The sequence below is a fragment of the Trematomus bernacchii genome, unplaced genomic scaffold (assembly GCF_902827165.1).
Source record: "Trematomus bernacchii unplaced genomic scaffold, fTreBer1.1, whole genome shotgun sequence".
Classification (NCBI taxonomy): Eukaryota; Metazoa; Chordata; class Actinopteri; order Perciformes; family Nototheniidae; genus Trematomus; species Trematomus bernacchii.
Genome location: NW_022987714.1, coordinates 17,566,898 through 17,711,076, shown reverse-complemented (window position 1 = coordinate 17,711,076; position 144,179 = coordinate 17,566,898). Strand labels below are relative to the sequence as shown.

General features: G+C 43.1%; 1 protein-coding gene across 1 annotated transcript; it reads left to right on the top strand.

The window, feature by feature from the left end:
* Positions 1-79,642: 79,642 nt before the first annotated feature.
* On the top strand, positions 79,643-136,529 carry LOC117491707 (synaptotagmin-9-like). The gene is made up of 8 exons (XM_034141795.1): positions 79,643-80,009; positions 98,320-98,495; positions 99,726-99,943; positions 100,163-100,703; positions 125,755-125,875; positions 126,040-126,211; positions 128,296-128,425; positions 136,421-136,529. The coding sequence occupies exons 1-8, from the start codon at positions 79,862-79,864 to the stop codon at positions 136,496-136,498; spliced, it is 1,584 nt and encodes a 527-aa protein (XP_033997686.1). The 5' UTR covers positions 79,643-79,861; the 3' UTR covers positions 136,499-136,529.
* Positions 136,530-144,179: the final 7,650 nt, after the last annotated feature.

Here is a 144,179-nt window from a genome sequence, read left to right as displayed (position 1 = left end):
ATAAGGAGTAATCGCAGCGTGGCTGCTTCTTGCCCATCCCCAGAGGAAGAAACACTGTCATACACTCCCCGCCTCTGCTGTAAACCCCAGTATAGGGAGCCAGCAGGTGGGTATGTGCACGTGAGTGGGATAAACCGAGTGCTGTCAAAGCACTGTGCGGGTTCAAGAGACGCTATTGCCGGCGTGCTGTTGTCAGAAAACACACCTTGCCTGGTATAATAGCTCCGATTAATGCATTTCACCGTTGAATGGGAAATACAGCGTTAATACGTGGGCGGTGGTTTACGTTTGTAAACTCTAGTTCTGGAGTGGTGTGTGTGTGTGTGGGAAAATGCATTCAGTAAACACGGTTGCATTTATCCCAGAGTAAGAGTCATCTCTTTCCACAATTCCACTTTTCCCCATAATGTCCGTTTCAAAGAGAGGGCATTGTGACGGCGCGCGCGGCCCCCCTCCCCTGAGGGCGGGCCGCGGTGCGTTCAAAGACCTCAGTAGAGAGAAGAGTCACCGCTGCAGACGAGAGAGCGCAGCGCGACGGTGAGACGAAGGGAGAGGTGCCGGCACGGAGATCCCGTGCCCGCGGTGCCCTCCACCTCTTCGGCCCACCCCGTGGAACCGGCGTGTCTGCACTCACGGGGACGGGCTGCCCAGCCCCGGCAGGCTCCGCAGCAGCAGAGAGCGGCCGGGTGGGGTGCTCCGTCTTTACGGAGCTGTCTGGCGGGGGGAGAAAATCTCTCCGCCCGGGACGAGAGGGCGAATCCCGCCTCCTTCCTGTACAATGCACAGATCACTACGTTTTCTAAATAAAAATGAGGTTGATCTGTATCCAAATCTAGGTGTCTTTTGTTTTCACAAATGCTACACTTACACACAATGTTAACCGTACAAATTCCCCATTCGCTGCCCCAGCTGTAGCTCCTGTAAAGGAGGTGACTAGTGGGCATGCGCAGATGAGAGGGATGAACCGCAGGGAGTGCTATCTAAAGGAAAGCGCTATGCGGTTACAGGGACATTATGGCCGGCGTATTGCTGTCAGAGAACACACTACGCCTAGAGCAAGGACTCCAGTTAATGCAGTTTACCGTAGTGGTAAAGGCTGCATTATGGCGGAGCCCGCACTCACACAAGAGCGCGTGGCGGTGCGTTCAGGGACCTTAGTAAAGACACACTACGCCTATAAAAACTCCGATTAATGCTGTTTACCGTAGTGGTGAGAACAGCATTATGGTGGAGCGCACGCACACACAAGAGCGTGAGGCGGTGCGTTCAGGTACCTCAGTAAATAATCTGCCCTTTCTGTGTCGACCCTCCATGGGGAAATCTTACATTCATGGGGAGTTTTGCGGCGGAACGGGTCACCAGAGAGTATCACAGCTTCATAGCTGCGGCCCCACAGCTGAGGGCTTGTCCATAAACACAATGTTATGGGGAATGGAAACTCAGCTGTGTACTAATAGGGTGGATGGACAGGTCGCTGAAACGGAGCTATTCACTCCAGTTTTGCAGCATCCCACCTCCTTTTATGGGCGAGAGGTAAATCTGTCCTCCCAGGAGGAGATGAGTTTCCTCTCATAAGAGATTCGGGCTCTGGTGCAGAAGCAGGCTGTGTCTGTTGTGCACCCTCAGCACAGAGAAAAGGGTCTTTATTCCATGTACTTCCTGGTTTTTCAGGAAGACAGGGGAATTCAGACCTATTCTAGATCTCCGCGGCCTGAATCGCCACATTTCCTGCAGGAAATTCCGCATGGTAACTATGAAACAGTTACTGGGCTTGTGCAGCCAGGCGATTGGTTCACCACCATCGACCTGAAAGACGCGTACTTTCATGTAGAAATTGCTCCAGAGCACAGAAAGTATCTGCGTTTTGCCTTCCAGGGAATAGCCTACGAGTACAACAGGCTGCCGTTCGGCTATTCCCTATCCCCACGCACATTCAGCAAATGTGTGGCCACAGCGCTTTAACCGCTGCGCGCCCACGGCATGAGAGTTTTCTTTTACCTAGACGACCTCATAGTCATGGCTGGGTCCCGGGAACAGGCAATGTTTTGCACAGCACGATTGATCACACACCTAACCAAATTAGGCTTTGCGATCAATTGGAAAAAGAGCACCCCCATACCTCACCAACAGGCGTTGTATTTGGGAGTGGTGCTCGATGCAGACGCGCTACGCGCCACCCTGTCAAAGAGCAGACGTGCGTCCCTTCTCCGGGCGGTGCACAGGCTGCGACAGGGGGCGACAGTGACAGCTTTAACTGTCATAAAGACTCTGGGTCTCATGGCGGCTGCTCACATTGTGGTCCCGCTGGGGTTACTACATATGCGCCGCCTGCAGAGGTGGTTCTCCAGCCTGCGTTTGGATCCCAAGAGGCACAAACGGCGGCTGGTGACCATCCCCCCCTCAGTGGAGGGCAACCTCCGGTTTTGGGGGTCTCCGGACCACCTCCGGAGGGGGTCTCCACTGGGACGGGTGACCTCCTACATCACAGTGTTCACGGACATCCAGAACAGGATGGGGAGGGACCTGCCTGAAGAGGGCTATAGGTGGGCGCTGGGCTCTACAGAGTCTCGACACAGCAACCTCCTAGAGCTACGGCGGGAGTGTTAGTTCTCCGGCATTTCATGCCCCTAATTCAAGGGAGACATGTAATGGTCAGGAGCAACAACAGCACCACAGTGGCTTATATCAACAGGCAGGGCGGAGTCCGCTCCGCCCCCTTGTTGGCCACAGCGGAGAGGCTGTGGTTATGGGCTTCAGAGGTGGTGTTATCTCTGAGAGCCCTCCATATCCCGGGACTGGAGAACAGGGGGGCCGACCTCATGGCGAGGGGCGGCCCCCTGCCAGGCGAATGGACGCTTCACCCGGAGGTGGTGAAGCAGATCTGGGCCCAGTTCGGGAGAGCGGAAGTGGACCTGTTCGCCAGCCGGCACAACAGCCACTGTGCCCTGTGGTTCTCCATGGCCCTGAGCGACGACCCGCCTTTGGGGGTGGACGCGTTTGGCCATGGCCAAGGAAGCTGCTATACGCCTTTCCCCCGCTGCGTCTCATTCTCCCTCTCCTGGGGAGAGTAAGGCGAGAACGTCTGGCAGTCATTCTGGTGGCACCGGATCGCGTCGGGGCTCCGTGGTACTCAGAAATGACACAGATGAAGGTGGGCCAGCCCTGGGCGATCCCCCAGTTCTGGGGGGCGATGTCTCAAGAGGCAGGTGCAATCGGGGCGTTACCCACTCTGGGCCGTCCTCTTCAGGCTTGGCTCCTGAGAGGGACAGGCTGAGACAGGGTGGATTGTCTGACAGCGTTATTCAGTCTATCCAGGCAGCTAGAGCAGAATCCACCACAGCCTGTTACAGGCCAAGGTGGCTGAGATTCCAGCATTGGTGTGAGTAGCGGGGAATAGAGCCCCTATCTTGTGAGTTGGGCTCTATTTTATCCTTCTTACAGTTACTGGTGGACAGAGGGCTTGCTCATTCCACAGTGAAAGTGTATGCAGCAGCCATCTCGTCCTGTCATGAGGGATTCAATGGCAGGTCAGCCTTCTCTCATCCACTGATGTTGCGGTTTTTACAGGGGGTCAGGAGGCTGCGCCCAGTAGTGCACGCCTCCGCCCCACAGTGGGACCTGCCGCTGGTGCTCGAGGCTCTGGTCACGGAGCCTTTTGAGCCTCTTGAGCTCTCCTCCCTGAAAGCACTGTTGTGGAAGACAGCGTTGCTACTTGCCTTAACGTCAGCCAAAAGAGTGTCCGAGTTAACCGCTCTGTCGGTGCACCCGAGCTGTTTACTGATTCGGGGTGACCAGAGTGGGGCGACACTCAGACCGAACCCCTCCTTTGTGCCCAAGAGCCTAAGGAGTGCGTTCAGGTCGAGGGCTATTCAGTTGGGGGGTTTTAGTCTTCCACCCCATGGTGGGGCTAGGGAAGCTAAATTACACCTCCTCTGCCCGGTGCGCGCGTTAGCATATTATGTAGAGCGCACAGCTACCCTGAGACGCACTGAACAGCTGTTTGTGTGCTTCGGGGGCGGGGTGACTGGAAAAGCTCTGTCCAAGAAACGCCTGGCAGGCTGGCTTTGCGAAGCCATTGCACACGCCTACAAGCAGGCAGGGAGAGCCTGTCCCATGGGGGTCCGTGCGCACTCCACACGAGCTGTGGCTGCATCAACAGCCTTATTCAGCGGTGTGAGTGTGGAGGATATATGCACGGCGGCGTCTTGGTCAACGCCAGGCCCCTTCATAAAGTTTTATCTCTTGGATATGTCTGGCTCTTTCTCAACATCTGTGCTTGCTGTGGCAACACAGGACTGGTGAGGAGGGGGGGTGGCTGTGGGGCAGTGGGCATCTGACCCCCTCCCCGGGCGTAAATGCTCTTACATTTCTCCGGACCCCTGGAGGGTCGCGGGGTGATGTAATGCGCTCTGGGCCCTTACAGGGCTGAAGGGCTCCCCTCGCCTGCCTGGGGGCAGGAGGGGGAGAGCCCTCCATACTATTGTCCCTACACACTCTGCACAGGGTCAGTGGCTGAGTGGGGGGACATAGGGGGCACTTGCGTTCTCCCCGTGCTCTTTCGGGACTCAGGAGGGAGAGTGCATAGTGAACCCATACAGGGCTGCAGACTTTCCCTGTCTGCCTATGGGCAGACGCACGGGAGTCCTCAGCACTATTTTTGAGCACACTTTTTTGCGAGGCAAGCGCGTCAGGGTGTGCTCTATCGGCCGCAGCCCGGACTTCTCCACGGTTACAACCGAGGGAGAGGTGAGTGAGGCGCAGTGGCTGCTAAAGCCGGTCAGGGACAGTGAGGTGGAACGGTGTGCTGGACGACAGTGCGTGCATACATCGGGGCTCCGCCCACTGTACCCATAGAGTCCAGTAGAGGGCGGAGCCTGTGAGAGATATAACGCCGGGTTACGTATTGTAACCCTTGTTATATTAACACAGGCGGAGCCCTCTACCTTGGGGGCACTGTCTGTCCTATACCGCTCGCTGAAGAGTGGGGTAGGATGGTGGTCAGGAGGCGAGGTCTCCTTTTATAGGGAAGTGAGATGCGCACGCATTCAGGTAGGCCCGCCCCGGGGCCGGCTACGTCTATAGAAATCTCAGTAGGTGAATGCTTGCATGATAAGGTAGTACCCATAGAGTCCAGTAGAGGGCTCCGCCTGTGTTAATATAACGAGGGTTACAATACGTAACCCGGCGTTACTGCAAGCATTTTGCTTGGCTTAGCCTGCCCTATTTACTTCAACTCAAATGGAATTTAAAAATAAAACAATGTATTTAAAGCTGCACTAATTAATATTTGTATAAAATGGATTTATGTAGTTTGAAGTGGGCATTACAAATGACAAACACCCTTGGGAGTTGTCACCAAACAGCAGCTTCAGCATTTAGGATTGTTTTGATTTGACTGCCGACAAACATAGATTTTAAGGTTCAATCTCAAAATTGTACATTGAGATTCTACTTTACACTTCCTGCCCGCAGCAAACAACAGACAGAAAAAGTTGAAAACTATTTGGGGATCATAGTGAAGCATTTTACAGCTCCAAAAACGAATATTTCCCTCAGGAGATGATGGAGACCAAAACAGAGCTGAATGGAGGGTGAATTTTTATTTTACTATGTGTAAACATATACGACTCCACGAGAGAAACTATTGGTGCTATGTCTGCTACGTAAATGCTTGCTCACTGTTTTTCTAGTTTGATAATATGTCAGTGTTTTTAAAGCTTGTTGAAATACGTATCAAAGATTTTAACTAGACTACGTCATTAAACACCAGACCTCTGTAAAGGGCCTCCATAAACATTCATCTGTTTGCATCTTGCAATTCATTTATCTATATAACATATTACATTTACGTGTACTGAAGTAAAAAGATATGATTCTACACTGTATTGAAGTAAACATGTATTATTTTGAATTGTATTTTAGTGAACATGTATTGTTTGAACTGTTTTATGTAATCACAACTCACTGATCCAGAGATTCTGTTTTCACAACACACACCAACTTGGCCTGTATCACCCCTAAAAGCCAGATGTTGGTTTTAAGTCGTTAAAGACATCGTTAAATAGGTGAAGGAAAGTTTAAATGTCTGAAAAGGGATACTTTATGGGGGAGGCCCCATGGGAAGGGAATGTGAGGTAGATAGGGTGGAGATAAACGTTGACTTTTGACCTGGTGTAACTTAGGATCTCACGTGCTGGTCAGACCTCTGATTGAACCCGGCCAGAAGCGAATCTAGCCAGTCAGGACACTTGGGGGAGGTGATCAGCTTACACAGCTCCTCCTCACGGACTCTCTGATTCGCTTGGGAGGAAAATGGGAAGGAAGAGTTGACTGATCTCCGCCCCAAAAATAGATATGAATACTGATGTTTTTGAGTGTAAAAATGCTTTTTTGGTTTGGTGAGTGGCAGGTCCCGATAACTGTGTCCGCATCGCATCACAAACCTGAAGTCCAATTTCTTTTTGGTTTGACGAGTTGGCGGGTCCCGACGCATTTATCTGCATCGCATCACAAACCTGAAAGCCCGGAGTGCTCGAGTACTCTGTATAACTTGTATATGTGTTTGGTTTCCTACTAGAAGTAAACTCAGATAATTTGTTATAACTTTGATTCCGGTGTTTTCAATTCCTTTCTTAATTTAATAGAGATCCAGCCTCATCCAACGAACGGCGCGTAGCAGAGGTGTTCTGCTCCAACAGTACATAGACTATTCTTGCACTATTTCCATTTCATTTGTATTTACTTGCACAACTTACAACAGTCTCTTGCACTATTTTATTTCTATTCTGTTATTTCTTTCACAATTTGTATTGGTTTTATTTGTTTTATGTCCTATACAGTATATCTCAGAAAACACTTTTACCTCTGACAAAAAGGTACCACACGCTGAAAAAGTGCTACTTAGTAGTTCATTTTCTACAGGATGGTTAATACCAAAGGCACTAGCTGAATCAGAAATACACTCAAAAACACACAAAAACACTCAGACAAGAAAAGGAGTGAGCAATGGGATTCTTTATTTTTTTTACAAACAATCGTCAAATATGCCAAAACTGTAATGGAGTAATTAATGAAACAGACCAAAAGATTTGTAATTATATGCCAACTTGCCAGCTTATACATTACTCATGCTAAAACCAGTTTGAGAAGGAGTCGTCATGTGTACAGAGATGGAGGAAAAGGCGTGCCAGCAAGGCTGAATTCAGGGCGAATAAAACGAAGGAAAATGTCACGTTAACAGCTTTGGGATTTGCTGCATCCGGAGCTGTCTGCGGTGAAATGAAATGACCTATACTACACATTCTAAAGTCATTAATCAACACACTATTGTTCGGATTTGTTATTTGCATAATTGTGGACTGCCTCATGTTCACCTTGCCATTTTCCACATCAACAAGGCATTTTCTTCTTTACTGGTGGGATGTGTTTTGTTTACAGCACTTTCCTTTTCAAACTCTTTGCACTGTGTCGCTAAGATCTCATCTGGCACCACATTCCGCTTTTACCAGATCATATTCCAGTGCTTTCATGCCTTTAAAAACTGTCCTTTTAAGTGTCCATAATGCTTGAGCAGTTTGTATAGTGTAAATTACAATCTGTTGAGAGAATGTTACTCTTATTCAGTCTTTCGCCATCCCTTGTTTTCTCCTTCCGCATGCTCCATTTCTCCAAATGTGAGAGGGTTTGAAGCAACACCTCTACGGTGAGCAGGCTCTAAAAGCACAGGAGACATCAGACATGCATTAGGAGTGGACAGGATTATGTCACATGGTGATTAATATTGGAAAACCTTCAGCACAGTGCATTGTGCTGAAAACAAATAGTGCCAAGTGTAACCTTAGGAATGATGTTAGAAACAGTTTTTTTTATCAGATAGTGTCACATTGGTGAGGAAATATGGACCCAAATGCAGTACAAAAGGAGGGGAGTCAGGTTTTAAAGAATTAACAAAAAAAGAGTTTTATCAAATGAAAGCTGGTTCCAAACAACCAAAAACTTAAAGAGCAAGCCTAAAACAAGAGAAAGTAGCAAGGGAAAAAACAGGATGACACGACAAAACACAGGGAGAACAATACACAGTTTGCAAACACAGTCAGGAAACAGGGACAGGGACAGGAACCTTGACAAGAAGAACCAGATCAGGGGGACCATTAATGGATACAACGAGGACAGACTGACAGAGAACACTTAGGCCCAATTCCAAACCACACCCTACCCAGTCCCCCTCTGTGATGGAGTGAACTTCGTCTGTAGTCACACTCGCAGCTGAACGAGGCTCACTTCTTCCAGATGGAGGGTGTAAATACAGCGGCAAGCTTTGGGACGAACTCCCCTCTCTCTGGCAGAAACAGGAAATGCCATATTTTCCTAACAACAGTTTCAAATCAGTATCTCTTGGATTAAAAATAACAAAAATAAACCCTAAAAATCTTTTATGGCATATCTTTTTTGTAAACATATTTTTGTTTTAAAATCAGATGTTTATAAACTGCATTGTTTTTGCAAAAGTCTGTGTAAATATACACAGCTTTACCGTTTTCTAGACTAGACATGAGTAAATTATCCTAAATTTAAACAAATACGAGATAACCATGAAGTTGTTAACATCTGTATGAAGATATTAAATGGCTCTTGTTGTGACGTTTATCAGTGAACGTTTCCACGGAACTGTTTGTACACAGCGTGTTTCATGACGGACACAAACAGCGTTGAGTCCGGTCATGTAGGGCAGCAGGTGAAGTCAGGACCGATGCAGACTCGCTGTTGGAGGGATTGATAACCCACGACTAATACATATCAAAATGACAGAACCAATTGCAGGAAACATTTACACAAAAAACAAGAGATGACAGATAATGAAAAAAGCAAGGGGCTCTGAAGAAAAAAGAGGTCCCCTGTCCCTGCCAGGATAAAGGACAATAGTAATTTATAAACACACGCAAAAAAGAAAAAAAATTAAGAAATCTAGACCGCAAAAAAATTAAACAAGCGAGTGCCTGTTTTTCCTGGCCACGGTCAGGGTCCTTGAACACAACACGAGCCTAACGTGTCATCACGTGGTATATATCTGGTCTGACAGAGGTGTAGTTCTGACGGAGAGCACCAGAACGTCGCTCCGGCACTTCCAGAAATTGCAGTACCCATAAGGAGCCGTACACATGCCGCAGTTTTTGCGTGGCTGTGTCTTAGTTGAAAGCCCAGTGGCGATCTGTTCATCTGTCATACTGATCATACTGTCAATACCTTTGTTGTTATTAGCATCTGGTTAGCTAGCTATGCTAACGAATATATGAAGCTTCTCCAACCAGTGAGGTAAAGGCACATCTTTATATGATCATTATAGTTATAAAAAAATGAGAGAATAAAGTAAACAGGTATAAAATACTATATGACAGTAAAAAAAAGTTGTTATTAATAAACAAGAATACAGTTTGAAAGGGGAGTGATTTGTAAAATATCCATAAAGAAAAATAAATCTGCATACAGTTCTGTTTCATATGGGTGTTGAGAGATGTATCCATGGATCTCTTAATGTTGCTCTCAAAGTGCACCAGATTGATGCTTTTAACTTCAACATTTAAAAAAAAATCTTCCCCCCTAGAGGAGGTTAGGTCCCCCTACTTAAATCATGTCCACATGGATAGGAAACTAAATACATTTGCACACATCTTGTGTTCATATCTTTCTGTTTTGGTGGTCATGCCACAACCGTGCACGTGCATGCATGTGCGAGTCATGGTAAGATATCTGGATTAAGAGGTTACTTTTTCTTTGCACAGCATGAAAGAAAGGCGAAATGAATGGGCTGTGTCTCTTTTAAAAGTTGATTTTAAAATCCTTGTTCCAGTTTACAAAGCTCTTAATGCCCTGACACCCTCTTAATTAACTATTCTCTATTTTATGTCCCTGTGTTAGCCTTAAAGTTCCCAACAGCAGGTTTTTTTCATAATTCTAAAATCCCCAAAAATAAAATTGGGTAAGCAACTTTAATTAACCATGCTTCCTATAGAACTATGGATCAATACCAAAAACAAAAGATGGCAAAATCAGTGGATCTTTTTAAAAACAAAACTATGAAAGCTGAACCCAGATCAGACCCCTGGTGAACTCCAATCCTCCCTCTTCAACACTATGGGAACAATCCATCAATTGCCATACTATGATTACACAATGAAGTCTTTCATCCCTACCATACCACTACTTTAGAAACATAGGAATTGTATGGGACAGGATGCATTTGCGACCTAAAAGTAGAAGTATGTAAAAACAATCTACGTTTCTCTCTGAAACATAAAGTAAAGCTGCTGATGAGTTGCTGAACAGTTAACAAGATCAGTAATTACCCCTTAATTTTTTACCCCTTAAAATTGCAAGTGCGCCGGTGAAGATGGCTGCATTGTCTTTTGGCTCCTCTCCAACTTTGCCTTTTTTGTTTATTTTTTCAGTGTTTATTTACTTTTTGCCGTGTGCTTTTAACCTGGTCCGCAACATGCGAGACGACTGCACCAACTCTGCTATACAACATAGCAGAGAGGAACTTCTACACATCAGAAACTTATGGACAACAGCCCACCGACAGACAATGGAGATTCGCCATGGCTGCCTGTTGCTGTCCTACCTGAGAGACGCAGGAGGAAGACAAAGTGGGGTTCCCGGGCCGGCATGACCAATAAAAGCCTTGAACCTTGAACCTTAACATGGTACAGAATTAACTTTATTCCAAGCAAGTTACATGCCTCATTATGGTAAATTGCAATTACAATTATAATTAAATATTGTAATTAAGGTGTTAACATTGGGAAATTGGTAATTTGGTGTTTTTTTATTATAAAATCCTCACTTACAGTAACTGTCTCACACATTACATTGTTTCATAACCTACTGTCCATTTCTATTACCTAAAGTTGCATACTCAGGTACATGCTAACATGCTACATGCTAACATGCTACTTTGATAACTCCTCACAACAAATCGTATCTTCTACACCAGGGGTCGGCAACCTTTTTGATATGAAGTGCCATTACAAAAAAAATCAGCGTGCCGACGATCGTGATTTATCAACGGAGGGGGGTTGAGGAGCTCGCCGCTCTTGAATTGTCAACAGGAGGGCGGGGGGAGCCTCGCTGCGGGGAAGCAGTGTGTGATGCCGAATTTAACAAACAAATTTAAATAATTGGTTTAAACGGCATAATAATAAGGACGATCGTCCGTTCTGTGATTCTCCAGAACACACATGTTATGATATTAGGGTCATGCAGAGTGAGATGAGATCGCTGTCCCTTTAAGAGAGAGAGAGAGAGGGGTGTGGCGTGTGCATGTGTGTGTGTGTGTGTGTGGATGGTAGAGCGAGAGTGAGCGAGCGTGTGTATGTTTCTGGAAGTGAAACGAGGCAGCAGAAAAACAGAGGTCTGTGATGTATTTTGTGAAACAGAAGAACAGCTAAATAAATGCAACGGCCTCCCAAGAAGAGCTCGCCTCTCTCCAGTCATTTAAGCTAAAGTGGGTTATTGAACCTGAAGCTTGTTGCTTCTGCCCTCCTCGACTACGGTCTGGGAGCCGACAGGAAAGTTCAACACACAGATGGCCAGTCCGCCCCTTTGTAGCATATTATTTTGATGAGAGATGAGCAGATCGCCACTGGGCTTTCAACTAAAGACACAGCCACGCAAAAACTGCGGCATGTGTACGGCTCCTTATGGGTACTGCAATTTCTGGAAGTGCCGGAGCGACGTTCTGGTGCTCTCCGTCAGAACTACACCTCTGTCAGACCAGATATATACCACGTGATGACACGTTAGGCTCGTGTTGTGTTCAAGGACCCAAGCGTTTCCGCTCCCTCTCCCGGGAGTTGCCCTTGCTGTGCTATTTTGTACTTCTGCTGACCGTGGCATTATGCCAAGCTATCATTAGCATTTTGAGTTTCCAGCTTTAGCTGTGTTTCCTTGTTTAATTAGTTAGCAGTAGCGTGGCTCAGCCTAACCGTGTCCTGGCGCGCAACCACTTGGTTGATGCCGGAATAAACCGGGATTACCCGTGCTGTCTTGTTTGCTATTTTGCTTAAACCTTTTTCTTGGTGACGGCAGCGTTTCCGCTCCCTCTCCCAGGAGTTGCCCTTGCTGTGCTATTTTGTACTGTTTCTGGTCCGTTCAGCTGCTCCGGCTTTCACAGAGCCTCTTGTCTTGGGCGTCTCCCCGCCTGACCAGTCTGCGGACAGCCTTTTTACCAGGAGACCGAAATCAGGTTGCGGATTTCCTCTCTCGGCACAAACCTCCACCGGGGGAGTGGAGGCTTCATCCAGAGGTGGTGGAGTCAATTTGGAGACTTTTTGGCAGGGCCGAGGTGGACCTCTTCGCCTCGGAAGAATCGAGGCACTGCCCCCTCTGGTTCTCCTGGACGGAGGTGACCAGCCCGATGGGGCAGGACGCTCTGGCGCACGACTGGCCAGACAGTCTCCTGTATGCCTTCCCGCCACTGCCTCTGATATTGCAGACGCTTCACAGGGTTCTTACTCAGGGGCACAGGCTCCTTCTGGTCGCCCCCCGCTGGCCGGGGAGAGTTTGGTTCCCACTGCTGCGCAGTCTCTGCTGCAGCCCACCATGGCGTCTCCCCGACAGGAAGGACCTTCTGTCACAGCTCAGGGGTCAGATCTGGCATCCCGACCCTCACCTCCTTCAGCTCTGGGCCTGGCCTCTGAGAGGCCAAACCCACTGTTGAGCGTTTTCACAGCATCTGTCAGGGAAACTATCCTGAATGCCAGAGCACCATCCACTCGAGCACAGTACGAGTGCAAATGGAAGCTCTTCTCCCACTGGTGCTTGGGTAAGGCCGAGAATCCGGAGCATTGCTCTGTGGCCACCATTTTAGAGTTTCTGCAGTCCCTTCTGGATAGTGGTCGTTCTTACTCCACTTTGAAGGTCTATATGGCTGCTATATCTGCCCGACATGTGGGAGTGGACGGCGCCACAGTGGGGCGCCACAGGTTGGTGTCCCTCTTCCTGAGAGGGGCTTTACGGCAGCGTCCCCCTAGCACCCCGAGGGCTCCGGCTTGGGACCTGCCCCTAGTGCTGGATGCCCTGTCATCTCCCCTCTTCGAGCCCCTGGCCCAGGTGGGGCTTAAGTGGTTGTCCTTGAAGGCAGCATTTCTGCTTGCCATAACCTCAGGGAAACTAGTTGGAGAGCTACATGCCCTCTCCGTGAGCGATACATGCCTGAGGTGGAACGCCGATAGCTCGGGTGTTGCCCTCTGGCCGAACGTGGCGTTCCTGCCCAAGGTGCTTCCACTAGCCCACTCCAATCGGCCTATCCAGCTGGCGCGCTTTAACGTTCCACAGGAGAACGGCCAGCCTGAGTTGCTGTGCCCTGTGCGTGCCCTAGGGCGTATATTGGTGCTACGGCCCGTATACAACAGTCAGAGCAGCTCTTCATTTGCCATGGCGGCACGAGAAAGGGTTGTGCTCTCTCCAAGCAGCGGCTGTCCCACTGGGTTGTGGATACCATCTCACATGCCTATGGGGCCAGTGACCGCCCCCCGCCATCAGGGGTGAGATGCCACTCTACAAGGAGCATCTCAACGTCTTGGGCTGCCCTGAGAGGGGTGCCCCTGGAGACCATCTGCGCCGCGGCGTCGTGGGCATCTTCTGGCACATTCTCCAGGTTCTACTGGGTCAATGTCGCCACTCCCCATCCTTTGGGCGTGGTCCTGTTGCCGAGCTCCGCTGCTTCCAGCTAGGTAAGCAAGTGTTTGGATTCTTCATGACATGGTTGGCATAAGTCATCCAGTGCTAAAGCACCGCCTCTGGCGGTCAGTAGGGACGAAATAGAACGATAGTTACGGCTGTAACTACGGTTCTATGAGTCCCGGATGACCGCCAGAGTATCCTGTCACTCAGAATTCTTGTGTGCTCGCGAGACGATTCTGGGAACCGATCCGCTAATGACGCCGGCCTATGTAGCCGTTGTCACGTGGGTCACAGGTGACTTTGTTGTTATTAGATACTCGAACTGCGCATGCGTGCGATGGATATATCCAGTGCTAAAGCACCGGTCATCCGGGACTCATAGAACCGTAGTTACAGCCGTAACTATCGTTTTCCAGTATGAAAATAAAGAACGAGTTTCATGAACTTAGCCCCCCACCCCGACTCAAAAAATAATAATATGTGACCATTAAGCTACTTCTTGCAACAATCTATCAGGGCATCTATTGTTAAAAGATGATGTCATAATATATTACATTACATTACATGTTACTTGTTAGGCGCTTTTATCCAAAGCGACTTACATACTCAATACTGTGGGCAATCCCCACAGGAGCAATTTGGGGTGAAGTGTCTTACCCAGGGACACAACGACATGCGGACTGCAGTGGGGTTTGAACCTGTGCCCCCCCTGATCCGAACACCAACGCACTAGAACACTACGTCACACGCCTCCCACATATATGTATTCATAATTGCATTTTGTGCCAGAGCAGACATGCATTACACTTGATCTAAGTGCTTGAACATTACAAATAAAATGTAGATAATTAACTTATACTTTGGCCGGTAAAACATGCAGTCACTTAAGAAGAAATATGCAGATAGTGTCTCTGCTGTCTGTTAGTTTCATTAGCTGGTTATGGTACACATAGCACACAGAGCATAGACTGAAATGTCTCTAATGTATAACTCCGAAAGGATCTGCTATCTCTTCGATCACAGCACTCCCAGTAAAGTGCTACTTGTAGGAGCTCACTTGCATGGAGGATATGCAGGAAACCACACCCTGCTAACGAGCAAATGATTAATTCAAGGTAAAAACAAACAATCAGCAGGGAATACAGATCACTGAAGTGTGCTGATCATCCAGGTGTATCCATTGATCCCTGTTGAGACTTTCAGCTGGAGAACATCACAGAACAGATGTTTCTTTAGTTTTCAGAAATTAGACGGAAAAGCATTGTTACAGCGATGTTTTTGTGGAGCTATTGTAACACACGAAAACCCTTTTTGAAAAACTGATATTGCATCTGAAACTGGGATGTATGACAAAAGTGACTGCTTGATCTGAAATGCACATTCATGGGAATCTTAGCAGCCATGGGATTTCTTGAGCTACACCATAATGTTAAAATATCCTTACATGGAAAACTGAGAGTGGCTAATTACTTTCCCTTGAATTCTATTGAACTCCCTTTCAATTCATGTTTGTGCAAAAAAAATGTTTCTATGTTAAATCTCAAAGATCCTTCACATTTAAAAATAAATAAAAAGCATTTAAACTAGCAAAGTTATAAGATCCAGGTAAGTGTTAGGGTCAGACTTGAAGAGTTGGGTTTTAATGGTTTGTTAAAGAATGATAAAGTGGTTAGCTGCGTGATCTGATTGTGGAAGATGCAGTGACTGAGAAAGCCCTGTCACCACAGGTCCATAGCTTGGTCCTGGTTAATAAATTAACCTGAGGCAACGAGTAGGGATGATATTTGTGTATGAGGTATTGGTAGGGGCCCAGCTTTTTAAGACTTTGTAGGGGTTAAGTAATATTTCTAAGTAAATCCTGTATTTAACTGGGAGCCAGTTGAGGCTGCTGGGGATGAATGTCAGTTCTGATAAATCCGTAATTTGTGGAAGTGAGGTAAAGTTGAGTGTCATCGGCATTGCAGTGGATGTAGATGTCATGTTGGCAAAGGATTTCTGGGCTGAACAATGTACAGGATGAAGAACAGGGGGCCGAGGACTGAACCCTGGGGGACACCATGAAACACTGGAGCGAGGGAGGTTGGATTTTTGTTCTTTATTGGGGCAATATCAAGACAGGAGGAAAGTGCATAATTTAAAGTATTTTCCAGATAAATATTGAAGGCATTCAGATAAGTCAGAAGAGAAAGTAGGGTTTGGTCTTGGGAGGGCCATAAAAAACAGAACTGAGGGCTGGGACCAGTTTTAAAGCAGTGAAACAGCAGTCTTCTATCTTCCCTTATTATAAGCCATGCATACTTAAACAAAATATGCTATATATACTAATTAGCACTGAGACCTGAAAGTCCAAGCCTTAACTCAGATAAAAAAAAAAATTCTTGACTTCTCTCTCCTTTACAGTTATAGACTATAAGTAGATTTGTAATGCTTAAATATTAGCTGTTCTAATTCTGAATTACTCTGTATAGGAAACAGCACTGAAATGGACCAGGATTGGTGGGATGGATTTGTACGTATCTTCTCAATGATGTTAGTATTTACCCTTCGGCAGCAATGAAGTTATTATGAGAAATGTACTTGCCCTGCCACCCTATTTTTGGAGCTGTAGTTTTATCCCACTTCCTCACCTCACACCTTACATTATTAGGCAATATATTAATCAGCCCTTCTTGTCAATATTCCAGAGGGTCTGTAAATGGAGACAATTTCTTAGTACGGGTGCCTTAATCATGCATTTCAGTATGAATAGTTCATAATTGCCCTTGTTACGATAAACAATACATGCTTAGTCAAGGGATGTTGGCCTACGCTGTTTGTAATATTTTGGCAGACAAAGCTACATTTAAACGGGGCCCCTATTATGCTCATTTTCAGGTTCATATTTGCATTTTGTTCACTACAATGACATGTTTGCATGCTTTAATGTTCAAAATGTATTAAATAATATTTCTCATACTGCCTATGCTTCAGCACCTTTATTCACCCTTTGCATGAAACCAGAGCTCAGTCTGCTCTGATTGGTTAGCTGGCCAGCTCTGTTGTGATGTAGAAGCACAAGTGTTTACGGAAGTAAACAAAGGGTTACTAGTTTGCCTTTGCAGACCATTTACATGCACAAAAACCTTTATAACACACTACAGGAAAGGGTAACCCCAGAAAAGCATAAAAGGGCCTCTTTAAAAAAATGAGCGAAGCATAGAACATTATAATGAACTAGAGAATGCAATTCCTGAAGAAATTGCTAGTGGGAATGCTTTATGCTGAAAAGCTGACACTAAACTGCTATGCTGAAATGTAATGTGTAAGAAGAAAGTGAAGAATTTAGATTGAAATTATACATGAACACTGGGGGCTTGAATGTGTGATGAGAGAAGAAAAGAAAGTAAAAAGGCTTGGAAAAGCAGCAGAATATTTGAACTGCAAACTTTTGAACTAACTTGATGGTGAATGATCTGTCGCCATGCCAATGGCATTTGATGACATCCCATAATACGCTTAGATGCGTTGATGGCTGCATCGTTACCAAACCTGTGAAGTTTTGGGCCATTTGGAGCATTTTCACTGAAGTTATGAGAAAACCGTGTTTCATGGCGAGCATTGTGTTGCCATGGCAACGGCATTTGAAGAAATCTCAAACCTGTCCCGTAGATGTCTTCACGGCTGGACTGTTAGCACACATGTGAAGTTTGAGCACCTTTTGAACATTTTCATAGGAGTTATAGCGACATCGTCTTTTATGGCGAGGGATGCGTTTCCATGGAAACGGCATAGGATGAAACCCCATAATTGACGTAGAGCTGTTGAGGGCTGGACCGTTAACCATTATCTGAAGTGTGGTGCTGTTTTGACCCTTTTCATAGGCGTTACGACAACATCGTGTTTTATGGCGAGGGATGCGTTTCCATGGCAACAGCCTATGGGTGAGATCTCAGATTTGGCGTAAAGCTGTTGAGGCATGGACCGGTGATATACAAGCAACATTTGGGGGGCGATCGGACCGTGTCCATTGGAGTTACAGCGACATCGTGTTTTATGGCGAGGGATGCGTTTCCATGGAAACGGCATATGATGACACCCCATAATTGACGTAGAGCTGTTGAGGGCAGGATCATTAACCATTATCTGAAGTCTGCTGCTCTGAGCATGTCAGTTGGAGTTATGACATCCTCGTGTTCCATGACACAGGTGTTTATATTTGAGCTAACGACGTGTCCAGAGATCAAAGGTTTCCATGGTGATCAAATAAATGTGGCAAAGGCTCAAATTTGTTGAACAACACATTTGTAACAGGTTTGTTAATTGACCAACAAATATGAACAGTTGGAAGATTGAAAATGTGATTATTATTAGGATTATTTGTAAGTCATTGAAAAGTAGAATCATTTAGAAAGATGTGAACATTGAAGTCTCTATTTTAGAAAAGCTGACACTGTAGTGCATTGCTGGTTTTAAAAGTGATTTATAAGAGTCATGTTCCGCTCCGCCGCAGCGAAGGGGTACCGGGTGGGGAGCTCCGTCCTCCAGGAGTGGACTGACAGTGGGAGGAAGCGTCCCAGCGGAGAGAGGTGATTTCTCGGGCCAGAACGCAAGGGCGAATCCCGCCTCCTCCCTGTTTGACCCACTGGTTTCAAAGTCTTCTTTTAAAAATAAAAAAAGATAAAATGTATTCCAGTTTTAAGTGTCTCTTCTTTCCACACACCCACACAGCCACGTAATGTTGATCGTACAGTTTCCCCACTCGCTGCCCAAGTTGTAACTCCAGTTAAGGAGGCAGTGATAATGTGCGGGTACAGGGACATTATGGCCGGTGTAGCAGGGTTAGGAAACATTTTACGCAGAGTGTAAAAACTCCGCTTGATGCATTTCACGGTTTGGGTGAGAGCATCATGGCGGAGCGCGCGCTCCCATGAGAGCGCGCCGCGGTGCGTTCAAGGACCTCAGTAGAGAGTCGGTCCTTTCTGTGTTGACCCCCCATGGGCAGAGCTTCCCTTCGTGGGGGGGGTTTTGCGGCGGGATGGGTCACCAGAGAGTACCACAGCTTTATCACTGGGGCCTCACAGCTGGTCGCACATCCCCTAACACAGTGTTATGGGAATGGGAAACGCAGCTGCGTGTTAACGGGGTGTTTAAACATCCGGGGTGACCAAAGCGGTGCGACACTCAGACCGAACCCCTCCTTTGTGCCTAAGAGCCTAAGTCGAACGTTCAGGTCGAGGGCTATTCAGTTGGGGGGTTTTAATCTCCCCCCCATAGTGGGGCCAGGGAGGCTAAATTGCACCTCCTCTGCCCGGTGCGTGCGCTGGCATGTTATGTAGAGCGCACGGCTGCCCTTAGACACACAGAACAGCTGTTTGTGTGTTTCGGCGGTGGGGTAACTGGAAAAGCTCTGTCCAAGAAACGCCTGGCAGGCTGGCTTTGTGAATGCATTTCACATGCCTACGGACCTGAAACGGAGAGGGCAGAGATGCAGATCCGTCTGGCCAAAGAACAAATACAGCTGTGCCGGCTTCAGCAAACTGAAACCTCACTTAGAATTCAGCTCCTCAAAGCACGCCTGGATGATCCAGCTGCCTTTGAATTCATGTTTTTTTGTTGTTACCCTAGTGGGAGTATTTTTTTTAATTTTAATTCCATTATGATTTTATGTCCTTTATGTATTTAAAAATATAATTAGACATTATAGATGTCTCTGCAATGTGGTCTCTTGTCTTCCTTGTATTAAACTTGTGCCGGTTTTAAAATCGGTATATGAAGAATCACTGGTTAATGGTAAATTGCCATCAACATTCTCTCAAGCGACAATTTCAGTGATATTGAAAAAAGGCAAGGATCCCTCACAGTGTAGTTCCTATAGACCAATCAGCCTTCTTTGTTGTGATTATAAAATATGAACTAAAGTCCTTGCGCAGCGATTAGAAGCCTTCATTCCTACCATTATTGATAAAGACCAAACAGGTTTCATCCCTGGGCGACATTCATTTTTTAATGTACGGCGGTTGTTTAATGTATTATTGTCCCCTGAATCGACAGTGCGGCCTGAAATTATCCTGAGCCTTGATGCTGAAAAGGCGTTTGATAGGATTGAGTGGAACTATCTTTTTGCTGCCTTGGAAACATTTGGACTGGGACCTGTTTTTTGTAAATGGATTAAGACAATATATTCAGCACCTACAGCCGCTGTTAAAACAAACAGTCTTGTTTCTGATTATTTTATGCTCTACAGAGGAACAAGGCAGGGATGCTGTCTGTCAACCTATTTATTTGACATTGCAATTGAACCCTTAGCGATTGCTATCAGATCGGACAATAGGATTAAGGGCGTTTCCAGGGGCAACACAGTACATCAAATATCTCTATATGCGGATGACCTGCTTTTGCAAATATCACACCCAATAGAAAGCATGCCATATCTTCTCTCCTTACTGAAGACATTTGGGAGCATTTCAGGTTACAAAATGTATTTGTCAAAATCTTTACTTTCCTCTCAATGACTTGGCAAGGCTGGAGGATTATGGTCATCTGCCCTTTAGGATTGAAAATGAAAAATGTACTTACTTGGGTATTGAGATAGCAGGCTCGGTTAAGACTATTTTTTAACTACAATTACAAATCTATCTTGGAACATACCAAGAATGATCTAGATAGGTGGTCGAAGCTGCCTGTCACACTAGCAGGGCGGATAAACGCTGTGAAAATGACAATATTGCCCAGATATTGTCAAATGATTCCGATTTTTCTCCCAAAATAATTTTTTGCCCAACTAGACTGCCTTATCTCTGCTTTTATATGGAATAAGAAGCCTGCACGCACAAAGAAGGCAAATCTGGAGAGGGTCAAATCTGAAGGTGGTTTGGGTCTACAGTACCTAATTTCCTATTTTATTACTGGGCAGCTAACATTGCTAAACTCACATACTGGATTACCACATTTGCAGACAAGGAGGGCCCAATATGGGCTACAATGGAGTTGGAGTCCACACTCCCAATTTCCCCAATCTAATTTTTAACTGCCCCCCTTCCATTGAATGTTAAAGTAAGTGAGTTTAACTCAAACTTAGTGGTCCAAAACTCAATTAAGATCTGGGGTCAATTTAGGAAACATATGAATCTGAAAAGCATATGCAGTTTTTTGCCAATAATGTCTAATCACCTTTTTACACCATCCCGTTTGGACATGGCATTTGCTGTTTGGCATAGAAGTGGCTTGGTCTATTTTCAAGATCTTTTTAGTGACAACAGTTTTGCATCCTTTACGCACTTGTGTGGGGATCACATCATACCAAAATCTCACTTTTTTAGATACCTCCAGGCTCTGTCTTTTGCGTCTAAACATTTTCCAGGATATCCATGTCCACCCTCTAAAGATCTAGCTCACTCAGTTCTTAATGTGAATCCAAATCATAAAGGGGCTGTGTCCAAAATATATACATTGATTCTGAATAACTGCCCTCCCACATGGGACAAAACTAAAGAAGCATGGGAAGGAGATATTGGTGATTCTATCTCAGAGGAAGCCTGGGAAAGCATTGTATTAGAGCCCTTCCATCTGTGTGTTGGAGGAGGGGGCGCTGTAAGGAAGTGGCAGATTTCTTTTCAGAGCCCCTCTTCCAACACACACGAACGCGCAAATGACCAATGAGGGCACGAGATAAGTTTGTGCAAAGATGGAAGGCTGACAGGCAGGTAGGCCATCCAGTTATTTTAGCCGAGCCGGCTAAAATGATTGGTCGTACTTTTTACAGTACTACGGCTTCCACAGATGAAATTTTTTTATGGATTTTTTGTCAAAGCACTTAAGATATTCATTGCTATCGGGATGTTAAGAGCATTCCATGGAATATGACAAAAAGTGTATCTCGAGCCGGTTTCTCCAACTTACCTACCCCACCTTTAACAGAATTGCTACAGTAAATATCAACATGATTATTATCTATCAATCTAGTACATATTGAAATGAGATTTAAGAAACGTTATGAAAATATGTTCAGACAGCAGGAGGAGTGGAGGATGCTTTAGAGGAAGAGAGGACAGGAAGATATTGCCTGAACAGTCTCAGAGATAATTCTATTGTATCAGGCGAGATTCAAAGCAGATGTCTTGGTTCAGCCCAGGACTCGCTAATAGGAAAATCGAATTCAAATCCTCCCCAGATTACATTATAAATTCACTCCAGGCCATAAAGAAGAACCTTTCAATTCACAGGGTGTGTTAGACGGTGGAGATAATGTCCAGATGAACAAGAGCTTTTCCCGGAAATGCGTAAATTATTAAAAAAAACATGCCAGTTTATTATACTGAATGCTGTAACATTGCTGAAATATGAGTGACAATAAAAATGTTTAATTGCTTATTTACACTACAATTGCACAGGAATATATTTTTGAAATGCTGTTTAAGAGTGATCAGTGGAGCAGCACAGTATCTCACTCTCACACACACATCGCAACATGGAAGCGTGGTTCAAAAGCTATTGAATGGATATGCCCTGGCTTTTGTCCAAACCAGTCTGCATGCTAAGGGGATAAAAGGAGGCATCGAAAGCTTTTGATCGCACTGAAGGTCATCTCATATGGTCTGGATGGCTATCCGCCTCTTGGGGGCAACTCAGAAAAATCTCCATGATCTGGGCAAGCTACAAGTCCTGTTCCTGACAACATAAGAGACCTGCGGTTAAAACAGAAGCTAACGACTTTATTTGAAGCATTTTATGTTTATTTAAAGGAGTAAAACTATTTATGTTACTAATTTACAGGTGTATGTCTCTTCTTGAAAATACATTTATGCAACTTCTTTTACAGTTATCTTCTTTTACAACATAAACTACAACTCACATAAACCTACAATATGTATAGTAGCTAATACTTAAAGCTAAACAGAACAATATTTTCATATTAACGATATATTTAACTACTTTATTTGCTCTAAATGTTTACAATTTGTTTTTACCTTTTAATAGCTTTCAACTGGTTTCCGGCCCACAATTTGACTGTGGTAAACAACATAATTTGAACTAGACACCTACGGCAAGTCAGACATCTTTAGGTAGCGACTTGGTGTACAAATATTGAGAATAATTGTTCAGGGGTTGGTGGAGACCAAAACACAGCAGAAATGGAGAGTAAATCTTGCGTTTACATTCGGCGTGGTGGCCAAAGAATACTCCGAATGCACGTCAATAGACCTCTTTTTGTGAACACTTTCATCCCATACATCACAACATTTGCCAAAAGTAAAAAAAAGTGAAATTACCAAATCTTTATCATTTTTAATTTGGTTTTTATAAATATGTAAACCAATACAAACATGTTGTATTGCTGCAAAAATGGAGAATGAAAAAAATATGCATCTGTTATCTGTACTGGATTACACAATGTCTACACAGGCTGCATAGCACAAGCAAAATAAATTAATGTAAATTAATAGCTGGGGGAAAAAAATCTAAAATCAAAAACAGTAACGCAATCTGAAAACATGCTAAGGATACAATATACAATATAAACATACTGTATGTTTGATCCTTTAATTGCTTATTTTCTTTTGATCTACTTCTAAGGAAGAAAGAGCCGGGCGATGATCCCAGATGGGCAAGACTCTCTTATCAGGGATATATGGTGATTTGTGTACTTGTGTACTTGAAGTGATTGATCTAAACATAATCCCTATCGGAGGTCAGAAGAGGTACAAAAATATGGTTTGACCTTGAACTTATTATTTCAGACTCTAGTGAAGACCTTCAAGTCCTCAAAGGTTTGAACTGATACAATTCATCTTTCTAGATTGTTATTACTTCATTTTTTGTTGGGTTTGAGTTGCCTGCTTTCAATGTATTTACATTTTATACTCTGGCCTTACACTATGATCAGTGCATTACTTACATTGCATTACTCATGGCATCTTGCCAGCAGAACTGGATAACTTTGTGATGGAGGTCTAGTCAAAGATTCTTAGGATTCCCAAACTTTATTGTGCACTATGTCAATTTATTTTAAACAAGACTGTCCTGATTCATATGACACCTAACTGATGTGGACATTTAAAGGTACTCTATGGATTTTTGGCCGATGTTGCTAGGAGCAATGGTAAAATAATAATTTCCTGTTTTGGTGGTACGGTGTATGTGTACGAGAATGAAAAAGCAAACTTGTCATCCAATGGCAGTTTCACATTATTCCATATTCAGGAACATGCAAGGAAATGCAAAGGATGGGAATAAAAAAAGGAGAGAGGCGTACAGCTGGATCCCTGACGTCACTCACTCTGACAAGACACTCAGTACAGAGTGTGTCAGAGAGGAATGGGAGACATCCCTCAAAATAAAAATGAATAAACGAACAGGGGGAAGACAAAGAAGCAGCAATGCAAATGTCTTCCACTGACATTCCTCCTTGCAAGGCCGTAGAGAATTAAATTCCTCTAGTGGAGTGCTCTCTGATGTTCTCCGGGGGATCCCTCCCTGAGGAGACATACGCCTGTGACACAGCCTCACACAGCCAGTGTGACAGGCGTTGTGCAGACAGAGCCCGCCCTAGTGAGCGCTCTCTGTAATGCACAAACAGGCGCTGAGAACGGCGCAAACAGCCGTGCGCGTAACATAGCAAGCTAGCGCGCGCATGGGGCAGAGGAAATGAGATGAGGCTTCTTCCTCTGATGTGTGAGGAGGAGGAAAGAAGCCATCCAAAGTTATCACTCTTGACCTAAAGGAGCTCGTGATAACCTTTGGCATAAAAGCCGGGTTAGGGCGCAAAACAGCTGAGCTGCCATCTCCTTGGATCCGGAGACATGACGGAGCCACACAGAGGGCAGACAAATCACTCACCCTTTTTGCTGATGTCAGCGCTAAAAGTAATGCTACTTTGGCTGACAAAACCTTAAGGGGAACCTGATCTAAAGGTTCAAATGGGGCTTTACTCAGTGCACGTAACACCAAAGCCAAGTCCCTCTGAGGCGCCAGTGTGCGTGACACAGGTCTGATTCTCCGTACTCCTCGCAAAAAACGGTTTGTCAGAGGGTGATTAAACACCGTTCTGACACCGAAACCTACGTGGCAAGACGAGATAGCAGCAGCATATGTTTTGATCGTGCTGAAAAGCCAATTCCTGTCCGACAACAGCTGGAGGAACGAAAGCACATGAGGCAGGGGACACGTAATGGGGTGCAGGCTGTTCTCTACACACCAACGCTGGAACACTGTCCACTTGGCTGTGTAAGACGCTCTGGTAGACGCGGCCCCTGGCTCCGCTGGCTACGTAACATCTTGAGAGAGGTCAAGCCTCTCTAAGTGTTCCCGTTCAGGAGTCATGCCCACAGTGCCGGCCTATCATTGGGTGGCTGCTGATCGCTCCCTCCGCTGGGAGAGAGCGTCCCTGTGCCACGGAATTTCCCACGGTCTGCCTGACAGCGTACGCTGTAGGCATGGAAACCAGGACGCTCCTGTGCGCTCCGGGGCTATCAGGACCGCTGATAGCCGCTTCTCCCGCACTCGGTCCGGGAACTGAGGGGTCAGCGGAACTGGTGGGAAAACGTATAACAGCACCCTTGGCCACGGCCGATGTGCGAACGCGTCTACCCCCAGAGGGGGATGATCCTGCGCTCTGCGAGCCCCTCTGTTCAAATCGCCGGGAATATACATTGCTCTGATGGAGAGCAACGTGTGTGCGCGCCCAGAACAGCAGCTGCCTGGCTGCGTTCAGAAGCTGCTCAGATCGTACTCCTCCCTGGCGATTGAGGTAGGCTGCCGTGGCCTGTTGTCTGTGCGAATCACCACATGTTGAATGTACAGCAACGGGGCGAAGTGCTGGAATTCTTTCCAAAACGGAGAGCAGCTCCAGCACATTTACTTCTGACGCACAGGGTCGATGCACAGGCAAATGAACCACCTCTGGAGTCTCCTCCTGTGGAGGAGACCCAGGGGGATCACCACGTGACCAGCTGACGTCATGCTGAGCAGCTGCATCACGGAGTGGGCTGTCACCACGCTGCGGGGTGTGACATGGCGGAGAGCTGTCAGTTTCTCCACTCTCTGCCGCGAGAGCCGCGCTCTCATGCTGGCTGAGTTGAATTGGTACGATATTCCCTGAAAAGAGAAACGCAGGAATTTCCTGCATTTCGTGATGATGGGTACGTGGAAGTATGCATCCTTCAGGTCTATGGAAATGAACCAGTCGTCCTGGTGAACACATTCCAGCACCTGTTTGATCGTCAGCATGTGGAATACTGACAGATCGAGGATGGGTCTCATTCCCCCGGTCTTTTTCGGGATTTAGAAAATAACGGGAGTAAAACACCCCTGATTTTCTTCCCTTTGAGGGTTAGGGTTTTTTCAACAGGAGTTCCTGCAGCTCTGAATGGAGCGCAAGACACTGTTCCTGGGATGACAGGATTGTTTCCTGTATCCCATGGAACTGCGGGGGGGGAGAGACGAACTGCAGAGTGTACACTCTGCTGATCAGCCTGCTCATCCATCTGTCCATCGAACACACGCGCCGCCACTCTGAATAATGCCCTGAGAGCGGGCGTACATGCTCTCGATGATCTGTGGTAGTCATGGTGACGAGCCACGCCATCGCCCTCGCCGCCGTTGGGGCCTCCACACGCTGCTTTTCACACAGGCTCTCATTATGTTGCAGTTTAGGAGAAGGCTCGTAAAACAGACATTGAGGCGCGTTCACGCTCAAACCCACTGAGGGATGAGTGGAGGTGTGTACAGTGCTGTCCACACAAGGCGAAATACCGGCACTCGTGGGCTCATTGACGTGTGTAGGAGGCACATCTGGGACAGAGGACATGTGAGAAACAGCCGACAGGCGAGAGGGCGCTCAGCTGAGTCCCCGATATCACTCATTCTGACAAGACACTCCGTACAGAGTGTGTCAGAGAGGAAAAGGAAACATCCCTCCCATAAGAGGGAAACAAAGGGCCGCTCTCTGCGTGCCAACAGGCAGGAGAGAGGGCGCACAGCTGAGGTCCCCGATATCACTCACTCTGACAAAACACTCAGTACAGAGTGTGTCAGAGAGGGAAAAAAAAGGGGGACATCCCTCAAATAAAAACGGCTTGCACCGTGCGGGGGACATGTGAGAAACAGCTGCAGCTGATGACATTCACATATCCCCACCCCCCCCCCCCCCCCAGCATGTCATTTCCTGCTCTGCTTCCTCGGAGGTTCTCGCGGATGAGCAGACCGAGTGCTTTGATCCCCTCAGACTCGTCGCCAGGAGACCTTGTCTCTGAACCGGCGGAGGAGCGGAGACCTGGGACGGGGCCCCCGCAGCCGTCGAAGGGCCACCCTGACGTCGCCGCCGTTGCGGGAACTGGGGACGCTCGGCAGGCTGAAGCCAGCTGACATGCCGTCTGATGTCGTCCGTCTGATGTCGTCCGTCTGATGTCGTCCGTCTGATGTCGTCCGTCTGATGTCGTCCGCCTTCTGCGAGGCGGACTTCATCGACTCCACCATGGCCTGGAAAAAGAGGTCCAAACAGCCCGTCCGGACTGATTGGAGCCTCAAGCAGGACCTTCCTTGCAGATTCTGGTATAGCCCCCTGCTGCAGCCAGAGGTACCGCTGAATCCTCGCCGTGGAGACGGCGACGGATGCGCACAGAGTGAGTGCCGTGCTGGCAGCCTTGCCTATCTCCTCCGAAGCCTCGGAGGGCATGGAGGGCTGCTCTGATAGTCTCACTGTTGGGGAAATATTTTCCAAGGCCCATAACTTTGACAGTTTATCAGTTCATACTGTCCTGACTGAGCACACGCACCTGTAACCTTGGCTGCTGTGCTCTCAGTGTTTTGTCTCCCTGTTCCTGCCTGTTGGCGTCAGCTGATAGAGGTGTTATCATTCTATTTTGTTATGCACAATGTTGATTATTCTCTCTGAACTAGCTAAATACATGGGTCTGGGGGAGAGTTCTTCAGAATTGACATGGCAACTCTACTGTGAAGTCAGAACCTCTGGCTCTTGGACTTGTTTTGTGAATTCTCCGGCCGAAGCTCCTAAATAAACCATCAGTGTTTGACATCAAAGCTCCAGCTCTCCTCGTGTCTCTCTGAGTCCTGACTCTCCATTGCTACAGAAGTTTCCCCCACACTCACTATGAAGTGAGACAGCAGAGCGATGTTGTTCGCCGCTGCAGACGCCTGGAAGGCACACTGGTGCATCCGGTCAGTCTGGCGGACAACAAACTGGTCCCCAGGGGAGGACAGCAAGGGACGCCGTCCGGCGACCGTGCTGGCCTGCTTCACAATGAAAAAAGCCGTCAGGTTCGGCTCCAGGGGAGGCGTGGTCGGAAAACCAACATCCGTCAAGCCCTCCACTTTAGTGAGGGGGACGAATGAGGACACCGGAGCCTTCAGGCTCCTAGGGGCCGCCGCCGCTCCCTCCTGGTACTTCCGGATGGCCGGGAAGCGCGGCCAGACCGGGTCACTCCTGACGGTCTGTACCCGGGAGAAACAATCCTGCCACCTGCAAGAGAGCTCTCCTGAGCCGGGGGAACGAGGAGACCTCTCCAGGCGGCTGCCTTTTCGATGATCCTGCAGTTCCTATCAGCACCGGGCTCCATCTCTGTCTCCTCCTTCCAGGGGAGAAACGGCATGAGGGAACCACACGGTGATCCGTGGATGGAGTCGTCCGACTCCTGCCCAGCACTCGGATCCAGGAACTCAAGGGCTTGGTCCACGGAGTAGGACTCCTGGACTGGCCAATCATCCTCCTCGGCCGCAGTAGCGAGAGCGTCCGTTCTTCGCTGTCTGTCGGCCAGAGGGAGACGGGCACAATGAGCACATGACCATCGTGAGTGCTGGTCATAACTCATTATGAACCCCGTCTGGCATGAGGAGCAAACTCTAACATAACCCTGTGTACTCATGTTTAAGGATCTTTTTTGAGGTGGCTCTTAAAAGAGCCTTTACTCTTTAGTGTCTCTACAGTGCTTCATTACCGGGGTGCTGAAGAAAAGAGGGAGCAGATTGTCGGGCCTCCTTCCTATTTATACCGGAAGTGAGTCCGAAGGTGGGGCCCACCTCACAGGTGGGCGTGGACTACAAGTGTTTTCAGTGCTGCGCGGGTGTGCAGGGGATTACCCAATAGCGATAGCCTTAGAGGGCGAAGCCTATACGAAATAGAACTAAAAGGCAATACTATCTTCCTTATCCTCAGATTGACTCTTATGGTGCGTTCACATCGTATGTGACGCCAATAATTTGTTAAGATGCAGATAGAGCAGGGGTGGGGAACCTCCGGCCCCTGGGCCGTATATGGCCCGCAAGACCATTTGATACGGCCCTCGAGGTAATTTATAAACACACGCAAAAAATTAAAGAAATCTAGACCGCAAAATAATTAAACAAGAGAGTGCCTGGGTGAGTGTTCGGGTCCTTGAACACCACACGAGCCTAACGTGTCATCACGTGGTATATGTCTCGTCTGACAGGGGTGCAGTTCTGACGGAGAGCACCAGAACACCTATCCGGGACTTAAAACATTGCAGTACCCATAAGGAGCCGCACACATGCCACAGTTTTTGCGTGGCTGTGTCTTTAGTTGTAAACCCAGTGGCGATTTGTTCATCTGTCATACTGATCATACAGTCAATAACTTTGTTGTTATTAGCATCTGGTTAGCTAGCTATGCTAACGAATATAAGAAGCTTTTTCTACAACCAGTGAGGTAAAAGCACATCTTTATATGATCATTATAGTTATAAACAAATAAGAGAATAAAGTAAACAGGTATAAAATACTATATGACAGTAAAAAAAAGTTGTTATTAATAAACAAGAATACAGTTTGAAAGGGGAGTGATTTGTAAAATATCCATAAAGAAAAATAAAATCTGCTTACAGTTCTGTTTCATATGGGTGTTGAGAGATGTATCCATAGATCTCTTAATGTTGCTCTCAAAGTGCACCAGATTGATGCTTTTAACTTCAACATTTAAAAACAAATCTTCCCGGGGGGGCATGCCCCCCGGACCCCCCTAGAGGAGGTTAGGCCCCCCCCCCCACTTAAATCATGTTCACATGGATAGGAAACTAAATACATTTGCTCACATCTTGTGTCAATATCTTTCTGTTTTGGTGGTCATGCCACAACCGTGCATGTGCATGCGCGAGTCATGGTAAGATATCTGGATTAAGAGGTTGCTTTTTCTTTGCACAGCATGAAAGAAAGGCGAAATGAATGGGCTGTGATTTTAGTTTTTATAAGCAGAGGTCAATAATTTGTACGGCCCTCGGAGGATGTTGTAAAAATTGAAATGGCCCTTGAGAGGAAAAAGGTTCCCCACCCCTGAGATAGAGCTTTGAGATTAGCCTCCATGTTGTCACTGACTTGCTGACATTGTTAGAACAAAAGACAAAACATTAGCTGTTGGCTGAGGGCAATAGTACCCAGAGCAGAGCTAATTGTGGACGAAGCAGCTATGCTAACTTAGCCTAGCCCTGATTCATCCGATCTTCATTCAGAAAAAAAGCATTTTAAAAGTGTGTTGCTTGCCATCATGCAGACAGACCAGAACAAGCATGAATTTGGAGTTCTTACTAATCGGCAGGGGCGTTTCCTGGACCTGGAAACATTCGGGGCTTAGCCCACAGTGGTGGCGCCAGAGATTTTCTTTTGGGGGTGCTGTGGGGTAGCTTGACGTTTCATAGAGGGTGCATCAATCTGGTGCACTTTTGAGAGCAACATTAAGAGATCTATGGATACATCTCTCAACACCCATATGAAACAGAACTGTAAACAGATTTACTTTTTCTTTATGGATATTTTACAAATCACTGTATTCTTGTTTTACTGTTTTTCATTTATTCTCTTATTTTCTTTATAACTAAAAGGATCATATGAAGGTGTGCCTTGGAAATAATCTTTTACATAATAATTGCATTCACTGAACACGGGAAATTACAATCCTGCCGTCCTCATAGTGTCATGATGAGGTTCAGGTAAAGCACGGTTAATGTATTATATTCAGGGGTGCACATAACTTTTTTAGTAAGTTACTCAGATGAGTACCAGGAGACAGCGTTTGGTACTCACCCCACACAAAGCGTGGTCCTCCTCAGTGTCTCCTTCACTGTCCTCTATTTACACTTCTTGCATGCTAGATGATGAAGATGCACCTCCCTGTCTCCTTTTAAGCCTCCGATTTGCTTTCTCCAAAACTTGTTGCCAAAACTGTGAAGTCCTTGCATTTCCTGAGGCCAGGTTGAACGATCAAATACTAAGAAATGATCACATGACTTGAAGTCATATCTGATTTCAGATGTGGGAAGTTACTAAGTACACTTATTCAAGTACTGTACTTAAGTACAATTTTTAGATATTTGTACTTTACTTGACTTTGATGCTACACTACAATTCAGAGGTAAATGGTGTACTTCTACTCCACTACATGTATTTAATACCTTTAAATAGTTACTTTACAGATTTGGATGAATGATGTGAAATATAATTGTGAGCCTCTCTGCTCACACAGGGTTCAAAGAGTGACGGAAAGAGCAGGGTTTGGGTTTAACACAGGCGTTTATTAGCACCAACACAAAGTGTACAACACGGGTTGCAAAACGTTGCCCGTGTGGGCTCCTCCACAGGTCCTTCGGCGACCTCCCAGGATCCTGCCTACTGCAAGACAGACCAGAACCAGGTTACCACATGCTTTTATTCAGTGATTGATTACCTGATTCCGATCAGCTGTCTGGCCTCCGGCCGAGCCACTCCCTTCACACCAGCAGCCGGCGCCCTAACCACACCCCGCTGCCACATACCCCCACCGCCCGACTCAGGCCGGGATCCCGCCGGCCGCAAGCTGACTCCCCCCCCCCTCCGCCGAGCGAGAGAGGAAATCAGCCACGACCATCTGGTTACCCGGCCTGTGGATCACCTTGAAGTTGAAAGGCTGTAGCGCCAGATACCACCGAGTGATCCGGGCGTTGGCATCCTTCATGCGGTGGAGCCACTGGAGCGGGGCAAGGTCCGACCAGAGGGTGAAAGGGCGCCCCAGGAGGTAGTACCGCAGGGCGCCGACCGCCCACCGTATGGCGAGGCACTCCTTTTCCACCGTACTGTAGTTCACCTCCCTTTGGGCGAGCTTACGGCTAATGTACAGTACGGGGCGGTCGACCCCCTCCACCTGCTGGGACAAAACGGCCCCCACCCCACTGTTCGAGGCGTCGGTCTGCAACACAAAAGGGAGAGAGAAGTCAGGAGAATACAGAAGCGGCTTACCACAGAGGGCTTTTTTAACCCTCTCAAACGCCAGCTGACACCGCTCCGTCCACTGGACCGGATCTGAAGCACCCTTTCGGGTCAGGTCGGTCAGGGGACTGGTCAGCTCCGAAAAGGATGGGATGAACCGCCTGTAGTAGCCGGCCAGCCCCATGAACCTCCTGACCTCTTTTTTCGTCTTGGGCGCCAGACAGGCTGAAATGGCGGTTGTTTTCTCTATCTGTGGCCGCACCTGCCCGCCGCCCCAAGTGGTACCCCAGATACCGTACCTCCCTCCGTCCAACCGCACACTTCTTCGGGTTGGCCGTGAGCCCCGCCTGCCTCAGGGACTCGAGCACTGCCCCCACCTGCTGCATATGCTGCTCCCATGTCTCACTGTGAATGATGACATCATCCAAGTAAGCAGCAGCATATGCAGAGTGGGGACGCAGCACCCGGTCCATGAGCCGCTGGAAAGTGGCTGGAGCTCCGAACAACCCGAAAGGAAGTGTGACAAATTGGTATAAGCCATACGGAGTGGAGAAGGCCGTTTTTTCCTTAGACTCTGGAGAAAGGGGAATCTGCCAATAGCCCTTGGTTAAATCCAGCGTCGTGTAAAAGCGAGCAGTGCCTAGCCGATCCAGGAGTTTGTCGACCCGGGGCATTGGATAAGCATCGAATTTGGACACCTCGTTCACCCTGCGGTAGTCCACACAGAACCGGATTGACCCGTCGGACTTACGTACCAGCACGACGGGGCAACACCAGTCACTGGTGGACTCTTCTATCACTCCCATCTCTAGCATAGCCTGAAGCTCCGCCTGAACAATTTTCCTCTTGTGTTCAGGCAGCCGATAGGGCCGTGAACGAATGGCCACGCCCGGGGGCGTTTCTATGCGGTGGTGTATGAGAGAGGTGCGCCCTGGCAGCGGGGAGAACACATCGGCAAACTGCCTTTGCAACGAAGCAACGTCTGCTCTCTGGCCCGGTGCGAGATTGTCGCCACAACAGACCGGGGCTAATTTGTTGCTTTTAATGACCTCCGGTCCCAACTCATCTCTCTCAATCACCGTGGTGACCAGAGAAACAGACGCCACCTCCCTCCATGCTTTCAGGAGGTTAAGGTGGTAAATCTGTGTTGCTCCCCCCCTGTCAGAACGCACCACCTCATAATCTACGTCCCCCACTCGTCGTGTGACCACGAAGGGTCCTTGCCACTTGGCGAGTAGTTTAGAGCTAGAGGATGGGAGTAATACAAGCACTTTATCTCCCGGTGAAAATTGTCTTAGTTTCGACCCTCTGTTGTACAGGCGCTGCTGACGTTCCTGAGCCTGGAGCAAATTCTCCCGTGATATCTGCCCCAGTGAGTGGAGTTTTGCTCGCAGGTCCATAACGTACTGTATTTCGTTTTTACTGGTGCTTGGACCCTCCTCCCAGTTTTCCTTAACTAGGTCCAAAACACCCCGGGGCTTCCTGCCAAATAAGAGCTCAAAGGGAGAAAATCCCGTGGAGGACTGGGGCACCTCCCGCACTGCAAACAACAGAGGATCTAGCCATTTATCCCAATTACGACTATCTTCGTGAACGAACTTACGAACCATGTTCTTTAATGTTTTATTAAACCGTTCCACCAGGCCGTCGGTCTGAGGATGGTAAACACTAGTCCGTATTGAATGGACGCCCAATAGTTCATACAGCTCGCGTAGTGTGCGTGACATAAACTGTGTGCCCTGGTCAGTCAGGATCTCTTTCGGGATCCCGACTCGGGAGATAATGTGAAACAGTGCCTGTGCGACGCTCTTTGCAGAGATATTACGCAGCGGCACTGCCTCGGGATATCGCGTGGCATAATCCACTAGGACCAGTACAAAGCGATATCCCCGTGCACTCCGGTCTAATGGCCCGATGAGGTCCATACCAACTCTCTCAAAAGGCACCTCAATCAATGGTAACGGGCGCAAAGGCGCCCTGGGGGTGGCCGGCGGGTTAACCAGCTGACATTCACGGCAAGATGCACACCACCGCTTCACATCTGCGCGAATGCCCGGCCAATAAAATCGGGCCATTATCCGGTGTAGTGATTTGTCGTACCCTAGGTGACCTGACATGGGGTTATAATGAGCCGCCTGGAAAACCATTTCCCGACGGCTTTTTGGCACCAACAACTGGGTATTTATATCTCCTGTCTGTGTGTCACGGCTCACACGATACAGCCTGTCCCTAACCACCGTAAAGTGTGGGTGAGTGAGTGCTGCGTTTGGGTGTAGCTGGGATCCATCAATACTCACCACCTGGTCGAAGGCGTGCTGAAGGGTCTCGTCCCTCGACTGTTCGAGGGGGAAATCCTCCAAAGGAAACACCAGCGGGGCCAGAGGGACCTCCGCGGCCCCCTCCGTGTCCGTTTCCCCCTCGACGTCGTCAGCCGCCTCCGACTCTCCACTAAACACAGCACACAACTCACATTTCCCTGCCGTTCGTGAACGCACCCCCATAGCCCCCGCTAGCTTAGCAAACCCGCGGCCAATTCGTTCCCAAAATCAGAGGGTGCGTAAGGCGAGTGCTAACTCCAGCCCTGACGCTTTTTTCCCTTATAAGAAATTTCCAGCGTCACCTCCGGGTACTGGTGAATATCCCCATGCACACACCTCACCTTCACGCACGATGCTTCAATCAATGCCCCAGGCCGAACCAAGCGCTGATGGATCATCGTCTGATTACAGCCCGTGTCCATCAGAGCCTGGTGTGTACCCCCCTGTATACATACCGGTATACGGTACGTCCCTTCCAAATCGGGGGAGGCAACTGGCGGTCCCGCAACCCGGACCAGCTGTCCGACCTCCATGAGAGGACACTCCCGTCGGAAGTGGCCGGGCTGCCCGCACCGCCAGCAATCCAGCCCTGGCGTCTGAGGAGCCCCCCGTGGTGCCGGACGACCAGAAGCGTAGGCCGGACCCTGGGGAGAGATAAAAACAGGAGGGTAAGGTAGGGCTTGGGGGTGAAGTGTCGGGGCTGCGGGGTTGGGCCCGTGTGGTGGTGGTGGAGGAAGGGCAGCTGCTCCAGGAAATCTCCTCCTCGGGGCTGGGATGGGTCTGCCCGCTGAGACAGCCGGTGGTCGGGGCTCCTCTTTCACGCTCCGCCGGGGAAGCGAGAGGTGGTCCTCCGCGAGGACGACGGCTGCTTCCAGGTTGGCGGGGCGATGGCACTGGACCCAATTCGCCGTTGAAGATGGCAGGCCGGTGATTAACTGCTCCAGCGCCACCTGCCCGACGACTTCCTCCGCCGAGCGCACCCCCGGCTGGAGCCAGCGGCTCGCTGCATCCAGAAGCTGTTGCGCATATGAGAAGGGCCGGTCAGCGTCCTCGAAGGGGAGTGCCCGGAACCGGCGGCGATGTCCCTCTGGCGTGCTGCCAAGCCGGTCCAGGATGGCCTTCCTCAGATATCGGTACACATGCCGAGAGGCTGCGGGCAGGCTGTGGGCGGCTAACTGCGCACCCCCAGATAGCAGGGGCAATAGCCGCGCTGCCCACTCCTCCTCCGGCCACCCGCACGCCGCCGCTGTGCCCTCAAAGATGTCCAGGTATGCCTCCGGATCGTCGTCTGCCGTCAATTTCTGGAGGGCAATCGAAGGCGGTCGGGCCGGGTTGGTCGCGGGATCGGCCTCCCGGGCGGCCGGACGCTGCAGCAGCTCCCGTAGGAGGGCCCGGTCCTCGCGCTGGCTCGAGGCGATCCCGAGCAGAGCCTCGCTCTGCTGTCGCTGCAAGGCTGTGGTGGTCTCCTGCATGTGGGCTAGACGTTGGAGGGCCTGACCCAGCGGGGTTTCTCCTTCCGACATGAGTCCCTGTTCAAGCGCCACTGTGAGCCTCTCTGCTCACACAGGGTTCAAAAAGTGACGGAAAGAGCAGGGTTTGGGTTTAACACAGGCGTTTATTAGCACCAACACAAAGTGTACAACACGGGTTGCAAAACGTTGCCCGTGTGGGCTCCTCCACAGGTCCTTCGGCGACCTCCCAGGATCCTGCCTACTGCAAGACAGACCAGAACCAGGTTACCACATGCTTTTATTCAGTGATTGATTACCTGATTCCGATCAGCTGTCTGGCCTCCGGCCGAGCCACTCCCTTCACACCAGCAGCCGGCGCCCTAACCACACCCCGCTGCCACAATAATCAAGTCTTAAATCAGACTTGAGTTCCACCTGGAGTAAATTCACAAGCTACAGTACCCTGCAGTATACAAAGTAATTCAAACTAGCTGCACCTTTACCAGCTTTGAGAATACTTTCATTATCAATCATTATAAAACATATCATATATATTATTCTGAAATTGACCAATCTGCACAATGAATACTTTTACTTTTGGTACTTTAACTATATTTTGATAATACTTTTCTAATTTTACTTGAGTAACATTTTGAATGCAGGACTTTTACTGTAACAGAGTATTCCTACACAAGATCTGAGTACTTCTTCCACCTCTGTCTGATTTCAAACTCTTCCATTAACACCCTGAGTAAGTTTGCAACTGTGTGTTTTACTCCACTTTGTTGTAAATAAAACTGCAGCAGCTTGACCACAGAGCGTGAACGTTGTGATCAGCTGATTTTGCGCAGTTCTCCAGTGTGTGCGCGGGGCACAGAATGTGCACAGGGGAGTCTCCCATTGCAGCGAGTTGGCGGAGTTTTGGCACAATTCTGTTGTTCATACCGACGTTAACCCTGTCTGTGCACACGGTGAACAACTCTGTCGTCCAATGATCTAAGCCTCTGCCTCCTGTAAAGCGGGTCCACAGGTCCGTCGGTTATGTCCTGCGCCTGCGCGGCTCGGCCAGCACCCAGTACAATCATGGTACGTCCACACAGCAGCTGCCCACTTTGAATGGGGTGACGTCACTTTGCCTCACTTTTCGCCGAACTGCATTGTGGGAAGCAGAGCGGAGATTTTCAGGATTTTCAGGATTCAAAAGTTGAGCAATATTCAACTTTTGAAGCTGAGGTGGAAGCGTCAGCCAATCAAATCCCGTTTATGCAAATCTGACAGTTCAAGCGCTAGCCAATCAAACCGCGTGTAAGCTGGGAGAGACATACCGCAGGTCATTTCCTCATATTCCAAAACATGGAGGAGAAATTAGCGGTAGGGAATCACCCGGTGCTTTATGACCAGTCCCTATTTACCTACCGGGATACAAACCGGAGGAGCCAGGCATGGAGGGAGGTGGCAGAGACAGTGGTAGGTTTTCGCCTGTTTGGGAAGTTTATATCCAGTTTACTTCGGGCTTTTTTGCTTTGTATGTCGGGGGCGGGAGATTCATGTGATTGGTTGTTGGTCGCTTTGCTCGCAAAAAATCCCCAAGCTTCAGATTTTTTTAACGCTGCTGTGTGGATGTACCGTCAGGCTGCAAAAGTTGAGCAATGTTCAACTTTTGAAGCTTCTGAAGCTTCGGTGGAAGCGTCAGCCAATCAAATCCCGTTTATGCTGGGAGAGACACACCGCAGGTCATTTCCTCATATTCCAAAAAATTGAGCAAGCTTCAACGCACGCCGCTGTGTGGACGGGCCGTAAGTCATAGAAAATCAGAAGATTTTTTGCAGGGAGCGAAACGGCAACGTAGCTGCTTAATGTCTTTGTTTTTAAATAATATGTGTTTTGTTTTGATGTTTTGAGGTACGCAAAGGCGCGTAGTGACACAAGTGACGTTATGCAATTCAGATTTTTGCCATGCATGCGTAGTACCTGCGTACCAGTTATATCCGGGGAGAAACATTCGGGGCGCCACTGCTAATCGGTATCATGAAGTAGACATTGAATTTGTTTTGTAGAAAACAATCATGGGAGAACAGCTGGGTTCATACCACTGTAGTGAACAAGATTGATTGAATTCTAGAAGCTGTGTATTTCACCGGATAATGTTATGAACCCAGACATGACCTGGTTTGGTTTCCATCCAAACCAGGTTTGGTATCTGGGACTTTCACATCATGCACAAAGCAGCAAGCGTCGTTATTACGGTTATGAAACATTGTTGATATTTACATGAGATAAGCCCAGCCTCTTCTCTGGCCAGCTATTTTTGTCTCTGGTCTGTACGCACCATTACAGTTTAGCAATGTTTTGACGTAAAATGACGCTAGTTCCAAAGCTGAGTGGTGAAAGAAGTGGTCAGATTTTTTTATTAACTTAAAGTAGCTGTAGAGATGTGTAGAAATACTCTGCCACAGGTAAAAGTCCTGCATACACATTTTAAAATGGCACTATTATGCAAATGTTCAGGTTCATATATGTATTTAGCAGTGGCGAAGCGTGTCTATCACAACTGGACCTTCTGTAGATACAAACGCCCCCCCCCCACCCACGCACGCCGCAGCAGCCGCTCTTGTCAGATTTAAATGCACAACAACACGTACTACACTCAAGACAGACATTAACGAACCATTCAACAAGTGTGTGGAAACAAAATGCAACCAGCTCAACGAGATGCATAACCAGCAAATAAAAATGAGTCTCACTCACCAATGGTCCTCACTTAAAGACGAAATCCATCCTCCTGTCCTTTTGGATGAATTTTTCGATCACCTGGTCATAAAGCTGATCACTGCTTTTCAGATCCAAAAGAAGTTGTCTTTCAATTTTTCATTTCAAACCTTTATTTATCCAGGTGTATCCCATTGAGATCATTGATCTCTTTTTCAAAGGAGACCTGCTCAAGTAGGTTCCACATGAAACATTAAAACATAAACAGAACAACAAAAAGGACATCATACAGTAGCATTACAGGGATTACAATTTACATAACTATCCACATGCACAGGTACCAACAGCTTCCGATTGAGTAGCATCCAACCGAGCTTTAAAAACATTTAGTGGCACCAGATTGCTCAGTTTCCATTTCAATTGCAGACTATTCCAGGACAGTGGAGCTGCGCATCTAAATGCTATCTTCCCTAAGACAGTCCTAGCAGTTGGCACATTTAATAAAACCACAGCATGCGATCTCAGGCAGTAGCCACTTACAATTCGCCGTGAGATCAGGGAGCAGATGTAGGATGGAAGTTTCCCTAACATGGCTTTGCATATAAAAATGTACCAGTGACTGAGCCTCTGTACAGTTAGTGAAGGCAGACCAGCCCTTGCATACAGGGTACAGTGATGGAGTTAATGCTTTACAGTTTGTCACAAATCGTTTGTCTGTGATACGCAGCATCTAACTTGACCAGGCAATTGGCAGGTGCATTCATATAAATCAAATTACCATAGTCCAGCACAGGTAAAAAGGTCACAGTGACTAGCCTTCTCTCTTCTCTCAATAGCCATGGAAGCTAATGCAGAGAGTCGGGATTGTCCTGTTCTGTTCCGTGCATATGTTTTTATCCGTTTGAGGGTGGAAAATGTCCTTTCCACAGATGCAGTGGTGACGGGGATCGTTACAACCAGACATATCAGTGCATATAGCTGATGCATGCTGTCACAAAGTTATTTTCGTTGGAAAAAGAAAAGGAGGTCAGATGGGTTCTTTCCCTGAAAATCTGTCATACAATACATCACAGACAGTTCTGTTTTCAGCCGAGGCAAGTCAAAGTGCGGCCCGTAGCTCTCTGTTAGGCTTGCGAATGCAGTTTCAGGGAAGTTGCTGTTAAAGCTGGTGAACTGTTGAGGGTCCAGAAGAGAAAGGAATGACAGTTTTTCGTGATCTTTAAACCGATTTTGCACCTGATTTAAAATGTTCTCAAGAATGCCATTGTGCAGCTTCTTGTAGTGTGAGCGAGAATCTCCGTGGGCTCTCCGTCCAGTTGGCAGGCCGGTGTCCTGCACAGTCTCATCATATATTTGATCAAAACGATCCCTCTGCCCTTCAATGCAAATGCTAAACTCTTCCACCTTTGTCAGACAAAACTGCATGTCAAATGACTTGTTCTGTAAGATGTCGAAGAGCACATCTGCATGCGCAAATATCTCGTTAAAAGTTGAAAGGAAAAATCCAAATTCAAAGTTGCCCAGGTTTGATAGGTAGCCATCAGCACTGAGAATGGCAGCATCATCATATTCCTCGTGGTGTTCAACTATGTAGTCAAACAGAGCCTTAAGAGCATCCTTCTTTTCAAAGACAGTGCACACTAATCTTGATGCAAAATTCCACCTGGTTGGTGCCACTCGTGGCAGTCGCTTCTGGCATATTTCATCAAGCAGCTGCGTTCGTTTTGGCGATCTAGAAAAGAACGCAGCCAGGCCAGAAAGGTGTGAGAAGAAAATTCTGCATTCTTTAATTTTAACTACACCTTGAGATAAAACCAAATTAAGGGCATGTGCATAACAGTGTATGAAAAGTGCCTGTGGGATCTTTTCCTTGACCTTGGCTTGGACTCCGTTTAGCCCCGATGCCATAACGGCAGCACCGTCATAGTACTGGGCTACAAGTTTGTCCATGCATCCATGTTCCTCCAAGAAACCGAGGGCCATGGCTGCTACATCCTCTGCCCGTTTCTTCCCTGTCACATCCTCAAATTTGACGAACCTCTCTTTTACGCCACTGTCTGTTACAAACCAAAGAACAAACGATAACTGTGCAGCATTGCTGTCATCTGTTGTTTCATCCAGCATTAAAGCTACGAAGGGTGCTTTACTTATTTCTTCTTTGATGGTCTCACCCATCACTTCGGCCACAGCACATATCAAGTCGTTCTGTATTTGACTCGAGGTTCCAATGAACACCTTAGAAGTGGACAAATGGTAGTGCAAGTCTGGATCATATTCTGCTATGAATGTAAGCAGCTCCAGGTAATTACCTCGATTGGCTGATTCTCTGCTCTCATCATGGCCCCTGAAAGGTAACTCCTGTTTCCCAAGGAAAATCACACAGTGGATCAGACGTTTCAAAATCTCCCAATTTTTGTTCACCTTTTCGTTGTGAATGATCGTTTCTCTACGTCTCTGTTCGTCCAGCTGTAGATCAATCCTTGTGTCTCCAAAAGTCTTCATGGTGACCGTTGCCTTAAGATGCCCTGCTGTGTTTTGGTGTTTTTGTGCAGCCTTGGTTAAACAGCTCAGATTATCGTAGCCTTTCCAATTCCATGCCCCCTTTTCGGTCCCAAAAAGAAAGCACTCCCAGCAGTAGAGCCTTTTGTGACTAACTGAGCCCGTAAGCCACGGGTATCTTTCCCAGTTGCTAGCCTGGAAACAGAAACAGATCTGATTGGTTGCATTTCTTTTTTTAAATGCGTAGTGCAAGGTCCGAGAAGGACAAACAAATCAACGTAACACTGTTTATTACAGATCAACAACACAGATACGATTCTCATTTATTAAATTGTATTTATATAATTAAATCGATAAATGTCTTTTTTTTATCTGAGTTATCAGGGTATTCTCTGAATACCTTGAAGGCCCTGACGGTTCGCCACTGGTATTTAGTGCGTCTACTGTGACATGTCTCCATGCTTTAATGTTCAAAAAGCTCTTTGTGTTTCTCATACTGTGCTGCAGCACCTCTTTTCACCGTCTGAAACCAGAGCCCAGTCTGCTCTCATTGGTTAGCTGGCTGGCTCTGTTGTGATTGGTCAATCGCTTCGACATGTCCCGCAATACAATATTTTGTACATATAATATTAATATGTAAGTAACTTAAGTTATTTAATAGGTGTAGTGAAGTTGAAGTAGATAAAGTACAATATTTCCCTTTGAGAATAGACTTCTGTGATACTTAATTGTTAATGTACTTAGCAACATTCCAAAACTGCCAAAGCTGTAGAGTTGCTATGAAGATCAAACTAAATTTTTAAATAGCTCAAAGTATTTTTATCTCCCATGCACACATACAAAAGAGAGCAAACAAGAACAAGTAGTGAGAGTATCATTTGAAGCTTAAATATGCTCTATTTCTGTAGGCCTGTGTCCATGCTTATATCAAGCTACACAAGAACACAACTGGTGCAGGAAATTATTTATGCACTTAAGTTGACAAGCAGGCAGTCCCACTAGGATTAGAGAACCAACTAGCTTCTCTCTCTTTGTCCCTCATTGGTTCATTTGAGTTCCTGTGAGAAGCTGCCACGCCAAGTTATGTTTAATACACAACAACAGACTCTGCATGTTGGACAAGAGCACACCCGTCTCCTAATGCAGCCTCTCAGACTCTTTGCAATGCGGATGCTACCGTGAGGAATATTCTGAAGTCTCTCTGTGGCTCATCAAAGTTATATAGCGTTCAATCCTCCATCCTTAAATATTCAAACCACAATGAGAACAAAATGTACTGTGACTTCTTTTAACCTTGCACTGTATTCATTTCAGCACAACCTGCTCAGTCTGAGAGGCTATTACTGCTGCCAATGCTAACAACCCAGCTCTTTTTTGTTTGTTTCAAGTAAATGCCTGGTTCTGCTCCTTTGAGAACTATTGATATCGCAGGACAGCAATCTCTCTCAAAGCGGTTGTAGTTATTTTACCCTTTATTGTGACCTAAAGAAACATACTCTGTGATAAAAAAATATTTTGATTATCAAGCTGGTTCAAGTTTTTCTCCAGGCATATTAAAAACAGCTGTTCTTGTTTCGTTAAAAATACCAGTTTGACTAGGGCACTCATGCTCTGATTGGTTAGCTGGCCTGGTCTGTTGTGATTGGTCAACCACTTAGACACAGGTTCACATACAATATTTTGGAGCGCTAGTCAATAGAATTGTTACGCAAGACGTACATAGTGAGATTGGTCAACAAGATTTTAGGTTTAGGGGCTTCACATATTTCACAAAAAGCCAGGGGGGACGAGTTTAAAATACATTGAAATGTACTAGGTTGGGAGGGTCTTATGAAGTATACTATCAAGTGTCATTATGGAAAATGTAGGTTCAATCATTTTTGGAGCTTCACACATTGTAGTTTTGTTTATACTGTGACACTGTTTGGTTCATGCAACAAAACATTTGTACAACCAGAGAAACGTGTATTTTCCTAATAAAAGGTTCCCATTGTTAAATGTTTTTTTTAAATATCAAATAGCATAACAAATATGAAAATGACTCATATTGTTATTAGAAGTGTGTTGACCAATTACAATTATTTGTTTCATGCCAGGAATTATGTCAGCAGGACTATGAGTATTATTATGTTTGGTCTGACTGATTAAATTCAGACTGATGGATGGTTAGTAAAGGTCCAAGGATCCTCTCAGACTACTTTATCTTCATTGTAAGAAACAAATTAACTTTTTTCCTTCTCTCCCCGTCTCGCATCCTGCTGTCAAATGCCAAGGCCGTCAAAGAGTCACTTGTTTGTACACAGAGAACCTCGACTCCTGTGAATACTCCTTCACTATTCTCCACTTCAATCTCCTCTCTCCTTCCCCAAGCATCTGCCCTCTCTTCCTGTTCACTCTTCTCCCCTTGACCTGCATTCAAATGTTCCTTGCAGTACGTGACAGATGGATACCAGATTAATAGACAAAATGAAGGAATTCAGTAAATGCAGAAAGAATAAGCAAGAAGATACAAAAACTCTATTTCTTCGATGTAGAACTGACACCTTTTCGAACCATTGACTATAATTGGAAATAATTGACTGAAAGGCTTTTTAAATGGAGCTGACAAAAGTGTGTTTACAGACACATGCATGTATGCCCACACACACACACACACACACACACACACACACACACACACACACACACACACACACACACACACACACACACACATACACACACACACACACACACACACACACACACACACACACACACACACACACACACACACACACACACTAGGGCTGAACGATTAATCGATTTTAAATCACAATCGCGATTTGAAATGATGCAATTATCAAATCGCAAAGCCTGCGATTTTTTTTTAGTTTCTCAAAAAAAAAAAAAAGTGTTTTCTTTTTTTGTTCTTCTTGTGTGTCAGCCATCCACACCAATCATAAGTGCTGTGCTCCACATGTACCAGTCATTGTTAACCAATCAGAAGTGGCCCATGATGAGTACAGTAGGTGATAGACAGATTGATCCAATCACCTGCCAAGTATTTTTGAAATACTTTTCCAAATGGCTTCCAATGCAGCTTTCCTAGATGGTTTGGTGAAACAAACCATCTGAGTCAGGTTAGTAATGCTCCATCACATGTTTTACATCTATTACAGGGTGAATCTTAAACTGAAGCTTGACTTTAAAACAACCCAACGGAAGTTTCATGTAAGTTTAGTTATTTCACTCGTAGCTCGGGCTGCAGGGTGCTAGAGACGGGAGCCCTAACACACACACACACACACACACACATACACACACACACACACACACACACACACACACACACACACACACACACACACACACACACACACACACACACACACACACACACACACACACACACACAGCTAGCATTGTTTACCTTCTCTTTCTACGTCTAAGTTGAAAGGTGTTCACGCTACTGTATCTCAGCAGAATGTTTTTATAAACAATAATTAGATAAAATGTGGAATGTGAAGGGGTTGCACATATTAATATTGTAACATCTTATGCAATTCAAGATGTTGTTTTTACCCACTTTGAGTGTTTTAACATATAGCTGCCATTGTTTTCTTTGGGACTACTGTCAGGGGTTGAAGAAAAGTTTTTTTTACATACACTATACAGACAAAAGTATTGGGACACTCCTCTTCATCATTGAATTCAGGTGTTTCATTCAGTCCCATTGCCACAGGTGTATAACATCAAGCACCTAGCCATGCAGTCTGCCTTTACAACCATGTGTGAAAGAATGGGTTGTTCTAAAGCAGTGGTTCTCAACTGGTGGGTCGCGACCCAAAAGTGGGTCGCGGACCCATTTCGAGTGGGTCGCAGATGTGCGAGTGAACATTTTGTTAAAAAAACAAAACATGAATTTATTCCGGGCCCCCTCCGCCCACCCTTCTAGAGGTTTTGGACTTTTGGTGGTTTTCTTGGGACGTCTGGAATCCGTCCCTTGAGGGGGGGGTTCTGTTACGGTTTTGTATTTATGTTTTCATTTTCCACCTTTGTTTTGAAATGTTTTCCTCCTTGTGTCTTCTCTGATCCTTCTTCCTGTGTTTGCCTTCCTGTCGTTAGTTTCCCTGGTGTGTCTGATTGTCTGATTGTGTTCACCTGTTGCCCTTGTGTTTCTGCCTCCCTTACCCCAGCTGTGTCTTGTCTTGTGATTACCCCTCTCTGTATTTAGTCTTGTCTTCCCCTGTGTGCCTGGTCGGTTCATTGTTGGTTTTTCCTGTCTCCCTCCATGTCAGTCACGGTCAGTTTTGTTTGTATTCGCTACCTTGTGCTATCTATGTTTTTTCATGCCTTGTTTTTGTGCTCATCGGCTTTGGAATAAAGCTCGCCTTTTGTTTATAGACCTATTTCTTTTTTGAAGTCTGCATTTGGGTCCTACCTTTGCCCAACCCTAACACGCGGGAGGTCAGAGAAAGTCGGCCCAAGCAATCACTCTGATTGGCTGTTCACACTACCGCTGCCTGCTGGTAAGGACAGTTATTGCCACTCATCATTGACTGAAGTATTTGTGGTGTGTTCGTAGCATGGTTCGTAGGCGGGCGGCGTAGCCGACGCAGGCGACGTAGCTGACGTAAAAGTCGGGACGCCTTCGGTACGCGTTCTTTGGTCTCAGGTGGGTGTGTAGCGGCCTTAAAACTGACCTTTGTATGATTAATACTTCATAAAATACTGCAGATCCTTTATCTTACCTCTTTCTAATCTACACACATACAAGTATTTAACTGAAGTTGCACAACAGTGTTGTTGATACAGAGTTGGAGTTTATTCACACGTCACATACTGGTAATGTTTTCAAGAAACATTGAACAGTGCTGCCACATATGACACAGGAAAAAAAGAAAAGACACTGAACCCTTTCTTTGCCATTATATAAAAATAGTGTTGCTACAAAAGTATAAATTAGGCTTACTCATAAGACAACTCAGATCTGAAGCTACACAGGAATCTGCTGCCAAAGTGCAATAAAAAAGACAAAATTAATAGAATCAAACCCTTTTTTTGTTGCATTTTAGTAGAGTATAAAAATAAATGCCTTTTTTAAAATAGGATGCAAGCAACACTAGTTTCTTAACCTGAATTGATAATAGACTATAATCAATTTAAACAGAACAGATCTTAATGTTTGCATTCTTATACCATTTTGTACAATAATTATAATGAATAAGTTCAAACAAACTAAAACTTACAGCTGATTAATAACGGTATCTAACTTGAGTTTTTATTATATGAAAAACCTGTTGAAATGCTACTGTTATTTTGTCCCCAAAAAGCGCGTCGGCAGCCTCCAGGAATGCTTCTTTCACAACTTCGCCGTCTTTGAAAGACTTCATGTGTTTCGCCAAACGTGACTGACACGATAAGATGCTATGGTAGCAGCCTTGCTCTTGTTGGGCCTGGTGAAAATGGACTGCTGTGCATTTAGCTGTCCTTTCAGGTCCCTCACCTTTTGGGAGCGTAGGGCAGAATTAGGAGGGAATTCCGTCTCGTAGCGTTTGTGCACTGTTTGGAAATGCCGCTCCTAAATTACCCTTCTTCGATAAAGCCACACTCGCATTGCAGATGAGACAGATGGACTTTGAATTGGAATAGATACAAAAATAATCATCCTCCCACTCGGAGTGAAAATTATATATTTTGGGCTTTTTTGCTTCTGCCATAATTGCGGTCTTGTGTGTGCGGACTGTCACTCCTGTTGACACCAAGCCCCCAGGAAGTGCGCCGGACTCAGATGAAAATATTCGTGGTGGCCAAACGGCGGTACTACACTTCCTTTTGGTTGCCAGGCCCGGAAACACTTTTTCCGATTGACTTACATGGGGAAAGAGTGGTCTGTAAATCGTTGGATAATTTTTTTTAAACTAAATAAACTACCCAGTATGAACACTTGTATAGCCCTTATTAAAAACATTTGTTCCTCAAGTTGTAAAAATGTGCTAATAACGTTATTCTGAGAGTTATTTCCCTCTGCATTATGAACGCGCATCTAACCCACGGGACCGCGCCGGCCGGCACGTTCATGTTACGTGTTCAGCACTACATGCGTTTATCTTTACCCATGGATGCACAATAAGAACGGACCCATATCGACTTACTGCCAGCCCACGGAGCTGTAATAATGGATATATATATTGCACATGTTTGCTGTAATTCATCATTTGTAAAATATTATACTACATGGGCTGTATGATTAAATCTTGTACCGTAAATGTTGTATTAAATAAATTTAATATTACCGACGTAGATTAACGTCCCTGTAGCTTCTTATTGCACTAAGAAGCTTATTGCACTATATATATATATATATATGTATATATACATGTGTATATATATATATATATACATACATGTGTATATATATATATATATATATATATATATACATACATGTGTATATATACATGTATATATATAGAACATTCACCAAGCAGCACTGAAAAATGTCTGCTTTATTTGGTTCTGTTCTACATACCTTTGTGAAGCAGCTTTTTCTGACATGAATGTCATGAAATCTAAATACAGAACAATACTGACTGATGAACATTTAAATGACTCTATTAGAGTGAACCTAAGTGGGTACACTCCAGCATACAGTACACCTGTATGGTGGACTCCATGCAGTGCCATTCATCTCACTAACAAAAGAGTGAAATGCTTGTAAGGTGGTGATGATGTGAACTTAAGATTTTTGATAAGCTTTAGGTATTGCAATTTCACACGTGTATAAAAGTATAGCTTAATTCAACTGATGAGGGCTATGTGAATAAATGTAAGCGATGTGATGCAAGTAGCTCTTGGCCACTTTAATTTTTTGAAAGTAGCTCTCAGATGAAGAAAGGTTGGAGACCCCTGGTCTAAGTGAACGGTGACTGTAAAAACTACACTGCGCATGCTCAGAGTATTTTCCTATTTAATGTGTGTGGCAAAAAAATAATGACCATCGGGGCACTGAGCTGCCATCCCCACCATACGTCATCTCACATAATTCAGAGCTGATTGGCTGTAAGTACGTGTGCCGCGAAAAGTGTGGTGTGAAAGAGCTGCAGTGACGCGTCCTAAAACCCGGAAGTAAGCTGCGCATGGCTTCCCTCGACAAAAAAGCAATGAGATTTCTCCATAGGATTTTAGAAAATAGCTCGAAATAAGATCTGTGGGATATCTGTAGATAAATGCACCTTTTGTTCAGCCGGATAATATCCACATGTCTACCCTACTTTTATAATTTTTGAATGATAAATCTATCGATTAGATTTATGATAGACTTTTGAAACTACAAGAAGATATGGAGGACTTTTACAAAAAAGTAATGGAGATTTTTGTCCAGAAGGATAGGCAAATGGACTTCATCTTCAAGTCAAGGTAAGACCGCAATTTTATTGAAAATGGGATCTTACTAAGAGAGAACAATTCAATATTTAAATGATAAAATTACATTTGTTGGGTATCCTTTTGTTGAACTGTTTAAAATTAATCGAAGCATCAGACAAAAAAAGCTTTTGAAAATAATATTATATTTTGGTTTAGGTCAAAATATAATATTTGTAAACCTGAAGAGTCAGTGCCAGTGCCTCACCAGCCATGAACCTCACTGCACGTCACTGCAGAAGCTTATATATAGACATCTACGTTTATTGTGCCCCACCACTTTTGTACATATAAAAACGCCACTGTCTATGCCTGAAGCTAAGACTCCAAATAATGCTGTTTACCATAGTGATAGGGGCTGCATTATAGCAACGCCCGCACTTCTAAGAAGGCGCGTGGCGGTGCGTTCAGGGGCCTTAGTAAAACACAATACGCCTGTAAAAGCTCCGGTTAATGCTGTTTTCCATAGTGATGAAAATAGCATTATGATGGAGCGTGCGCTCACACGTGAGCGTGCGGCGGTGCGTTCAGGGTCCTCAATAGATAATCGGCCCTTTCTGTTTCGACCCCCCACGGACAAATCTTCCCTTTACGGGGAGTTTTGCGGCGGAGCGGGTCATCAGAGTATCACAGCTTTATAGCTGCGGCCCCACAGCTGAGGGCTTGTCCATTAACACAATGTTATGGGGAATGGAAACTCAGCTGTGTACTGACAAGGTGGATGGACAGGACGCTGAAACGGGGTTATCTACTCCAGTTTTGCAGCGTCCCACCTCCTTTTATGGGCATGCGAGAGGTAAATCTGTCTTCCCAGGAGGAGATGGGTTTCCTCTCAGCAGAGATTCAGGCTCTGGTGCAGAAACAGGCTGTGTCTGTTGTGCATCCTCAGCACAGAGAAAAGGGTCTTTATTCCATGTATTTCCTGGTTCTCAAGAAAACAGGGGAATTCAGACCTATTCTAGATCTCCGCGGCCTGAATCGTCATATTTCCTGCAGGAAATTCCGCATGTTAACTGTGAAACAGTTACTAGGGCTTGTGCAGCCAGGCGATTGGTTCACCACCATCGACCTGAAAGACGCGTACTTTCATGTGGAAATTGCTCCAGAGCACAGAAAGTATCTGCGTTTTGCCTTCCAGGGAATAGCCTACGAGTACAACAGGCTGCCGTTCGGTTATTCCATATCCCCACGCACATTCAGCAAATGTGTGGCCACAGCGCTTCAACTAGGGATGGGTATCGTTAAGGTTTTAACGGTACTACTACTTTTATCGATACCGCTTATCGGTTCTTTTGGAGAGAAAAATGAGGTAAACTAACTATATGTTGTATGTCAGGGACGACAAATTAGCTCAAAGCTAAAATCCGGCATATTTACACTTGAAGCTAGGGTGACCAGATGTCCCGCTTTGCGCGGGACTGCACAGCATTTTCACGACTTTTGGTGCGTCCCTCAAATTGAGACGATGTCCCGCATATTTCATTTTGATTGGCCAAAACGCTTTTCTGCCATTATGATTATGTTTTAAACGGCATTATGTAAGTTGCGCTGACAGGCGACAGAGGTCCACAGTGTACCCCCCCCCCCCCCCCGTTGACAGTTCATGCGTCAACATTACATTTACATGTCCCACATTGTCCCACACAAATATACTCTCTGTCCCACTTGTGGCTTTCTGTCACCTGGTCACCCTACTTGAAGCATTATTTGTCTAAAGTGTTCATTAATGTGCATTGTCCCTATTCAAATAAACAATTAAATGAAAATTAACAAATTGTGAACAAAACTAACATTGCTTTTTATTTAAATGAAATGCATAATATTTCACATCAACAGAAACAACAACGTTTTAACAAATCATATTAAATAATCTGATGACAGAACTGTGAACAGAATGGCTGAAACTTTAACAAACTAAATAACTCAGTTCCCTCTAATCATTAACCCATGTTTGAATCATTGAGTTAGCTCCGTGTGTTGCTGCTAGCATACATAACACCTGACGTGGAAACGTTACTCGTGGATGGGGCTACAGAGCTACTAGAGAGACAGTCGAACCCGGTGCATTTCTCCGTCTGAACGTGGTGCACTTTTGCAAGATGTTTAGACAAATTGCTCGTGTTACCGCCCTGACATGCTAAACTCTTATTGCACTTTAGGCAACGAGCGAGACGGGTAAAGTTTAACCACACCTCGGAGCGCGTTCTCTCCGCCATCTCCTCCGTGTGTGTGTGTGTTGCTGCATGTAGCAGCTGCGTGTGTGTAAACTGCCCCGCCCCCTCGCAAGCAGGCGGGGGAGAGAGATCTCTCGTCTGGATTGGAGAGATCGAAAATACTAAAAATGACGCATTTTGCAGTCTTTTTGCGTATTAGAAACGGAGTTGGCGACACTAAAACTGCAATATAATGTTTGTGTAGCAATAATACACATGACATATTTTTTAGATGTCTCCAGTACCGATAAAAAGACCGATAACGTCGGAGCTTAACGGTACCACGGTCTTTAATAATTCAGCCCCGGGGCCCGTTTAATACCGGGGCTCGGTACCCATCCCTAGCTTCAACCACTGCGCGCACACGGCATGAGAGTTTTCTTTTATATAGATGACCTCATAGTCATGGCTGGGTCCCGGGAACAGGCAATGTTTTGCACAGCACAGTTGATCACACACCTAACCAAATTAAGTTTTGCGATCAATTGGAAAAAGAGCACCCCCATACCTCGCCAACAGGCGTTGTATTTGGGTCTGGTGTTCGATGCAGACGCGCTGCGTGCCACCCTGTCAGAGAGCAGACGTGCGTCCCTTCTCAGGGTGGTGCACAGGCTGCAACAGGGGGCAACAGTGACAGCGTTATTCAGTCTATCCAGGCAGCTAGAGCAGAATCCACCACAGCCTGTTGCAGGCCAAAGTGGCTGAGATTCCAGCATTGGTGTGAGGAGCGGGGAATAGAGCCCCTATCTTGTGAGTTGGGCTCTATTTTGTCCTTCTTACAGTTACTGGTGGACAGAGGGCTTGCTCATTCCACAGTGAAAGTGTATGCAGCAGCCATCTCGTCCTGTCATGAGGGATTCAACGGCAGGTCAGCCTTTTCTCATCCACTGAGGTTGCGGTTTTTACAGGGGGTCAGGAGGCTGCACCCGGTAGTGCACGCCTCCGCCCCACAGCGGGACCTGCCCCTAGTGCTCGAGGCTCTGGCCTCGGGACCATTTGAGCCTCTGGAGCTCTCCTCTCTGAAAGCATTGTCGTGAAAAAACAGCTTTGCTTCTTGCCTTAACGTCAGCCAAAATAGTGTCCGAGTTAACTGCTCTGTCGGTGCACCCGAGTTGTTTACTAATTCGGGGTGACCAGAGCAGCGCGACACTTAGACCGAACCCCTCCTTTGTGCCTAAAAACCTAAGGAGTGCGTTCAGGTCGGGGGCTATTCAGTTTGGGGGTTTTAGTCTCCCCCCCATGGTGGGGCCAGGGAGGCTAAACTGCACCTCCTCTGCGGTGCGTGCGCTAGCAGGTTATGTGGAGCGCACGGCTGCCCTTAGACGCACCGAACAGCTGTTTGTGTGCTTCGGGGGCGGGGTGATCGGGAAAGCTCTGTCCAAGAAACGCCTGGCAGGCTGGCTCTGCGAGTGCATTGCACATGCCTACGGACAGGCAGGGAGAGCCTTCCCCACGGGGATTCGTGCGCACTCCACACGGGCTGTAGCTGTGTCAACAGCCTTATTCAACTGTGTGAGTGTGGAGGATATATGCACAGCGGTGTCTTGGTCGACGCCAGGCCCCTTTATAAGGTTTTATCTCTTAGACATGTCTGGCTCTTTCTCCTCGTCTGTGCTTGCTGGGGCAACACAGGATTTGTAGGGGGGGGGGGGGGGTTGTGGGTCAGTTGGCATCTGACCCCTTCCCCGGACGTGATGCGCCTTCGCCTTTCCTGGGCCCTCTGAGGGTCCCGGGATAGGAAAGGGACGCACTGGCCCGTTACGGGACGGAGGGGCTGCCCCCCCACATTTTTAGTCCTCTCACACTCTGCACGGGGTCAGTGCTTGAGTGTGAGGCATGGGCGCTGGCGCTCTCCCTGTTATCCTTAGGGATTCAGGAAGGCAGGTGCGTAGTAAGCCCATACGGGGCCGAGGGGGCTCTCCCCATCCGTCTATGGGCGGGGCGGGGGGTCCCCCGGCACTGTTTTTTTAGCACACTTTCTGCGAGGTAGGCGCAGCAGGCTGTGCTCTGTCAGCCGCAGCCCAGATTTCTCCTCAGTCACAACCGGGTTAAAGGAGAAGGTGGGGCAGCAGCTGCTGACCAGAAAACCCGGTCAGGGGCAGTAGGGTGGAATGGTGTTGGACGACAGTGCGCGTATACATCAGGGCTCCACCCACTGTACCCATAGAGTCCAGTAGAGGGCGGAGCCTGTGAGAGATATAACGGGGGTTACGTATTGTAACCCTAGTTATATAAGCACAGGCGGAGCCCTCTACTCAGGGCACTGTCTGTCCTATTCCGCTCGCTGAAGAGAGGTATAGGATGATAGTCAGGAGGCGAGGCCTCCTTTTATACGGTGTGATGCACGCGCGCATTCAGGTAGGCCCGCCCTAGGCCGGCTACGTCTATAGAAGTCTCAGTGGGAGAATGCACGCAGGATAAGGTAGGTCTCCCTTGTAAAAGAGATCGTTGATCTCAATGGGATTTTTTAACCTGGATAAATAAAGGCTACAAACAAACAAACAAACAGTACCCATAGAGTCCAGTAGAGGGCTCCGCCTGTGCTTATATAACTAGGGTTACAATACGTAATCCCCCGTTTCTAGCTAAATGTAATTGAGAATGTAGTTTAGTTCTGTGGGAACATAATTTTTAGGAGACAGGGTTACATAGAAACAACAGACATTAACGGTCATTTTAATGTCTGTTGTGCGGTCATTTTTCCTGTCGTAGGTCAAAACGTTAAAACCTCTTTAGCTTGTGTTGAACACAGACCTTTTTTCAGGCTTCTTATTAAAAACAGATCCTAAAACCCAGTGACTTCTAAACAAAGGAACCCAGAAATGCTAAAATGCTAACTAATTTCCTGGTATAGGACTCATTCCTGCACCACAAAGTACTTTTGTGTTTTATTGTAAATTTGCATTAAGTTATATGTGAAGAACCTTGGCCTCAGTTACAGGTTACTACAACCTCTGTTACTGTTGGTTGACATTCCTTTGGTTTCCTATGGTTTAGAGTCAGACATCTCCACCATAAAGTTAATTATGAATTCAGTGGTATTAAAAAAACCCTACCAGCAGATATATAAAAATTCAGTTTTGTGCTACTGGATAGTGAAAACCACAGCGATAGCCCTCTAACCTCCGACAGAAGTTTATACATGGATGCTGCTTTTTGAGAAGTGTTGAAGAACAGAGGAACTGGTGTGGAGGCTGAACAGACGCCCCCTGTTCCTCTGAGCCAGCTGGGCTGGCTCAAAGCCTCGCCGAATCCTCCCGAATAATACTAAATCAAACCCAACCACATCCAAAAGACAGGCAGATGGACAGATACACCTCAGGGTGACACACAGAAGTGCTAATGTGTCCTCAAATGGAGAGTCTGTCAGTTATACACATTTGAAATGAAAAAATAATCATGCACATGTGTACAGAGATGGAAACAAACACCAAGGCAGAGGCCCCCACACACTCCCACACACACATAAATCAAACTGTTGAACAGAACATCATCATGCACAGAACTTGCTTTTTTTGTGACCAGATTTGTCTCACATATACACAAATTAACATACATTTACAGTCACATTGGGAAATGGGAATAAATATAAAAACATTATATATCGGATGATAAAGAAATGGAACGCAAACACAGTAGAACCCAGGATAATCATATTTGTTTTCTATGCAAAAGACACATATTTAAATTGAATCTGATTGGATTTGATGAAAAATCACTTATTTTAAACAACCTATCTTCCGTAAAGCTTTACAATATAAAGGAGTGGTGCAGGAATCAGTCCTTAAATCGGAAAATTACTTAGCATTTTATCTTTTTGGTTCCCTTGTCTCAAAGTCAATGTTTTTTTGTTTTTAGTAAGATGCCTGAAATAAGGTGAAGAGATTTTCATGTTTTGTTCTATGACATCCAATGATGAAATTCTGGTGAAATTCTACACAGCTTCTATATGTCATAAAAAAGGCAGTTGCTAAAAAGTGACTAAATGAAACTATTTAATGCCATCAAGACAAATATTAGCCACCTGTAGCTTAGCAGTGGTGATGCGCAGCCAGGCGACCGTGACGTACTTTATAGCCTATTGTTAGCCTTTTACTTCTGGCGATTGCATTGATTCGTTAAAAATCACAAAGTGGTGTTAATATATGGAGATTATTCTGCTGAACAAAACTAGTTAAGTATCATAAATGTGTGTTTGCCACAGAGCTTATTTTCTGCAGTATACAAAAATTCAATCGAAAAAACCCATTGTTTTTGTCGAGTGAGCGCTTGTTATGCTAATGTGACAGGTGGGTATGGTGCATTGATAGCCTGCTACTAGTAACCGGAGAGAAAGTTCATTGCTCGTTGTTAAAGTATTTGTTAAGGGGAAAATGATTAGGCCTATATATATAAATGGTAATGTGGTTTAATTGTAGGATGTTTGGAAAGGATGAGAAGGTATTCTGTCTGTGCTTGTTTGTGTTCGTTTTGGAGACGTGTGATCTGTTAAACTGTGATCGACTAGATGGCCTTGATCTGGGAGACGGAGATCGATTGCTCTTGTCTCCGCCCACATATCTGGCGCACTCGAGCTGGTTTCTCCAAAAAGACCTACCCCACCTTTAAGTGGTCCTTGCAGTGGCGGCCGGCCCATAGGGGCGCTAGGGGCGCCGCCCCCCCTCTTCCCACATTAAAAATAAAAAAAATAAAAAAATATATATTTAAAAAATATATTTTTTATTTTTATTTTTATTTTTAATAAACAAGGTAAATATTATATAATTGGTATCAGTAAAATGTATAATCTACAATAAAATCTCGTTTAAAATTGTGTTACGATGTCTAAAGTTACTGATAAGTCACATGTTTCCTGCCTGGCCTTGCCCGTGTATCATTACTCCCTCTCGTCTGGGCGCTATGCACAGCGCCCAGACGAGAGGGCAGCAAGTGCAGCAGAAGCCAACTGTTGCTATCTTTAAACTATGCCGCCGAAACTTAATTTCAGCCAATCAGCGTCGTCAAATCTGATGGTCACAGGGCTCCTACGTGAGCGCCCGGTGCAGTCTGTGAGTTGTTTGGACTCGTATCCAAGGAGACAAAACAGGAAGCTGTCATACACTCTAGCAGCTAATGAAAACTCTGTTTTTTACATAAAAATGGAATTATGGATCATCAATCATTTTTCAAAGTGACAGACACATTGGATTAACCTATGGATTAACCTTCAGCTGCGTTTTTGATCAGAATTGTTATTCTGCAAAAGGTGAGCATATCTCCGTGTTTTGCTACCTAAAAACCCTTGTGTGATGTCTGTATTTGCTTCCCCTGTCGCGAGTTCTGATCGCTCAGTGATGATACTTATATTTCTAGAATATGTGGAATCTCAGCTTGTAAACTTGTTTGTGCATATCCGATAAGTATATCGATTGATTTATACCTAGAGTGCGTTAGCATTTTTTCGCTCAAGGCTCATTTAGACGCTTCTTGTGAGACTTGTGTTTTATAATCTAATAAGAGTGCATTGACGTAGACACGTTGTGCCTCTTCACCTCTACATCTTAGTTCTTACTCTTTTTCCTTACTGGCCATCGGGACGTTCGGGACGAATCCCGATGGGCCGGTAGCCCGGTACCGAAGTGGGCCGGTCGGACCACTCGACGCGGCCCACTGCCCCACTCCGATCGGCCCACTTCGGTACCGGTGAAATTGTAATCAGCTTAATGCTTGGCCCATGTATACGAGTGAACGTGGATTGCTTTATTTAGTGATCGGATACGATCGGAAAAACATTCCATGTAAACGGGGCTATTGATAGGTTGTCAAACTTGTCAATCTTATGTTTTTGAAAGTAGGCTAATAGATTAACTGAAGGGGCTGGGCCGGGAGAGATGAGTCGTCTCTTCCAATTGGAAAGAGGGCGAGGCCCGCGTCAGAGGTGCACTCATCAGACAAGCTCCCTAGCTTCGTTTGATGATTGATCAGTAAGTTAGCTAGCGAAATTGAGAAAGACAAGATAGAGAACAGTAAAAAAAGAAAGGGTGGGGCTGAAAAAGCCAGAATGAAAAAACGAAAATTGCTACAGGAAGATGCTGGAAAATTTTCGAAAATCACAGAGCTGTTTAGTAGAAGGGCTCCCGCCCCCAGTCGCAGTAATGAGGAGGAGAATGAGAAGGAAGATGATGAACCACAGACCCGGCATATAATGCCAGCAGGTGCAGTGTGCAGGGCTGTGTTAATTTATGTTACTGTTAGCAATAGCATTAGTTGACTGAGAAAACCGTCATGAAAAAAGTTTAGCAATGTTACGACTAGTATAAAATGCCCACGGCTGTGATGGACAGCCAGTCAGAAGCTAGAATGCCAACCTAGAGAGCCAATCATAACCTAGAACGGGCTGCAGGGCTGGCCAGACTATTATATTGTGCATAAATTAGATGCATTAGGATAGTCATATGCTCATGATATTCCAAGTTAAATGATATAATATTAATATTATAATTTTAAATAATTATATTAAATAATATTAATATTAAATAATAAGGACACAGAGATTTGTGGCCAATTCACTATTGCATTCATTTTAGTGATTGACATTACTGTGCATGATATTGATATAATATTGGTAATTTAATTGATTGCTGATGTTCTTCTTATGCAGTTGACCCTGAGGAAAGTGAGACAGCTGCAGGGTCCAGCACAGGAGAACCAAAAGACAGGGAGATGCAGACTGATGAAGTGAGCTTTGATTACTTTGCCCGGCCTCAGGCTAAAGATATAAATACATTTTTCGCATACCACCCTCAACAACCCCCAAAACAAACAGTTAAAAATATCTACAACAACAAAGATGGAATCAATAGAAAGTGGCTTACATATTGTGAGAAATCCAACTCACTCTACTGTACAGTATGTTTAGCGTAAATCCATCTGCAAATGACAGCTCATTCATCAAAGGAGGAATGACATCTTGGAAGCATGTACATCAAAGAATAGAAGAGCATGAGAAAAACCAAGTCCACAGAGAAAGTGCAGAGGCATATTTTATGAAGGCTAGTAAAGCAGACGTAGCAAGCCAAACAAATGTCTCTACACAGAGACCATGTCAGAAAGAAACGGCAAGTCATGGAACGTGTCATAGAAGTAGTCAGAGTCATTGGAAAGCGTGGTATAAGCTTTAGAGGCAAACAATTTGAAGCAGCATACACATGGGAGAAAATTGCTGACCAAGGTTCAAGGTTCTTTATTGTCAATCTGACATAGCTACAGAGTAATTATGTAGTTGAAAATCTTATGTCACAGGCTTCTCCAACAATGCAACATAATAACAATAAGAGCAAGAGCAATACAAAAAGAAAAATAGTTATAAAATAAAGTGATGATGTGGAATAGTGCAGTACAAGTCTATATACAAGTTATTGGAATGATCTATATATATATATTAGGTATTAGATACATAATACTGAGTAGCAGATGAATGTTTTGAAGTTGTTTCAACAGTTCAATTTTTTAACAGTCTCACTGGCCGCGGGAAGAAACTGTCTCCGAATCTTCTTGTCCTTGCCAGGATGCTGCGGTAACGTCTGCCAGACGGCAACAGAAAGAACAGTTTGTGGCTGGGGTGATGGGGGTCTTTGATAATCCGTAGTGATTTCTTCCTGAGCCGCTGGGAGTAAAGGTCCTCCATGGATGGCAGCTCCGTCCTGGTGATGTGCTGTGCAGTTTTCACCACCCTCTGTAAAGCCTTACGATCGAGGTCGGTGCAGCTGCCGTACCAGGCCGTCATGCTGCCAGTCAGGATACTCTCTATCGTGCACCTGTAGAAGTTGCAGAGTATCCTGGAATCCATTTTGAACCTCCTCAACCTGCGGAGGAAGAAGAGCCGCTGTCGAGCTTTCTTGGTGATGGTGGTGGTGTGAAGAGACCATGTCAGGTCCTCAGTGATGTGGACCCCAAGGAACCTGAAGCTTTTGACTCTCTCCACCGTAGTCCCATTGATGGCGATGGGGGCGTGTCCCTCTCCCTGCTGCTTCCTGTAATCCACAATCAGCTCCTTTGTTTTGCTGATGTTGAGATGGAGGTTGTTATCCTGGCACCAAGATGTCAGGTTTTCGACCTCCTCTCTGTACGCCGTCTCGTCATCGTCTGTGATCTGGCCGATGACGGTCGTGTCATCAGCAAACTTCACGATGGTGTTGGAGCTGTGTGTGGCCATGCAGTCGTGGGTGAACAGGGAGTAGAGGAGAGGGCTGAGCACGCAGCCTTGAGGGGCACCGGTGTTGAGAATCAGGGTGGAGGATGTGATGTTTCCCACCTGCACTGCCTGGGGTCTGCCCGTCAAGAAGTTCAGGATCCAGTCACAGAGGGCGCTGTTGAGCCCGAGGTCTCTGAGCTTGATGGCCAGCTTGGAGGGCACAATGGTATTGAATGCTGAACTGTAGTCAATGAACAGCATTCTCACATATGTGTTCCTGTTCTTCGACCATGGCAACTTCTTGGAATTAATCATCCTGCTCAGCAAATACGATGTCTGCCTGCAGGAACATGTCACCCAATGTGTTGAAAAAAGCAAGAAGCTGCATGAGACTGGGTCTAAAAGCAGAGGGTCCTTTGTCACTCTGCTCTCAAAAACTACAGTGAACAAAGTGATCAATGTCATCAGCCACTTAATCCAAGAAACCATATCTAGGGAAGTAAGGGAGGCAGGCATGTTTTCTGTGCAGATCGACACCACACAGGATGTTACATCTACAGACCAGTGTGCTGTTATCCTCAGGTATGTGACAGATGTGGTCCACGAGAGGCTCATAGCCAACCTGGTCTCACCAGAATGCGTGACTCCACCACGACTCCTTAACACCGCATTGCGTGGTGGAGTCACGAACTTTGCTACATTTACGTGTCTGCACCACGCAAACAACCCCAATGTAAAGTGAATGAGGCTCCTTTGTCGTGGTGCACACACGCATTTCTACAACGTCCAGCAGTGAGCTTTTATTCTATAAAACGTTTTTAAAATCTACTTTATAGCTTATAACTCACGAGAGGCTTCTTTTATTTTATTTGTATTCATAATAATTTTTATTTTTCGTCAGAATGTATTGTGGTGCATTATTTACCAATGTTTGTTCTCGGACCCAAAGAGCTGAGCGTCCATTCCCATTGGATAACGGAGGATTTTACACCCGGAAGTAAGTATTCTCCTTACTGTCGATTGATTTTACAGTGATATCTGCACTACTCATCAACTCAAAAACACTAGATTATCGTTGTTAATTACACAACATTGATTGGTTTAAATTTTGTAATTTCCCCCTTCGATTCGGAGAAACAAATATTTGTTCAGAGTTTAGGATGGCCGAAGACACTACACTACCCAGAATCCTCAGCTATTGTTCCGCTTTGCCTCAAGCTCTGTGATTGGTTGACCTCCAACTGCATTCCATTTGAAAAAAACGTTTCGTAAAAGATCAAATCATACTTTATTCAGCAGTGCTTGCTTTACTCTTTGAAAGTCATCACATGAATGCATTGTAATGAATGGTTTGGCTGCATTAAACATTACACATGTCGTAGTTCTTTATTTATCTACAGAGATCGGGCCTCAGAATAGACCGGAAACTATTCTTTTACCGTTCTATTTTAATTTCACAATAAAGTTAGTAGTAATAATTTGTTTTGATATTATTGTTTTTTATTAACTACTAGACCGCTGGGTCATGTTAAGACCATCTTTTCTGTGTTGCTGTGGGTTTTTTACATCGCTTTTGTGTTACAAATATCAAAACAATAACAGAATATATCCGTCGTAAACTAAACCAGAAACAGCAGTATATTTTATTTTGTTAACACTGTAAACTTGACAGCTTTTTAACCCGCACCTCCTACTGGTTAAAGCACGTTATTACACGTTTAGAGTAATTGCAATGCAGGTAGATTGTGTTGCTTTTTAATGACTGTTTTAAAATGCCTTTTTCTTAATGTCTTTCATTTTTGTAAAGCACTTTTGAATGTGTTATATTTGATGAAAACATTTAAATATTAAGAGTACATACTCTTAATATAGTGGGAAAGTGGAAGGTCAATGATATAAATAATATAGAATAGAAAATATCAAGAAGATACTGTAAGTGATCTCTACAATAAAACAGTTTAGTGCCTGATAGGAGGATGTTCAAAACAGACAAACTAATAAGGCTTTATTTAAACATTAAAGAATACTTTAGGTTAAGGTCTTCTTTTAAATAAGAAAAAAGCTTTGGGGGTATCTACAGATATTAAGCCTGACAAAGTACTTAACGTCTAATATATTGCATGGTTTGTTTTGGAACTTGACAATCAACTTTCCTGCAATGTTAACTATGTTGAAGCACTTATTTTAACTGATATTATACATATTAATTATACTCTTATAAGATGTATGTAGATAGTATAAGAAATGTGCAGAATATGTTTAATGGTGGAGGTACACAGATATCGATAGATGTCTTGTAATGCACTGTTGATGAACCTGTGACCCAAGTTTTTCATTCATTGCATAACTACACCGTAGTTGTGTATATGATATGTCAATAAACCTTAGAAAATCTTGAAATCTTGAAAGGGATGTGCAAAATAGCCATTATATACAGTTTTTAATGAACTATTAGTAGAGAATAACGAGTAATGAATATGCTTTATAGGGATCTGCAGATAAATATTTAGTCTTCTCAAGCACCCACTACCAAATATCTCGCCTGATTGTTGGCTGAATTCACTGAATTTTACTCAGGTGTAACTAAAGTCTGATTTAAAGGGCCCATGTCATGGCCATTTCCACTGATCATAATTACATTGTTGAGGTATACTAAAATAGATTTATACTGTGCAATTTTCCAAACTCACATTGGTTTCGCATACAGCATCTCTGTCAAGTATGTGTATTCAGCAGTATTCACTCTCTCCACTAAACGACTCGTTGGAGCTCTTGCCCCCCCCTCCCTGTGAGCCTAGTGTGCTCCGATTGGTCAGCTCGGCCACTCTGCTCTGATTAGTCAACCACCAGAGAGGCTCCGCCCATGTCTAACAGTGCTTTTTCCGGCTGCTCTCAGCGGAACATCAGTCTTATCATGGCGTCGGTACAGCCGTATATTTTATACGCTAACTAACCTAACTGTACCTACAACTGTTGTTATAGAAGAGTGTGACGGCCCCAGGGCCTTTGTCTTACGATGGGGTGGAGCTGAAGAGGCTAATCAGCGCGATCACGGACACCTGGCCGGAGCCGAGGTGCTAGCCAGCTGCCCGGAGTCACACGGGCCCCTCTCTCTCTCCAAAGCGGCTCAGCGATCCTCTCCCCTCGACCACCTATCTCTGCATTTACCACAATAAATGTGCCGTGGTTTTGTAAACTCGTGTATGTCTCCTTGTCTTTCCGTTGTGGCCTACGAGCCGGTCATAACAAAGAGTAAGTTATTTTTACCTGTTATAAACTACTACTGTTTGATGAGAAATCAAATCATGGTTTGCTATATATGAATGATATGTTATAGGAGCAAATAATTCAGGGAAGAAAGGATAGGCCTACTAAGTATTTCCATTAAACTTTATTTTTAGAAATGTACAAATCACCCGGAGTATACTGTATGAGCTGGGCTTGTTTAGTGTAATAAAACCACTATTAACAAAAGCTAGTGATTCATATTAGGCTAGCAAGAACGTGTTTTCCAGAGCAAACCCATGTAGCTCCGTTGGTTAGCTCGGTAGCATACACCCTACGCCAGCTATAATGTAATTACATTTTGCGACTGACCGTAAGGTAAATCACCCGGAGTATACTGTCTATGAGTATTTCGTGTGTGAATGCAGACATTCTCCTGCTATGAGATACATGTACTGTATGCAAAGCCATCTGCTGATATTAGAGTTGATATATGGAAACGTTAGCACAGTTAGCACTGTGTCAATAGCTTAGCAGTCCGACACAGTTTATACATTTAAACAGTCTTGTTTGATAAATACACAAATAACAACGCAAACTTACAGGTTGTGTACCCGAATCTTCCCCTGCTCCAAACGGTCCAAACAAGCTGTGCATATCCGGCCTCAAACTGGGCAATGTTTTGGAAGCTTTCGTCTGTGAAATGCCGGTTCTTCGAACCTCTCAAGGAACAGTGTTAAAAAGACATTTCAACCACTGACTTCGTCGTGGTTCTTCCGTCGGTAGGACAAACAGCTCAGATTTCTCCTCACATTTCAGGAAACAGGTCCTTGGCAGTGGCATGACTGGATCGATTGTGAACTGAACCAGAGCTTCCAACAGTAAATGTTAGGCTGGCAGAGGGTGCGGCCAGCGCCGCTGGGTGTGGCCATAGCTCATTCACTTTACATTGGGGTTGTTTACGTGGTGCAGACACGTAAATGTAGCAAAGTTCGTGACTCCACCACGCAATGCGGTGTTAAGGAGTCGTGGTGGAGTCACGCATTCGGGTGAGACCAGGTTGCTCATAGCTGTGGTTGACTGTGAGTCATCAACTGGACAATATTTTGTAGAGCTACTGAAGAAAACTGGCAAAGGTGGACATTGATCTTCGGAATTGTGTGGGAAACTCAACCGATGGAGCGGCAAACATGCAGGGCCAATACAAGGGGTTCTCCACCTTGCTCTCCGCAGAGTCTCACAACCAAGTGCACATCTGGTGCTACGCACACATCCTGAACCTTGTGCTAGGAGACACCACAGGTGTTATGATAGCCAGTGCATCGCTCTTCTCACTTCTGAATGATGTTGCTGTATTCATCAGAGAGTCATACAAGCGTATGAACATGTGGGAGGAAGTGAGTGAAGACACACGACACAGACGGCTGTCTCCAATCGGGGAGACAAGGTGGTGGGCCAAGGATCAGGCTCTGAGCAAGATATTCGGGTGTTTTGGCAATCCTGACCGTGCCTTGTTTATTGACTTGGTGTCAACATTAACAAGGATTGAAGAAGAGGACTCCATGAAGCCACATGTCAGAGCAAAAGCCAGGGGGTACACAGAGTCTCTCCTAAGGTTCGAGACAATACTGACCGCTCAGATCTTTCTCAGAATATTTGAAATCACGTCACCCCTCTCCAAGTATCTCCAAACCAGCGGCATGGACTTACTGACTGCCCATCGGTTAGTAATAGGGACCCAAGTGAGCCTCAACAAGTGTGTCAGGGGTTTTGATGAGGTGAAAAGAGCAGCAGATGCATTTGTGGAGTGGGCCAATGCCAAGCTGCAGGAGAAGGAGGACTGTGAAGTTGTGGTCCAAGCTGTGCTCCCAGAGAAACGGGTCAGGAGAAAGAAGGCCATGCCAGGTGAGTTGGCTGAAGATGAGCCTGTGTCAGACGCTGAGGCAGACTACAGGATCAAGGTCCACAATGTAATTCTGGACACAGTCACAGAGAGCATTCAGAGTCGCTATGCTGCAAATGGACCACTCTGCGCAGACTTTGCATGTCTTGATCCTCGGAATTTCCTTAAAATAAAGGAAATGGGCCTTCCAACAGAAGCATTGCAAAAGCTGAGCGAATGCTTGCAGAAGTATGATGAAAGAGCCACTGCTGGAAGACTGCAGGCTGAGCTGTCAAGCCTAGCCAACTGTTGGGAAAGACTTAAGATGCCCCATTTGGATGCATACAATGTCAGGACAACCGGAGGGGAGGATGGAAGAGAAGAAGACCTGGAGCTAGAGAACAGTTGCAACTACTGCAAAAACTGTGCTATTTGTGTGCATCATGTCTTGTCACAGTACAACTTGCTGACTGATGCCTATCATGTCATTGGATTGGGCTAGAAGTTCCTCCTAACACTGTCATTCAGTCAAGTGAGAGGACCTTCTCCACACTGAAATATGTGAAGAATTGACTGAGGACCACCCTGACCCAGGAGCATATGGAGGCATTCATGCTCATGTATGCAGAGAAGGAGATTCTGATGGCTCTGGACACGAGCGGTTAAAGGCAGAGAGTGAAATTCAGTGAATACAAGTAGTTTACAGAGATGCTGTATGCGAAACCAATGTGAGTTTGGAAAAATGCACAATATAAATCTATTTTAGTATACCTCAACAATGGAATTATGATCAGTGGAAATGGCCATGACACCTCTCCTTTAACCATAAACAGCAAAAAGTCTCAGAAATGTGAAAACTGTGATAGTGAAGATTCATTAAACAAGCTACAACAATGCTCATCTTGTAAAAACACTGTATATTGTTCAAAAGCATGTCAAAAACAACATTGGAGTGAACACAAGAGAAAATGCCATGGTTTGAAAAAAAGTTAAAGGCATCCCTGCAAAGAGAAAAATGCACATTATTTGTTCACAAACCCCACAAAGTCACCTCCCTAGTCGGCAAGCAGTGTCTTGTTGAATGTTATCTGGATGGCCACCAACTCCAAGCTTTATGGGACACAGGCTCCCAGGTTTCGATCATTGACGAACAATTTAAAGAGCAATACTTACCAAATGCGAGGCTGAGAGATGTTTCGGACAGAGATGCCTTATATCGCATGGGTTGAGACAACCTTCGAGCTAGCCTCTAAAGCCGACCAGAAAAAATTACTGATCATTCCAGTATTAATAATGAAGGGCTACAACCTGTCCCGTCCCATCATTGGTTTCAATGTTATTGAGCACATCCTCGAAAAGACTGAAAAGACTAAACGGTATACAGTACAGTGAAGAAAGCCTTCCCAAGTCTCAAAAGAAACAAGGTGAGAGCTTTTATACAGGCTGTTAGTGCAGAGCAGACAGATGAGTATGCAGTAAAAACGAAACGAAAACGAAAAAGCACAGCAGCATTCAGATTGATTGTCGTGTAGTTTTCCAGCCCTTTAAAGATGACATGACTATGATATTTCAGCCCGATCTCAACCCCCAGTGGCCAGATGTACTTGAATTATTTGACACACTAGTCAGAGTCAAGAAATGTGTTTTTCCAGTCATCATCATTGATGTTCCTAACCCAACTGACCATGACATTATTTTGCCAGGGCGCACTGAAGTTGGCTCAGTACAGACTATTATGACAGTGTTACCTGCCCAGATTTTTGAAAAAACTACAACACCAGTCACAGTGAATCACACCAGTATTCAAACCCCATGCAATGGTCATGAGCAATGGGATCCACCAGTTGATTTAGGTCACCTGAATGAAGAGCAGAGAAAAGTAGTCAGACAGATGCCAAGGGAACAGTGTCATTCCTTTTCAACCTCAGACAATGATATTGGTTGTATTGAAAGATTGCAAATGAACATCTCTCTCAAAGACTCTGAACCTGTCAAACGCACATACACGTCAGTGCCACAACCACTGTACCAAGAGATGAAGACCTACATCCATGATCTAATCGCACAGGGCTGGGTCAGAAAGTCAACCTCTTCATAGTCTTCATCTGTCGTGTGTGTAAGAAAAAAAGACGGCACCCTGTATAGACTACAGAGACCTGAACAAGAAGACTAATCAGACCGCCAGCCTATCCCTCGTGTCCAGGACATCATGGACGGCTTATGTGTTCATTCCTGGTTCTCGCTTCAAGACCAATGAAAAGCTTATCACCAGGGATTTATCTCTGAAGAAAGCAGACAACTGACAGCTTTTGTTACCCCGTGGGGACTTTATGAGTGGATATGCATGCCTTTTGGCCTCATGAATGCTCCTGCAGCCTTCCAACGTTATATGGAGGATTGTTTGGAAGGGCTCCGGGACAACATGTGCATTCCCTATCTGGACGACACACTAGTGTTCAGTAAAAACTTTGAAAGTCATTTCAACAACACACGAAGAGTGTTGCAGCGCCTCAGAGAGTATGGCATCAAACTCAAGCCAAGTAAGTATGATCTTTTTAAGCAGGATGTCCATTATTTAGCAGAGTTGATCCAGCTGATTTTGAAGCTGTTAGAGCACTGAAAGACATCAGACCACAGAAGGTGGGTCAGCTCAGGAAAATGCTTGGTCTACTCACCTACTATAGACAGTACATCAAAGATTTCTCCAGAAAAGCCAGCTGTTTGTATGACCTACTGAAAGCAGATCCACATGGAGTCCCTGAAAACCAAAGAAAGACAAAAACAAAGAAAGTGAGTCATGGTGTGCCATCCAATCTCGTGTACTGAAGAGCACCAACAGGCACTTCAACAACTGATTGACTGTTTACTCCACCCACCAGTTTTGGGTTTCCCTGATTTCACAGAGCCATTCACTTTACACACTGATGCATCATACCAAGGCTTGGGAGCAGTACTGTATCAAAAACAAGACGGCAAGTTTAGGGTTATTGCTTATGTCTCTCGCACATTAACAGCAGCTGTGAAGAACTACCACTGTCATGCAGGCAAGCTAGAATTTCTAGCTCTAAAATGGGCAATCACTGAAAGGTTTCGTGATTATTTGTACTATGCTCCCACCTTCACTGTGTACAGCGACAACAACCCCCTTACCTACATCCTGTCCACTGCAAAATTAAATGCGACCACTTCAAGGTGGGTTGCAGAGCTGGCCGATTTCCACTTCACAATAAAGTACAGGCCAGGAAAGGCGAATGGCGATGCTGATGCTTTATCAAGGAAGCCGCTGGATGTTGAGTCACTGATAAGTAAATGTTTTGTGGAACTGTCGTTCAGCTTGGTTCCCCTTCCTGCTACAGTATTCAGCCACAACCACAGCTGTTACCTTTCTACCCTGCTCCAGGACTGTTCCCATGGCTGTCAACACTACAGTCATACTACTTTCAGCTACCCTGCATGTATGGACTACAGCAAGTATGAGTCTGCAGCGTTGACATGTTTGACTAGGACCACAGACTGTTTCACAGACTAATGCAATTAACAATTTATGGATTGTTTAGAGAGACTGTTATGGAAAATGTGCAGAATCACCATATGTATTGAAATTGATAGACTGTTGATCAAGAGTATGCAAAAAAACTGTTTATACGCTGTTTGCAAACTGAGCAGTCATCACAAATAGATTTTGAATATGGACTGTTGACAGTATTTGTACTGTTGACCTTTGACTGTTGTTAGAGAACCAGCTATAAAATAGGATCTTCATGGCCAAGTTCGACGAAGACTTTTAAAAGAAGAAAGTATTGATTTAATGTTGTGACAACATTTATTTTGTAGGGGAGAGTGTGGCAGGTGGGTATGGTGCATTGATAGCCTGCTACTAGTAACCGGAGAGAAAGTTCATTGCTCGTTGTTAAAGTATTTGTTAAGGGGGAAATGATTAGGCCTATATAAATGGTAATGTAGTTTAATTGAAGGATGTTTGGAAAGGATGAGAAGGTATTCTGTCTATGCTTGTATGTGTTCGTTTTGAGGACGTGTGATCTGTTAAACTGTGATCGACTAGATGGCCTTGATCTGGGAGACGGAGATCGATAGCCGAGAATGTGTGTAGTAACGTCTCCATGGTTACATAAACAAACACTGCGTAGCGCGCGCTTGCCGCCATCTTGTGTATTGTGTATGCACACAGTTATATGTAATATAACAATATTTTTTGCAGAAGGGCCAGCAAATAATCATATTGTGGATTCAATGTACGTGTAAGAGCCATTTAGGCACATTATTTTATGGTAATGAATTATGGTTTGGTGAGCCAATTGAATATTCTTTAATTTAACTTAAATGAGCTGAATAACTATGAATTATTATTATACTGTTTCTGTAACGTTTTATCTTGCTTATGGACAGCTCTAGTTTTATGTTTTGTTATTATTTATAGAAAGCAGATTGTAGTAGCGTGCTCAGGTATAAATGATGCTGCCAGCATGACACAGCAGGAAGTCTAGAGAGGAAGTTGGAAAAGGTTTTTGACCGCACAGATCCGTACGACTGGGATTTGTTTGTTTATATATGTTTAAATACCGTGCAAAGGTTGCACGTCGGCATTGGGCCGCCAGCTGATCCATTGAACCTCCTAATAAAGCACTTGAATGGAACGAGCAAGGTATTTGGATTTCTTGAACATATGCGAGTCAATACTCGAATTCGCCTCCTAGACTAAGTGGCTAACTTTGAACATTCCTTTTTTGGACAATTGGCCACTACAGTACGTTTTAAAGGTCCCATGTCATGGCCATTTCTACTGATCATAATTCCATTGTTGAGGTATACTAGAATAGATTTACATTGTGCAATTTTCCAAACTCACATTGGTTTCTCTTACAGCATCTCTGTATAGTATGTGTATTCACTTTCTGTCCTAAACGGCTTGTTGGAGCTCCTGCCCCCCCCCCCCCCCTCCCCCCCTCCCTGTGAGCCCAGTGTGCTCTGATTGGTCAGCTCGCCCACTCTGTTCTGATGAGTCCACCACCGTTACAGCGGAACATCAGTGATTATGTGTTACAATGGCGTTAGCAATCAGAAAATGACACGAGCAATGACAGACAGATGAGAATGCTGCGTGGGGTCTGGGTGCCGTGTTGGTGGGACGTTACGGGGCTCGCTGCTGGAGCGGACAGTGTGAGCTGGCTTGCTGGTGTTGTTTCCTGGTTGCTGCGTGGGGTCTGCGGAACGGCGGGACACGGCGAGGCCCGGCCCGAGCTCGACCGGAGCACACACACCCGCAGCCTGGCTGTGGGTCTGTGTGTGTGCTCAGACCGGGCCTGGGCAGGGACTCGCTGTGTCCCGCTGTCTCAGGCTGAGTCCAGGCTGAGAAATCCGCGGAGCTGCAGCTGAGAAAAATAAGGCTGGCTGAGTGTGTATTTGTGAGGAGCTCCGCGGATTGGTCTATTTCAGGGGTACTCAAATACAAATCTTAAAGGTCCAAAAAAAATGTTTCAATAAGACAAAGGTCCGTTTATTACGGTCATTCAAACTTTTAAACAATTGCAACAAGATTCTTAACACGAGGTTGCAAAAACAAAAATAATCTCTATGCAGCCGTTTTCATTGTTATTGTGTCTGTGTTTGATCCCTCAGAGTCGCAGTGTAAGAGCTGCACAGTTATGAATAAAGGCAGCTGCACCCTCTTTCATTCAGCATTCCCATTATTGCTTTATAAATGTCTTGCCCCCTTGTGTGTCCACTGAGGTTCGTCAGGCCCAACACATCTTCAACAAACTCCCCCTTTGCCTCATCATAAAAACTCACAAACACCAGCAACTGAGCATTGTCAGTGGTGTCAGTGGACTCATCCACAGCTAAGGAAATGCACTGTGCATTTTTTATTCCATCACAAAGCTGATTAATCAAATCACCAGCCAGTATTTATGTTCTTCTGGTTGCTGTGGAATCTGAGAGGGGGATTTGCTTGATTTGACCTGTTATTTCCTCTTTTTGTTTGCCTTCAAACATGGTCTCCATCACTTCAGTCATGCATTCTTTTATACTTCAGTTATTATCCAGTGGAAAGCCCTTACCTACTGGCCTAGTTAAATCAAAGTGGTTACTTTTTTTTGGCTGGGCAGTGTAGTTTTACACACCGTCTTATTTGACTTTCTCAGGACTTAAAACTGTTTTCTTTGTGGGGGCAGACCCCCACAAAGAAAAAAAAATATTTACACACGTAAGGTCATCTTAACAGTTTTGTATGCTCATCCGTGAGCAGAGCATCAAGTTGACATGTCTATTACAGCTGAATGCGGCGATTACCATTTTGTTCAGCAAAACGCCTCACAAACTTATTAAGATCAACAGCTTTAGTGCGTTTTGATTCAATGCTGAGTACAGCCAAACTTGACAGTCTCTTCTCTGTCATTGTAGACCGCAAATACCTAATTTCTTCAGTACTTGGGTCCGAATGCTTCTCGTTTTGCGCCGTCCCGTTCAAATGAAATCGTCGCCAATCATATTACCACGCTCGCGCCAGGGCCGGGGGAGGGGTTACAAGACGTGCGTCTTGTGCTACATTCACTTGCACTCGGACATTAGAGACTTTCTCTCATAAATGTCCGATGAGCCACAACTTTTCTTTCAAAACAAAGCTGCCAACTGGGGTGGCAGCTGGGGTGGCAAGGCCTATTTTTAGGGTGGCAGTTGCCACCCCATGCCACCCCGGTAGGTGAAACTAGGCTACTAGCTACAGTACAGATGCAACTGGATGAGCTGTTAACTCTCGCTCTGACTTTTATTTTTTTAAACACACACGCATTTTTCCCACCCGCATTCCGCGAAGACCCGCCCTACTGTGCCTCTGATTCGCAGACTGTTGGTGGGGGAAAGAAACGCTGACGGGATGCTGAATGTGATTGGACCAATGCGTTGACAGACACACACAGACAATGGAACAGTACATGCAGAGCGCTGTTTGCAGTGGACAATACATAGCGGAGAATTTTGACTCGTTGCCTTGTGGCAACACAGATAATACAGATAATACATATGAAAAGTATAATTTGCTCAGAGTCCAGAGACAGTTGTGGTTCGGTCCGGATCCGGACCGGAGTCCGGACTTTGAGGATGCCTGGTCGATTTGGATCGTTGTTACGTCACTTGGTTCCCGGAAGAAAAAAATGGAAAAAGAACATCTCCAACGAGGCGTTCTGGGGCAGCACAGTCTTTTCTGTGTTAGAGTTTTACTCGCTACAGGGTGTACTTTGAGGGTTTGTGACTTTGCAGACCGTTTACATGCATAAAAAGCTACATAACACACAAGGGGACGGGTAATAACCTGAAAAGCATGACATGGGACCTTTAATGTATTTGGGCAAGTACGCTACTATAGGTGGAATCCGTAGATCACATAGCGTTATACATAGAATTGTGCATCATATTAGCATATATGAATATGAAAATATTACAATGGTATGGCTTGTGTCATTCGAACATTATTAATATTTCATGAAAATCCAGAATCGAATAAATAAATAATATAATTCTACATATTTATATTGACAAATATAACCATACATATGTATGTACCCAAGAGCTTCTGTTGCATCAGCCTTAAAGGCCCATATTATTCCTATTAATAAATCTTAAGAAAATCCAAATTAAATGATTGAAGACAATGATGTATATTTATATCCTGCAGATATTTCAATCGTATACTACCATTTGTTTTTCTGTAGTTATTCCATCATTTATCAATTGTTTCATAGCTTTCAAAAATCATTATTCAATGAGATAATTTTTGGAAGGCAGGGTTTAATGATGTCTAATTATATTTAATAAGGCTCTTCTGACTTATTTTCAGAAAGCAAAAATCTGCGTATATTAGCACGAATAAACATGGACATTTTAGTTTTTTCTAAGATAATAAACATACATGACTTGGAGCCAACATTTCCTTGGAGATAAATAAAACCTATGAAAAACGTTATAATTTAGCAACTGGTGGTTATAAATACATGAAGTGAAAGGAATATTATTCCATACGCTTCACCAATCTATGTTCTGTTCAAAGCTTTTAAGATCTAATTTATGTTACGTTTGTTAACATGCCCAATGAGAAATTCAGTTGTTGTTGGATGTGAATAGGTAAAGATTGATTTTGGGCATATATAAAGGGGTTGAAGGTAAACGTGAACTTATTAAATTATCAAAGTATCTCTAAGGTCTTGAAAGGACCTTAGTCCATCAATGATGCAAACATTTTAGAGTTTCCCCCCTATTTCTTTGACATTATCATAAAATATTGGTGTATCTATATGCTATTTTGGCAGATTTGCCAATACTGTATGTTGCTACGTGTAAAACAACCCAATTTGGACCAATTGTAAGCCATACAATTGGTCCAAATTGTGTAATTTTTCTAAATGAACTCAATGTAATCTTTCTTCCTTTTCAAAAAAAATTTCAATGGACAGCACAGCACTTTGTTTTCGATGATGCACTGATATTTTAGACCTGCTGACCACTAAAGCTGACAGCATTACATCATCTGGCTCATAAGCAGATAACATCTCTGGAGATCACTTTAGTAGAAGAGCAGTTTTATTGCACATTATGCCCACGAAGCAGGGTCAAGAATGCCTGTGTGTGTGCTGCTGTCTTCATGCTGAGGTATTTAATATTGAAAAAAATTCCCTTGAAACCTATTCCTTTGCAAAAAAGTCTAAGAAATAGAGGTTCCACTTGGAAGCAATAGCAAACGTAACTGCACTCTTATTCCATTTCTAATATAATGTGTCCATTGAGCTTTGAAAATAAAACATTTAATTTGAAGCAGTGAAAACATAGTTCAGTTTAATCACAAAGGCCTCCTCAGATGGTGAGATTTATTCAGAGCTGTAAATGAATCCTCTCACCTCTGATGAATCTGATACAGAGAGGTGGTAAATGCTGAAGTCATATTGCACCAATGCTGTTATTTTCAGACTGGAAGTAAGGGGGAATTGTTTCACCCCTGATTGGTGTTTGTAGGCTTCTTCACAAGCATCAGTCAGCTCAAGCAACTTTACCAAGGGCAGCTTGAATGTTTCCTGAGAGGAAAAACAAAATTAGCAAATTACTAGCGTTGTCCAAAGCTGAAATGTGAGCGTCAGATGAATATTTTAACATTCTAATCAACTTTAATTAAATCAATCTGAAACTATTTACGCAAGGGTGACTCCTCATTCAACACTCTAGGTATTTGAAACAATATGATACTTTTACTCTGTGGAACTCCTGTTTCTGAACTGAACTTTTTCTTCAAACCCTTGATCTGACTAACACGTCTGATCAATATTTGCCGCAACATTTACCGTGACACAACATTTGGCCGTTCACGGAAACAACCCATTGTGATCGAGAAATGCGTATCATGAAAGTTACGGTGCTTATTCAGCATTTTATAACTTACACTGTAACTTGCTAAAGTGCTTTGTTTTGAACGGTGATATACACAGTGATAGATTAAGGCCTAACAAGTTTATAATAAATACAGTTGTATTTCTTTTTTTATATTTTCACACAATCATACATATTGGGATTCATGTGAATACATGTGGACCGGAGAGTGAGGACAATAAGTTTCACCTTACTTTTTTATTTTAGTTCCAACCTAATGAAGAATATATTTTTCACTGTTGTCCACATTCATAAAGCCTGCAGAAATAAACACATAAGAGAGCACGGTGCAAAGTATCTACATGCGCTTACATTAGTCCGCTGTACAGAAAAATGTAGTTTCCCCACAGTAGACGCACATTAATATGTGTTCCAGCACCAACAGGCTCTGAAACACATATCTATATATTTCATATAGTTCCCCTCTGGCCCCAGTTAACCAAGGTGTACCTCAAGGCTCTGTGCTTGGACCCCTCCTATTCACCATCTACATGCTCCCACTTGGTCAAATCATCTGCCAACATGGTCTCAGCTTCCACTCGTATGCCAATGACACACAGCTCTATTTCTGCACCAAACCGTCCACACAGCTCCCACCTCTTTCCCTTGTCAACTGCCTCCAGGACATCAAAAACTGGATGTCATCAAACCTGCTAAAAATAAACAGCAACAAAACTGAGCTCATCATTGTGGCTCCCAAGGCGCAGCTCCAGAAGGTTGGTGACCTGCTTCTCACCATTGACGGCTGCTCCATCTCCCCGTCCACTGAAGTCCGCAACCTGGGAGTCATCCTGGACTCCACCCTCTCTTTCCAGGCGCATATCAAATCCATTACCAAATCCGCCTTCTACCATCTCAAAAACATTGCCAGACTCCGCCCCTCACTCTCTGACTCTGTGGCAGAAACACTCATTCACATCACATCACATCCCGTCTGGACTACTGCAATGGAGTCCTGTCCGGGGTTCCCAGCAAAACCCTGGCCAGGCTCCAATATGTCCAGAACTCTGCCGCCAGGCTTCTCACCCGCACTAAGCCATGGCAACATATCACCCCCACCCTCATCCACCTCCACTGGCTGCCGGTCAAGTCCCGGATTCACTATAAAACACTCCTCCTCATGTACAAGTCCCTCCATACCCTCGCCCCCCAGTACTTAACAGACCTCCTACATCCCTACACCCCTTCTCGGAGTCTGCGGTCCTCCGACACGGGCCTGCTCTCCATCCCCCGCTCTCGCCTTCGTACTGTGGGTGACAGGGCGTTCAGTGTTGCGGCCCCCACCCTCTGGAATGCACTTCCTCCTGAGATCCGGAACGCTGCCTCACTGGACATCTTCAAATCCTCACTAAAAACGCACCTGTTCTCCATGGCCTTTCGGACCCTAGTCCTTTCCTGGTCCCCCGGCTTCCTTTATTTTATTTTATTTTGTTCTTGTTTTGTTCGCTCCTCATTGTCTGTTTTGTTTTGTCTGTCCACCATGTACAGCGACCTTGGGTCCCGTGAAAGGCGCTTTATAAATTCCATTTATTATTATTATTATTATAGAACCATGTATCTCATTTGTCAGAACGTCTTTGTATATGCTGTAAATTACCCATATATGTAATTATACTGCAACCTCATCTGCACTTTATCTAATCTAACCCCCCACCCACTCACTTCTGGTTGGATGCAACCTGCATTTCTATGTGCAATGACAATAGTTGAATCGTATCTAACCCTAACCCTTCTTGAGCATATTGTTTAATATAGGCAATTTGCCAAAATGTAAACAAATAAAGGTTAATAAACAGTGATTGTTGTTGCACACAGCTACACTCAATGAATCGATGACAGCATTACACTTGTTGTTAACATCCCCAAACTGGAACAGGAACTACATTTATTTAGGCAGAAAGTCATGTAAAATATATATTAGAAAAATAAAAAAGACACTGCTCTAAAATGTGCCTGAGAATCGTCAAACCCTAACCCTTTAAGCTTTCATTAATGGCTAATTGCCAAAATGTAAACTTATAAAGGTTAATAAAACAGTCGTTGCCCACAGTAAATCTCAATGAATGCATGGAAGCAATACACTTTTTGTTCACATCCCCAAACCAGAGGAGGAACTGTAGTTCTGTTCCACAACTTGAGCTCGGAGGTATTGAGGCGCAGTTGTCTCGATTTTGCAGAAGGGTCAGCCTTGGTGTCAGACTTTGAAAACCCAAGGTCTACACCAAAGTATTGAACCTTAAAAACCTGGAGCGATACAGAGCTCCCCTCAGAGCCTTGTCTGACCTTTTATTACTCTGAGATAAGTATTACATCAGCGAGGGTGGTCAGTGTCAGCTGGAGAACAGCTCGTACTTTTTCTGATCCAACAGCAGTGTTTGGCCTGTGTCCTCTTGGTAATACATCAATTGCGTTAGCTAGAAAATGCCCTGACAGATCCGGTAACTCATGTAAAATAATTAACTTAAATCAAACAGGAGCTGCCTACACAAAAGAACTTGAAGATATTTCTTAGTTCTTTATTTAAGTCCTCTGTATGTCTTATTTGCATTGCATATAGGCTGGTTTATACTGAATCTGTAGGGACATAGCGTCATTTAAAGGGGCTACAATCAATATAAAACAATGGGTCAAGTCATAGGATGAAAAAAATGGGATAATGTGAAAGGGGTTCCTTCGTACATCACCTGAATCTCTCCAAGGCTTTTAGTGAGTTTCATCATCATTTAGTGGTCCGGCTCGCCAATTTACTAAAAGGTGACAGTACCGTGACCTCTGTGCAAAAGCACAAGTCACGAATGAAAAATTATCCCATCTGCAAGAAAGCCGCAGCATTACATCAGTATTAAACCTTTTTTTGACCACCCCAACCGGGATATACAGTATTACGACAACATTTCTATTCATCTTTGAGTCCGTTTTTTGAAAGAAAAGCTAATGTGTACATTTTGAATCTATGTGTTAAACCAGGGGTTCCCAAAGTGGGGGTCACGAGATGATTACAAAATAAAAATTGAAAATTTGCGGACTGGCCATCTGTATAATTTCCCTGCAGCGAGGCTCCCCCCGTTGAAAATCCACTAGCGCAGTGTTTCTCAAACTTTTTCATACCAAAGACCACTTAACCAATAAAAAAACATACAGCCTAATAATGACAGCTTAACTTCTCTACGTCGCCTCGTTCACACAATAAATCAACAATACAAATACAATTACAGATCATATAAGCCTTTCGTTCAAATGCGATTTAAAATGCTCACAGGTTTTGCACCTCTTATGAAATGTAGACTACATTTATTACGGAGTTTATGTCCGAGCCAACAGACTCACAGATCGTTGGCTACTGAGAGATATGCAAAATACACCGCATGTACTGTAGTACGACACAAACCTCCGCTGTGGATTTTCAAAACAAAATACAGTAAAACTATGGTCGCAGGCCCAAGTTTAACTCTCTGAGGTCTAAGCCCTTTTTTTCACATGTTAGGCTCGCCTGGGCTTTTTTTGTAAAAATGCTATTAAAACATGAACCTTGGTGACCATTGGGCTGGCCTGCATGGTCCGCCTACAAAACAAAAATAAAAAACGTTTTTGCAGCCCCAACAACAGCCTCTGATCATCAACAGACTTCATGCAATGCTTAATCGGATGCATATTAGATAATAATCTCTATCTCACTCCTAACACATCTAAATCTACTTTCAGCATGGATAAATGTTCATAAAATACATCCATTGTTTGTTCTATATGCTTTTTGAAATCCTAAAAAACACATTGTTTTTCTAGAACAGATTACAAATCGCCTGAAAATGGTACAAACAAGTGGCAACATGTTTGACGAAGGTGTTGCGCTGGGCTATATCATGCAATAGAAACTTAAACTCGCTCCATTGCGGTTATTGCAGATATTCCCGCGAGAGTGCGGAAAACTTAAATGTATTTATTTATTCACTAGCAGGTTTAGTAGGTTTGTCACTACAAGCCACCTTTCATATTAAACATAGTTATTTGATCACTTCTTTGTACAGAAATATTGATCGTTGAAGCTTTAAATAAAGTTCTTAGAGTGAAAAAAAGTGTTTTAAATGTACCTGACAGAGTGGTGCAGTGTTGACGTACTGTATTTATGTAGGCTGGCCCAGAGCTAGGTTAACATCGCAAGTTAGCAATGGGATTTTTCCAGAAAAAAAAGACATGTCATTTACAATTTTTTTTAACACTCTCACATTTAGTTCAGCCACATATTAACACCACTTTTATGGTGTCTCAACATTAAATTCAATTGCCAGAAGTAAAAAGCTAATTCTATAAAGAAACTACATCATGGTCACATGGCTGCACGCTACCACTGCTAAGCTAAGGCTGCTAATGTTGGGCGGAATGACGTTTAGTATTCTTATTTGGTCACTTTTCAGCAACCACTGTTTTTAATGACACAGAGAAGCTTTGGACATTCACCAGTGGATTATTGACTGAAATATTTAACGTCAAAAATATCTTCAGCTTGTATTTACCACAGACTTTATTTCGGGGAATCTAACCAAAAACACCTTAAAAATAACGTTGACTTTGAGACGAAGGACCTGGAAGTGGATAAACGCTCATTCATTTTCTAGTTATATGACTTTAAGATTCCTGCACCACTTTAAACTTCCTTCCCACAATTTTAGGGTCTGAAGGCATGAGGTAGAATCCTCTTCCAGTAACTTGTCATCAGTGTGTTAATCAGCCTCAATATACGGTATGCAGCAGAATCATAGCAAACGCATATCACAAAAGCGTCACAGTGAAGTGATTTATCCATGCTTTCAGCTTTTTGTTGATACACTGTAATATCCGTACCTAATACCTCACAACAACACACACACAAACAGACAGACTGAGAGGCCTTTATTGCCTTCATCACCAGGGCTTTAATGTGACATTTATCTGTCGTTCTCGCCCTGTATTTCCTCCGTCAGTAAAGGTCAAGCTGCACATGTGGGCCCACTTAGGTGTTAATCTTTCTTTCATCTGCTACCCAGGAGCGCATGGGGATATTACTTCATTACTCATGTGTTTACCTGGTTAGATTAATCACACCTTTAAATGTACAGAATTAGACTAAAAGGTGAGCAGGGGTGGAATAAATATTCAGGTCCTTCGACTGAGTAAAAGTACTAATTTTACACGGTAAAAACACTCCATTACAATAAAAGTACCGCATTGAGAGTATTTGATAATGTTCGGAAAATGTACTTAAAGTATTAGAAGTTAAAGAACTCCTTGCAGAAAATGCAAAACTCAACATTATTACAACATAATATAAAAAAGGAGCAATTCACAACAAACTTAAGTAAAATTGCTGTCGATGTGTTATAGGTGTAACGTTGGATTGTGGAATCTTATTCAAAACACCATATTTTGAAATGTATTCATAAGTTTTTGTGCCAGAAACCTTTTTAAAGGATTACAATGTTCCTTTGATTTGTAGTGGAGTAGTAGTGAAGTATAAAGTGCAAAGAAAGAAAAACTAAAGTTAAGTCCATATATGATTTAAATGTGTACTTTTGAGCATGGGGAGTAATGAATTAAACCTGAAAAGATTACGCAATTTGGAGGAAAAAAAGGTAACGTAACAGTAACATAAAAAAAGACATTATCATGTAAGTGGTATATTTGAAAACATTTTTATTACCAGCAAGATTATAAGCTAATACTTTGAATCTATACGCCTACTGCCTGAATCTGCTTTATGGTTTCCACTTTCTTTGGTTCATTTGTTCTGTTTTTAATTCAGTAGGCAAACCTTTATGTTCCTAAAATAGTGTGCAAGCTTAACTGTGTGTATTAAACTAAAATGAATTTGCTGGCAGGTTTTCCTATAAATAAAATCTCTGAGCAGAGGACACATTTTAAATAACTTGGTTTCTTCTTTTCTAAGGTCGAATTGTTCGGTTGTCTTACATAATACACTTAGGTAAACAACATGATACTGATTGTTATTTTCTTTCGTATTTATTGGCTTTTTTATGTTGGGGTATTTCAATTAGATTCAACATTTGTTGTACAGTCAATTATTCATTTGAACTATTACATTTTTAACCCTATAGTTGGAGGTGCACAGAAATCCTTACTGGCTGTTCCTCAGAAGACCTCTCTGTGTGCTGCTGCTTGGATAGATGGTGATGATGGTGTTGGAGGGGGCGGGGGGTGCTTTATGGGGGCAGAACTTCCTGTCTGTCAGTGCATCCCAGTGTATTGAGAAATAATTGAGCGCAGAGAAAGCCGAGCATTCATTCAAGGACCTTGACTGAGGCTGCTGAAGCCTGGAGGCTCAGCGGTGATCACAGAGGAGAGGAGACAACAGCGGAAAAGTAAAGAAAAGGATTTTTTTTTTAAGAGAAGAAGAGCGCGCTCGATTTGAGACGTTTTTTCCATTTATGGACAATAAAACCCTGCGATTTTTTATATTTTTAACCAATGAAAACTAATATGTTCTTAACTTAAACCTTCTGCTTTTACTCAATCTTCACCAAAACTCAAATTAATTGGGATATTCGCGGATGCGTCGCAAGCCCCGGACTTCTCCAGGCGTTTAGCCGTGGTGCGTCTTTACGCTGGTGGAGGCTGTGTGAGCGCGTGTGTGTGTGAGAGGTGGTGGTGGAGGAGGATCAGCCGGAGTGGCCGTCCAGACAGAAGGATGCTGGAGGGCAATGCCTGCAGAAAGAGAGGATGAGATTTGTCGAAAGGCGCTGGAACTGCTCTCCGACCTGTGTTCCAAGGGAGAGGTGCAGGACGATCACTGCCTGGACTTCATTTACTACTTCAGGGACCTGGCCAGACCGAGATACACGGACTCAGGTCAGGCTCCACAATCTCCTCTCTGACAGTTTAAAGAGTTTTAATAACCTGCATCTGTCGTAAAAAGCATCTCATATCTGGGGATTTACGGTTAAATTGATCGTTCGATTTCAGCTCGAGTTTAAGATTTTTTATTTTATTTCAGAAGAGCAATTAGCAGACACTTTTCCTTTATACAGCTTGTGTTAAACCTTTATTACGTTTAATTTGGCTGACCCTTTTATTGAAAGTGCATTGAAGCCATGAGAAAAACATGACACTATCAAGAATAGTTTAAGTATATGAGCTTTAAATAAGCAAATCAAACTTTATTTATATAGCACTTTTCATACACAAAGGTAACTCAAAGTGCTTCACAAACAAAACACATAGACAATTAACCAATAAAAACAATACTATCCCCCCCCTTCCAGGTAATAATCAGAGTAACACATAGCTTTTTGATGAAAAAAAGAACACTTGTAAGTGCTAATGCATTGGCTAAAACTCGTATCAAAGATAAATATAACAAAATATTAAATGTAATTTTTCAGTTTTTACATGCAATGTATCCTAATGATTTGAAAATTGACACCTTAACTCACAGATTCAAGTCTTACTAAAAGGGTGTGTGCATGGTCTTCAATAACTGATCATTTCAGATCAGTGGTCAGTCTAAAAAGCTACAAAAAATGCGTTGATGTAATTAGAAAGTAGCAAAACAGGTCTTTCAGTATTTTTCTTTCATTACTAAAATGTATGAAAAAGATTGAATAGTTGAAAAAAGTCAGATAAATATAGAAAATTGTGTTGTGACAATAAAATGCAAATAATATAAAGAATATCATCTGTGAACCTGTTGATTGCATCAGCAGAACCAAGTTTGTTTATTTGCCAATCCACTACATCATCCACCCTTTCTCCAACAGACTGAACTCTGTGAGTGTTGCTCTCTCCTTTACTGTGGCGGGCTTGCCTGCACTAAGAGAAAAAGCCCCACCCGAAATTTCCCATAAAGCTCCCAGCACTTTGCAGACATGGGTCAAGAAAAACAATGAAGATCTAATCCAGTGATGTAAGACTCCTGCATGGAGGAGTTGGCTGGATTTTGTTCAATATTGACTTTAGAAACAATATTATTTTTTTCATGTTCAATATCTTTTTTTAATAGTGATAAGATGATACATTGAGCTACACTTCTGACACAACTAAAACATCTGTTACCTCAAGAGTTATACAACTTAACCATTAATCATTGGCAAAAGGAACATGAGTTTTCTAACCAAGGTTAAATAAAGTAGGGGTCTATATTCAACAATTCCTGTCATATGGTGAGGAAGCGATGCCACATTGAGAAAAGTACTTTAAATAGGCTCAATTTATACTTTAAATATTACTTTATTTCTACACTGTGTCACAACATGTTAACACTGTTGGAATATCAGAGGGAAACCACTTAGGTATGTTCCCTAAATATCAGAACATTTGAGTTATTTACTTAAATAGGAGATATTATACTAATTTCCAGGTTCATATCAGTATGTAGTGTCTCTACTGTGACATGTTTCCATGCTCTTTATTTTTCTCATACTGTCTGTGCTGCAGCACCTCTTTTCACCCTCTGTCTGAAACCAGAGCCCAGTCTGCTCTGATTGGTTAGCTGGCCGGCTCTGTTAGGACTGGTTAACCGTTTAGAGAAATGTTGGAAGTGTCCCGCCCCTTAGTCTATCACTTACAATGTGTTCAAGCGCTCGCCAATAGAGGCTTGAGTGTTAAATAGTGATGTCACTATGTTATGGAAATAAACAAAAGGAGTCCAATGGAGGCGTTTCAATCAGGATTGGAGTTTGTGGGAGAGAAACTCCCTCTGGAGGGAACTTTGGGATTTTATCCTTTACAGACCATTTACATGCACAAAAACCTATAAAACACACTACAGGAAGCATAACAGGGCCCCTTTAATGGAGGGTTCCACAGACATAACCCATAAACGACATAAAGTAATCTTTAATTAACTGTGATCACATTTTCAGTACAGGGTGTGCGTGTGTGGTTTGGGTGTGCACGTAAGCTATTTGATTGTATTTCCTTTTCATATGGTCTACAGTACAGTGGGCATGTTTGTTCATTCACTGTATTTCTCTTCTCCTTTGTGTGTGTGAGTGTGTTTACTTGTACGGTAGGATCTTTCTAAATATCAGCTGTGGCTGGGCCGCTGCCTTTAAACATGTTACAATTCATCATTAAACATGTATGATCAAGAGGAAGTTCAAGCTAGCAGAGTGGTTCCCCTGAGGAGCTGTGACCCACTTCCTCTTGTATCAGACTGCTCTAAATGCACACTCACACACACACACACACACACACACACACACACACAGTAACAAACAGCACCAAAACAACAGTTTCCCTCCGAGCGGAGAGCCTGGCTACTGTTTTCTGATACGGGAAGTTTCAGGGATTTCAAAATGCCTCCATCCAAACAAGTGGTTTTGCGCTCAAAGATAATGCCACACTGGCAATAAATTATTTGACTTTCTAAATAACAGGCTTATAATGGGCCATGTGAGACCATTATGTATCCTTTTTTATCTATCGCTAAATAGTTCTTTGTCAAATCAGGTAAAAATGTATATCAGTCAATTAAACATGCAATTATGTAGCATGTTGGAAGTGTTATAGTAGGCATTAATCAATGATTGTTGCTTCTGTTTTTTGTATTAATGATTATATGCAAATAAAACACAAGTTTAACAACAACATTGATATACAATTGGTGTGACTAGGGGTCTAAGAAAACCACTTGAATATCCCAATATTCTGCTTAGTGTATCGATTCTGAAACACAATATACTGATTTTTAAATAATAATTACATAATATTGTTTTAGCAGACCTTTTCTTTTGTATTTGGTTTTGATATCAGATGTTTCTGGGACTGTTAAATGTGCATACAAATCCAGGTTCTGATTGGGTTCACTGATAAAGTCTCCTTTTTTAGTGTCAATTTCTATACACCTGGTGTTGTGCTCCTAAAATGCATGAAATTGCAATATATTGCTAACAGTAAGCCATTATATTGAAATGTGACAACTGTATGATCATGGATTTTTGTATGTACCACATTTCATTGGAGGAGATGCTTTAAAATAACAACTTAAAGATCAATATATTTTATTCCACAAATGCTTTGTTCGTAGGAAAGTATATCAAAATCCATGGTCACATGAATTCACAATCAACTTGCTTCTATGCACCACCTGGCCGACCATTCTGTATGTAAACAAATGAACCATAAAGTTGAAGTACATCAATCATACTGTAATAGTGTAAGTTTCAATGACTTATTCACTAACCTTCAATGGTTCCTTGAACTGTCAGCTCAGGTGATTTCAACAATTCCACTTCCTGTTCATCGGAACCACTGCAAAATACACATTAACAATCATATGTGATATTCCTTTTAATAGTTGTTTATGTTTACTGAGCTATTTACCTTATGGCATAGTATTATTCTCACCAAACTGGGACCAAAAGACTCAATTAAAGAACATCATGCCTCTAAACTGTTCCCTGATCTCCCTGAAACGACTTACTGTTTTAGTCCCTCTGTGAAAAAAGAACACCTTGGAACACAAATGTATCCCACCTGTACTTCTATTTTGGAGTGAACAGCCTGCTCCTCAATGGACCTCTACGATTGCACCAGCTGTGAGGATAGATTGGTATTGCAATTGCAAAGCCTTTTTCTTGGCCTCATTTGTAGTCACCCTTCTTATCTATGAAATAAACCGTCTGAGCGGATACGTTTTTTTCAATACATAAACTGCAAATATTCAACAAATATGAGAATAGTCTCCTGGTGTAATTTTTAAATAAATCTGGGTTTCATCTGCATAGATATGATAACTTAGGTCGTAGTTTTTCATAATTTGAGCCAGTGGTAGCGTATAGATATTAAAAAGCAAAGGTCCTAAGATGGAGCCTTGAGGACCTCATGTCATATTAGTCAACGCTGATGTTTAGTTGCCGATAGAGACATCGTTTTTTCTGTCCTTTAAGTAGGATTTAAGTTTGATTTGAATCAAAATGTAAATGTAGCTTAACAAGGTGCAATATAAAACTCAAGCGACATAACCTAAATGCTATTCTGAAATGTGTTGTAGTTTGAAGTATATTGCATATCTCTACAAGGTCATGTATTAGCAAGCTAGCTGATGTTTAGTCAGTGAGCTGTGTAAAGTTTTCCTATTGGTGGTTACAGGGTGCAAGTATTCTGTAACTTATTTTTACTTGATGCGTAGTTTGTGTTGTGTAACCTGTTTAATAATGCATACATCACCACTTCCAAACACACACTTTACTTTACTGTAGGCTAATATGTATTTAAGATGGTGCAACCGGCTCCTGTTCTCAAAGCTTTTTTAAGAAGAAAACAAAATGTCCTTCTATCTCTAACCTTCTCGTGCTCAAATGTGTAGCTCACAGCATGCAAGGATCTTTTTTGATCTATTTTTGGTACAAGACAACAGTGTGCTGCTGAATGGAAATTATCCTTTTGTATTGTTACACCTGATTCAAGTCAACAACAATAACAATGTCCCAATGGAAATGTAAGGGAACAGGAAGTAAATGAATTCCTTGCTCTCAAGACGTGGGATTGATTGAATGATGAGGAAAATAGGTTAGGTTTCATTACAACCTTGATTGCATTTTTGAGGTGTTGTATCCAGGCAACATAACATTATTGGATGTTAGGATTAGAAATCTTTGAACCCCTGGTGATATTCACAAATGAGCTCAATAAAGTTAATGGCTCTCATCCTTTATTCTCTTCCCCTAATTGGAAATCAACCAATCGACATCGCTCATTTAAATTGCCTAGAACTACATTCCTTCAGGTGTTATCAATAAACAGCTATTCCCGTGTTTCCACTTAGCACAGTAAAAAGTCATTTCCAAGACATTATTATGCTTACCCTCTGCAACTACATTCCCATGCCCTTTCACCTCAGTTATTGTCTCTTATTGAACCACTGTTGACTTGGCTGTTGCAGCTTATTGAACTGTACTCAGTGCTGCTCTCCCTGGAGGAGGGACTACTATCATAGACTGAATATATTGTGTACATCTAAGAGTTTAATGAGATGGCTATAACCCAAGGCCTACTCTCTGTCAGTAGCAGGCATTGGAACCATAAAACAGTCATAATCATTGGCACTTTACATTTAATAATGTATTAACCCCTTAGGTAGCATCGTTTTGGAGATATTAAAATGTAAACTGTTACGTGAGGGCAATGAAGGGTGGACCCAAATGCAGGACGTACACAGAAAAACCCTTTAATCTTTTTTAGGCAAGGCAATGCTTAACATTAACTGAACTCTCTGCAAACAGTAAACAAGGATCCAACAAACAAACACAGGAAACCAGAGGACTGTACTACGAAGCCAGTTCAACAGATATGTTTGAGTTATCTGGCTTAACTAACCCTAACAAACGTGATCTCGCAAAGCGGTCCTACGATGCTGGTTATCAACTCGGTAAATCAAACAAAACACGGAGAAGCGTACTGACAGCAGAGCGTCATACTTCATGAACGAAAAGTAAACGATCATGTTAGATAAATATGAAGGAGTTAAACTTGAATGAACAGTTTTATGATATCACTGCCCCATCTAAGACACAAGTGGATCTCCCTTTAATCACATTAGAGTGTTTCGTCAAGTTAATGTGTTGTTTAAAATAAATGTTTGTGGAATAGAAGAGAAGATATCATATATCCCCAAAAATGATTAGAAAAACATAATTTACCGCAGTAACCAGGCTTATTTTGATATCTTAAAGACAGCGTATAGTTTATTAAACGTTCATCTAAGCGTGCTTACCTCAAATGTAATAGTCAGATAATTCTGAAGATGGGCAGTGATATTCTAGGAATTTACATGTTGGCGATATATTGCTGGCCGTCTTTCCTGCATTTGGCAGTTTTAAAAAGGCAGGATCTGAAATGAAAGGAAAGTTATTTAAATGCAAAACCAGAAAACAGCTCTGAATGTGTCAAACTTGTGACAGAACGTTTTACCCAAGTTAATGCCAATCCACTAAATAGATATTGAGGGACTACCCCGATATTTCAAACATGTTTGATATTTAGGAGTTGGCAGATAATGTCACTACTTTCTGATCACAACACACTGCAAAGCATTACTCAAAGATATCTCAGCACTAACTTCTCTAACTTGTTGACATTTACATCCCCATGAGATCATGTGAGTTCACGATAGGTGGTGCATTGTTCTCTGGTACAAAAATGTAAATTATATTCTGTTGTTGGGGATGCATCATTATTTTCAAATGTATGTGTGAGTGTGTGTTTTACCTTTTGTTCAGAGGCAACGCGGTCAGGATTTAAAAGCTCGTGTCTGAGCCCAGCATTTGATTCAGAAAAACGAAAATCGTGAGTGTAAAAAAATATTTAGAATGAATTGGCCATTCAACTACAGTATGTTGTTTACACCAGTACAGTGTTGTAATTGAAGGTTATTATCTGTGTAGGAGTGCTAGTAAACAAGAATAAACTGCCATTATTGTGAGTGTGTTATGTGTCTCTGAATGGAGGGTGTGATGGGACTGTAATGAACCTTCTCAATGGCAGACCTCTCCAACCCAGTCTCACGGCATTTCGTGTTATAGTCACGAAATTAATCTATTGATTCGTATTCAACACGATTTCCCCATTTTTTTCGTGTCACACAGAACGATTTTAAAAGCAATGTAAATAATAACAAATTAGAAAAAAAGATTCAAAAAATACAGATTTCAGTATTCTGACACAGAACGATTTTAGAAGCAATGTATTTCTATTGGTAGTATGTTTCGTGCCTGCACCAAATAATAACAAATAAGAAGGAAAAAAAGATTGAAAAAATACAGATTTCAGTATTCTGAGGCTCTGAGCCATTTCTTTTCCTCACGGACGGCAAAAAAAGTCAGACATTATACAATTTAAAATAAAAACAATAATCGTGGCTTGAGTAAGAAAATGTTTTTATGAACCACACAGCTTCTGGTCTTCCAAGACCCGACCGGACAAAAAGACGTGGTGCAGGCACGAAACATACTACCAATAGAAATACATTGCTTTTAAAATCGTTCTGTGTGACACGAAAAAAAGGGGGAAATCGTGTTAGTGAACACAAATCAATAGATTACATTTCTTTTGTGACTATTACACGAAATGCCGTGAGACTGGGTTGACTCATCAGCACTAAAGCTCCACAAAAATAAAACCAACAATAAAACAGGCCATAAAGTCACTAATCATAGAGTGCATGGATATTATTATTGTTGGGGAAATATTTTCCAAGGCCCATAACTTTGACCCAGTTTATCAGTGCATGACTGTCCTGACTGAGCACAGGCACCTGCAACCTTGGCTGCTGTGCTCTCAGTGTTTTGTCTCCCTGTTCCTGCCTGTTGGCGTCAGCTGATAGAGGTGTTATGATTCTATCTTGTTATGCACAATGTTGATCGCAGAACTAGCTAAATACATGGGTCTGGGGTAGAGTTCTTCAGAATTGATTGTGGCATCTCAACCGTGTGGTCAACTCGTGGCCCGTGACATGTCTTGTGAATTCTCCGGCCGAAGCTCCAAATAAACCGTCAGTGTTTGCCATCAAAGCTCCAGCTCTCCTCGTGTCTCTCTGAGTCCAGTTTCCAATTGCTTCAGAAGTTTCCCCCACAATTATGACCTAAAGATTTAATAAAATAAATAAAGAGACTTTCTATGCTGTTAACCGCAGTTTGTGTCTCGTCACAACAATAAATGCAGTTTTAAAAAAAAAATCTAAACTTCTCCCAAGCTTTAAAGGTAGGGTAGGTAATTTTGGAGAAACCGGCTCGAGATCGCTAGAATTTGAAAATACACAACCGGAGAAAATCTGCCACTTCCTTACAGAGCCCCTCCTCCAACACACACGAATGCGCACATGACCAATGAGGGCACGAGATAAGTTTGTACACAGATGGAAGGCTGACAGGCAGGTAGGCCATCCAGTTATTTTAGCCGGGCCGGCTAAAATGATTGGTCGTCCTTTTTACAGTACTACGGCTTCCACAGATGATATTTTTTAATGGATTTTTTGTCAAAGCACTTAAGATATTCATTGCTATCGGGATGTTAAGAGCATTCCATGGAATATAACAAAAAGTGTATCTCAAGCCGGTTTCTCAAACTTACCTACCCCACCTTTAAGGGTTTGAGATTTAATTTTTATTTTGTTATTTTATATTTTTCAAGACAGACACAAAAATAAAACAGCAATGCAGTACAAGGATTATGCTCATGCAAAAGCACAAATGTATATGGTCACTTTCTAAAATGCTGGGATTTATTTGCCGTGGATGTGTACCTATTTGTTGTTACATTTTTTTCAATGTGTGTTTTCCTCTTGATTTAATGTTTATCTACTAGTCTGCTGTTCGGTATACATTTCCTGTTTGTGGGATGAATAAAGGATTTCTCATTCTGAAAAAATCAGAGGAGAAGAGAAGTAGGGTGTGGGAGGAATAACGGTGTTCATTTATTTTACACATGTGTTTCTAATTCTAACACCTAGTGTAACCATAGAAACACATGCATGCACATTATCGTTCAACATGTTTTTTTTCCAAAACCTAAATATACTTATTGCTATTATTTTATTATTTCTTTCTTTCCTTACTCTTCATGAACGATAGTGTCAAATACTCACCATCACAGTGTTGTAGGTGTCTGATCTTACCCATACCTATGTTATTGCATTTCAAACTTCGGGTAATTATCAATGGACGATTTGTATAGAAATTCTGAATTTGTTCAATTGGATGTCCAAGTATTCTTACAAAATTACAGGTTTTCCATTATTGTAGATTGTAGATTGAGACAGGTACAGCTACAAGGGTGTATGTTTTCTTTCTGCAGCATAGACAGTACAGTACAATGCAGTCATTAAAGAGGCCCTTGTTTAGAGATATTCTCTCCTGTCATTCTCAACACAATGGGCCACTTGACTTAACCTTGTAGCTTCCATGAACAAACAAAAACACATTAGGACTGGTACGTCAACTGAGAGATGGAAGGTCTTCCTTCACATGACCTTTTTTCCGTTTCATTTCATTTAGCTGATGCTTTTATCCAAAGCAACATGCTATAAGTGCAATCGTCCATGACGATACAAACTCAATCCATACATGTTTGCTGTTGTCCTAGGCTTTAATCATTCCACTTTGTAAGTCTCCTCCCTCATCTTCCATTATGACATAGGAAACCATTTCTCCCAAGTGGGTTTTCTGTGGCATCTGCCAGCTGTGACAGAGACAGGAAGTCAGAGAAAACAACGCTAAATAAGATACAAGACATTATTTTGTGCACCTTTCCCACATTTTTGATATTGAAGGAAATCACTTAAGGTGAAGATTATGCAACAAGATTATACAGCAAGTTATAAAGAGCATCTTATTATTCTTTTTTTAATGATTCCTAAACAGCTTTATGGATGTTTATGTCATCAGATATAAGCTATACTCTTAGTTACATCAGAGCGTATATGCATTTTGATTTAACTGTGTGAGAAGAAGCACTTTTTAGCCTGATAGACACACATTTAAAGGTTAATGAATCCATATTCCTGTGCATGTCACAATAACACACATGCTTAATTAAACATGCAGGACTGGCAGGTATATTTAGGTTTCAAATGTAGTGATGTTGGCTCTCTTTCTGTTTCATTTGCTACCTATTCTGAAGTTCCACACAAATTAACCTTTCTGCAGCATAGCTGGATAGTCAGACGTCCTAGAGCGTGTTGTTGATTCACACGCCTCATCAAAGGGAGATTTAGTCTAAATCAATAAAAGCAGCCATCTGTGTTTCTGTTGAATTTGGGGGTTTAAGCTTGATTCAATTCAGAGGCAGCCTCTTGCCAAGGCTTCTATCAGGAAAAATCCATTCGCATTGTTGGACGAAAATCTGACTGATCTCTTCCTCTGATGTGCTTCTCATTAGTGAGCAGTAACACAGTAATATACCAACTTTACTAATAGGATTTAGTGGATATTGCTATATTTACTAGGTCACATAAAGCATTACTACCCAAAATTAAGTGTTAATTGTTTTTGAATCAACATCACGGATATATTACATTTATTTTGGTATTTATTTTAAATTAGTATTATATACATAATATGCTTTATAATGGCTCTATATTGTTATTTTTACAATGTCAATCCTCTTACTGGGTTTATGTATGCGCCACTATACAACACAGGTAATGTTTAAACCTACTTGGCAGTAAATCTGATTTTCATTCACTGCATGTTTATTTAGGAATGGGCCTAGAACAGGTTCCATCTAACAATTATTCTTACCGAAAAAGGGGAAATTCACTGCATTGTGGTCTCCAAAGGATCTTGTCACACGGCTAGAAGCTCTACGGCATTAGCATTGGCAAGGTATCTTTCATCGAAAAGTGTTTATTGTTTTATTTCCATCCACTCTGCATCACTTTTGTTAGCGTAATCTGAAAACATTTGGCAAGTTATTGTAAAACTAAATTTCATTTAATTTCAAACCTTTATTTAACCAGGTAGGTCCCATTGAGTTCATTGATCTCTTTTTCAAGGGAGGTTACAAAATGATACTCACTGTATGTGAATTCATGAATTCTAATGATTATATTCACCACTTTGTTGTCTCCAAAGGACGTTGTCACACAGCAACATGCTCCACAGATCTCAGCCAGCTGTCAGATTGCAGTAAAAAGCAAATTCATACAAAGCCCTCTTGATATAAAACAGAATAGATAGTAGCCCTTATAGGGCAGAGCGTACTGCAGAAGCAAAACGCAGGTATACGTCATCAACATTTGGCTACATCACATACGATTGTTCTCTAATTGGTTGCGCCTCTAAAGTTAGGGTAGGGTTAGCAGACACTTCCTGTGTTAGCCATCCCTTACCATTGTGTGTGTTTTGTTATGGGTGGAAAAAACTGAAAGAAGACCCCAACAAATGTTGGACAAAGAGCATTCTAACTGCAACCTCATGACTTCTGCTTCAACGGGGATAGGCTTAAGCAATCAATTTAGATCATTTATTATTTCACTGGCTCAAAGTTCACAGTAACAGCACTAAAATATATCTCCAAAGCATGATAATTACATATTTGATGTATTGCAGAATATACAAGTAAAGGTTTTTAAATTATAGTTAAAGTGGACATGTATGGTCTTCATAAAAAGGTAACAATTTACCACTCAAGAGATTTTACTGCCAAATAGTCCACACTGTAAGCTTCCTCTTAATAATCACACACTTTATAGTTGTAAACTCAACAAGCCAACCACATGCGGTTACACTAATCAAAACATGTCTAACCTTTTTAATTATAATTGTTGACTTCCTTTAGCGTATTGATTATTGGAGCTCCTGTATCCAATTAACCACCACCAGCTGTACGGGGGTCAGGCCTTGGAGCCTTGATTGCAAGGGTACATGAAAAGCAGCCGGAGCCTTTAGAAAAGGCTCAAAGGATTTTAAATGAATCCACAGGCTTTTTCATTCATTTCAAAAGCAGTATTAAATATGCAAAGGGTTTGGAATGTTATATAAAAACATTTTTGACTCAAATATTCTGAAATAATGGTAGTTGAATAGAAATTGGTTAGCCTTGGACACCTCTTTTGCTTTTGACAGCTAATGATATTGTGCCGTGAAATCACTTTAGCCAGCAGTGCAGCATAAATGTCATAAATTAAATGGACAGAAATAAACATTGACCGTACATCCATGTTCACAGCCCCTTGCTGTGCTGGAGAAGCCAGTGGTAATTGTAACTATGGATACCATCGACACTGTAATGATCACATCTTATGAAATTTAATTGCATGTTCTTGATTGGGTGTAGGTGGCATGTCTCTGGCATAACTTTACATTGGTTGTATAGCATTACAAATGAGCAAGAGGTGGCAAAATGTTGATATAGGGTTGTCAGAAAGGATTAAAACCTTTAATAAAATGTTAGTATGTGTCAGGATCTCAACACAAACTGATGAACCCAAATGCACGACCCAGAGACAAAGTCTTGAATGTAAAAAAATGTAATTTTAATTTCACAGATCAGGTAATCCCTCTTAACAGAGTAGGTACTGGAAATAACAAAAGGCGCTCACAAGGAGGAAGAAACTAGGCATAACAAAAAGAGAACTTAAGAAAAACGTAAGCCTACAAAATAAACAAAATAAACAAAACCTGACATGAGTGAAAGCGATCCTTTCAGAGCTGAGGCATGGCACGACCATTCGGGGAAACAAACCAGACAAACTGACACAGGACAGGGGAGAGACAGGACTATTTAAACATGAGGTGAGTGGGAACAGGTGGAAACAATCAGGGGCGGGCAGACACTGACGATGGTGGGAAAAACACACAAGGGGAGGAAGAAACAGGGCCTGAAATGAAAGACAAGAGGTGAGTACAAAATAAAACAGGAAATGACAGACAAAATACATAAACATAACTAACACATTTGACGAGACACAACAGTATGTGCATTTCAGAATATTTACTTATCAAGAGGTATTTATTATGTGATTGATTTCTCTATTCTATACACTATAGCCGTGTTCACACCAAGTACTTTGCCGTACTCAGTGCCGGCACTTAGTGCCCCGGTACTTATTACCCCAGGGCACTAAGTACAGATCGCGTTCACACCGGAATAAATTCCCTGAGGGAAGATTACGCAAATGAGCCGCTGACGTCACTTCTTCGTCTTCTTCTGCTTTGGGTTTACTGGCAGGCCGCAAACAACTTCATGGCGTATACTGCCGCCCGAAGTCCCCGGCCGGAAGTCCCCGGAGTTGGGGACTGGCTTCAGTAGAAGCTGCTGGGACTCCCAGCAGCGTCTACTGAAGCCTTCAGAGTAAATCACCAGAACGCCGACACCTCCTCATCTCCACCGCTCCCATGTTTTATTTTGTGTTGCCATAAGTTAGTCTCTCTGCGTTTGTGCGCTGGGCGAATGCTAATGCTAATAATGCTAATGCGAGGATAATAAAATGACGGCTCTACAAAACATTTCAGAGTTGTACGGGGCGTGGTTTGCAATTCGCCCAGCCAATCAGAACTGGGGCACTTTTTTCCCCCAGGAAAGTACCATCTCTCAGCAGGCACTAAAAATGGGGGTAAAAGTTCCCGGGATTAAGTGCTCTTTTTGGTGTGAACGCGACATAAGGGGTACTAACGGAACTAAACGCGAAAAGTACGGTGAAAAGTACTCCGGTGTGAACGCGCCTTATGTGTGCATGCATTAATCATTCTGCACGTGTGTTATCTTATTATTATAAATGTACTCAAGGAATACTTCATCACCAACTCTAAAAATAATATGTAATGCTGTTCACATTAGCAGAAAATATCTTCTTTTCTATTCATTATAAATGTTTAGGTAACAACATTTAATTGGAATTAAAATCAGGAAATGAGGCGTCATTTTGTATTATCATACATCAGATTATTGTTTCTTTCCTTCCTTCTTCCTTTTCTTCCTTGATACCTTCCTTGCTTTGTTTCTTCCTACCTTTCATTTATTCTTAACTTTTTCCTACTTTACACTCCTTCCTATTTTACTCCCTTCCTTCCTTCATTCCTCCTTACCCTTCTTTTTTCTTTATTCCTTATCACCCACCTTATTGTATCTGTCCTTTCTTACTGCAGCTCTTTAGCCTTACCTTTTTTATTTGATTCTTTGCTTTATTTCCTCCTTTCATTTCTCTTATCTCTCACTTTTTCTTTCTTTCCTTCCTTCCTTCCTTCCTTCCTTCCTTCCTTCCTTCCTTCCTTCCTTCCTTCCTTCCTTTCTTCCTTTCTTCCTTTCTTCCTTCCTTTACATTGTATCTAAAGATATCTTGCTGTAGTGTCTATTACTTTATAATAATGTGATAATACTCTTTAACCAATAATGCATCTAGAATAAGTCCAGTTGTTGACAAAAGTCTAGCAAATGCAAGTTTAAGAAAAATAATGAAGTTCAAAGATATATGCTTATTTTCATTGATATTCATTTAGCTTCAAGTAACTCTATGTCACTTCATAATGAGTAGAACGTTTTCCTATTTGAACTTGTGGACTGGACTCTAATTACCTCCATAAATGAGCTCATACACACATCTCAGGCTGTGCCTGAGCACTCTCCGCTGTTCCATTAAGAGATGCTCTCAGGTCTTTTAGCAGGAAGCAAACGCTATAAAGGAAATGACTGTTAAACTAATTTGCAATGTAATATAAATATGACATCTAGCAGCTATTAAAGCATATTTTTGATTTTGTGACACCATCTCATACGAGTGTATCCTAACTTGGCCGATTCTCAGAGTTACACTAATATTGTCTGCGTATCACAGAGTCTTCTGGGCATTGTACCAAACAAGGACACCCAAAAAACACTTAATTGTTTCTCTCTGTTGAGTCTGATTCAGAACGACTAGCAACAAAAAAGAGAATTGGAAAGAAAGTTGTTGTGGAGAGAGATACAGAGAACACTGTCATCTTTCTGTTACTCACTTTCTCTTGAGGATTGAGAATGGGGATGTCATTTTCCTACATGGCACGCTAACTCCTTGGAAAGTGACAGAAAGTCACACAGGCATTTATAATATTGCCGCAGCTAAAACAAATAACTTTTTTTTACAAATATGTTACAGCAACCAGGACCTCAGAATATTACACCTAAATAACTATGTAAGAAGAACATTAACACAATGTACAGCTGAATGAACGAAGTGCAACAAACTGACACACCTTGCAGTCCTTTGTCAAACCACATTTATATTCAAATATCGGCAGGTAATTAAGGCTTCCTTAAAGTTCCCCTATTATAATCTTTTTCAACTATATATTATAGGTCTCAGATATATACAAAACATGTCTCTGAAGTCTAGCTTGAAATACCAAACATATCATGTATTGTACTATGCCATAAACCCCTCCCTGCTGTAAAAACCAGCTTAGACCAACAAGGCAGCCAGTCAATATTAGGCTGGATTAGTTTGCTGGTTTAGAGGGGTTTTGGACACTTTAGCTGGTCAGGATAGCTGGTTTGGTCAGAGTGGTCTAGCTGGTCACCATTAGCTGATCGGGATAGCTGGTTTAGCTGGTAAAAGCAGGTGGTTACAGTGTTCTAGCTGGTCAGGATAGCTGGTTTAGCTGGTAAAAGCTGGTGGTTACAGTGTTCTAGCTGGCCAGGATAGCTGGTTTGGTCACAGTGGTCTAGCTGGTCACCATTAGCTGATCGGGATAGCTGGTTTAGCTGGTAAAAGCTGGTGGTTACAGTGTTCTAGCTGGCCAGGATAGCTGGTTTGGTCACAGTGGTCTAGCTGGTCACCATTAGCTGGTCAGGATAGCTGGTTTAGCTGGTAAAAGCTGGTGGTCACAGTGGTCTAGCTGGTCACCATTAGCTGGTCAGGATAGCTGGTTTAGCTGGTAAAAGCTGGTGGTCACAGTGGTCTAGCTGGTCACCATTAGCTGGTCGGGATAGCTGGTTTAGCTGGTAAAAGCAGGTGGTTACAGTGTTCTAGCTGGTCGGGATAGCTGGTTTGGTCACAGTGGTCTAGCTGGTCACCATTAGCTGGTCGGGATAGCTGGTTTAGCTGGTAAAAGCAGGTGGTTACAGTGTTCTAGCTGGCCAGGATAGCTGGTTTGGTCACAGTGGTCTAGCTGGTCACCATTAGCTGGTCGGGATAGCTGGTTTAGCTGGTAAAAGCTGGTGGTTACAGTGTTCTAGCTGGCCAGGATAGCTGGTTTGGTCACAGTGGTCTAGCTGGTCACCATTAGCTGGTCAGGATAGCTGGTTTAGCTGGTAAAAGCTGGTGGTCACAGTGGTCTAGCTGGTCACCATTAGCTAGTCGGGATAGCTGGTTTAGCTGGTAAAAGCTGGTGGTCACAGTGGTCTAGCTGGTCACCATTAGCTAGTCGGGATAGCTGGTTTAGCTGGTAAAAGCTGGTGGTCACAGTGGTCTAGCTCGTCACCATTAGCTGGTCGGGATAGCTGGTTTAGCTGGTAAAAGCTGGTGGTCACAGTGGTCTAGCTGGTTACCATTAGCTGGTCGGGATAGCTGGTTTAGCTGGTAAAAGCTGGTGGTTACAGTGTTCTAGCTGGTCACCATGAGCTGGTCAGACTGGTATGATCTTGAGTAGAACTTTAGCTGGGATTACATGATGGTTAAGCTGGTCATATATGATGATGAAACACTCTCACCCAATTGCAGTAGCTCAATGAACATCTATCATTTCAGATCAGAGCACCTACCTTACCAGAAAGGTACCAGAATGTATAGAATGTATTGTCTGTAAATAAATACTCATACATCAAATGATTAGAAGCAGGAAAATAATTTATAACACACAATGAACATTAACACAAATTTGAAAACATTTTCAAAACACCCATTACTTCATATTTTTAAGCAGTTTCCTTCAACTGGTTCTTTCCGCTTTTCACAAGGTCCTGTATTTTTTGTGAAATGTAGTAACCGGCCAACTTCTCCCTCTCGGTCTTCTCCACGTTTTGTGAATTCAGCCATCCTCTGAAGCACTCTTGAAAAGAGAAAGGAAAAACAGATTAACTTTTAGCTTTGTGTTATGATTACTTAAATATTTGCACTGTGAGATGAAAAAGAAAAATGTATCAAATGTAGTTTTGAACATTCACTGTGATTGGGTCTATTATCCACGCAATACACCGTATAATTTTTATTTTTTTTAATTTACATTATTTAATTTCATATTCTAAAGTTAAAACCAGCAACCATCTTAAGCTGGTCTATGCTGTTTTTTTCAGCAGGGCTCTGTGTCAGCCCTGTTTCAAAAGTGCTGATTCTGTGTCTGTAGCTTTAAATGCAAATGAGCTGCTGCTGGCCACGCCCCTCTGCAGAGTGTCTGGTTTAATGAAACACAATAGGCGCTTTCACACCGGAGTACTTTTCCCAGGAATAGTTCCGATAGTTCCTGGGATTTTGCGTTCACATCAAAAAGATCTGGAACTAGAACTTTTTTTTGTGAACCTTTTCACCCCTTTTTAGTCCCTGCTAGAGAGCAGGGACTTTCCTGGGGAGAAAAAGGTTCACATTTCTGATTGGCTGGGCAAATTGCAAACCACGCCCCGTAAAACTCTGAAAAGTTTTTGTGAAGCCGCCGTTTTCTTTGCTCGCATTAGCATTATTAGCATTAGCATTAGCCCAGCGCACCAACGGAGAGAGACTAACTTATGGCAACACAAAAGAAAACATGGGAGCGGTGGAGTGATGAGGAGGTGTCGGTGTTCTGGCGATTTACTCGGAAGGCTTCAGTAGAAGCTGCTGGGAATCTTCAAGTCGGCTTCAAAATGAATGCATGTCTAAATAAAACAGGAAGTTAAGCTAAATTATGCTTCAGACATGTACACAATTGCAATGAAATTAACAAAAACAATGCAATCTACTTTTCAGGTTCAAAGAACAGAAATTGGGTCATTTACATATATATTCACTTAATTTGTGTGTTTGCTTTGTTGTATACTGCTGCTAAACCTGTAATAACCCGTATTTCATTCATTTCACGTTAGCATATTAGCACGACATAGTTGATTCTGGTTTTTAGTGTAACCTAGTAAGCTAATGTTGATGTTTGTTGTGTTAAAATTAATTTGCTCCTGTGCTGTGCATTACTGTTGGTCAGTAGGGGCCAAAAAGCTTATTGCTTCTCTAAACATAATAACTTATGTGGTGTATAATACATGTCTGGTAGTTGTTCAAGTACAAGACTTCCCTATCCTGAGTCTCACCCGCCACCTATGCCTTTTAGCATGTAAAACCACTCAACCATGTGCAATACAGTGAAATACATAGCAGCAATCCATCTTGTTTGTAAAATAAAGCAACATTTTAGAGTTAGGGCAAGGTGCAGGAAGAGGCATGGGAATGTAGACAAGGTGAGACAGTGAAGGAATTATGAATAATAAATGTAAGCCTATTATGTAAGGTCCCTACTTATACAGAATTGATTTAGGTTTTAAAAGTTGGGTTTTGATGTTATGCAGTTTATATAATGTGTACCGGCCAACATGCAGGAAATGAATCAAATCGAATTTGCTTATATTTTTGCCTACAGTGAAGATTAAATAGTTTCTCCTTCTCATCTAGCATTCTGAATAAACACAGGCTGTCCTTTGGGAGATGGGTTTGTCTGGGCCAGCATTCATCACTGGCAAAGCTGTGTTCACTGTTCACTGAGCCCCCCCTCTCTCTTCTATCTAGATGTATCGGTGAGCCTGTTGTCCCTGCTGGTGACCACCTGTGGTCTGGCTCTCTTCAGCGTCTCCCTCTTTGTCTCATGGAAGATATGCTGGGTACCACTGAGCGGCCGCTTCCTCCCAGATGTCCTCAAGGGGGCCCACTTCCTGGGGGGAGACCAACAGCCTGTCCTCACAGAGGTAAGGAGGAGAGGCTCAATTCAAAAGTGAAAATATTGGTAAAGTGAGATACATTAAGTTTCCTTTATGACTCATAAACTGCTGAAAGATATAATCCTTGAAATCTCTAGTTGGCACAGTCACAGCCATACAATACACACAAATTAAACACCAGCTTGCTGTTGATCGCGCCTTTATCTAACAAAAGTAAATAAGACACATAGAATCAGAGATTTGGCTGAGTAGCCTAAAAGGGGGGCACTCCAAGTAACTGTGTCTGCAAACTTTCATTGTAGCCTATTTGATGGACACACAGACTTTGAGACACGTTTTAACTCAATAAGCACAATGAAAAAGTGTTTATCAGGTTCAATATTTGTACTATATATATATATATAAACACGCACCAACCTTTCCCTGTTGACATGAAGCATAATTACCTTAAATAGGACATACCTACATTAAGCCATTACCACAATGTCAATTCACTTTATTACCAAGTGATAGGGCTGGGCTTAGGGTTAGAGTAAGAATGTATGATTCATTGTGTCCTATGATCTACACCTACACATCAAATAAAATCAACATCATACACTTTCAAATAATTTCAACCATATTTACTGTACATTTTATGGTTAAGTAGTATTTATCAACAAAGGCATTTAACAATGTAAGACAAATACGTATTGTTACCAAAAATAAAATGTGTCCTAGTGCAATAAAGTTAACGCCTACAATTAAACTAAAAGCAAGACAAAGACGTTGAGAATCTCTGAATAAAACAAATAAAAAGTGTATCCTTTTGAGTAAAAAACAGCAACCTTAATTTTTTAAGTTAGTGCCATTCCCATGCACATGTACAGGTGCTAGGTCATGAGGTTCAAGTGGGTGAACCCTTTGCTGCATTCACGAGATATGTTGCACTCGTATTCTATAACCGTGACCCTTTGAAAATAATCACTTTGTGAAGACTAGGGTTAAGACTATTTTACTCAATTTATCAAAGATGTGTCACACATCTGGATAGAACTGTCACTTGATCCAGGTCTAGACTGCCAATTCATAGTGATATTCTATTGTCTTTGTGAGAAATGGGAATTAAGGTTCACTTGCCATTTTGAGTGTAAATGTTTAATTGAAAGAAACGTTTAGTTTGTACAACTCCTCGAGGCACCGATCCTACTTTCCCTGTCCCTTATTAAAATTCCTTTAATGGGATTCACACTGTAAACACATTTGTCTGCTGTACAGGTGGACGGGGACGAAAGGGAGTACAGCGAAGATGGCTGTATGAAGGAGTCTTTGGGGCCCCCCTCCAGTGTGGTTGTCCCGGAGTCTGGCCTGAAAATAAGCCACACGTCGCCTGACATACCATTGGAGACTCAGGCCAAGCTGGAGAAAAACCAGGTCCACACTCTGGCCAGGGACCGGGTTCAGAGACAGATTACTGAGCCTACTTCATCTGTACGGTCGGTACCAATCAATCCCCAAAGCTACTGTCCAACTTTTTTAGTTGACAGATTGAACACAGATACAAACAGTTACACAGTCACATAAACCTAGACCTCTGGGTTCAGAGATACCGTGAATTCAGCAGTTGCCTTAAAGCATCAAAGACTCAATAATGATTAGAGTCAATTGAAATGGTTTTAATGTTCTTATATGTCAAATTGTACACTTTGTTACAGGCACAACTCCATCCGTCGTCAGATGAATTTGTCCAATCCGGACTTTAACCCTGCTCAGTTCCAGCGCCAAGAGTCACTGTCTGGTTTGGGCCGAATCAAACCAGAACTCTACAAGCAGCGGTCGGTGGACGCAGAAGATGGTCATCCCACTGACAGCTGCGGGCGTCTTCTGTTCGTCCTGAAGTTTGACTTTGACCTGGAGCAGCTGATTGTGAAGATCCACAAGGCCCATGATCTTCCTGCAAAAGACTTCTCAGGGACATCTGACCCTTACGTCAAGATCTACCTGCTGCCTGACCGCAAAACCAAGCACCAGACTAAGGTGCACCGCAAGACACTCAACCCAGTGTTCGATGAGGTGTTTCTCTTTCCGGTGGCGTACACCGAGCTGTCGAGTCGTAAGTTGCACTTCAGCGTCTACGACTTTGACAGGTTCTCTCGCCATGACTTGATTGGCCAAGTGGTGGTGGACAACTTCCTGGATCTTGCTGACTTTCCAAGGGAGACAAAACTGTGCCGGGACATACAATACGTAACCTCGGTGAGTTACCAATTCCTATCCCTTTGCTTAAATTCTATCACTACTATTTTCTTCTTCTCGCTATTTACACCACTGCTCCACTGTTTCATTTTCATGGTAAAGCTTCACATTTGAACTTGTTTATAACAAACAACTGACAACAACTTTGCAGCATGTTTGACGTTGGATACATTTGTAGGTCTAATAGACTGAAGCAACCCCTTGTAAAAACCCTCTTAAAACAACAAGGGGAAGGAGATATATCAATTGACTTGTATCTAATTTCCTCTCCAAATGGAACTCATCTGTGTCTTCAAGAGGCAGATACATAGAAATATACTTAGACACATTGAATGTTTAATGAAAGCAGTAGGAAACACTTGGGGGTAGTGACCCAGATCTACACTGACATAAGACCGGGGTTGGTTTGACAGAGATAAGTGACACTGTCTCTATTACATTATTCACCGGGATAAATCTACAGGGTTGGTACACTGAGTAACTCAGTAAGAAAGTTAGATCCTCCTGACAGGGAATTCCTCATGGTTAGCCGGTCTTATAGATTGAGGACTACAGTCTGTTGGACATTGAAACTTTTCTTCTCTGGTAAATGACCAAACAGTCAGTGGTAGTGGACAGTTTGATCACATATAACCAGTTTATCAAATTACAATACATCAAAGAGCAAAAGTCCCAGTTAACAATTTTTAATTCATAGGTTAGATTTACCCCAAAATATATAACTCGTAACATTTTCCGATATGGTAGCACTAGACTGGGAAAACGTCCTCACTAACATTTAAACAGACTAATCTGTATAATTTGACAAGACAATTCACACATAACTTGTTTGTAAACAGTGCATTTTGTAAAGCTTGCACACACTGAAAAAGACTGGAATTAAAACGAAATTCAATTGAAAAAAATGGCGATGCGTTTAAGGTACATTAAGAGAACAAATTAAGGAAATTAAGGAACTCACATGTATAATTTACTCTAGATAACAAATGAAACACTATAATTTACTCTTGGTAACAAATGAAACACTAAAATATATCATAATTTTAATTAGTCTTAGAATACTTGAAAATATTAATGGTTCTCAAATTAACATACAGAGCATTAGCGTAGCAGCAAGCAACTCAGCTATGTATGGATATTGTAAAACATTTTCTATCTGAGCCAAGAACCCAATTGATGGCATTGTCACGGAAGCGTAATACCCACCCTCCAGTTCCCCCCCCCTCCGGCTGTTGTTTGCACTGTTTGTACTGTTAGCACTAGGGCTGTGCGATTATGGCAAAAATCACAATTATTTGGGTCAATAATTGATATCACGATTATTAAATACGATTATTCATTGACTTTGAAAAAATCCATTTATTGAACTTTAAAACAAATACAAATAATAATTTGAACAGTATCTTTTTTACTGTTCTGAAAAACCAATACAAAAATAAATAAAATAAATGATACATTTAAATAAATAATATCAAAATAATAAATACCAATAAACAAGATCAACAAATATTTTGGAGCGCACTCCAACAAGCTACTAAACATATGTAAATATGATAAATACAAATAAATTAGACCAAAATTAATTAGATCAAATATGTTGCAGTGCACTGTCACAACCTAGCAAAGCAAAATAATTGTTTTTTTCGATTATGTTGTTTTCCTAATTGTGGCAGGCCAAAATCGTAATTGCGATTAAAATACGATTAATTGCATAGCCCTAGTTAGCACTGTTAGCTGGTAGCTGTCGGCTATGGCAAGCCATTTGAGTATTTATTCCATATCCTTGATATCAGACGGCAGCTGCCTACACTAGTTGGGTCTTTGATTTCAGTTGTTAGATATATGGTCAAACTAGTTTGGCACTCTGCTTTACTAGTTAAATAAAACATTATACTAGTCACTCTTTTTCAGCAACTAGTGGCACTTTTGTCCGACTAGTTAGCACATAAGCCTTACTAGTGACGCAAGGAGCAGCACTTCTAGCACCAAAGTCCCAACTTGTAAGCTTTTTGATGAACTAGTGGCCCTCTGACCGTACTAGTGACGCTAAAAGTCTTACAAGTTAACTAGTGCGCTGCAAAGGCTCTGACATGTTAACTAGTTACAAAAAAGAAGCAGAACTAGTTAACTAGTGGCATTCCTTTTTCTGCACTAGTTAACTAGTAGCACCCAGAATCACTCACTAGTTAATTAGTAAAGGCAAAAGGTTTGCCTCTTTTTACCTTACTAGTTAACTAGTGGGGCTCAAAATGTCTACACGTTAACTAGTGAACCCTTTGCCCTTTACTAGTTAACTAGTGAGATACATTGAAATTCAACTAGGCTTAAAATGTTCACTAGTAGTACTAGTGGGTCCCAAATGTGCACTAGTCACACTAGTTACACAGCATGCTAATGAGGAGGAGGGGAAATAATGCATCAAGGTCTCCTATTGGCCCTAAGCTATAGAGCGCCACCCAGCCCAAATAGTTTCTTTAAGAGCTTAAATACAGTGTTTTTAAATACGGTCATATGACCATATTTACAAAAATATAAAACAAAAGTATTGTTTATGATCATATGACTGTTTATCAAATTAGGTAAGAACATTGAAGACTTTGTTAAAATTAGAAAGTTGCTTTAGGACTGCAGACAGGAATATAGATCCTCTTTAAAACATTTTATTAGCTGCAATTTGAAAGGTGCTTGGATTAGAATAGCACTGTAATAACAAAGGGACATTAGTGATGGATAGAAACAGAAACTGTAAACATTGCAGGAGAACGCCCCATAAGGCTCTCCCTCAAGGAGCTGAACTGACCAATCAGAATCTGGGTCCCTCCTGCTTCATTTGCATATGGCTGACTAGTTAACGTGTTGGCCATATGAACGGCAACTAGTTAACTAGTGGATACATATTGCAGCTTACACGTTAACTAGTGAAGGCAAAATGTTCACTAGTTAACTAGTGAGGTCCAAATTGTCCACTAGATACACTAGTACAATTGTTTTTACCTTACTAGCTAACTAGTTACACACACTTTATCTCACTAGTTTACATAACACATTAAATCGTGTCGCGTGTCACTCGTGTCGAGACCGTGTCACTGTTGGTCCGTCCTGTCCTGTTGTCTGCGGTCTGCGGAGGCCTGCTCCCACCTGTCGAGTACGGCTGTGCTGAGGTGGTTTTCCCCCGGAGAAGTCGCGAAGAGACGGAGCGGCTCCACCGGCTGCTGCCTGCTTTCCACCTGCCAGGTGTCTGCGATCTGCGGAGGCCTGCTCCCACCTGTCGTGTGCTGCAGTGTCGTGTGCTGCTTTGCTGAGGAGACCTTTTTCCCCCGGGGATACCACGGAGAGACCGGAGCGCTTCCACGCTGCTGCTTTCGCCTGTCCTTTGCTGCTGTGAGGAGGAGGATTTGTAGGAACTCTTAAAGGGGACCTATCATGCAAAATGCACTTTTGTACGTATTTTATACATGAATATGTGTCCCCGGTGTTCCAGGGAACTCACCAAGTGTCAGAAAACACAACCCTCTCTCTTTTCCTCCATACCCAAATCTCTAAAAACGGGGCTGCAACGGATCTGATACAGACTGATCCAGATTTGAACATTCCTCTAACGTCAGGACGGCGGAGCTGACCTATCAGGGGAATGAGAGGTTGCCGTGGCATGGTAACAGCATGGTAACATGACGCTCGTAACTCGGCCCCCTCCTTTGCAGGGGGGCGTGGTCAGCTGCAGCGCATGCAAAGACAGGGTGGAGGAGAGCAAAATAGAGCGAAATGAGGCATGGCTAAAATGCATGATCTGTTTGGTATTTTGAAAAAGAAAACGTATAAATATACCTTATATAGGTATGGCCCTACAATATATTATTCAAATATAGCATGATAGGTCCACTTTAAGTAACAACATTCAATTATAATCAGGATATGAAGTTCATAACTCAGATGATTCCTTCTTTCCTTTCTTCCTCTTTTTCTTTTTCCTACCTTCTTGCTTTGTTTCTTTTTTATCTTCATTATTTTCCCCCCTTTCCCTTTTTAATTGTATTATGTTCTTAATTTCCCTTTTCTTCTTGCTCCCTCACTTATTGTACTCTCCTATCTTTCCTTTCTTCCATCTTTCCTTCTGTCCTTCACCACTTCCATTGTTCCTCTTTTTGTACTTTACTTCCTCTTTTCTTTTCTTCCTTTCCTTCTTTCTTTCTCTTTATCTCTTTACATCTTGAAAGGATGCACGGTTTAGCTCAATTCTGGGGCTGTAAACTATTCACATAAATGAGGCCAGCCTTTTTCACTGCTAATTTATTAAGTCTCTTTTGCTTTATTGATAGTTAATAAAGTGTTGCTTATTCTCCCACATTATACCAACTGAATTGAACATGTGCTGCACACCATCTGATATATCCTAAGTCCATGTGCATTTTTGTCTCAGTTGGCCTGAACTGAGGTTTACGTTATTTTGGTCAGTCTTTCCCTTCTATTCCCCATAGTAATATAAGACTGCATCACAGGTTTAATTATGCATTTACATAACTAGAAGAAAGCTATATTAAGTTTCTAATTTGTAATTCAAGGCAGATACTAGCTACTGCTAGATTGCTGTGCTAGTTTTACATGAATTGTCACCAGGCTGCTCCCATTGATAATAACATGTACTTAAAATGAGCTGTTTGTTATATGAGTTTTATATTCACATTATAAAGGTAAAGCTTAAGTGTTTTTTTAATTTTGCCTGTTTTTCATCAAATATCACCACCTATTTTATCATTATACCATAGTCTTAAATGCTGCTTTCAATTCATTTATGTATGAATCAAATTGTATACATTTTTTATTATTTAGATGAGTTTTGGTCACTTGCATTTTTCAAACAAACCCATGAAACATGCATGAAAAGACAATCAATTGGTGACATAAGGCGCTTTCACACCGGAGTACTTTTCCCAGTATAGCTCCGATAGTTCTTGAAATTTTGCGTTCACACCAAAAAAATCCGGAACTAGAACTTAGTTCATAGGCGCTTTCACACCGGAGTACTTTTCCCCGTACTTTTCCCTTTTAGTTCCGATAGTTCCTGGGATTTTGCGTTCACACCAAAAAGAGAACTTAGTTCATGAGAACTTTTCCCCCCTTTTCAGTCCCTGCTAGTCATATCAGTTCAGACAGAAGAAGAAGAACGTCAGCAGCTTCATTTGCCTAATCCTCCCTCAGGGACTTATTCCGGTGTGAACGCGATCTGCTCTTTAGTTCCATGGGGGAACTAAGTGCTGGGAACTAAGTACGGCAAAGTACTTGGTGTGAATAGCGGCTCATGAGAACCTTTTCACCCCCTTTTTAGTCCCAGCTAGAGAGCAGGTACTTTCCTGGGAGAAAAAGGTTCCCATTTCTGATTGGCTGGGCAAATTGCAAACCACGCCCTGTAAAACTCCGAAAAGTGTTGTGAAGCCGCCATTGTATTTGCTGGCATTAGCATTATTAGCATTAGCCCAGCGCACCAACGGAGAGAGACTAACTTATGGCAACACAAAACAAAACATGGGAGCGGTGGAGTGATGAGGAGGTGTCGGCGTTCTGGCGATTTACTCAGAAGGCTTCAGTAGAAGCAGCTGGGAGTCCCAGCAGCTTCTACTGAAGCCAGTCCCCAACTCTGGGGACTTCCGGCCAGGGACTTCGGGTGGCAGTATACGCCGTGAAGTTGTTTGCGGCCTGCCAGTAAACCCAAAGCAGAAGAAGAAGAAGAAGAAGTGACGTCAGCGGCTTCATTTGCCTAATCCTCCCTCAGGGACTTATTCCGGTGTGAACGCGATCTGCTCTTTAGTTCATCAGAACTAAAGAGTTCTGATGAACTAAGTACTGGGAACTAAGTACGGCAAAGTACTTGGTGTGAAAGCGCCTATAGTGTTTCAGGATCCTATCCCTGTATCTGGAGTGTGAATACTACTAGCCTGATTTGTGGGAGAGAGTTATATTTGGGAGAGATTTTTTTTAAAACACAGAAAACACAGCTCTGCCCCTCATCAAGTAATTAAGTTCAAAGCCAGAAAAGGATCATTAGCTGGGTCAGCACTCAACCAGCTCTGCCCTGTGATTGCATCGCCAACTTCAGTGATGCAAAAACCCTTTTGGCTCATAACACTTGAAAAAGTAACAGACACAACACTCTTTCATCTTGTTGGTGCACCATATTGTTTTAACACCTTCCAGACTCTAACAGCATCATGGTTAAGTAAGGTCAGTTTCAATTTGTTGAACCTTCTATGGCTTCCTACTTGTGAACTAACAGCTGTCCAAGTCTGAGGAGTTCACTTTATTTACAATATATAATCCCTTATTAATGATCCAACCATTCAGCATGCATACGTGTTTACCTTGGCCAACCTTTGGAACTACTTTCTCTTTCAAAGCAAGAGAATCTGGAGCAACATTTTACTTTTGCAATATGATTCAATAATAGATTTTAAAATATGTGTGCATTGTACGGTAGGAAACATACTAGTACTATTGTTCTTTTGTAATTATCCATGTGAAATCTCATTGAGATTAAAAATCTCTCTTTCAAGACAGGCACGAGCACAGTTACAGACAACAAATATAATACAGAGAACATATGATGGTCACAATCAGAAACGTCTTCATAATAAGCATCTGAGACAGTTGTCTGCTTTTCGTTTCACTAAGAAGCTCTTTAAAACTGAGACCAGCAGCCTGAGTTTCAGCTCTTGTTGCAGTTCCAAACAAATGGAGCTGCATTACTGAAGACCCTTTTCTCCAGTTCAGTGTGAACTTTAGGAACAGTAATTAAAAACAAGTCCTCTGAGCGAAGCCAATGAGTTCCCGTACTTCTCCGAAATATATAATTCCATAGATAAAGTGGGAGTATACTAAGAATAGCCTTATAAATAAGAATATGCCAATGGTTTAGTCTAGAAGTGGTGAGGGCAGACCATCCAATCCAATGGTGCTCAAGGGTTTTAAGGTTTGTAAAGGCACTGTGATTTTATTGTGGCCCGGGGGACATCGAGTCCCTGCTTCCCATAGACACTGTGTTCCTAACCAAATCAAAATATCACTGTCATTTATATTATTTAAGAAATCAGGATCTGTGTATAAACCCTGAATATTCTAAAAGTTTATCAATGTGAGAAATATAAATGCATTCTACCAAAATATGAACAATACGTCACAAAAGAAACAACAGTTTGGGGCTACTGATTTAGTTAATACCTTATGACCAAACTTTGTTTGCCATAACATGCAGTTGAAGGTGAAACTTAAACTCTCTATGTTGCGGATATAATCCCGCGAGAGGGTTTTCACAAGGACAAACTGGTGTCGGGTGTCCGCCATGTTTTTTGACGATCACGTGACATGGGCAGACTGATCGCTTCCAACAAACGACTCAGTCGGTTGTATTAGAGGGTCGGAACAATCAACCTATTTGGTCGTATACATTTGGCCTAATTGACGTTGCATTACTTCATGCTATCCCAAAATGTTTCCACTATGAACATTTGCTTCAACTCCTGGCGCACTTCCTGCCGGCTTGGGCCGTATAAGTGCCTTTAACCGCACGTTGGGTCCTGGGTTCCTACACTAATGCCAACTTTCAAGTTTGCTGAGGCAGGCTGCACCTTAAGTTGCTTAGAGACCATAGCTAGAGGCGCGGTTCATCTGATATTTTTTCAGGCATTGTTCTATTTTATTTATATTTATTTTAGTACAGGCCAGAGACACAAACAAGGACATAAACACATAGGGGAGATGACATTCCCATCTCACAAAAAAGTAAGATACAATCATGTAGGTGCATTAACACTCATTAGCCAAGCAATAGGATCTATAGTCTATACCAGGGGTGGAGAACCTCCGGGCCCCGGGCCGTATAGGGACCGCGAGACCATTTGGTACGGCCCTCGAGGTAATTTATAAACACACGCAAAAAAGAAAAAAATGAAAGAAATCTAGACCGCAAAATAATTAAACAAGCGAGTGCCTGTTTTCCCTGGCCAAGGTCAGGTTCCTTGAACCGAGTCCAAAGTGTCATCACGTGGTATATGTCTCGTCTGACAGGGGTGCAGTGCTGACGGAGAGCACCAGAACGCCGCTCCGGGCCGGGACTTCACAAATTGCAGTACCCATAAGGAGCCGTACACGTGCCGCAGTTTTTGCGTGGCTGTGTCTTTAGTTGAAAGCCCAGTGGCGATCTGTTCATCTGTCATACTGATCATACAGTCAATGACTTTGTTGTTATTAGCATCTGGTTAGCTAGCTATGCTAACGAATATAAGAAGCTTTTTCTACAACCAGTGAGGTAAAGGCACATCTTTATATGATCATTATAGTTATAAAAAAATAAGAGAATAAAGGAAAAACTGGTATAAAATACTATATGACAGTTAAAAAAAAGTTGTTATTAATAAACAAGAATACAGTTTGAAAGGGGAGTGATTTGGGAAATATCCATAAAGAAAAAGAAAATCTGCTTACAGTTCTGTTTCATGTGGGTGTTGAGAGATGTATCCATAGATCTCTTAATGTTGCTCTCAAAGTGCACCAGATTGATGCTTTTAACTTTAACATTAAAAAAAAAATCTTGTCATGGTAAAATATCTGGAAGAGGTTGCTTTTTCTTTGCACAGCATGAAAGAAAGGTGGAATGAATGGGCTGCGATTTTAGTTTTTTTAAGCAGACGTTGAGTTCAATAATTTGTATGGCCCTCGGAGGATTTTGTAAAAATTGAAATGGCCCTTGAGAGAAAAAAGGTTCCCCACCCCTGGTCTATACGATCGCTTCAACATTTCCTAAAACTAGGTTGACAGCCCAATTAAACCAACAACCAAAAACATTCACATAACATGCCAAGCGTTTTTAATATTCCATATCGTCCATAGTTTGGAAAAAAATGATTGCCACAAAAAATCTAAAGGTGGCCCAACACATGATGAAATGGAAAACAATCAGCTCTAATATAGAGTCTGGCATTGTTTTTGTGTGTTTTAAAAATATTCCCCATTGCACACCGGTGTTTTCCCTAGATAATGTTTCTGTCTCTGCTCCGCTCTGTTTGTCTGTGTGCAGACCAATGCTCAAAATACGTTTCAAGCAAACATTACTGGATGAAATGTATATTGATGCACTGGAAAGATCTTAAGCTTCTCCCCAATATTTTTGGTGACTTATGTGTTCAGATAAAGGAGAGATATCTGCAATTGGTTGTTCCTTATCCCATCACATGTGGTGCGTGCTTACACGTTGAAAAAGTTGAACTAGGGTTTGATTTAACTTGTCTCCCCCCCCCCCCCCCCCCCCCCTCTCTCTCTCTCTCTCTCTCTCTCCTCTCTCTCTCTCTCTCTATCTCTCTCTCTCTCTCTCTCTCTCTCTCTCCCCAGCAGAACTAGGTTACCTCCCTTGGGGTAACTGCTGCATTAATCATGGCTCCTGGTACAGAGCGAGCCTCTAGCCGGCCCTGACCATTCGCACTGGACTGTAATGTACACATATATCCGGGCTGAAGCCTTAAAATAAATGATTCCTAAAGTGAAATGTCAGTCATTAGAGAACTCAGACTGGCCTAACAGTGTAGAGCAGGGGTTTTCAAAGTGTGGGAAGGTGAGCCTCCCCTCAGAGAACATAAGAACAGCCGCGCCCCCCCCCTCCCAATTATTATTGCTATTATTATTGTTGTTGTTGCTGCTATAATGCAGGGGTATTCAATTGCATTTCGAGAAAATGTCATTAAATGCTCTGTTTTCGCTGTCTACCTTCCGCCATTTGAAATGACTCCGACTGTTTCTCTCCTCTTGTCTCGTCTCTGTGTGTGTGTTTGAATCTATCGTGCTGACTCACTGACTGCACCCATTTGATTGGCTGAGTAGCGTCACCTCCTTAAAACATTAAACAATAACTTTTATAAACCTTTTTATCTTTATGTTTTAAACATATTGTATAAAACTCCCCCACTACTTGGACTATTCCTTACACCCCTCTAGAATAAGCCCGAATGGTCTCAACCATATTGCATCAGTAACGTGCACTTGTTGTTATAAAAAGATCGCAAGGACTTAGGACACTGGTAGCGATCGGACAATTGAGTGTTGTTCAGTTTGTGTGTTGTGGAACATGCGTGTGCGTGCATGAAAATATACCACACACCCAATTACAATTGCATGTTCAATTCACTACCCTGGAAGTTAATAAAGTTGTTCAAGTTGGAACAGCCTGTGGACAGCCGTTCTTCCTATCATGTCAGTCGCCGACACCTTCTCACAGAGGACAGGCAAATCTAGCTGCAGCACGACCCGTATATTTTCGCACGCCGTGTTCTCAACACATATTTTTTTTTAAATGTTATCCTTAAGGCCCAGACACACCAGGCCGAAATCGGCCGTCTTCGTTAGTCTGACGACGAAGCGTGCCCTGTCGCCCAAAGTCAATTTGGTGTGTCCCAAACCCTCGGCCGTGACACGCCTTATTTGGCCTTTCACTGTTGACACACGGCCGATTCAATGTTGAATCGGCCGTGTGTCGGACACAAGCTATCGGGCCAAGAAACCACTCTGATCAGCTGTTCAGCTAGCAAATGAGAAGCGAAACGGAAGTGAGGGACGTAAACAAACGATTTCAGAAGGCACAGGACAGCAGCTAAACCCCAGCAGGTGATACTTAAAGACATCAAACATAGCCCTTAAATGTCCTCTCTTACCTCCCACACATAGCAGGGACATCTCTGATATCGGCGGGAGCGTCCCCGGCTGTCCTCTGCTGAGAGCTCCGTGATTTGTTTGGTCAAGTCCGGTTTTTCATCTCATCGGTTTATTTGTCAGTATAAAGTTGCAGGATTAGTCTCAAGTACCTCAACATTGTCCTTAAGTACAGTGTCTAAGTAAATGAGATACTGTCTACTGCTGTTCATTTACCTATTGTGAGTCGCCTCGGATAAAAGCATCACATGGAAATGTAAATTTAGCAAGAAGTGGCCATTATTACATTACATACATTACTACATTGCTGACTCAATAAACTACACACCCGCCAGAACACTGCGATCATCAGATGCAGGTCTATTAACTGTGATTTTATAGTATGTCTGCACTTTATGTGCTCATTTCATCATTCATGTATTTTTATATTCTAAAACATGTTTTCGATGGACGAGAGTGAAAATGGAACGCACACGCTATTTGTTGTTTGTTTATATCAGTCTGTTCTTCTTCTCTGTCTTCCGGTTGTTGCCTATTTTGAATGACGAATACACACTACCGCCGCCTGCTGGTAAGGAGAGTTATTGCCACTCACGCATGCGCAGTTCGTACGTGCTCGGCTGAAGTCTTTGCGGTGTGTTCCAGTGCGACACATGGCCAAGACGCAGGAGAACTCGCCGATGCAACAGTTGGTGTCGGTGTCGGCGAGTTCTCTGGTGACTGCCTGGTGTGTCTGGGCCTTTATATGCTCCCGGCAACACACTGAACGTCAACTTTGCCTCCTTATTACACTCACCCCTACTTTGGTGGGAACAATGAGTTTGCGTCTTTGATGCACACAGGAATAAACGCAGATCATCCACTGGCTGCAGCCTTGACCGGCACTTGCTTTTGATCAAAGTCAATGCGGAAAACCCGCACTCACACAGGTAGGTGGAGGTGAAGGGAATGAGCACTTTTACAGCCTTTTTAGCGAGGTGTCTCTCGGACAGCCAAAACTCATATTTTTCTCGTTATTTTTTGTCTCACGCTGCGCCTCCCCTGAAGCTCTCTGGCGCCCCCGAGGGGAGGCGCGCCTCACACTTTGAAAACCGCTGGTGTAGAGGACCTGAACCTGTTAGTCTGTACTTTGTTTTTTCATGATTGAAAAACGGCACATCCCTTTTGTTGGGTTTAATTAACTCCAACCTCAAGCCTGCCATGGCCAGACTCATCTTATTCGTAGATGTATGGTAAAACCAAAGCACCACACTGTTAACGGCCCGTCCACACGGCGGCGTGCGTTGAAGCTTCAACGCTTCTGCCCATTCACTTTGAATGGGGTGACGTCACGCTTTGCCGAACTGCATTGTCGTTCCGTCGCTTGGCTTTGCTCGCATTGTTCGCTTCAAAAGTAGAGCAATGTTCTACTTTTGAAGCTTCGACGGAAGCGTCAGCCAATCAAATCATATGCCAGTACAAGCTATAGCCAATCAAACCGCGTGCTTGTGTGTCCGGGGCGGGAGATTCATGTGATTGGTTGTTGGTTCAACGCACACCGCCGTATGGACGCTGCGTAAGAGACCATTAATTACTGGAACATTTATTAAATTGACTTCATTTATGTAGCGCTTTTTTCTAGTCTTTGTATCACCCATTAAAACATTCATAACCTGTCAGCAGAGGCTTCCAAACATGGTGCCACCTGCTCATCAGGAGCAATAAACATTGTCATGCACTCCCACACTGTAGGCAATGCCATTGGGAACAATTTGGTGTTCAGTATCTTGTCCTAGGATACTTCAACTTCCTTTGAACTCGGGGTTGTGGCATTAACAATTAGACTGCATTGCTCACAAATGATCCTTTTTTAATAATTGGGATCATAGTTCTCTGGCTGACCATTGCCTTCATAATGGAGTGTGTGCTGTCCTGTCATTATGAATTACCAAGCTCACTGCCACATCACATCATTTTGCAAACCTGGAGAAAATAAATTATAGGTTAGGTTAGCCATAGGCGGATTTTGCGGGGGGGCAGCCTCCTAGTGGCTGAAATATGTTACAGCATTACTACGTCGAAAACTGTTCCAATACAAATATTTCGTATATCAATATTTTAATAAGGTAGGACACTGGTTAATAATGTTGTAGCGTGTTCAAGTAACCAAGGGATATAGTAGGCCTAGTTATCAAATAAGTATAAGATGTGCACAGTTATGATACGTTTTACAGTTATGTAATGCACTGTTGTTGGGGGGGAGACCGCCCCTTCCATATGAGTGTGTGTGTACGGCGGGCATGGAAAAGTCATACTCAGTGCGGTGAGCGCTGGCTTTATTGCTACTGTATCCGTAGCACCCCACACAATAGTTGGGACTGTGTACTGACGTCAGTAAAAAAGGTTTGCCCCCCCAAGTGCAAATGTCAAACTCCGCCTATGAGGTTAGCCAAGTTCCATGTTGGGCAAAACAACAATGAGGCTACAGAGTTTACAGAGTTAAGCGCTGTTCACATTAGCAATGAAATTGGCCAAATTTGGGGATATAATTCTTTAAAAAAAAAAATGAATTGCAGGGAGTAAATCTATGCAGTGAAATAGAAAGAGGAACCAGACAGTCCAACATGGATGAAGCTATAGTTTGTACTATTGTGGAACTATTGTCACATTAGCAACCCCACTAACAAGCTTGCTAATCGACAATTAACTTGTGTGGGAGTCGGGAGGCCTGTTAACTTATTCCGGCAAATTACTCAGACCTACTAATTGACCTAACAGAAGCTATTGAGTCCATGTAAGTTTACTGCTTGGCTCAGATCCACCAACGTCAGCAAGATCTCACCTCTAACTCCTGAAGAACCAGGTTCAATTAACTGCGGTTTCAATTCAGACGACCCACTAAATCTGTTTAAGCGATCCCGAAGGATTTTTGATATCAGTAATGAGATGTGGCCCTACCTAAGTGGCAGTGTGGCAGATGTGCATTTCTTACCTTTCAAGCAGGAGAGGAGAGCGCAGATTTCTTTTAAGTTGTCCCAATCCAAAGGGTGGGATCAGTTTATTTGAAGAAAAATTGGTCCACACTTGTACAGGGTTTTTACCTTCTCTCGTTACAACATGACAATCATACAGAATATTTCATGCTGTGGTCAATTACTAATATGAAACCTCAATTCACAGTCTTACATTTATTACACTAAATTGTAACTTCAACTGCCCAATTCAGTTGTGATATTAAAATCCCCCGACAGAATTTAGAGGCATCTCCTCATAAAAGGTCGGTGATAAAAACCACATTCAAACTTTCATTCAACAAACCAATTCTTATACACACCTATGTCCAGCATGAATTCAGAGGACCATCCTCATAGGTGGCTGGGTTATAATCATTCAACAAACAATTCAGTTTGAGTGCTACTGGGCGGCAGTCGTTGAGGCTGGTGATTTTTGACTTTTTGGGGACAGGAACGATGGTGGAGTGTTTGAAACATGTGGGGACTACAGACTGCAGCAGGGACCTGTTAAAGATGTCTGTGAACACCTCTGCCAATCCCGGGCTTACATAGCAAAATGTTCAATCAAAGCATAAATATTCACACTTTATCTTTATAAATGTAAACTTATACATGACTACTAGTTATGCTATGAAGATACGTTTTATGGGGCTAGAAGCACTAGAGGTTGAGTGTCAAAGAGTGTTGCACTGATGAACACAGTAGCCTACTTAGCACGAGCCATGAGAATACTGGCAATCTTCATCTAACTCTTGCCAAGCAAGGGAGAACTAAGTAAACAAATGTTTTGTCTAATGGCTAAAATAGCAGAATAACGACAGCGGGTGTGAGTGCAAAACCGAAAAGCTAATAGGTATCAGATAAAATAAAGCAAATGTTAAATGCTAGACCTGTCTGTATATTGTTGCTCCTGTAACATGTTCAGGATCATAAGCATGTAGATAATCATATTTCTCACTTAGTCCCTAAGGGCACTTGGGAGGACATGTGCTTGTTATATTGGACCATTTGCCATTGTCGGGAAATGGGAACCTCCTTTAGTGAATTAACTACACACAGACACACTGCATATGGACATACTGACCCCATTTATCAAGTCCCTAATTGCAGACCGACCTGACTGCAGTCAATATTATTGACTGGCCATGGAGGAGCTGCAGTTTCTCTGAGCTCTTCAATGTCTTTGTCTCCAAATCATCTACTGCTGAGAATAAAGCAGACAAGCTGGGTAGACTCTTGAATCTCCTTTATATCTACACCAACAGAGGAAGTAATAAGGGAATTATCCATTGGCGTATATTCAATATACAAACTTAAATATCTCAGCAATCGAAGATTTTAAGTGGTCTGTTGATTGACTGCACACTGAGCTAGACTGATTACTGGATGGTTCATAACCAGGTAGGAACAAGCAGTAAGTCTGGAGAGTTTCCTCAAATTACACTGCTTTATTTTCCTTTTGAGCTCAAAAATATGAACAGCAGCTCTCTATCAACTAGTGATGTGCAGACTATTGTCAGCATCTCTAGAGTTTGACACTTTTGCACAATATGACTTGAGTTTCTCTTTGACACTCAACCGCTAGTGCTTCTAGCCCCATAAAACGCATCTTCATAGCGTAACCAATATTGCTTGTAACTGCCGTTTGATGCAGAATTGCTCCAAAATTAATGGGTTATCTTCTTCCTTCGCCCATATAACATAGTTCCAAAACATTTTCTGAAAATCTAGTCAGGGGTCTTTCCTTAATCCTACTGACAAACAAACCCAAGCGAAAAACAACACCTCCTTGGCCAAGGTACTAATAATGATATTGTACGTTGAATTGCTATTCTTTAAAAGCTCCATATACCTTATGACAACGACAACATGTAATTCCTGACACATGTACAGTAATCTCTTTAGCTTTTACGTCAACTAATGCTGCCCTTGGGAATGAATGGTTCTCTATATGTTTCCTTGACAACAAAGCATCTTGTTGGTCAAATAGGACACTTCTTTACTAGATTAAATAGATCAATCAATCAATAGCCGTATTGTTGTGTAATAATATATATATATATATATATATATACACATATAATTATTGTATGTCATTGACATCTGAAGAATATCTGTTGCATTAGCAAAAGTCTTTTTTTAACAGAATCTCAAATTTGCAGAAATTCCAAATGTTTCACATTTGGTATGGCTGGCCTTACGAAAAAATAAATGAGTTTGAATCTTAAAATGTTTTTTTTCTTTTTTTTCACATGTACTTCACAGAGCCTGTCATATTGCATCGCCAGGTTTCTACAGTAGCTCAGCATGGACAAATCAGATGCTGACTCTAGAGAGGGCCTTTTTAAATGTTGTACGGTTGTATGATTGTACTGTATATACTTCAAACCAGCTACCCATTTAGTCGTGTAATGTCTTACTATTCTTTACTGAGAGTTATGAAGAGTCCTTTAGCCTAACCTGATTCTGCCAGGGTACATCCATCTATACAGCTAGAGTTGAGCATGGGCTGTGATTTATTTACTTCCCCCATGTTCAGCCAGGCAGAGGAATTGTGCTGTCCATTAACCCCTGTGTAACGGGATCTCCAGTGTCTAAGTGAGCTGAACAAACTGTACTACAATATGAGGACAAAATGTAGGCATGACAGATTTAGTTATTCAAACTTAATAAAAAACACATTATTACTTACTTGTTCCAGTTTTTTCCACAGCACAGACCTCTTTGTACACTGCATACTTGTAAATGAGGCTGTGAGTATTCATTTCAGTATGATGATACAAATGCAACATATATATCTTGTCTCCTGGGTCCTTGGCTCTTTCTTTTATTATTACTTTATGGCATAAGACTAGTCGGCGTTTATGAGAGTAATCATCAGGATTTATGGGAAAAGACAGTGTTTCAAAGTGCCTGCCATGGTCTAATAATGTGTTAAAGGTATCACGTAATTTCATAGTGACACTTGTTAAAGCAAAAACTATTTCAATAAGCTCAGAAAAAGGCACATATACACCCAGAGGGAGCTAAACAAATAAGAAAGAGGAGCAAAAAGATTGATTTAGACTGAGCCTGTGATTATTAAAGACACAGAGGCTGTAGATAAAGCCTTGGCGCTCCTGAGGGAGTGAAAGTGAAGGTGATAGTATTACAATTGGAGAAGATGGACTGTCCACACTCTCTATACGCTTTATTGGAGCGCTTTAGAGCACCTTTCTAATTTCATTCACAAGTGACCATCCTCCTGACCACAGGCTTGATGTAAGTGCTCAGATGAGTAGTGTGAGTAGCACTCTATGGTCTGAAAATGTAAGTGTGCTGCATGAGAGTGTGTGATGGGAGGATGATATAATGTTATCTGTTGAGAGATGAAGGGTTTTCCACAATTTCTTTTTATGTCAATGTCCCGTAATTGCCCAAAGGCCTGTGTGTTAAAGCTGTACATCATTAATGCCCGAGGCAGTTACAATAATCGTGCATTGTCAGAGGTGGATTGTGCCTCAGTAACTCGTATGATTAATCAATTCGTCATTCGTCATCATCATGGACTCTGCTTGGGTTCATGCTGTAGGTTTGTTTCTGTGCTTGCAGGTGTGTAGATGCTGACATCTGTGATGAATCAACTAATTTTGTGCAATTTGATTTTCAGCAATTTTCAGCAGGGGACCCCAGAGCAACAGCATTTTAATATAAAATGTGTGTGTGTGCTTGCCTTCGTATGTAGTACAGCAGAAAGTACACACATCCTTTGCAGATTGAAAACCCACTTGTTATATCTCACACAGGCTCCGCCCTCTACTGGACTCTATGGGTACTACTCTCTACCATGCTATACGAGCATTCACATACTGAGTTGCATACACGTAGCCGGCCAATCGGGCGAGCCTACCTGAATGCGCGCGCAGGCCCACAGTATATAAGGCGGCTACGCCTCCCGACTGTCATCCTTTTTCTCTTAAGCGAGCAGGACAAACAACTGAAAAGCTAAACGTGAGAAGAGGAAAGAATAAGAAAAGTAATGGATTCACCACTCCTTGAGCGCCGGCCTTGCCCTACATGTCCTCGCTTAATTGCGGGCGCTGTTCCCCACCGCGTTTGTTTCGAGTGTTTGGGGCCTGACCACGCTGTGGATGGCGTAAAACATTCCCCGTCCTGCAATGCCTGCCGTTCGCTCCCGCGGCTCAGACGCCAGCATCATCTGGAGCACTTCCAGGCACACTATGTCTCGCCGGACGAGGTGCAGGACCAGGAGGAACTCGATGTGGTGGAGATGGAGGATCAGGAGGTGGCCGGGGCGCAGTGTTAATTTCGTCAACGAAAACTATGACGAAAAATGTTCGTCAACGACCTTTTTTACATGACTAAGACGAGACGATAACGAGCTAAAAATAGATTCTTGATAACGAAAATTTGACGAAATGTATATTTAGTTTTCGTTGAGGAGACGAGACGGGACTAAGGTGTTAATGGTGGACTAGCGGACATTCAAAATGCAGCATATTTTCCCCCAATTGCCCGTCTTGTCTGTCAAAATGCATCTTACATTTCTAACTTGCAATATCATTATTTCCGCTCTCTTCACTCCAGAAGAGCGATCTCTCTCTGTCTCTCTGTGTGCGGGGGCGGGGCCTAACAGACACGCTGCAGCGGCACACAGAGATCTGCCGGGGACGGAGCGTTCAGAAGTATAGAGACACTACAAGGCTCGATGTGGACAAAGCTCGTTTGCCATGTTTTCGCGTTAGCGCGTTGACACGAGTAGAGTAGTCTGTCCAAACAGCCGGCCAAAAGGCGTCATATTCAGTCGGAGAAATGCACAATTTTCGACTTCCTTAACTCGTAGCTCTGTTGCCCCAATTACGAATAACGTTATCACATCAGGTGTGCAGAGGTGGGAGAAGTACTCAGATCTTGTCGCTAAGTAAAAAAATACCATAGTGTAGGAAGAGTTCCTCAAGTCAAAGTATGATCATCAAAATATATTTAAAGTAGCGACAGTACAAGTAGTGATTGTGCAGATTGTTCCATTTCAGAATAATATATATGATATGTTTTATAATGATTGATCATTAAAGTGTTCTCAAAGCTGGTAAAGGTGCAGCTAGTTTGAATGATATATTATATATCTGTATATTGCAGGGTAGCTTGTGAATTTACTAAAGTCTGAGTTAACACTTGATTATATTTCACATCATTCATCCACATCTGTAAAGTAACTAAAGGTATTAAATACATGTAGTGGAGTAGAAGTACACCATTTAACTATGAACTGTAGTGGAGTAGAAGTACACAGTAGCAAAACATTTAAATACTCCAGTAAAGTACAAGTACCTCAACATTTTACTCAAGTACAGTACAATATTTTAACATAATTATATATATTTAATTTATTTCACATTTTAAATAAAGCAATTAATTCGGTTAACAATTTGTTAGTTTTTTCCTTTAAAAAATAACAAAAAGTAAATACAAGAATACCGTTAAAGTACCGGATCGATAAGCAGTATTGATAAGACTAGTAGTACCGTAGAAAACCTTAACGATACCCATCCCTAGATATTACACAAGTAAAGTGTTAAGAGAGTGAAATGTTGCTTTACGAATTTCAACACTTGATGCTGTCACCTTGATTCCAATGTCAGAAACCTGTATTTGCCTAACTGAATTGGTTTAAAGAGAGAAAACATTTTGACTAAAAGTTGACTAAAATGTAATTTTTCATCGACTAAAAGTAGACTAAAACGTTTTGAGTTTTCGTCGACTAAAACTAGACTAATACGTTTTGAGTTTTCGTCGACTAAAACTAGACTAAAACTATGAAGGATAGAAATGACTAAAATGTGACTAAAACTAATTACCATTTTCGTCTAAAGACTAAGACTAAGACTAAATCAAAAACAGCTGCCAAAATTAACACTGCCGGGGCGGTGCCGTTCATATTCACCATTCCGGCGGGCTGGGCGGCCCCGTTTGTCGAGAAGGAAGAAGACGAGGACTTTTCGGTGTCGGGCGCTTCTGGGTCCGGCGTCCATGAGGGTCCACCGCGCAGGTCTGCCCGTCAGGATTTCCCGTTGGTGATGGCCATAGCGGCGGAGCGTGTAGGACTACCGCTCGCCCACCACTACCACCGAAGCCGGTGAGCCGCCTCCATCAGGGGTTCTACGGCCCGGTTCAGCCATTGCCAGATATCTGGCAGTGTGTGGAGGCGACGTGGCGGCACCCACTGAAGACGAGGGCTCCAGTGGGTGGTATGGCAGGAATAAACCTACTTTTCCGGTTTCAGATTTCAGAGCGTGAGATAGGTTTCGGTTTACGGCCAACTGCATGGTAACATTGGTGTGTATGTGGAAATTCCCCTTCGATTCTATTGGCTCTAACGGTTAAAAAGAGATGTCAATCACCAAAATCGACCAATGGGTTCCAGAGAAACGGCAAAAACGCCCATTTCCACCCAAATCACCCCAGAGGTGGAGTTTTTTTTGCTAAACCTCTCTAAAAAGTAAGTAAGTAAAACTTTATTTATATAGCACCCTTCTCAACACGGATGTACAAAGTGCTTTACAGTACAGTACACAGGACACAATTCAAATAAAATATAAAATGTAAAATAAAAGGCATAAAACAGCAGCAGGTAATACATAGGATAAAACATACGATAAAACACCAATAAAAGACAGCCACTAACTCACCTCCTCCGATGACCCAAAGGTCAAATGTCACTTGTTTTGCATCAATCTTGATACAAGGTACTTATTATATGTTGTACTTTGGATTCCTAAAGCTTTTAGTCTACCATCCCATCATTCAAGGGTGGTTTTCACTATAAGTAAAAAATAATTTTTGGACGGACGCTATAATTTACAGTTTTTTACTATGTTCAATCTGAATTTTCTTTAAAATAAAAAACATCTATATTGATTCTGACTTTTCTACATCCAACTCACAGGTTTATCATTACTTTGAGAAAAAAGATTATTAATTTTCCCCTTTTAGAAGGGAAGATATAGTCATTTGTTCTGGGAATGTCATTTTCGAGCCTGAGACCTGAAAAACAGGGATGGGGTTTAACAGGTTAAACTCCATACAGAGCCTTCCTCACTATTTTCCATGCTCACTCTTCACGAGGTAAGCGTGTGTGAGTGTGCTCTATCCAAGCTGCGGCCCCCAACTTCTCCAGGGTCACAACCGGATGAGAGGAAGTTGGGGTGCGGTGGCTGTTAACCAAAGGCCGGTCAGGGGCAGTGTGATGGGTCGATGTTATCCATCAGGGCTCCACCCTGGCGGAGCCTGTGTGAGATATAACGGGGGGTTACGTATTGTAACCCTAGTTATATAAACACAGGCGGAGCCCTCTACCTGGGGGCCCTGTCTTTCCCATGCCGCTCGCTGAAGAGGGTGTAGGATGACAGTCGGGAGGCGTAGCCGCCTTATATACTGTGGGCCTGCGCGCGCATTAAGGTAGGCTCACCCCGATTGGCCGGCTACGTTTATGCAACTCAGTATGTGAATGCTCGCATAGAGTAGTACCCATAGAGTCCAGTAGAGGGCTCCGCCTGTGCTTATATAACTAGGATTACAATACGTAACCCCCCGTTTTGACTGCACCTTGAAAAAAAAAAGAATCAATTATTTTCAAAATAGTCCATGTTTTGACTTATTAAAAGCTAATGTACTTGCAGGATTTGTGCATTTTTAAGATTGTTTCTACATGGGTTAGGGTTAGGCCTTGATCTTATTGTAAGTTGCTTTGTATAAAAGCGTCAGCTAAATGAAATGAAATGTAATGCAAAGCAATGAAATTAAATGTGTGTCTACAATATATCTTAATCAGCAGAATCAGTCTAATCAGGAGAGATTTTTTTTCTCATTGAAAGAATATATTTTGACATGTGCACGAAATGATGTGTAAAGTCTGAGGCAATGAGAACACATATTTATGTTATGTAGGAAGAATAGTAACACTGGTGGTGATGTTGATGGGTTAATGGTACAGATCTGGATTTGGTGACGAGCGGACTTCTGATGAGCTAAAAGTGACATATGTATATATATGAAAGGGGCCCTACATGCTCATTTTCAGGTTCATATTTGTATTTAGTGCCTCTACTGTGACATGTTTCCATGCTTTAATGTTCAAAAAGCTCGACACCCAAAATGACAGCTGACGGCAAAAGAGAGGAGAACAGATTTCAAGTTTCACTACGGAACGATGATTGGCTGTTGAAGATTGCGAAAAAATGCAGTTGGTTAACTAAGGTGCTGTTTACACGGGAACGAAACGGGTTGTATCCGCTACTTTTCTCTTTCGTATAGCCCGTTCGTTCCCACGAGGCCGTAACGGAACCGCGGAAACGGAACCGCGGAAACGGACCCCTAAAACGATAACGGTGGATAGATCTGCGGACGGAACGCTCTGGGGGCCCAAACGGCTCCGTGTGTATGTCCTATATGATCATTTTCCTGATAACGATGAAGTCATAGCCCCGCCTCTCCCCACCTCTGCTGCTCACTGCTGTGGCATGGTTAGTAGCTACTGTCAGTAGCTACTGCTACTGCTACTGACCATGCTACAGATGTTAGTGCAAAATCTACAGCTCCTCTACCACAACCATCAGCAACAAGTGGACATGGAGAACTACATGAACTAAATTCACCGCGGAGAATAAACAGAAGGGCAACCATGCTCGGGGGTCTTCTTCGCTGCTTTTGGTGTATTTTGTGGGCACTTACAGGCCCGGCATATGTACTACAGCGTCTCCAGCGTGTGGAGCGGTCTCGTGTGTAGGGACACGTTTATTGAGCGGTATCCGTGTGAACGGAATACTTTTTTGATATCGAATTCGGTTCGTTTGCGTTTCGTTTGTGTTTGCGTTCCCGTCTAAATGGGGCCTAAAAGAGTGTAACCATGATAAGGGTTCCTGATTGAACCTGCACTGAGATTCATACCAAGCACATATTGATGTCTATGTGATATATTGATTTCACAGATTAGATAGGCTTTCTATCTAATCAGTTGCTTTTAAGGTGAAGTACACAATCATTAACATTCTGTGTTTAATCACAGATTGGACAGAATGCTTTATGAAACCTTGGATAGTTGTGTTAAGCTGCTTGGCAACTATACATGTAATAGTAGAGTAGGAGTAATTGAGTAATTAAAATGTCAAATCAAGTCAAATTTTTGTTGTCTCTTTTAACTTCCTATTCATCGCTATTTTTAACAGGGAGCTTTGTGTCAACCAAATGTGTGGGAGAGCATACAACTAGAAACCAGAGTATCCCTTTGTGAGAAAATGCACCCATCACTCTCACACCATCACACGTTATTTTCAGATGTGTTAATTGTGAGATGAGCTTGGCATATGCATGACTGTGGATACGTTGTGAAGGCAGGGATATTCTCACAGGCACACAGGAGTAGTTTTACCTGATGGCATATTTCACAAGTTTAACCAGATACTAATTTCAAGGGGCATAAAGTTTCAAGTCCAGCTGGCACATAATTTCAATGCTTAAATCTTGACGTACTTGTAATATGAGACATGCAGATTAATGATGAGTCATGCTGTTACTGAATGTTGCAGATGTGTTTTTCTACTGGAGGTGTTGCAGGCATGATCCATATAATTGTGTAACATTATAATATGCCATCTGTTGAATCTACACATTGATTTCCAGGGCTTTTTTTGCCTTTGATTAAAATGCTTAACCTTAATCTCTTACCAAAGAAGTTATTGTCAAGCTTGACATTACAAATCCAAAGTCTTAAACTCATTGCTAATGTTGAAAGCTAAGTGGGTTGATTCTAATAATGACTGTCTGCATTTGGCATCAGCTGAGACTGTGGCAGGAGAGGCAAATCCCTTACATGGCATGGCAGCTGGATTCTTGCGATATCACAAGGGATTTCTTCTGCTGTGTCAAAATATTGCTAGTTCTGTATATGCTGTTTTGTGTGCAGTATTGTGTCCTAATGTGAAGTATTGCAAAATGCAACACGAGTACCCGGATGGTGCACTCGTAATGGTAAAAAACACAATTGTAGACACTTCTCACACTCACATACAACGCCATCTTGGCTACGTAACATTAAAGGAGAGGTGTCATGGCCATTTCCACTGATCATAATTCCATTGTTGAGGTATACTAAAATAGATTTATATTGTGCATTTTTCCAAACTCACATTGGTTTCTCATACAGCATCTCTGTAAACTACTTGTATTCACTCAATTTCACTCTCTGCCTTTAACGGCTCGTTGTAGTTCCCAAAGCTCCAGCCCCCCACCCTCCCTGTGAGCACAGTGCTCTGATTGGTCGGGACGTTGTGAATCGCGCTGAGCTCCGTGGAGGTGTTGTTTCCTTGTTTAGGATACATAGCGAAACACAGCCAAACTCATCCTGAGCACACACAAACTCACAGCCGAAGTAAAAACAATAAGTGTGGCTTGATATTGAGTAAGAAAAAGGTTGATAAACGCTGTGAGAATGGGTCTGCAGAGAGAATTTCGCCACGATCCCAACTGTCTGTTATCAGCCTGCAGCCAGGGAGGAGAAATCAGCTGAGCTGCCTGCTCCCTGCACACAGATGTGTGTGAGGAAGTCCGTGGATTGGTCAATTTGGACCAATCAGCGGGGGCTTAACGTAACGACTCCGCGGACGTAACGTAACTGCTCCACGGATTGGTCCATTTCGTTCCGGGTACGGCTTGACATCATGCCGTCCCGGAAGAATCAAATGGACAATGACGTATCTCCAACGAGACGTTTTGGGGAGGTATTTTCTGTGTTAGAGTTTTATTCGCTATAGGGTGTACTTTGAGGGTTTTGACTCTGCACACCGTTTACATGCATAAAAACCTTCATAACACAAAAGGGGACGGGTAATAACCGGAAAAGCATGACACCTCTCCTTTAACACAAATAAAAGTTTGACATGTGTTTTTTTGTTCACTATTTAAGTAACAAACCACTCTACTGGTGTCAAAAAGAAGCCACTGTTAATCTTATGGGGTTTATTTAGCGGTCTGAAATGATTTGGTTTACCGTGAATTTGCTAGCTAGCTAGTTAGCTAACATCGGCGATCTACACTTCCAGTTAGGGCAGCCGTGTGCAACAACTACACGGTCAAAATGCACACACTACACATGTGTTGACAGTACATGACATAGTGTGTACTAGGGGAAGTATCCAAATTGAGACACAAGACATATTTAAGGCAAAATAACAAAACTGAAATTGTTGGCAGCTTCAACTATGAAATTCCCTCAAGCCCCGTTTCCCACTTGGACCACCATAAAAGAATAGGGATAATTATTTGTGTTTTTTTGGATTAGCAGTACTAATATATAAATGTAATATATTTCTTTACAGGACAATGTGGACCTAGGAGAACTGATGTTCTCATTGTGCTATCTCCCCACGGCGGGCAGGCTCACTATCACCATGATCAAAGCCAGAAATCTCAAAGCCATGGACATCACTGGAGCTTCAGGTGGGTGCTGACTGACACAGCAATGTTACCACTTAAACAAATATACACATGTGTTATTCTAGTGCTTTATTTGTTTTTGGTGGATTCATAATAATTTGCGCATTGCTTTACGTGTCAAGACTTTCTGGCATCTTTATTGACCTTGCCGTGTTACTTTTCCCCAGATCCATATGTGAAAGTCTCCTTGATGTGTGAAGGCCGGAGGCTAAAGAAGAGGAAGACGTCAACCAAGCGTAACACTCTGAACCCGGTGTACAATGAAGCCATTGTGTTTGATGTTCCTCCTGAGAACATCGACCAGATCAGCCTGCTCATAGCTGTCATGGACTATGATCGGTTAGTAAGTAACCTAGGTACAGAGCCATTTAAGGTTTAATAAAATGGTTGGGCAACAACTTCCTTTCCATGTTCTTTGCAATTTGCTGTTATACTGTATGCTTCATTCCCAATTGCTGGGCAGAGCAAACTCAATTGTATTGTGTTGTGCCGATGTTCATGTTTGGTATTCCTCCCAAAAAGTTACTTGAGATCCTGAAAGCGCCATTAGCTTTTCTTACCAAAAGGCTTTGGGCATTCATATTATTGTTTCCTACTATCTGGGCATTTGACATTTTGAGCATGTGGCTATGTAGCTACATAGCGGCTTTTCGAACAAATTGAAATAAAAACACTGTTTTAAAACTATTTTATGAACAGAAGTTGTAGAATAATTATTAGGGCTGTCAAGTTAACGCGTTAATAACGCGTTAACGCAAAAAAAAATTAATGCCACTAATTATTTTAACGCGATTAACGCATGTGTATTTTTTGTCCTCGGCCGCCGTAGTTTCAGAGCGCATCGAGTTTAAAATACCATCGACAAGCTGATGCTGACAGCCCCGCTCCTACCGCCCGCTTGTGGCAGACCACACTTCCACGCTCACCGGCAGGCCCGGACTGGCCATCGGGAGGACCGGGAGGGAGAGTGTGTATGTGTGGCGCGACTCGCGCGAGCGAGGCACACCTTACGTGTTGTTGTTGTTAGCATCTGGTGCTAGCTAGCTGCGCTAACGGATATAAGGAGCTGTTTCAATGACATTTCGCCGACAACTGCGCCGAGCACTTGACTTTATGCAGGTAGCCAGACAGTGGGACATTGTACGAAAAGTCAGCACACTCAGCACGGATAGTACGCGCAACATGATTGCAGCGTCCAGGCAGCTCCCGTTGGAGCATATATGCCTTGAGCTGCACATAGCTCCAACGATCCATCACAGTGTCTCCACACACACACACACACACACACACACACACACACACACACACACACACACACACACACACACACACACACACACACACACACACACACACACACACACACACACACACAGTATTATTGTATGAGAGAGGTTCCAGGTTGAATTGAGGCGAATATTTGTAATGTTCAGAGGTTGTTGTGTTTAATATTCATGAGAATATTTGTCATTGTTCAAATGATAATAAACAAACATATAAAGCATATTTGTCCACTCATATGTTGATAAGAGTATTAAAAACTTAAAAGATATCCCTCTAAGGTACATTTAGAACAGATAAAAAATGTGCGATTAATTTGCGATTAATCGCGATTAACTATGGACAATCATGCGATTAATCGCGATTAAATATTTTAATCGACTGACAGCCCTAATAATTATACATATTTGCAGCACCAAAACTTATTGTACCTACATATTAGTTTGATGTACAGCACATATACAATACAATACGATATACTTTATTGTCCCTGTAAGGAAATGTGTTCTGGACTCCATTCTGCAGTTCCGCACAAACATAATAAACATTAAAATACATACACATATACAGACGCACATACTGACAATGGCGACCTAATGCACAACCCTCATGGCCAACATTTAAAAGTATATTACATCACATGTTATTGTTAAGAAGCTTAATGGACATGGAGGAATGAGTGCTTATAGCGGTTCAGCCTGCTCTTGGGATCCCTGAATCTTCTACCAGACGGTAGGAGCTGGAATTCTGGGTGGAGTATGTGGGTGGGATCAGACACAATTTTGTGTGCCTTTCTAATAATGGACTGCTCATATATGTTTTGGAGAGATGGATGTTTTTTGACCCCCATAATTTTCAAAGCAGTCTGTAACAGGCGAGCGATCTGTGACTTTGACTGCACTGTCAAGTTACCATACCAGGCAGTGATACCATACATTATGATGCTCTCCAACACTGCATGATAAAATAGTAACATGAACTTCTGCTCGACTCCGTAAGCCCGGAGTCTACGCAATAAATACAATTGCTGTTGAATTCTAGAGCACAGGCCTTCAACATGCACCCTCCAGCTGAGTGTATTATCTAGATGGATTTATTGATGCAACGATTGTTTCCATGTCTTCTTCTCTTCTGTTTCGCAGGGTTGGACACAATGAAGTGATCGGAGTATGCAGGGTGGGCAATGAGGCAGAGAGCCTGGGGCGTGACCACTGGAGTGAGATGCTGTCATACCCACGGAAACCCATTGCACACTGGCACCCACTCATAGAGGTACGGGCCAACTTGTGTATCAGTACAATACATTCCCTAAGTAAAACTGTAACAACAAAGTAACTATTCTTAAGTAAAAATCATCTTCATGCAATCATCTAGATACAACCATGCTAGCATCTTTGGAAGGCTGAACAGTGGTGTGCTTTGAGCTAAATGCTTCATACCAACGTTCTTAAAATGACAATGCTAACATGCTTTAGCAGGTATAATGTTAACCATGTTCACTATCTTAGTTTAGCATGTCAGCATGCTTCAATTAGCTAAGACAACAATTCAGGCTGATGGACATGTTGATGGTTTAAAAATATTGGATCTGATAATGGCGCTATCTAAAGAAAGCCAAATCATCAAAGTGATAACAATTCCTCCTAAGAAGAACAAGAAATGTCTAAACCAGGTATTACCACTAGGCCTAAGGCCTAGTTACATTACATTAGTAATGTCACACAAATGTAAACCCTGTAGTTCCAGAGAACTATATTTTTTTATCAACAAAGTCATTAGGATTCATCCTCTGGGGACTACGAACGTATAATAAAGTCTTTGTGCTAATCATCTTATAGTTGTCAAGACATTTCACTAGAAGGTCTCATGGTAGTCAGTTGTCATCTTCTGAAGAACCTACATGTCTATTTAAATGTATGACAATCCATCCATATTTGTATAGAATGTTCAATCTGGAAAAATGTGGTGGACTAAATCAACCAGTGGCCACTAGCATGACTAAAAATCCGGTATGTTAGAGTGACCGTTCACTGCCTGATGTCTGTGCAAATGAAAAAGTCTTAAGATGTTCCATGCAATAGCTTAGAGGGAAAGACACTTATAGGTTTGATTTCATGTACAGTGATCAAAATTGAAGTGCTCAGGCTCATTGTCGAAACAATACGGCAATTCACTCATTATCAGGCTAATTTAGCACAATTATCAAGTAAAATGACATACTTGTGTAGGTTTATTTAAAGTATATATACACAAAAGGTTTCAGGCGAGGTGAACATTTAAATGGGAAAAAACTTACAGTTGAGTATACTGTCTTGATTCAAAACAGACATTTTGAAGTACATAAATAGTCAATTACATAACAAGAATACTGCATAACCCTCTTTATACTTGACTTGTTTAGTTGGGATTGCCAAAACAGAAGCACCTAGCTCACACACACACACGCACACACGCAAGCACGCACGCACACACACACACACCACATTCAGTGAGCTGTTTCTATTTTTGAATTCCCTGCCCACTCTCATTAAAAAAACAGAGCGTGCTAAAACAGATGCTGGACTGATTCATGTTAATTTATGTCGGGTTGTCAAAGCTAAATCTATTGGTATTCAGCCGAAGGAGTCAGAATATAAAACGCTTCAAAATGGGTTGCTGTTTGGGTAAATGTAACGCCTATCATGAGCTATAACACGCGTTAGCATCCGCTGTCTCTTATGTGTCCTTTATCTGAAAGAATTTGAAGATTCATTTCAGGTTTGCTAAGAGGTTAGGCGTGTTTAGCATTCCTTTGTAAATGAAATAGACATTGGCTAGCTTGTTAGATGTTAACATGGAGACTGTTGACGTAAGACATCATTATTTTTACCGCAGGAGGTCTGACGATGCTCGTTATAAAAGAGACTAAGGACCCCAGAAATATTATTCCATCTCTAATGAACATGTCTAATTTTCTTCAGCTATCCTAATGACATTTCCAACTGAAATCTTGAAAATCCAATCTTATATTCAAAGCATTTATTGATTTTAGCAGTCCATTACCTTTTCAAAAACATTTTCTGTTTGTTGCAAATGTATAAGAACTGAAAAGACTGCATTTTACAGTAACAAACTTAACAAAAAAAACATCTTGACAGGGATATTGTATGCAAGCCCCTTCCTTATAAAGCTAAACAAATGACACACAATGACATTCTGGGTAAAACAAGATAACTTGTACATAAAGTGAGTGGAACAGGGGGGAACCAAATGGATTTTTCATCTGAAAATAAGTTTGTTCTTAAGTGTAATCCAGGCATTGCAAGGCAAACAGAGCAGAACTTCAGGTATAACAACACACAAGCAAAACCTAAAAAGAATCTGAACTAATGAGGGGATCCGTGCAGGTGTACAGGAGTTTCAGGTGGTTGGAAGGCTTATGGTGAACCGGTGGAACTAATAAGGCCAGGACACACAACACACAAAGACAGGAAGTACAAAAAACATGGCACACAAGGAGAAAACCTTTCAAAATAAAACCGGAAAACAAACTTAAAACTGGGCTCATCACGGCAGGAGCACTTAATGATGGATATGACTATACAGTAAATCAACAACCTTTTGCTTTATTTAGAGCTTAACACATGTTGAGGCATTATGACACTGAACTTAAAAAACTCACACAGAAATAACTTCCTCTGGGAAAATGATTGTGTAAAGCGTTTAGAGGGAAAATTCAGTCTCATCCTTTCCCTAATATTTTCTCCTCATATATTCACTTGTGAATGATCTATCCCGAATATGTATGTCTGCATGTGTGTGGGTGTTAAAGGTCCCATGTCATGGCCATTTCTACTGATCATAATTCCATTGTTGAGGTATACTAGAATAGATTTACATTGTTCAATGTTCCAAAATGACATTGGTTTCTCATACAGCATCTCTGTATAGTATGTGTATTCACTCTCTGTCTTGTTGGAGCTCCTGCCCCCCCCCCCCCGCCCTATGAGCCCACTGTGCTCTGATTGGTCAGCTCGCCCACTCTGTTCTGATGAGTCCACCACCGTTACAGCGGAACATCAGGGATTATGTGTTACAATAGCGTTAGCAACCAGAAAATGACACCAGTAATGACAAACAGATGAGAATGCTGCGTGGGGTCTGGGTGCCGTGTTGGCAGGACGTTGCGCGGCTCGCTGCTGTGAGGAGCGGACAGTGTGAGCTTGGTTACTGGTGTGGTTTCCTGGTTGCTGCATGGGGTCTGCGAGACAGCGAGACATCGCGAAACTCAGCCTGAACTCAGCCTGAGCACCATGGACGCGGGAAGGGGAGGGTGCTGAGGGGGCTGCAGCACCCCCATCTGCGAGGCTCCACTAGCACCCGCACCCCCAAACGCGGCGCACCTACAGTGTAAGCGCCACAGTTTCGCCGCTGAGAGAGTGTGTGTGTGTGAGGAGCTCCACGGATTGGTCCATTTGGGACGTCGTTACGTCACTTGGTTCCCGGAAGAAAAAAATGGAAAAAGAAAAATCTCCAACGAGGCGTTCTGGGGCAGCATTTCTGTGTTAGAGTTTTACTCGCTACAGGGTATACTTTGAGGGTTTGTGACTTTGCAGACCGTTTACATGCAGAAAAAGCTACATAACACACAAGTGGACGGGTAATAACTGGAAAAGCATGTCATGGGACCTTTAAGAGAAGGCAATAGGAAACAAAGCAAATGTAGTAGTATTTTAAGTTTTACAGGCAGTTGAAGCTCTTTTTAAGTCCCATCACATCAGTGATTGGCCCCGGTGCAAATATTGTTTTGGGCCCCCCCCCTCCCTCCCCATCGCCACAAACATAAGCGCTCACACACACATACACAACCACTCAGAAGCGCCACATGTATAGGCTATCAACAACAGCCTGCCCTGGCCTCAGACCACCACAGCCTGACAACGGTACAGCGAACTAAGAAGAGGATTAAACCTGTTTCCTTGATGTTTGTCTCTGGGGAATGGGCCGGGAGGCCTACATAGACCGGTTGCTATAATATAGCTTTTGATCTTGGCGTCGGGGGTCTCAATAGCGCCATAGAGTCCCCTATCGGTTGGGGCCCTTGGGGGAACTGTTGGACCACCGCCGGGCACAGCCAAATCCAGCCTCTCCTCCTGGCTGGCTGGAGAAGAAGGTTGCACAGCCACGGCCACGGATACAGCTTCACTTGTGGAGCTAGATGGCAATGATGGTGGTGAGGCAGGTGAGCTATCGTTAGCCTCCGGCTCCGGCTACCGCTGCACGTCAACATTGCTAACGTTAGCGCTCGATTTCGAGGACGATGTATGACAAAAAAAACGGTCTAATTTTGTCAGTTTAGCTGTTACATCTCCTTGTTCTCTCTTGTCCTTTCTCTTTTGAGCGCTGCTCTTGTGCTTTGGTTTGCTGTACATTATGAATGCAAGCTATTACATTTTTTATAAAGCTGCCGAACTTGCTGCTGCTAGCTACAGTACAGTACAGGTTGATTAAACGGTTCGCTCGTCACGCAAGGTATCACATGACATGAAAGGGAGCAAGGTCATTGGACAGACAAATTACAAATTAATTTAGGTTGTTTGGTTACTTTGAAGACTGCGTGAACCGGGCAATGCCATTGGGGCCCCAAAAAAATAATATTAAAAACGATTTTTTTTTTTGTTTTTTGCATGTGCCCCTTGCCGGCTCGGGGCCCCGGCGCGTTGCACCGGCTGCACCGTCGACAGTTACGCCACTGCATCACATGGTTATCTCATTTAATTGCAACCTGAGACCATGATTTTTCCCATTTTCCCAGCTAGCCATCAGTGTGTTTTACTGAGCAGTGCATCAAGCTGCAGAAGTAAATGGACGTTAACTTTCACACTGTAATACCAGAGGAGTTGCAGTATTGGTTGTTGGTCAGTGACCCTGATATCGCCAATAACGGTGAAGCTAAAAGAGCTCTCTTGCGCTCTCGAGGGCCATTTGTATAGCACTAAAGCACGCACACACACACACACACACACACACACACACACACACACACACACACACACACACACACACACACACACACACACACACACACACACACACACACACACACACACACACACACACACACACACACACACACACACACACACACACACACACACACACACACACAGGTTCTGTCAGACACTCTCCAGTAGCCGTGTCTTATCTGAGGCCATTAGCAGCAGCACTGGGCTACAACAGGGCCTCAGATCCTCAGATCCAGGCTAATGGCTTATTTATGTTTCTTTAAAAGATCCTTAAGTCCTGAGGGAACCTGGCCAACGGGATATGTCACTTAATCTAACGCTCTCTCTCTCTCTCTCTCTCTCTCTCTCTCTCTCTCTCTCTCTCCTCTCTCTCTCTCTCTCTCCTCTCTCTCTCTCTCTCTCTCTCTCACACACACACACACACACACACACACACACACACACACACACACACACACACACACACACACACACACAAAGAAAGAACTACATGACAAAGTGGTGAGATAAATCATAGGGTGCTTTTTTATTTATTATAAACTCCCAGCTTAGTTTTGATGATTTCTGAATTATTGGCATGAAGACTGACAATTTATTTAGCTAATGCATCAACAAAGCTGGTGGAGAGCTGCTGTGATCGCCCTCCGTATAATGTGCGCTACACAGGGCGTATTCTTATATGATAGTATTCTTGCTGTCGTTATCATATTGCAAGCACTACCTGTTCCTACGTTGGTGATCTTGTGCACTCCCACTCCTGTGCAACTTCAAGAAACTGGCTGTAAAATGCTTCAGCCCAATGCCTTTCCTCCATTTTCATCACACCTAAGAAACGAGAGCAGTTTCCATTTTGGTGTGGTAGAAATCTGCGCTGGAATTACAGGACAAAGTCGGGGTCAAATTTCGGAATGTGATTCACTTTTTTCCTAGCCCTAATATTTCTAAAGAACTTTCGGTCTGCATATTGGTGATGTGCAGACAGAAAGTATTCCGAAATAAGATTATTTTCAACAAATAATTACAAACAAGTCTACTGTATGTCTCGCGCTCACATACACATGCAGTCTTATTATCAGCTTTAGGCTTTTATGCCGTTTCTTAAGAGATTGAGTTAACCTCACTGACCTTCTGACACAGTCTGACAGAATTAATAATACTCCGACTTGATTTCTTCAGACAAGACTGTAAACACATCCACACAAGGCTAGCACAATCGACAAAATGCTATTGAATTCCCCAGGGTAATTTCAAGCCAGAGCTGATGCTATTGAGCGGAAAGCAAAGGAAAATAAAAAAGCAGAAAGCTTGGTTGCCTCCATTTTGCCTGACATGTAGTCTGTTCACAAGCCAACTTTTGGTATCATTTCTGATATTTAAAAAATGTCTTAAGGTCTTGCTACACCAGAAAGGAAGCATTAAGTGAATTTATCAACTTTGCCCCAGGAGTTTGAGCTGATGGCAATCTGTTTGACCAACAGCAAATTGACTTGACACAGCTGAGCTTTGCAGGAACAAAGGAAAATCCGAAATGGAAGAAGCTTTTTATTAGCTGTGTGGCATTATTTACTTTTTTAAACCTTTTCTGTCCACTGCCCTACAATAAATAAACACTTTCAGGCAGTTATGAAGCAGCAATCAATAAAACAAATACTACTTTTGAGTAAACTTGGGAATTTGTTGACCCATTAACAATTGAGCTGACAAGCTTGCTAAGTGACAGTCAGTGGCGGCTCCAGAGTATTTTTGTTGGGTAATCTATGGTAGGGCTAACCCATACAGTGGTGGGGCTCAAGTCAGTATTTGCAATGTAATTACATACACGCTATATCGCCCCCCTTGACAGTGAAACGCCACGCGTGAGGTTTAGATTATTTCTCGGTCTCAATCAAATTTGAACTGTATGAAATAAAAAGGCACATTTGTCTTGTAGTAAATAAAAAGGGCGACCTGGAGCCAATCCTGCAATTTCCCCACAGGTGAAAGAGTTGACATGCTGAAAACCCAACCCCTGCAGGGGGGTCTGGGGGGATTGTCCCCCAGGAGATTTTTTGAAATACTAACATAAAATACACATTCTAGTACTCTCTTGAGAAGAAAATAAATAAATCTATTACTACACGACATATTTGTCTTTGCAATTCACTCGGCGCGAGTTGGCGGACTTAGCAAGATTGTTAACTCAGATAGCCTTTTGTACCTTTAATAAAACATCTTAAATGAATGAAATTATGAACAGTTCTTAGAACAAAATGTAAATTGGGACAGGACAGAAAGAAATGCTTGGGGAACTATTGTGACTTGTGCTAGCAGCGTAAGTTTCCTACTAAACTATTGCAGTGGGCCAGCATGCACAATAGCAGAGCAATAAATATGGAATTCAGTTTTCATAATTTGTTCATGTTTATTGATCTGTGATTACAACCCCACACAATTGAACAAAGCAGTCATTTAATTTGACAACATTTCTATTAATAGAATATATTATCAATCAATATATTCATTTTTACAGCAAATAAAACCCTTTGTCTTTAGACCCTTTCAACATTAACAAGAAAAAACTTGGAAAGTACACCGAAAAATCTATTAACATTTTGTTTAAAAGCTGGGAGCTATAAAATACCATTGTGCCCATTGTTGTTCCACAAAATGTACATTACTGTGACATGATTTACATTTAATGATTGGACATGCAGGTTACTTATTCAGTGGTTTGAATTGGTTTTCCACCACTTGATTCCATTATATATTCTAAATTGGAAACATAGAAGAAAAGCATTCTATCTCCATATGGAAGACATTTTCTTAAGATTTTTTAAATCCACTGGATTTAGCTCAAGATATACATTGGCTCCTCTCCCAAGAGCCTATTCATTGTGTTTAAAGCTTCAAGCTTTGGAGATTAGCAATAACAAGCAAGTGTGCAAATACAATTGACATTTTCCAACAATGGTGTCTAAATTCTGCTTTTTGGGACCAATTTTTCTTAGTGAATGATGCCGTGAAAAGCCAAAGTCGATGGAAAGTTAATTCCCATTCTACAAGCCTTGACAGGACCCTCATAGAACTAATATAGGGTCAATAAAGAATTAAGTAATTTAGACTTTTTTTCTAGGCACAATGGAACAGTATGTTATTGGCTCTCATATTAGGACAACAATCTACATATAAGATCAACTCTAAGTTTTTTGTTTTACTCTGTTTGAATTCTAACCTCATCCTCTTTCTCTCCTTCCCTCTTTATTTCATCCCTGACGTGGTCCAGTGGGTCGGAACGGTAGTGACGGGGAGTGGAAGCCAAAGAGGATCCACCAATTCCCTGAAGACACCACCATCACCATGACCACACACACACACACACACACACACACACACACACACACACACACCACACACACACACACACACACACACACACACACACACACACACACACACACACACACACACACACACACACACACACACACACACACACACACACACACACACACACAGGGCCTCAAGTTGGTAGAACTATAGGGATGGACTTGAAGATAGTCCAATTGAAATGTGGAAACATACAGTACAATGTTTGACTAACTGACATAGAGTACATACAGTAGAAACGTCAGTTCTACTCACATGTCATTAGATTAAACAAGGCTAAAGTGTGCTAGGACTGCTGCGAAAAGCTAACCCCCGCTACTTACTTCCTTTTGTATCTTCACAACCAAAAATCACTTAACTACATTCCAACTGTACTACTACAGTACTTTCATTTGTTACTTTAAGTTGTGACTCACAATTTAAACATGTTGAGATTATCTAACAGGTCCAGCTTTATTATTATTTTGAATAAACTGCAGTAAATGGACCAAAATCTTTAATTTCTATGCCAATGTGTGAGATTTAACTTGTGCTTTGTGTGATCATAGTAAGAGTTAGACATAATTAGAAATGACTAAGAGTGCACTTTCTGTTAAGATCGACTAATTTTCAGCTCTTGTGAACAATAGTTTGGCCAACATTCAAACTTCTCATGCATTGCCTAAACTCAAGAAATGAACAATGAAGATTCTTAGTGTAAGCCTTAGTGTTACCTCTATGGGCGACTTTCTCACAGAACACTTCCTGCAAAGATGAACTGAAGAGGATTTTCACCAAGAACGGGAAATGTAGCTTACAGAGGGAACATAACATTTGTTATTAACTGCATGTTAAATTGTCATTATTTGTTAACAGGGTGTGGTCAAAATAAAGGACAAGGTTTTGGTGGTGGCAGTAATAGAGGCATGTTCTGGAAGTGCTCATGATTCTCGCTGCATGATAATGCAAGAGGATATTACTGTGGAAAAAAAACAACAAAACAAAGACAATTTAAATGCTTGTAGACACAAGCAGAAAAACATCACACTATCAAACGCCACCAAGCCCTCATGTCCATCGTACAATAAATGATTTCCCTAAAGACAGACGCTGGCAGCCTGAGCATACATCGGTTTATAAATAATGAACAACCATTTTCTCTGTAAAGCCTCCTGGATGACCCAACTCAGACAATTAAACAACCCTAAACCAACAACTTTTCTTAAATAACCAACCTCAGAATAAAACATCCGTAAGCCTCAACTAATTGTAATTAACAACATTACTTTTCTAGGGTTACAATGTAGATGTATGAATTTGTTACTTCCAAACCTGTATAATTGTAATTTTGGACTTATTATATATTATAATAATATAATATATATTATTTCCAATGGTAGGGGGAAGATTTTATTTGAGCTCTGTTTTGGGTCTCCACCAACTTTTAAGCAAAATGTCTGTCTCAAAATGGCTCACTATGCTCATTAGATAGTCACTAGCTTTGTCAGCTGTTTGTTGCTCACTGGGTAGTAGATAGTGGGTTGATAGGGGATTAAGAGAAAAGGTAAACCCTAAACCTAAACTGTCAATTATAAACAGTTTACAGACTAGCTTCCCGGTTAAAATGTTACCTTTGATTTAGAGGTTTAAAGTGTTAGCTTCTCTGATAGTCTGTTTGTTACTTCAGCCCACATGACTACTTAGCAATGTTGACATGCTTTTAGATATTGGGAATTACTCTGGTGACTACTTAACTGATAGATATGATGGACAAATCTAAGGAACTAATACCAAGTTAAAGAAAAAAGTGAAAATTCCCTGATTGATTGCAAATGGTGCCGGTCGACTCTCTTCAGTTACTTGTTTGTTTTATGGCTAACATCATAAAACACGTGAGGAAAATACCTATTTTGACGAAAGCTTTGTACAAGTTTAAACCGCACCCAAAACAATTCCGATGATTATTTAGAATCCTGTCAAGTATTTAATTTTCATTTAAATAATTGATTGTGTTGTTTTCCATTCTGAAAAAATACTTCCAACAGCCCTAACCGAATGGTATTGGATCTAATTCATTTAGACCACACCCTGTAGTTGTTTTTAATAAGCCAGTGTTTGTTTTTTGAAAGTTCAGATTAATGCCAGTATTGTTTATGTACGTATAGGACACTGTCACAAATAACAATGACAATTTCTTCTGTGTTCGTAGGTACAGTGCATGCATAATTTTTCTGTAAATCATTTTTAAAATCTATCTTCTGTTGTGAGATACTCATCAAATTGTTAACACAAGATATATTACGAACTTAAGGACGAATGTGTACATTGTCTATTCAGATGTTATTAATAAATATTTCTATATATAGCACGGATTGTTTTATGGGAAGTGTGAAATACGAGTGAATGTTTCAGAGAGATGGATTACACCGTCATGGCTCGACCGCTTCACAACTGCGCGAATGCCCGGCCAATAAAATCGGGCCATTATCCGGTGTAGTGATTTGTCGTACCCTAGGACTAGGTGACCTGACATGGGGTTATGAGTCGCCTCGAAAACCATTTCCCAACGGCTTTTTGGTACCAACAACTGGGTATTTAACTCTCCTGTCTGTGTGTCACGGCTCACACGATACAGCCTGTCCCTAATCACAGTAAAGTGTGGGTGAGTGTGTGCTGCGTTCGGGTGTAGCTGGGAGCCATCAATACTCACCACCTGGTCGAAGGCGTGCTGCAGGGTCTCGTCCCTAGACTGCTCGAGGGGGAAATCCTCCATCGGAGCCACCAGCGGGGGCAGAGGGACCTGGGGGAAAGACAAAAAGAGGATCAGGTAGGGCTGGGGTTGTAAAGGGATGTGCTGTCGGGACCGTGGGTGTAGGTGCGTGTAGTGTGGGGGTGTGAGGTGGGGGAGGAGAAGCGGTTGCTGCGGGGAATCTCCGCCTCGGGACTGGGGTAGGTCGGCCCGCTGGAACGGCAGGTGGTTGGGACTCTTCCTTCATACTCCGCCGGGGAAGCGAGAGGTGGTCCTCCGCGAGGACGACGGCTTCTTCCTGGCTGGCGGGGCGGTGGCACTGGACCCAGTCCGCCGTTGACGACGGCAGGCCGGCGACAAACTGCTCCAGTGCCACCTGCCCGACGACGTCCTCAGCGGAGCGCATCCCCGGCTGGAGCCAGCGCCTCGCCGCATCCAGGAGCTGCTGCGCATAGGAGAAGGGGCGGCCATCGTCCTCGAAGGGGAGGGCTCTGAACCGGAGGCAATTTCCCTCTGGCGTGCTGCTAAGCCGGTCCAGGATGGCCCTCCTCAGCTGATGGTAGTTATGTCGAGAGGACGCTGGCAGGCTGTGTGCGGCTAACGGCCCGTCCACACAGCGGCGTGCGTTAAAGCTTCAACGCTTCAGCCCATTCACTTTGAATGGGGTGACGTCACGCTTCGCCGAACTGCATTGTGGGAGCGAAGCGTAATCAAACCGCTGCTTGTGTGTCCGGGGTGGGAGATTCAGGTGATTGGTTGTTGGTCTAGCTTCAGACATGCCCGCCGGCAAGCGACAACGCACGCCGCTGTGTGGACGGGCCGTAACTGTGCTCCCCCGGATAGCAGGGGAAGCTGCCGCACAGCCCACTCCTCCGCACCAGCCGCACACCACCGCTGTGCCCTACAAACATTCCAGATACGCCTCCGGGCCGTCCTCGGCTGTCATCTTGTGTAGGGCAATCAGCGGCGGCCGGGCCGGTCACTGGCTCGACCTCCCGGTTGGCCGGACGCTGCAGCAGCTCCCGCAGGAGAGCACGGTCCTCGCGCTGGACCGAGGCGATTTCTAGCAGAGCCTCGCTCTGTGAAATGTTAGGCTAGTTTGGCTCTGACTGCGTCACTAGTTAATAATAATAAAAAAAATGTGGTACTAGATAGCTGCACCACTTTCACTGGCTTGCTTTTCATTGGTTGAGGTAATTAGAGTTCAGAACAGTTACAAAGCCTTATGACCAAGATTGAGTAAGACTAATGGAAATACAAGTAGTTACGACAATTACAAAATCGGTAAGGTAGCACGAGATATATAGGTCTTTCTTCAAACAAAGAACATGCTTTCTTTTTTTGTTTTCTTTCTTGAAAAACACATTGTGTTCATCTGCTCTAACATAATCAGGAAACCGTAGCATTTTTGGCTAACTTGCTTGTAACCTACATTGGTAAGAGAGTAATGCTGGTACTTTCAAGGGCATGAGTTAGCATTTCTCTTACTAACTACATTACTGTGTAGGGTTACACTTTAGGTCAAGGAAAGCCATGATTAAGCACATACCCTCTAGCCTTCCATCTCACGGTGCTGGTAAATCATGATCCTGAATGCAGTTTATGGCAACATTGGCAGCTTTTTCCAGCTCTTCACTGGATTTGGGTAAATGTACACTCCATCTTTTCCCACCACACTTCTACTAAGATGTTGTGTGGTTTGCCCAACAAAACTGGTTAGTCTTCAACCTATGAACCATTTCTCTTGTAAAAGTTGAATATATTGTTTGGAAATCTGAAAAAGAAAGCAAACACCTAACCTTGTTTTGCTTGTCTAAGCAGCATGGACTTACAGTAAGGTAATGTTAGGAAGAAATCAAAAGTCAAAGTCAACTTTATTGTCAATCTTCCAGTTTGTGTGTACAGACAGAGAGATCGAAATACCGTTTCCCACAATCCCGAATATAAAAACAAGTGCATATAAAAATATGTAAAATCCATCCATCTATCCATCTTCTCCCGCTTATCCGTGGTCGGGTCGCGGGGGTAGCACTTCCAGCAGTTCCAGCACTTCCAGCAGTTCCAGCAGAGAGCCCCAAACTTTCCTTTCCCTGGCCACATCAACCAGCTCTGACTGGGGGATCCCAAGGCGCTCCCAGGCCAGCAAAGATATATAATCCCTCCACCTAGTCCTAGGTCTACCCCTTGGTCTCTTCCGAGCTGGACGTGCCTGGAACGCCCAGGTGGCATCCTTACTAGGTGCCCGAACCACCTCAACTGGCTCCTTTCGACGTGAATATGTAAAATATGTGTCCAAATATGTATATATATACACAGTCAAAGACACATTTTTACATGTGCACACATTAAGACCTAAATAACACTTTAATTACATTCATATTTATAAATCTGCACCAAAATATGCTTAAATAAGTATGAAAGGTACATTTTGAATCTTATTAAACATTTAAGTGCTAACCAAAAGTGAAACTGAGAGACACCGACTGACATGCTCTGTTCAGTTATTTATATCATTGCCAAGGTTTTCTGTTGCTAAGATATATGCAGTATGACAAAAAAAGTTACACTGAAACTCAAGCGAGATCTTCGTCTTATTTATTGAGTTTGATAAGTATGTAGAGAAATCCCAGCATGATCCTAGACCCCAGAGGAAGGTTAATGACTACTTAAAAAGAAAAATCTCAACCCATCCATTCTCGCAAATGTTATGCCCATCTCCCAGCTACCTTTTTTATCAAAAGCCCTGGAGCGAGTAGTCTATGTCCAGCTGCAGTCGTTCTTAACCACGCATGGCATCCACGAAAAGTTTCAGTCTGGCTTCAAACCCATGCACAGCACTGAAACAGCCCTTTTAAGAGTTTTTAATGATCTGCTCCTGGCCGCCGACTCAGGTAGCTCAGCTGTCTTGGTGCTGTTAGACCTGACAGCTGCCTTTGACACTGTGGACCATAGCATCCTGTTGTCACGGCTTGAACAGTCCGCTGGCATCACAAGCTCTGCACTTGCATGGTTCAGGTCCTACCTGACAGACCGTAGCTTCTCAGTGCAGCTAGGTACCTTCTCCTCTGCTAAAGCCCCTCTTACCTGTGGGGTTCCCCAAGGTTCAATCCTGGGCCCCATCCTCTTTCTACTGTACATACTGCCCCTAGGCTCAATTCTCACAAAACACAATATCCCCTTCCACTGTTACGCTGATGATGTACAGATCTATCTGCCTCTCAATCAAAATACCAACTCACTACAGCAGCTGATGGACTGCTTAACAGAGATCAAATCCTGGCTGAGCCAAAACTTCCTCAACCTCAACGAGAGCAAGACTGAGATCATCTTTTTTGGACCCCAACCTCCAGCCTCTCCGGTTGATATTCTGGGCTCCCTCAATAAAAACATCCTCCCCTCTGTCATGAACCTTGGAGTGACCTTCACTAGCGCTTTTAAATTTGATAAGCAGGTCAGCACCGTAGTCAAGACCTGCTTTTTCAAAATACGACTATTGGCCAAGACCAAGTCGTTTTGATCTTTTAAAGACCTGGAAAGGGTTATTAACGCCTTTGTTACCTCGAGACTGGATTACTGCAACGCTCTGTATGTGGGTATGGACCAGGCCTCAATTAGACACCTGCAGCTAGTTCAGAACGCAGCTGCATGTCTTCTCACTGGCCATAGAAAGCGTGACCACATCACCCCAATGCTGGCCTCACTGCACTGGCTTCCAGTTCGGTTCAGAATTGATTTTAAACTCCTTTTATTTGTTTTCATATAGCCGAACTCCTCCATCGCTACACCCCAGCCAGAGCCTTAAGGTCGGCTGACCAGCTGCTGCTGATAGTGCCCAAGACTAGGCTCAAAACCCGAGGGCACCGAGCCTTCGCAGCAGCGGGCCCTAGGCTCTGGAACACTCTGCCCCTCCACGTGAGGTCGGCCCAGACATTAGGGTTTTTTAAATCAACACTTAAAACTCACTTCTTCTCTCTGGCCTTCTAGCCTTTCTTATTAAGCTCAATTTTTGTGGAATCAGCTTCCAGTTTGTGTTCGGGCGGCAGACAGCCTATCCGTTTTTGGAGTACGCTTAAGATCTTCCTTTTGATAAAGCTTATAGTTGATAAAATAACCTAATGAGAGTGCTTTGACGCAGATACGCTGTGCCTCTTCACCTACATTTTGGTTCTTGCTCTTTCACTTAAATCCTAAAAACTTGGATCTTACAGTATATTTAAAACTAAGGTTATTACTACTCTTTCTATTTTCTCTTTATCCAAAACCTTTTCCCTCTGTGACCTCACGAGGTTTTATTAGAGGGAAACAGGTTTGCAGAGGGGCTTATTCCAGCCGGGGAGTGTTATGCCGTAGTCACAGCATACCTCCCTACCTCTCACCAATTCCAACTAAGGCCCCAGCGGGGACTTTGCTCCCTGCGTGTGCCTGTCTGTGTCTGTGTATTTGCATGTTCCGATTAACCCAGCCTCCCCCACATTTTTTTGTCTATATCTACGCCGGGATCCGGAGTCGAGGCTGATCCTCTTGCTGTGGTCCTGTGCCCTGGATCCTCTATCCTGAGTTCTGGATTAAGTCGTGGACTTCGGGTCGTGGCTGGGCCTGTCTCTGCGGTCCTGCCTGGGTCTCGTCATCAGTGGCGGCGCCAGGGTATGGCTGGGGTAGGCTACAGCCATACCAAGAAATGGCTTAGCCCCACCATAGCCCCACCATGAAAAGTGATGCAAATTCAATTAAATAATAAGCGAAATGCTAAATGTTGTGTCCACAGCACACAAACTGATCCTGCTGTAACAACAAGTGCACCTTACTGATGCAATATGGTTGAGACCATTCGGGCTTATGCTATAAGAGGGGTGCAAGGAATAGTCTAAGTAGTGGGGGAGTTTTATACACTAAAGGTGTGGAAATTCTCTGGCGTTATAATATCAGC

Coding starts and splice junctions, on each gene's coding strand:
- LOC117491707 (XM_034141795.1), top strand. CDS start 79,862: ATGCCTGCAGAAAGAGAGGATGAGATTTGTCGAAAGGCGCTGGAACTG. Junction 125,876..126,039: donor GGACATCACTGGAGCTTCAG/GTGGGTGCTGAC, acceptor ACTTTTCCCCAG/ATCCATATGTGAAAGTCTCC. Junction 126,212..128,295: donor GCTGTCATGGACTATGATCG/GTTAGTAAGTAA, acceptor TCTGTTTCGCAG/GGTTGGACACAATGAAGTGA.